The sequence below is a fragment of the Ambystoma mexicanum genome, chromosome 3p (genome assembly GCF_040938575.1).
Source record: "Ambystoma mexicanum isolate Mex_15411 chromosome 3p, UKY_AmexF1_1, whole genome shotgun sequence".
Taxonomy (NCBI): domain Eukaryota; kingdom Metazoa; phylum Chordata; class Amphibia; order Caudata; family Ambystomatidae; genus Ambystoma; species Ambystoma mexicanum.
In genome coordinates this window covers 1,125,342,748-1,125,486,926 of record NC_090925.1, presented here as the reverse complement: position 1 = coordinate 1,125,486,926, position 144,179 = coordinate 1,125,342,748, and the positions used below count along the sequence as shown (strand labels likewise).

Sequence of the window (144,179 nt, the reverse complement as noted above, 5' to 3'; positions counted from 1 at the left end):
GGCAAAAATTGAGAAGGTGGGGAATGCCAGAAACGTTACTATCAATCCTAGTGGGAAACGTATGAGGGTCGACTTTGGAAAAGAGCTCTGGGTCTTCCAAGCTGCACAGCTAGAAATAGCTTGAGATTTGAGCTGGGTTTGAGGTGACTAAAGTGCATGGCAGATTGGAAACTGATTTCCCTGTTTCAAGAAATTATTATGGGCAAGGAGACAACCCTATATGGAGATTTAAGGTCTCTAAAATTACAGGGTAAGTCTTCGCTCTTGTCCATATTGGGGGAACAGGTTTCAAAGGCACTGTCGGAAATAGAGCTTGATGTGGACTCTTTGATTTCAAACCCACTTAAAATCAAAAGAAAGTTGGAACTTTTGGATTGGATTGGAACAATAGAAAATGTCAGATCGGACCCATTCCAAAGTACTTTTTTGATGGGGGAAAAAAAGCTTGGTTGTCTCTCGAGTTATCTATTGAAGTTCCCTAACAGAAAGCTCCGCTCAAATGTTCTCAGAATGAGATTAAATCTGATTCATTGCGGGGCAATATTAGAAAAGTGAAAACAAGGGACTAAAGCAAATAAATTGTGTATCATCTGCATAAACCCTGCCAAGCAAACACTAAAGCATCTATTAATGGACTGCAAAGGTTCATGGACACATCGTCTAAGACTTTTTAAAAACATTGTGCGCAGAGAGGAAGACATCATATCAGACTTTTTTTGGGACAGAATGGTCACTGGCACAAACGCTGCTCTGTCATTGGCTGCTTTACAGGTATTAAAAAATTGTGAAATAGTCATTTAATTTGGAAAATTGGTAAAGAAAAGGTTTGTTTTAATTTTGTAAAAATATGAAATAATCTGTAATATTCTTTGTCTTTTTGGTTTCTTTTTTTTTTGTAAAGGCTCCTCGAGCCAAAACAAATAAACAAAAAAAAAAAAAGAAAGTTATCCTATAATACAGCCGGCCACGCTACACTGCTTTTGCGGTGGTGACCAAAACATACTTGACGTAGAAGAATATATGGTATAATTCCTTCTTTCTCACGATTTAATGCAAAGTAATTTCTGAATAATGTTGACCTTTTTTTGTGCAGAATTTGCAATTTTTGGTTGACCTTCTAAGACCCATGAGAAATCTGAAGGCACTACAATGGATGTATTCCCAAAGACTAAAGATTGAATAAGAGAATAGGTCAGATATTGCGGATATGCGCTGAAAGTGCTTGAAAGTAGGGTCAAACAAGTCTTGCAGGACAAGAGGGGTGATTGATACCACATCTGCAGCCTGCACTTTACCCTAAATATGTAAGACCCATCCATATACACAAAGAAGAATCAACTCAGAGCGACTCGTAAATTGCTCCCAAATGCAATTCCGACTCAATTTGTTCACATGCCGCCTCAGGTGAGTCACGGTTCCGGATTTAGCTGTAGCCCTTGGGGTAGTGAACAGGTAACTAAATGGACGGATTGGTGTTTTAGGTGTAAATGTCCCTTATAATACTTTTCATATTTACAAGATCGTATTGCTTTTTAAATAAAGACCGTTTTGCTAATATCTGTCCTTGGTTTTAGAAACCTCATAGAAAATTGATTTATGGGCACAGATAACTATGCTATAGTGTCCTTTGAAATAAGCATAATGTTTTCGTAATCTGTGTCCTTACATGCCAATTTTTAAGATTAGCATTTCTAAATCAAAAAATATTTTCCCTTTACAACACCATGACTATGCACTGAATATGAAGCAGCAAGATTCAGCATCCATGTCTTGCCTGGAGTCAACAACCACTTTGAGCGCGTATCAGGTAGTCTTACTTAGCTATTCAGTTCCGGAATTGTTTTATGCATGGAATTTGGGATAATCTGATCATATTTACGTGTCATTGATCTGTACCAATGTCTGTGTCACAATGTGTGTGTTCAATTTCAATTTTTTCATCCATACTAATACAAGTATGTGTTTCAGGGAAATGCTGAAGCTTCGACTATAATTTCATCATCCCTTGTAGTTGATCCAGAGCCAGAGGTATGCATACTGACAGTTCCCTCACATGAAAGAAAGTAGGGTCCTAGATCTAATACAATGTCCAGGTATAGAAGAGGAGGCACGTGGATCCGAGTCGGTGGACCAGCTTGCTGTTGCTGATGTTACAGCAAAGAAGGTTTAAAAAAAAAGCAAGAGACCGCTAGGGGGCGCGGAGCATGAAGGACCTGTGAGCTCACGCTCCGTCAGCACCGCAAGGCTTAGTGCGCTTTTAGGAACCCCCGGCCGGGATTTCTAAGCGGCCCCTGAGGAGATCCTAGTCCTGGGACCGAGCCCCACCTGCCGAGCAGCCCAAGAAGCCAGCCTCCCCCAGCGCAACCCCGGAGAGAGCCATTGTGAGGAGGAGAGACATAGCCCACCTAGCGTGACCGGCGTTCCAGGCTGGGGAGACACTTTTGCGCCCTTTTCGGGCTCCGGAGGTCCACAGGTGCCACCGGCGAGGCAAGATTCACCACCCCCGGCATATACCAAAATAGCGAGACAACCGGGTGTTGGGGAAGGCACCCCCACCTCCGTTGCCTGCAGGGTGCCAGCATCTGGACGCGGAGAGAAAAGTCGAGGCCGTCCCGGACCTACAGCGGCCCCCCTGGCCAGAGAAGATGGGCCCACCCCGCGCCATTTCAGGCACTCCTCGTCTGTCCCCTGCGTGAGTGCCCAGGTGCCCAGACCATGGAGAACCCAGAGAAAGCTGTCCCCGGAGGGCCGTGCACTTGGGGAGACCCGCTCCAGCTGAACGGAGGGGCCCAACCCGACGCCAATACAAGGTGAGGAGCCGGAGGGGGGAAAGCGGGTGGTTGTCGTCGTGGTGGCTCGTGTCCCCCCCCTCCCACCCTCAACCCAACTGCCCAGCTTCACACGGCGCATGGACAGTGGGGCCCAGTGGGGAGACGGCGAGGCGAGGGAGCGCGGAAGTGGAGGCGACAGGGGAGAAGCACAATACCGGACGCCCAGGCTTTGGTGCCTCGCCAGGGCCCTTGAAAAGAAAGCCCCGGCCCTGACCACAGAATCCCCTTGGTGTCCCGGAGTTAACATTGCCTAAAGCCTCGACTTGAGCCTTTGGATCTATACTGGGGAACCGACACAGAGACACTGCCTCCTGGGTGCCAGGCCTGGCCTCGATCCTGGAGCAGACCCCACTCCCCGGAGCCATCAGCTCCCTGCAGCGGTTCCGCCGTCGTCCCCCACCCCAGTCTGAGGCCCCGGAGCCACTATTCCTGCCGTAGGGGACCCATCCCCAACCCCACTCACTAAGGACGACCTCAAAGATATCCTCCAAGAGATTAAGGCGATCCGCACAGATATACAAGCCTCCATTGTAGACCTCAAGGGGAGAGTGGAAACCCTGGAAGACAAAATGGAGGGGATGGAAAACAATCATCTCCAGGTGGACCTCCTAGACATGAAGTATGAGGCCAGGCTGACAGACCTGGAAATGAGAGAGGAGGACATTATTCTCAAGATGGACGATTTAGAGAACAGGGAACGTCGAAACAACCTGCGCATTATGGGGGTGTCCCAGGAGAGGGGGGAGACACCTGCGGATGTGAGGAGGAAAGTCCAGGGCCTGATTAACCAACTATTCGCACTGGAGGGGGGCAAGGAGGTCTAGCTGGCGCACCGCGGTGGAGGATGCGCCGGGGGTGGCCCAAGGTCCATCGTTGTGAGGTTTCTCCGCTACAGGGAGAAAATGGAAGTCTTGGAGAAGGCAAAAAGGCTGAGGAGTTTCGTCTTTGAAGGTGACACCATTAAGATATACCAAGATCTTTCTTCTCTAACGCTCACACGCAGGAGAGAATGCCGCCCACTCACACAGTGGCTAACAAGCCAGGACATTAGATATAGATGGTCCTTCCCGTTCGCCCTATCCTTCGAACGAGGGGGGTGGATTACAGAGTGATTAGCGGCAAGGAGGCTACACAAGTCTTACAGGTGCTCAAGGGAGACCTTCCGGAGGAGCGAGTAGGAGAGGGAACACTGCCTACTACAGAAGATGTTGTGGGGACAAGTGGTCCCCTGGTCGACGAAGAAGAAACCAAAGGGCAGAAGAAAATTGACGGAACGAGAACGAGTGGCTGGGACGTACCAGGACTCTAGCGACACAACCCCGGCCGGAGACATGATCTTCAACCAGGAGAACTGTGGTGCACAAACATGCTTTTGCCCTGGCGGCTTGCCTGTTGGCAGGCGTCACAAACAGGGGGGGACGGCGAGAGGACGGGTTGGGGGAAAAAGGAATTCTCGGGCTCTCCTCGGATCCAGCATTAATGGGGGACGGGGTAGCCCCCGCCGAATCAGGAAACTAATGAACACCATGCACAGGGGTAATGGCAGTCAGAGAAAGAAAGGGCCCGGTCGAGACGATCAGACTTGGTTCACTCAACGTCAAAGGACTTAACTCCCCAACCAAGCGCTCCCTCCTGGGGCGAGAAATGAAGAACGCAGGGGCAGATGTCCTCTTCGTGCAGGAGACCAGATGGGTGAGGGGCGAGGAGAGGGCCATCCCTGGGTCACATGTGGGCCAAGTGTTCTGGGCGTCCAGCACCACCAAGAAGGCTGGGGTCGGGATCCTGCTCCACAGGTACCAAAAACTAACTGAGGTTTCTCACTGGGAGAGGGAGGATGGGAGGGTTCTGGTAGTGTCCGGTAATCTCCACAATTCCAGGGTCTCCCTAGTATCCATATACTACCCCAACGTAGGTCAGAAGGAATTTATGCCAGAGGTTATGGGAGAGGTGATGTCCAGGGTGGAAGGTCTCCTGATACTGGGTGGAGACCTCAACACGTGGGCTGACTGGGATTTAGACCATAGCGGGGGGGTTTCTCGACCAGGTAGTGCGGGGGGAGGTCAGGGATGGGGCCTCAGTGACCTGATGTGGGAAAAGGGGCTGGTGGACATCTGGAGGGAATGCCGCCCGAGGGCAAAGGGGTACACATTTTATTCAGTAGCCCACGGAACTAGGACAAGAATAGTCTATCTCTTTACAGGCCACCAATTCATGAGTAGAATAGACGCGTGTGATATTCGTCCCGTCAGTTGGTCAGACCACGATATGGTCTGGTCAGACCTAAGCATCTCCGGCTTAAGGGCCAGGGAATCCCTGTGGAAGTGCAACGATTTTTTGTTGATGGATACTGTCTTTAGAGAAGAAATGTCATCAGCAATTAGAGAATTCTTCGAGCTAAATGACACGGGCGAAGTGGCACAGGAAACTGTATGGGAGGCGGCGAAGGCTACCTGGAGGGGCAGGCTGATAAGTGAAGGCGCTTCTAAAAAAAGGGTACGGACCCTCCTAGCTCACAGGTTGAGGTCAAACATACTCGCCCTAGAAAGATCTGAGGGTAAGGGGGAAGGAGAGAAAGAGAGAGACCTAGCCTTGGCGAGAGAGAAGAGACAGGAACTCAGGGACCTAGAATTGGGCAAAATAGTAGCCGGACTCCAACACCTGCGTCAGAGGTACTATGAAAAAGGGGATAAGGCCGACGCCATGCTGGCGGCCAAACTCCAAGGCCAGAGAACGGACAGATGGGTCCAACGAATTGGTAATGATGGAGAGGAGGAGAGTACAGACCCCTAAGGCATAGCAGAGAAATTTGCTAGTTTTTATGAGACCCTATATGGGAGGGAGGAAGGGGTGGAGAGGGAGGCGCGGGAGGTATACCTTGGGGGGGGGCCCTCTCCCGACCCTGGGAACGCTGGAGTCTGCAGCCCTCGATGCCCCCATAACAGAGGAGGAGGTGCTGAAAGCCATTTCGGGCCTGAAGGTGGGAAGGGCCCCGGGGGAGAAGCCCCGCAGGCTTCTATAAGACCTTCTCAGGTCTACTTGCGGGCTTCCTATCGGGCCCATTTACGAACCTAATGAAGATAGGGAAGGCACCCCCGTCATTTGGTAAAGCACTGATCACTGTGATCCCGAAGGAAGGGAAGGACCCAGTGGACTGCCGCTCTTATAGACCCATCTCCCTCCTCAATGTGGGTGCAAAGCTATTCACAAGGATTATAGCAACGAGGCTGGACGGCCATATGCCGAACCTGATCCATTCGGATCAGGTGGGGTTTATACAGGGGAGACAGGGGGCCGACACCCTGCGTAAAACTCTACACCTCATGCGGATTGGGACTTCTGTGGGTGAGAACCCAGTCTTAGTGTCCATCGACGCCGAGAAGGCGTTTGACCGGGTCGACTGGGAGTTCCTACATGGGGTCTTAGAAAAGTTCGGCTTTGGAATAGGGATCAGACAGGCCATTAAGGCCCTATATGTGTCACCATCTGCCAGAGTCACAATCAATGGTCGCCTATCACGTACCTTCGGCCTCCAGAGAGGGACGAGGCAGGGTTGCCCCCTCTCTCCCCTTCTCTTCGCTATGACCATGGAGATCCTCGCAGAGTACCTCAGGGGTTCCCCCATGGTGAGGGGCATAGTGGTGGGAGACCGCACCTTTAAACTCGGCCTGTATGCAGACGACATCCTGCTACACCTGAGGGAACCCACGCGCTCAGTCCCGGCGGCCCTTCAGATAATCGACCAGTTTGGTCATTTCTCGGGCTTCAAGGTTAATGTAGGCAAGTCGATGATTTTCCCATTTGCTTTGGACGCCGATAAATGTATAGTGGAGTTGCGCCCCCTGGGCCTCCAGGTCTGCGAGAGTGGGATGAAATAACTGGGGATTAACATTGCAAGACCTGATGAAGACTTGAGCCAGGCAAACTATCCCTCCCTCTTTGAGAAATTGTTCAGGGAAATGGAGGGTTGGGGGAGGGGGCAAATCTCATTGATGGGCAGAATAAATGCGATAAAGATGAACCTGCTCCCTAGAGTGCTCTACCTCTTCCAGATGCTTCCACTGGAGGCCCCTGAGTCATACCTCGGAGAAGCCAGGAGGCGCATACTGAAATTTATATGGCAAGGCCAGAAACCTAGAATAGGTTACGAGACCCTCACCCTTCCCAAAGAAAGAGGAGGTGTTGCACTCCCAGACCTCGATACATACCATAGGGCCACCCAACTCAGAGTTCATGCCCCCTACCTTAGAGAAGATCCTGACAAACAGTGGGTCTACATTGAGAACTCCGTTATAAGCCCAGTTACCGTAGGTAAATGGTTGTGGGTCCCTCTAAAAAAGCTCCCGAGAAGGATCAGGGACTACCCGTTTATGGGAAAGATGTGGAAGGCACTGGCAGGGAAGGGACACAAGGAAAGAGTCACAAAATGGCCCTCCCCACTTAGTCACATATGGTCCTCACCAGTTCTGGAAGAGATCCCAGGACACGAGCATTACCAGTCCTGGTTCGAAGCGGGGCTCTGTAGGGTTGGCCAACTGGTGAGGGTAGACTCCTTCATAACTATCCAGGAACTTGAGGAGGCTTTGGGTATCGGCAGACTTTCGCCACTCCTATACCTCAGACTTAAGGGAATCCTGATGAACCCAAAACTCAAGGAATGCATACAGAGGAAACTCACCCCGGTGGAACAAATACTAGACTCCCACACTTAAATGAAGGGCCTCATCTCCCTCCTGTACACTGCGCTTTTGATCCCCTGCGAGGGAACCACCAGGAACCTCAGGAGAAAATGGTAAAGGGACCTAGGCTGCACCATTGGGGACGGTCTCTGGGGGAAAATCTGCACTAGGGCCTTCAAGACGTCGATTTCATGCCAATACAAGTCCCATGCTGTCAAGCTCCTCCACAGGTGGCAGTACGACCCAATCTCTCTTTCAAGGATGTTCCCAGATGTAGTCCCAATGTGCTGGCACGGATGTGGAGAGAGGGCTGATTACTGGCACATGTGGTGGACGTGCCACAAGGTCCAGACCTACTGGTCAGAGGTGCTCAGTTGGGTTAGGTAGGCGGGGGAGGGGGACTACTGTTTGGACCCCATATTGGTGATTTTCAGCCTGCAACGCAGAGATGTGCACTGGGAAGAGTTACCGGACATGACACACTCGCTATTGCTAGCAGCTAGAGCGGCTCGAGCCAGGACCTGGAAAAGACCTGCCCTTCCAACAAAGAGGGAGTGAGTGGCAGTGGCCAAGGACATCTACCTTATGAATAAACTAACGGCCGCAATACAAGACTCAAGTGCGCAGATCGAAACCGACTGGCTGCAATTCATGGAGGCGTTTCCTAACACGGAGGTCAAGCCCTGAGGGCAGCCGAGCTTCTCCACCTGGCCCGAAACTAATTCTTTTGTGTGGACACCCTTGAATGGGAATCATGGGAGGCGATTGTATATAGTTGGCCACGGGCCCGGCTGGTGCTGCCCGAAGAAAGGACTCTTAAAATGTGTTCATTGAGACCCGAGAATGGGGGGAGGGGGAGTTGAAAGCATTAAGCCTTATGACTCTGTTATACTGTGAAGTTGTTATGGGCGTGTGCCCAATGTATATTTTATGCATAAGCTTGCTTTTCCTTTTTTTGAAAACTAATAAAAACTGAATTTAAAAAAAAAAAAGCAAGAAAGATAAGGTAAGTTATAAACAATTTCAATGTTTAAACAGTGTTTTTTGCTGGGGCCTTTATAATATGCTTTTTCTTAATGTAAATTGTCCAAGACTGTATGTTGGATTTACATTGAACATCTTTTTCCAACCTGTCTTCTAGTTGCCCCGTGGTGTACGGACTATGCAGACACAGACAACGACACAAACGAGAGATGCTGCTTGCCAAACTGATTACACCATGGAGCAACTATTAATTGAGGCACAGCTTGTCCAGACCCGAGATGCATTTGCCCAATGGCCAGAAAATGAATTTAATGTGACCGGCGAAACCAGCAAAGTGTTTTGGACCATTGCTACAATGTGACTGCTCCACCAGATGAAGATGAAACTGAATGTATTGAAGATGCGTTTGAATTAGCTGCAGACCGCTTGACAAAATCGACACCCGCCAAAAATGGGCCACCCAAAAATTAATCAACATTGATGATTTCTCTGATTCACATTCAAGTAAAAGACGCTCAAATGACAGAGACTGAAGCAGCAATACAATTGACCAAGGAACTAGATAAAGATCTTGACCACAGTATGTCCAGTTTGGCTGATATGTCAACCACAGTTCAGTCAGAAAGAACATTAATGCAGGATGACAGTCTAATAAAGGAGGCCAAATACATAGTATTCAACAGCAGCTTGATGGAGATTATAAAGATGCTGAAATGTGTGCATTCAGGGAGAGGGGAAATATGTGGGAAGCCATTGGTGAATGTGACTCGTGTACCACAAGGCAGTAACCTCAAAATACATGACACCTGTGAAATGTTCCATGAAAAATTGTCATGGTCCGCTCAACCAATGCTGGGGAAAGTGCCAGCTGGCAATCTACTGTGTGCAGCAGCTTTAATTTTCAGTGGCTCTAGTTTCATTAAGTTGTCCAGTTTCTGTCAATTTGTGGAACTCCATTTAATTTCTAAAACGCAATACTACAAATGTCAACGTCAATATCTATTCCCTGCCATTAGTGAAGCTTGGAAAATTGAACAATTATCTATTCAAAGTACATTCTCAGAAAAACGGTTCAGGCTAGCTGGCGATGGACAGTGTGACAGTCCTGGATTTTCAGCAAAGTACTGCACATACCACTTTCAGGACATGGAAAGTAAAATAATTGTGAGTTCAGTGGTCGTGCAGGTGTCTGAATGTAAATCCTCAGTGGCCATGGAGAAACTTGGTTTTATAAAATCACTGGAAGATCTACAATCGAGGGGAATGCAAATCGACCTCATAGCCACGGATAGACACGTTTCAATAGCTAAGACCATGAGAGAACAGTTTCCAAATACTTGCCATCAATTTGATGTATGGCACGTTGCCAAATCGATCAATAAAAAAATCTCAGCTGCAGGGAAAAAAAAAAGGTTCTGAAAGTATTTTACATTGGTCCCAGTCTTTCAGCAACCATCTTTGGTCGAGCTCCAAAACTTGTGATGGGTCTGTGGAAATTCTGTTAGAGAAAAATGGCGGTCACTGATGCACCACTGTTCCAACGTTTACTCTTGGACAGAAAACCAACATTTCCACCAATGTGAACATGGCCCTTTGTCGCCGGAGCAGGAATGGAAGAAGAAGTGGTTGATTCCATCTTTACCTCCACACAAAGCCCTTGAGAAGATTGTGTTTGATAAAACTCTATCAAGAGATCTGTAGAGACTCACAGCATTCTGTCACACGGGAGATTTGGAGGTTTTCCACAATAAGTGCCTAAAGTACAGGCCAAAGAGATTGCATTTCAGCATTCAAGGGATAAAATATAGGACATTACTAGCTGTATTAGCGCATAACGAGAATGTAGGCCGTGAACAATCGAGGACGGCGGGAAACCTTGGCTTGCTTCGCTACACTATGCCTTTACAAAAAGAAGCAAAGAATGGGTGGTCAAGCCAGTATATGAGAAAATGGAATTTGATTTTGTGAAAGATCTTATTATTAATGTTTTGGAGATGCATAATCATGGAATTGTGCGCGATTTTGTTCCGAGTACACATACATTGCCACAAAACATTATCAACGTGCCCCGTCCTTCTAAAGCAGAGCTCGTGGAATAGTTCAAATCCAGGTACAAATGATTACCATCTGTTTTTTTGATCAACAATGTTTTTATGAAGTGTCCAAATAAAGTATCCAATTTGTCTTTTGAAATGTATCCTCTTTGTTAATTTTTTTTTCAACTAGTGCGGTTTTTAGGATTGCCTTACAATGTAATGCTGTGCTTTCACAGTTCACAGTTTCGTCAAGCTACTGTGGGACCTTCAGTGATCGTGGGAGGGCCAGATGGATAATAGTGTGAAAGAAACTTTGGGGTTCGGCGGTTGCCTTACCCTACAGTTGCCCAAATATAGCTGAATAACTGCTAGTTCCACGAAAGGGATGAGACCTAAGCTACATAAGATACTCGGCACGCAAGAGGTAATGACTGTGAACAAAACAGCACATCAAAGTACGTTGTTGGTGAGAAATAGAAGCACTCTGACCAATATATTGATGGAGGCATGTGTTGGGGTCGTTTCTAATTTAAGGAAGGGGTGGGTCGGTTGAGCCCTCGGCCAAAATACATTATACGTGAAAGTGGCATCCTGATCTTGCACTCTTGGTGGGTGCCTCCTTTTCAATCTAATGCCATGGGGAAGGAGGCCGTGACAAAAGGAGAGGTGGGGCTATTGCTAGACACACTTTGACTCCATTTTGTGTACCCTCAACTCCAATTTTGGAGTAGGGCGCATTCTGTCATTGCAAAGATTGCCCTAACCCTATGACAGCCCCCACATTTTTCCTCCTGTGCCCGTGCTTCACAATTCCGATGCTCATGGATGCGGTGAGACAAGATGTTGCAAACTAAGAATGTATCTTCATTATGAGTGAAGGGCAACGTTTGCTTGCGAGCTGAGGAAGCCCACGCGTCGCACACACAGTATAAGGTTCAATTGTTTTTTTACCTTGAGCGAAAGGGACCATTCCGAAAGGAATTGAATTAAAGGAGGGCTGTAATAATGTAAGATATGATAAGGTTCTCCATTCCAAAACTGGACTAAGGAACAAGTAAGTTCAGTTTATGAGAAATCATTGATCTGAACGGAGTCTGTGTTACAGTCTGCGTTACGCCAAGAGAATGGAGGTGCCGAATATAATGTAAGTTTGACTTTCGACGATTTTATGCCCGAACGAGTGAACTTATCATTAGCTGACCATTATTGCTGGGTTACATTGCACTTGGTTGTTCTGTGTGGTATATTGCAATGAAACGCAAGTACAACTTTATTGTGTACTGGTCTTTCTAACGTGCACATGGGCAGTCCAGCATCAAGATGCATGTAGACCACCACTCGGATCCCCCAGGTTTAAAGCTAATATTTCATTAAAATGCCATCTATGTGCACCTCGAATTGTAGCGTCAGCTTCCGCATCCCGTTTAGAGCTGAAACTACTCCATAGCACTATCCTCCAAAGCAAATTGTTGAGTACTTTCCACATTGTTTTCTCTCTGTTCACATTGTTTCACGTCTGTGCTAATCCTTAGTTTTAACATGATGCTGAATTAATAAGCAAAATGATAAATTGTAATAAAGATTGGCTATAGACACATTTTTATTATGTTTTCCAAACAGGTACATCCTGCCATTCTGCGATTGTCATCGATTCCAGATACCAACTGATGGGTCTTTCAACCGTCAGCTGCAGATACATGTCAATAACTGGATATATTTGACTCTTCTTTGGGACGATCGCCAAGGGCCGATATGCCCTTACCTGGTACCAGCCATTAGGAGCAACATAACATCCTTTACGGTGGTCTAGCACCAAGTTGATGCACAAGCCTTGCAATTCACCGTGCGAGCAAAGCGCTTCTTTTACCCAAAACGAACATCTTGTGTATCCAAAAGGAACACCACATGACTCACGATAAACATTTGCGGATCGAGAGCAAAGAAGAAAAAAAATTCCAATTTAATTGAAATGGCAATCTCTGGATGTTCTCGTAGCGTTTATTGTGAAATAAAAGTACTTTACAAATTGTACAGTCTTGCTGTTTCCTTTTAAAATACAGTTTTATATTCCGAATTTTGACACGCTATGTTGTGAGACGATGTGTGTTGATTTCCGGGTTCTGTGTCACGTCACGTAGGTGATGACTGGGCGCGTTTGGCTACGCTGGCCAGTAACATCAAGGAGAGAGGCGGAGAATATCTCTAGGTTTGGTGATGTCAGGCTCAGGTGTGGGGGATATGATTTAGTGCCGCCAGGGCAGTCCTGCTTGGGCGATGCGGCAACGGATAAGAATATCACAAAATGGCCAAGCCCTGCTGCCTGATTTCGCATGTGTTCAAAGTGAAAAACTATGGTAAGGTACATAGGAAATGTAGGTACGATAGATCAACGTATGCTTAAAAACACATGGCTGAACCCTCGGCCATGTGTTTTTATATTTCAATAATATTTCTGAGCGCACTATTCCTTTAAGCCTCCGTAGGTGCGCCCTCTCATCTTTTTTTGCAGCACAATTTGTAATGTAGCATAGCCATCAAGCCCTATAGGGTCCAAGGGCCATGTTTTCTTCAGGAGAATCACATCATACAATTGTAGTTTATGGAGATTTCCCGATTTATCAATCTTTCAAATTGGCCTGCAAGTGTCCATGTTGTCAAAATGGAAAACCTGTCAATTCCCCTTATAGCCTTTCTGTAACCTTCATACCATTAAAAGAGATTGAGCTCCTTTTAGAATTATCCTCAGGTAGTCAATCAATTTCTTCTAAGGCTGTTAGCACATGGAATCTGTTGTCTGTCAAAATACCAACCACATAAGTTCTCCCCTGGTTGGGGTCTTTATGGGATTTAGGCAGCTATGTGCCTAATTTGCTGTGGGATATATTGTCTTCCACTTACAATCAGAAGAGTGGGGTTAACCTCTGATAGGGTATTGTTGGGTTTCCTGTAAGCTGGGGGATTTGCTAGACAAGAAGGGTCTGTACTATAAAAACGACAATGGGAAAATCCTAGCTTTCCTTTTAGTAGACTGGACTGATACATTTGAGTGATAACTATATGTGAAAAGCTGATGGTGACCCAGACCCCAGTTGAATCTTTTGTTGCATTACCTACCCAGGCAGTTTGTCTGGGTATTAGAATGAATTTATCTTGGGCAAAATAATTTGAGTTTTGAGCAAATGGCTACCCTTATTGATTAAAGAAACAGTTGATTCCCTCTTGTTAGGTTTAACTGGATCTATCCCCACCAAAAGACCCCTCCAATTAGAGGGTCCGCTGCAATATCAGATGCTCCTATAGTTCTATGGACAATGGTACTAAGTGAAGAAATCGATTTGGTAAAATCGATTTCTTCAAAGACCAACTTAGAAAGACTGCTCAGAGACAGCGCTAAGCAGTCTTTCTGAATGAAACTGTCAGCTCCTACGACGCACACGAGTGTGTGGTGTGTGTGTGCATGTGCGAGCAATGTTTGGTAAGAAGGCAGGGAGCAGGTAACTAAGTGTGTGCATGTTTGAATGCCTGTTAGTGTGCTGTGGTGAATAAGGCTTTTGGCGGGGAATGGGGTGGAGGAGAGGTGGGGAAGGGGGCTTTTTTTTTGTGGTTAAACCCCACCGATTGACAAAAGAACTTGCCAATGTGGGAGGGTTGGAGGACGGATGTGTAGTAGCAGAAGGAAGGGGTGCTGGTTTGGGGATCATTTCATGAGATATTTTGGCATATTGAGTGCTACACAAAATAGACCAGAAACCAATAAAAAATCAATTAAAAGAAATTGGTATTTTTTGTGTTTGGTGTTCAATATGTAGAAATATCACATAGAACCTTGGCGAAGGCACGTCTGACCTTGCACCTTTGCAGATTTCAGCCTTACCAGGTAGGGTCCTGGCCGAAGCCACTATCTGAGTTAGAACCTTTTTTTGATTGTTTTCAATTGCCACAGATCTCTTATGAGAGTAGGTTGGATAAGGGTCGAAATTCGATTGAGGGATTGCAGGCAACTGGTTGTTGTCTGCCCGTGGGCTATTCCAGTCATCAGGGATCTGTTTATTAATGTTTCTAATTGAATCATCCATTATGGTTAAAGAACTAAAGATGATTGCCTAAACATTTGAAAAGAATCAAGGATGTTATTAACCTTTGTCTTCATCTCTGAGAATTCCATTAATGCGCCTCTAGTGATCTGTTGTATGAAGGGTATTTGTTCACTCTGGGACCAGCCCTGTTTATACTATGAGACCCTCCCCCTCCCCTAACAGGTTCGAATACTATGGGAGACACGATAAACTCACTCTGGAAGAAACTCAACCACAAAAATTAGCTATACTTGCATTTATTTGATAACAAGCCAATTATATATCTAAGCAGTATTTTAGCAGAATGTGATAACATACAAGTTAAGCATCACAAGTTCACAGTTGAATACAATAGGACCTTACACTCCTGTAGATCTTGGCACAATCTGTCACATATAGGGCCCAAGCCACCCTCGCGCCTGTCAATACGGGACCGGCCTTGCCCGGCTCTGCAACCGGTACGGAGGTGGGATATGCCTGCTAGGAACCTCTGCCCTGTAGTGGTGGCTGGTTTTCCGAGCGCTGCGCATTGTGCACTTCCACAACAGCCCAAAGGATGAGTTCCTCCCGATGAATGCAGGTATGCATTCTTATTAGGGCCTCTCTGTCAATCAACGTGATGCAATTTTCTAGACTTTTCGCAGTAAAACCAAAACATTTTTGATGGAAAATTCTGCTTTGCGCTTTACCCCCTACCACCTCTGGGAAGCGCCTTTAGGAATGTTGTTATTAGCACCTGCAAGGTTACGCATGCTGTTCCTGTGGAACTTGGTGCCGGCCTAGTATCTGATCACTGTGGAGCCCTTTGCTAAAATAGATGCTGCATGCTGAAATGCCAGGTTTGCAGTTAACCCATTGTAAGCATACAAGGGCTATTGTTTAACATAGCTCCCTATGCTTAACATCTAGGTGCTGCTACAGCATTACTGAGCCATTTATGAAGCTCTGATTATCAGCGTTTGGTAGACTCTTCGAATAAGCTATGTGTCTTAACTGTCAGTGCAGCAGACCATATGCCTAATATGCAATATAATTAGCTTAGTAGGTCAATGCACTACACCATTGCCTTGATGCTTTACACTACTTTCCACCCTTTTTGCGAAGCGTGGGAAAAAATGCTGGCTTAATTCCATGACTTAGAAACATATTTGGTATGTTGCAGGCCTATCAAACGCTTCACCAGCTCAGTTTATGGGGCTAAAGTCAGCCACAGCAAAGGATGTTAATGTTAAAGGACATTTGTACCGCGCGCTATCACCACCGGAGTGGTCCCCTGGCGCTCTGGCGGTTCTGAAAGAGGAGGGGAGGTTGAGTTACTGGGAGGAAGCAGGAAAAGTGCAAGAGAGCAGTGATGTGCTGTTGGTAGCCTCAGCCCGGTGGGTCCGTTGGCTGGGCCTGGGGTGTTTGCGGCCGGTAGTCGTCTTGTACTTTTGTGCAAGACTATGTGTGTTTTTGTTCTGTTGTTGCAGTGTAGTGAAGTGTGTGCGGTTTGTTGTGCTGTAGGTTTGGTTTTGTTTGGTTTGGAGTTTGAGAGGTATATGCAGAAAGGGAAACTGTTAGTAGGGTTGGTTAGTTTGTGTCTCTATCCCGAATTGAGGCGCTCGGCTTGCGTGGTCTCCCCTGATGCGGCTCTGTCCTGATCTGGGTCCGACTGGCAGATAAGGTTCCTCACTCCTCTGCCCCCCCCCCCTCTAACATGCTCTCTCATAGCTCCCCTTATCCTCCCTTCATACTCCTGTGGCCAGTGCACCTGCCAATGTCAACCTCTCAGGTAGTGTGTTGATTGACAATATCTCGACAATTCCATACCACTGTGGTACCTGGCGGTAACTAAGGGCGGACGAAGTATTGGTGGGATTGTCTGGGGTAGTCTCCGTGCGTGTCACCTGTGTTCCAGTCTATCCAGTGTCACCCATCCAGGTGCGTGGGAGTTACCCTCTCGGGTCGGGGATGTCCGTCTCCTTTCCGGTTTAGTCATCCTTTTTCCGGTTTTGGTTTCCGGATTTAGTGTGTGGTGTTGAAGAGCCAGGTTTTTAGTGATTTCCTGAATTTTAGGTGATCTTCAGTGTTTCTTATTTCTTTTGGGATGTTGTTCCAGGTTTTTGCGGTTAAGTGGTAGAAGGAGGTGCCTCCAAGTTTTTTCTTAAGGTATGGTTTGAGTTCCAGGCGGATTTCGTTGCTTGATCGGAGGGGTCTCGTTGGTTTGTAGACTGTTATTTTCTTTTGTAGGAATTCTGCTCCTTGTCCGCTCATTGCCCTGTGTGTTATGCACATTGTTTTGAAGGTGATGCAATGTTTTACAGGGAGACAGTGTAGTGTTTTTAGGGCTGGAGTGATGTGGTCTCTTCTGGATAGTTTGAGGAGTAGTCTTGCTGCTGCATTTTGGATCCGTTGCAGTTTCTTTAGGAGGTATTCTGGTATTCCGAGGTAGAGGCTGTTTGCATAGTCGATTTTTTACATGATTAGGGCGACGATAGTGAGTGTTTTGTGCGTGAAGGAGAGGAAAGGTAGATTTCTTCTTGCCATGTGGAGGAGGAAAAAGCATTTCTTCACTGTTGCATTTATTTGTGTTCCAGGGTTAGGGGGTTGTCCATTAGGACTCTCATATTTTTTACTACCTTCGATAGTGTTGGTGCGTTTCCCATTTCCGTGGGCCATGGGATGGTGGTTTCGTTCTCTTGGTCTTTGGATACGATCATGATTTCTGTCTTTCCTGGGTTGATTTTCAGGTTGTTGGCATCCATACAGTTGAAGACTTCTTTTAGACAGTCGGTTAGGGTTGAGTGGTCGGCATCGGTGTCTTTGATTTTGTAGATGACCTGAGTGTCATCTGCGTAGTTGTAACATGTAATGTTGTATTTTTTGAAGATTCTGTTGACCGGAGTGTGATAGATGTTGAAATATAGTGTAGATAGTGAGGATCCTTGTGGCACTCCACAGTCGTTAACTCGTGGAGTAGATTTGAAAGGTTTTACCCATACGGTTTCTGTTCTGTCTGCTAGGAATGATTTGGTCCAGCATAGTGCTGTGTCTGTTATGCCTATATCTTCTAGTCTTTTGGTCAGGGTGTCGTGGCTAACTGTGTCAAAGGCCGTGGAGAGGTCGAGCAGAATAAGGGCTGATGTAGTTTTTGAGTCTGCGTTAATTTTGAGATCGCCCCAGATGGATAGTAATGCTGTTTCCGTTCCTCTCGCTGGTCTGAAACTGATTTGAGCTTGGTCCAGCAGGTGGTGTTTTTCTACGTGTTCTTGGGTTAGTTTGTATATGTAGGTTTCTAGAAGTTTTGCTGGGTTGGGGATGTTAGAGATCGGCCTGTAGTTGGAAAGGTCATCTACGTCACCACTTGTGTTTTTCAAGAGTGGCTTGATGTATGCTGATTTGAAGATCTTCGGTACAGTCCCTGTTGATAGTGAAAGATTTAGAAGGTTTCTGTAGTGTTCTTCTGGCGATCCTTGCGCGAGGATTGATTTGTAGATGTCTGGGGGACAGGGATCCATGGGTGATCCCGCTTTCTTGCTTTGTTTTACCAGCATTGTGAATGCCTCTGCTGATATTTCAGGAAAGCTTTGGAGTTTGTGCTGTGTTCCTTGTTAGGTTGGTTGGGTTGTGTGTTGTGGTTGGTTGGTCGCTTTTGTATGGTTTGTCGGATGTCATTGATTTTTTTTTTTTAAGTGGTCTGCCAGGTCGTTGTATAGTTTTTCTGACAGAGTTGGGGTGTTATCGCAGCCTGGTGGGTTTCTCATTTCTTCAATGATGCTAAACATTTCTTTTTGTGTGTTGGTGGCATTGTTGATTCTGTCATCGTAGTGTCTTCTCTTTGCCTTTTGAATTTCCTTCTTGTATGCGCAGATTTGTTTCTGGTACAGTGTTTTTTTTCTTCGGTTGTATTCTTTCCTCCATTCCAATTCCCCAATTCCCGCTTTTTGTTTTCCTTTTTCATGTCGTTTAATAGTGGGGTGAACCATTTTGTCATTGCTCTTTTTTTTGATGGGGTGAACGGTTTTTCTCGGGCGATCTTGTCTACTGTGTCCCCGAACCTTTTGTGCAGTATCTATGCTTTCCCGTCTAGGTAGGCTAGCTCCAGTTCTGTAGTTGAGGGTTTCGTTAATTCCAGTTGTTCGAATAGGTTGCTTTCTTTGACGTGTTTCCAGTTTCTTTTGGTGGTGGTTGTGAGTTTCGGATGTTGGATGTAGGCTTGGGTAGGCAGAGTGATCACGAATGGGATGATGAGATAGTCGCTCCACAGTATTTGTGTCAGAGGTGCCGTGGTGATGAGTTTTTCTTTGGCGAAAATTGCGTCTAGGGTGTGTCCTGCCGAGTGCGTTGCTCCTTTGACTAGTTGTCATTGTTTCATGGTGCTGAGTTGTTCAATTAGTGAGTTTTGGGAGTTGGCGTGGCTGTCTTCAAACCAGATGTTGAAGTCCCCCAGGATGATTAGATGTTCGTGGTTGATGGCTAAGTTGGTGATGGCTTCTATGGAGTTATCGACGAATGTTGCATCATATGTTGGCGGTCTGTATACCAGGATGAATGTGATGTTAGTTTTTGGGCTCGCTGTTAGGTGTAGTACCATGGTTTCGCAGTTGAGGATGTTGAGTGGTTCGTCAGTTTTTATTTTCAGGTGTTCTTTGAATGCTGTAGCGATGCCTCCTCCTTTTTTGTTTTTCCAGTTTATTTGTTGGCTTTTGAAGTCGGTCGGAAGGCAGCCTTGGAGTGTGATTTTGTAGTTGTCGTCCAGCTATGTTTCTGTGATGAACAGGATGTCAATGCCGTTGTCGTCGAGTAGGTCGAAGATTTCGGTTGAGTGTTTTGACATGGATCTTGCGTTTATTAGATTGCAGTGAAGTTTGGAGGTGTTGCTTGGTTTGGTCTTTGTCGAGGTCATCTTCTGTTCGGTGTTGAGGTTTCCTTCCTGGTCGGTCAATTATTGGGCTGTGGGATTCGGGGTGTCAGGGTCTTCGAAGAGTTCTTCTAGGTTTTGTCTTGGGTTTTTTGTGTTTTCATCGCGTTCGTCTTCCGGGAGTTGTGGTTATTGATTGGAAGTTCCTCTTGCTTTGGTGATGTAGGGGGTTATTGTCACAGGTTTCCCCTCTTCTCACCTGTCTATGTTGCCTGATGTCCTCCTTAGGTGGAGTCTTCTTTCGTATGGTTTGGGACTTAAATAAGCCCGCTCGGTCGTCCTCGGCTTCCAGATTACGTTCAGCTTCGATGTCCAGGATCACGGGAAACTCCAGGAGTATTCAAGAAGGTGTTGGGGGCGCGCGGAAGCGGCACAGGGATTCCGGGAAGTAGAAAAGAGGGAAGAAGTCGGAAGAAGAGAATCCAGGGGCCAGGGGATAGCAAATAGCACTAGAGAAGGTTCGGAACACACGTCCGAACACAGCTAGTAGCAGCGTTGAGATGCGCGGGGCCGCGGGGGTGTGGCTTCTTTATAGAGGACGCTGCGTAGAACGTGAAGACTGGCGAGCAGCGTGCTGAGCTTGCCGCCATGTTGGTAGTATTATGGAGTGTAAGGCTCGACGTGACAGGGACCAGGAAGCCCATAAGGGGCGAGTTTGATGGTTCATGACAGTAATTGCATCAGTTGTCTGTTTGTTGTTTGTGTTGGTGATCCTTCTTCTGCTTGCTTGTGTTTGGTTGTTTGATGTTGCTGCTTCGAATGTTTGGTTGGATTGTTGTGGTGGCTAGTTGTCTGCGAGGTACGGGGTTAGGTAGAGGGATTTTTCTCTTCTCTCAGAGTTGCTTCGGTTTGTGTTCCTGTCTTTGGTGGTCGGGGGTCCAGTCTACGGTTGTTCTTCTATGTCCCAGGGAGCGAGACATTGTGCGGTAGAGGCATCTGAGCGTTCCAGTCATAAATGGATGAAACAGATGTGCACAAGGAAACCGATGTTCACCTGAAAAACCAGCCCCTACACCTAGGGCCGATGGCATAGTTGTAAGGGTATGCAAAATGGCTGCCATGGTCTTGGCGAGAAGGGCTACCAATTTATCGGCATCTGAGGAGAACTGCGACACGTGTGGAAGTGAAACAGGGGTCTCCAAAGGTGGGTCATGGGTCTTCATTTTAGCCTTAAGACATGGAACCTCGGCCAAGCCGGTACTGTGTGGCCTAGAATGTTTCTGTGACATAGTAACAGCCAAACTAGCCTTCAAAGGAAGGACCTCGGCACTGCCAGTAACGGAGGGATTACGGTTCAAAACCTCACTCTGTGCCCCCTCAACAAGTCTGGGGTCTCCGCAAGAGCGGGAACGATGAGGAACACACCTCACCAACAAGACCTTAACAGGCCTCTCAGAACGGTTGGTCACCTTAGACTGTAATTGACAGGCCTCAGACCAGAGTCCGGTAAAAGCCTCCTCACAAGGGGCCTCGAACTTTCGTTCGGTGTCATCTAACTCAACCGAGGTCTCAGGGCGAACCCCGGTGATTTCACAGGAAGCTCCAACCAAGGAGACCTCGAAGCAAGCTCCAGTACCCGATGCCTCAGCAGAACTGGGCCCACAAGTAGTCCCCACAGGAGGGGCCTCGGAATGTAATCCGGTGTCAATAGGCCCCTTACGGAAGCCCTCGGAGAAATCTCTGGTACAATTCTTAGACCTGGAAGGCACCTCAAGGCTAACCCCAGTAAAAGAGCTTTTGAGGCTCCTCTCGGACCGGGAAGACCCCGGGAAGGAGTCCCCCAGCCGGGGTGCCCTAAAAACGAAAGAACTCACTGGGCGAAAAACGTTTGAAAATGCGCCGGAGGAGTAAGTCGAAACACCCCCTCCCACTGATCCAAATGACATTGAAGCGCCCGGACCGAAAGGGAGTTGCAATAAAAGCACACGTTCCACCCGTGGTCCGACCCAAACACTCTAAGCGAAGAGAATGGGGATCCACCCTTGCGAAGCGTCGCTGACAAGAACAACAATTTGGAAAGTCTAGCTGAAATGACACAGACTGACTACCACGCGACGCTAAGCCAGAGCGAGAGAGGAGGAACTGGAAGGAAAAAAATCTTCCGAAGATGCAAGTGCGTCCAGTCCTGAGCGAGCGGAGAAAAGGACTGATGGGCGACATGCCGGGCAGAGCCAAGAAGGGCAGGGCCATGGCCCCACGCAAAAAGAGAGGAAGGACACACCCCTAAAAAATGTGATGCCCCCCACAAAATTGCTCCGGTCCCATCCCACAGGACAGAGGAATGTCCGATAAGTATGGAGGAAAGGGGACGGGACGTAGGAGTAAGCCCTCTACCGAGTGCCAAAGTGTATGACCAAGTCAAAGTGCTAGATGTGGAATAATACGTTTACTAATCCATTTTTATATAATTCTTAACAGATGGATTCATTTTTATTAATTTTTTTAACTTCTGTATTTTTGAAACTGCATAGTTATGCAAGATTTAAATCCACTGTGCAGGTACATTTTGCATATTTTCAAATCATAAATACTGTGCTCTTCAACGTTCAACTAGGGATGGGAAAGATTTTATGTTCAAATTTCATAGTACTCCAAACAAATCTCTAACTACACACACCAGAAAATTCCACATAATCGCAAAAAAGCCAGTCCCCAACTATACTGGCGGTTAGTCACAAGGAGCTTAAAGCAGGGTAAAAGTTCTTGGTGATAATTGGATAACTTCTGTAGAGGTCGGTCTTTGGACACAAAAGCACTTTTAAAGTGACAGAGTGAACACTGATGCCTCCTTACAGAATATATGCATACCACCAGCCCCACCGAAGGACTTCATTCTGTGGCACAAATCTGGTCTAGATGAAGCAGTGGAGAGAGGGTTGATAGCTGCCGAGTATCACCAAATTGGTTTATTCTGCACAACAGAGCAAAGAAAGGCAGCCAGTGGTCAAAAACGAAATGACCACTAAAAAGGCATTTGGCCTAGTCCTAGAGGGCTCCCCAATGTGTGGGGAGCACATCAGTTGAAGACTCAAATGCAAAGCCTCATCACCCCTTGCCTCTCATGCTTGCGGTCTACACAGCTCTTGTTCACATGTGGGACAACTGGCTTGCTGTAGGTGTGCGAGGTGCCAGGGAGTGTCTGCTCACTGAATGATATATTCAAGCTCAGTTTTTCATCTGGGTTTAGTACACAATTTTACCGACATCAGTGCTGTAAAGATATCAGTTATATTTTTGTATCCATGGCCGGTGCACACCACACCTTTGTATGCTGCTTCTCTCATTGCCCGATAACAAAGCCATGTTGACAGTGGGTATTGAAGTATTTTGTGGCAGTACTTCTGAACCCAGAGGTGTTGCGTGCAGAGGATGCAAATATGAAAAAGTGCTTTACTTTAATATGAGGTTGTCCTATGCTGCCAGTGGGCTCCCAGTCTGCCCATACTGCAATGTTTTAAAGTGCAAAGGTTTGGAGGCTGCCTTCTCTTCTAAGATACAGAGGCAAAGCTTCCTCATGTAGTCTTTAATGTGAGCAGATCACGCGTGAACCACATCTGCACAGCTCTTTTTTCATCTGCATGACAGCTAGCTCCATTAGGTTGTTGCTGCTCTGGGTCGATTTTGTTCTCACACTATGGATAACATGTTCAAGCCCATGGCAAAATTAGTTTTTCTTCTAGCTTGGTAACAATGTGTACTAATACAAGTGGCGTGAAGTAAGTTGATAAGCACTAGGAAAACAGTTTTGGTTAATAACAGTGCTGCAGAATTGAAAGCAGAAACAGCAATTAAGACTAGATGTACACCTCAAAATAGTTTGTTACCCCACATACTTACTAAAAATGTCTGGGCGGCCGTAGCATGCCCCTACCAGCAACCCCAAATAAACAAACCCACGGCCCTGTAGAAAGCTTGTAAAGTACTTTCGGCCCTCCAGCCAAACTAGTTGTGCACCCCTGGAGCCTCGGCAGGCATCACAAATCAAATCAGCATCTCCCCCACCCAGGACAGCAGAAGGACCAAGAAAGGACAAGGACACATTTTGGGTCAATGGTGACCCTTCTCTGCATTACCGGAGCTGTGAACACAGCCTGTGGGTAAAAACACAAAAGTGGGTAGAACACATACACTGCCAACAGCCATTTAGGTATTCTTGAGCTCTTACATGAGCAGTGAGAAGAACAAGTTACTTACCCCTGGTAACGTTCTTTCCTCCCGCGTCTTCCTCATCCTATGATATCTTTATCCAGCTTCGCTGCTTCAGATTTTTTTCCAGAGGGCGCTCTATGCACAGTCTCAGCGTCGATGTCCTATGAGTGCCTCTGTTGACATCATCAGCACAAATAGCGCATGCATCGCCCGCTGGCTTGAGCTCTTTTTTCTTTTCCTTTTCGCAGAGGAATTACCAGCCGTACCCAAGATCATAGGTTCTCAAAGCGTAGAGTGTAAGAACACGTAAATTGTACGGCGGGGTAGGCTGAAAGGGGCAATGAGGAATACGTGGGAGGACATCCAATCGAAAGAATGTTACCAGGGGGTAAGTAATTTGTTCTTCTAATGGATTGTGTCCTCTCACGTATTCCTTATCTTATGATATACTCCCAAAGCAGTAATAATTTGGTGGTGGGATATCAATTTAGAATTAATCATGGCCCGAATGGAGGACGACTTTTGCAAAAAAAGTCCTCCCTGAATGGAGGAGGAATCCAAGCAGTAAGGTTTAACAAATGTATGGATTGGCGACCAAGTGGCCGCTGAGAAAATATTAATTGGGACACCCCTTTGAAGAGCCGCAGAGGTTGCCATTCCCCTTGTGGAATGAGCCCTTAGGCCCTTTGGCAGGTTTTTACCTGATAACCTGCAACATAGGTTAATGGCCAGTATAATCCACCTAGATATTGTTTGTTTGGTGACTGGAAGGCCCTATTTGGGATCAGTATATCCGACACAAAGTTGATAAACCTGGCAGAATTTAGCCTTTCTTGAAATATAAAACTTTTTGGGTCTAGTCTATGCAGTATTTCCTCTTCTTTACCTGAATGAGGAGGTGGATAGAATGTTGGCAAGGTTATTTTCTGTGACAAATGGACGTTGGAAACTACCTTCGGTAAAAAAGGAAGGTTTTACCCCGAGAATGACTATCTTTATAGATAGTGGTATGAGGTGGTCTGCAAGAAAGAGCCTGCAACTTGCTTAACCTGCGGGCTGATGTGATTGCGATAAGCAAAACAGTCTTTAATGTCAAGAGCCTTAAAAAGGCATGAATGGAAAAGGCTCAAATGGTATAGAAGAACTTCAATACAAGGTTTAGGTCCCAAACAGGTACATTAAATGGAACTGGAGGGTATACGTTAGTCAGTCCCTTCAGAAATTCTACAACCAACAGGATTTTAAAATATAAATCCTATTCCGAGGAGCGCTCGAAGATGGAAAGCACTGCTAGGTATCCCTGAATGGTTCTAATCTGGAGCCCCAGATTGGCTAAGTAATAGAAAAGAGAGCATCATGAGTGTGTCACATTGAAATGGATCTACATTCTTATCCTTGCACCAGTTGCTGAACTTCTTCCAACGGCACAAAGATTTAGTTGCTGGCCTTTGGCTGAAAGCAAAATCTCCATTACGTCATCTGGGAGGTCCCAATCCTTATATCTCAGCCTTTCAGAAACCATGCGTGAAGGCTGAGTGTCTTGACCTCTGGATAGAGAGCCTGACCTTCCTCTTGCGAGAGAAGATCCTCTTTGTGGAAGGAGTATTGTAGGGCAGATGGACATGTCCAGAAGGTCCAGTTACCACGTTCTCCAGGCCCAACCCAGAGCAATTATAATCATGGATTTCCCAAACTTTCTCAACCTCCTCATCACATGAGGAATGACGGGGACTGGAGGAAACTCTTACAGGAGTGTAAACTCCCAGTCCATACAAACGCGTCAGGGCTCCTCTTGGGGGAAATTCCCTGGAGCAGTACTGCACTTCCAGTTGACACCGGTTGCGAACAGATCCACTTGAGGGGTTCCCCAAAGGGTGAAGTTCTCTTAAAGGAATTCCCAAGCTAGTTCCCACTCGTGGGAGACTGCTCTTCCTGCTCAGAGTATCAGCTGCTGTGTTCACCCAGGTGAACTGCTGATAGAGAGATTCCTTCTTGAATTGCCTAGAACCAGAGCTACATTGCCTCTCTGCACAGTGAGCAGCCTCTCTACAGCATTATGTTTAGGAGCTTTGTGGAAGTGGGAGACCAGCTGGTAAATATGTCCCACCAGTGATGAGCAGTGACTGATTGCAAATGGTCAGCTGTCTTAATTAGCTGATTTTTGTCTATTGTCATTTTATACTCTGCAGAAATAACTGATGTAGCTAAAGTCCTAAAAGCTTTCCAAGAAGCTTGAGCAAATTGTCTTATAGCTTACGCTTTGATGTAATTATCCCATAAAGTAGGGTCCAGTTAAGCATATGAGTGGGTTGTGCATGCAAGGTGCTATGAGACCACTGGGTCAATGAGTATAAAATGTGGGTAGTGATAGCCAAGATAGTGATAACCTGATCTACACAAAATACCTGAGGGTTTCCTTGCAATCTCTAATTGTTAATGGGTAATGTATGATTAGTAACTATGCAGGCATTATGCTGATCAATTTGAAAAATGTCAGTTCTGTTAATGTGGTACTGCATCCAGGTGCACTCACCTGCTATGGGATTCATGCATGGCTCCGAGATACTTCTAGTTTGAGGGCACACCAACCCCTGGTCCGAGGGCACACATGAGTTGTGTAATTCCGACTATCCAGCCACTCCCCTCGTATTTGTGGAACCGACCAGGAACCATTTATTTACATAGGCAAAATTATGAAAGGGTACCATTTTTCTAAAGCATAAGCAGTTCTACTAAATTGCATTAAAGCGCAGCAGCTATTGTTCATGCAATCAAAAGCAAGCGGTTTAATCCATATGTCTGCAGGCAAATGCAGTTCTGTGTGCCAGTGTGTTGGGGATAGTCTTCCCCACTCAGAACAGAAGGGCAACACTTGTTGATTTAACAGGGTTTGCCACAAAATGCATCTGGTGTCCTTGGCGGTTTTATTTACCTGCCCTAAGGCTGAAAAGACATCTTCATAACTAAAGTTATGCCACCTCCAATTGTTGCCTATATTCTTGGCAGCATTTCTCAAGGCAGGATTTATCAATGGGCCCCACTGCCCCAGCAGTTTTATTGCAGCACTGGCATCTGAACCCCTGGTGGATCATTTATTGCACACAATTTCTATGTCAAAAGCATTTAAAGCACCCGTTCCCACCCCCGCTCCCTCCACGATCAATGAGTCTAACCTCCTAGCTACACACAACTTATCAATACCTCTTGATAAATCTATTTCTTATTGCACTTTGCTAATGACAGAAGCATGCATAACATTTTTACAATTTAAATGTTGCCTCACTACTGGAAAATCTAAAATGCGTACCATTTCAGTTTTCAATGACTAAAGAACACCATTCTCGAAGTGGTATGTCTGCCATACACAATGTTAATTCTTTTTTTTTTTTTTTTACTTTTTTTTTTGTTGGCAGACGTTTACAGTAAACAGACACGTCAGAGCATTCAATGAGATCAATACATGCAGTAGACATAACACATCACTAGATAGATTAATGCATTCACAGCAAGGGAGGTAGTCGGATGTAACACAACATAGTCTTCGGGATCAGTCACGTAGAGCCGGGCGTGAGGCACTTCCGGACGTTCTCTCATCTCGATTGATAAGGTAACTATTGAGAGCAGACCATATGTTCCTGGGGCGTGAGTGAGCTGGGAGCATATTGAGATATTCCTCTTCACAGTTCCGGGCCCAGGTGAGTGCGTTGAGCCACTTTTGGAAGGTCGGGAGTGGGGGGGGGGTTCTTCCAACATTGTAATATACACTTCTTGGCTATCATGGAGCCAATGTTCAGGAATTTAGCCATGCGTCTAGTCTCATCTTCATTACACACCCCAAACAGCACCCCCAATGGATCAGGGTCAATCACCGTGCCAGTGATGTCTGCAAGAGCCTTTAGAATCCCATCCCAAAAATCTCCCAATATGTGGCATGCCCAAAACATGTGCTGATGGTCAGCACCCTCTGACTTGCAGCGAGCACAAGTGTGTGTGAACCTAGAGGTCTTGAGAGGGGTGTAATACAGCCTGTTTAATAATTTGAACTGCATAACTCGGTAATGGGAATTGAGAGATACTCGATTAGTATGCAAGCACATCTTCACCCATAATTGGTCGGTGACCTCTTGGCCCAATTCGTCGGCCCATTCGGACCGTGCTTTGGATGGTCGGATTGAAGCGGCTCTTAGTAGCATTTTGTACAGCGAAGAGACAACACTATGGGTGCCACATGAGTTAGCAATGTAAGCAATTTCCGGTGTGTCATGGGGCTCCATAGGGAAAGTAGGCCATCGGGCACGGAAGGCGGTGCAAAGCCTGTAGTATTGCATCAATTGTAGTGCAGATCCAGTGTGGCCTAGCCTCCATGTCTGTGGGTCAAAGAATTTTCCATCGGGAAAGAGGTCAGTTAGCGCCTAGTAACCCAGCGCCCCCATCGGTCGTCCAGGGCTGCATCGTGTGTAGGCTTCAGTCCAGGCAACCTCCATATGGGGAACCATTTATAATAGGGGTGAGGTGCATCAGTTGCCGTTAATAGACGGTTCCAAGCCAGCAGGGTGGTTGCCACAGTATCAATGGGGGAGTCCGGTACATAGGTACGGTGGAGTACAAGTGTCATAGTATTGACATGAGTCGCCGCCAGGGTTTCCAATTTGACGTGTAGTCGAGTCGAGGAACCTGGGTACCAATATGTGGCGTATTGGGCCTGAGCGGCCGTCCAGTACTGTAGAATGTCAGGGGCCGTGAATCCCTCGTTTTCATATGAAAGCGTCCTATCAGACCATTTCTTACGCACCGCCCCAGAGTGCCATAGGAACTGAGCACATGCTTTGTGTAGTTGTGAGAAGTATTGTTTCCCGTCCCAGATGGGTATGTTGCTAAAGATGTAGAGCAATTTGGGGACTATGACCATCTTAATGAGAGAGAGAGTTTACCAGCCGGTGAAAATGGGAGGTGGCACCAGTGTGTCATTTTTTATTCAGCTAGTTGTGCTGCAGTCAGGTAATTGTCTGCTAACAGGGCAGATTTAGACAGAGAGATTCTGACACCCAAGTACTTTATACCTCTGGGGGACCAACAGAGCGGATACTCTGAGTACAGTTGCTGATTGGAGTCGGTAAGTGGGAGGATCTCGGATTTGGAATAGTTGAATGTAAAGCCAGAGTGGGTGCCCACACAAGTGATGTCTCGTAGTATAGGGTGGCGGGATCTCTATTGTATAATAGTACATCACCGGCGTACAGGGATATTATGTCAGGCGGGCCTTTCAATCATATTCCCTTGTGAGAATGGCGCGCTCTGATGTAGTCCGCCTTGGTTCTATCACCAGTGCGAAGAGGATCGGGGAGAAGGGGCAACCCTGTCGAGTACCACCAAAGAGTGTGAATAATGTGGATGTCAGGGAATTGACCCAAACTCTTGCCATTGGGGTAGGGTACAGCAGTTTAATATATACTATCATATTGGGGCCAATCCCCATTGCTTCTAGGACCAGCCACATGTATCTCCATGAGACCATATCAAACGCCTTTTGAGCATCAAGCATGACCGCGATGGCCCTTGCGTTCTGGTCGACTCTATCCATGACGTTGAAGAGACGACGGATGTTATGTGAGGTGGATCTCCCGGGTACAAAGCCACCTTGATTTTCGTGCACCAGGTATGTCATGATTGGAAGGAAGCGATTCACTATAACCTTGGCAAAGATCTTGGTATCGATGTTCATAAGGGAAAGGGGCCTATATGAACTGCACTCTTCACTAGGTTTGTCGGGTTTGAGTAATAATATTATAACAGCCTCGCGCAGGGAGGGGGGGAGAGCAAATGTCCGTAGCGCCTCCTCCCAGACCTCAACACTTGGGAGCGAGGATAGCCACGTACTCCTGGTAAAATTCAGGAGTAAGCCCGTCAGGGCCAGGTGCTCTGCCCTGCGGGAGATCTGAAATGGCTTTAACTATTTCGTCCAGCTGGATCGGAGAGTCCAGCTGGTCTCTGCTAGCAGAGGAGATATATTTCATGGGAATCTGTTCAAAAAGTCTCTCATGAGCTGTTCACTATGTTCAAGGGGTAAGGCGTATAGATTGGTGTAAAACTCTGTCCAATATCTGCTGATCTGACCACTGTGGAACCCCTTGCGCATCTCTGATAGATACTATTTGGGCTTGTCTCACCTCCCCTTTCATCAGTTTCGCCAGTGTTCTGCCAAGGCCTTTACTTTCCCCATATTTACGAGCAGCCTTTGGGTGACTAAAATAACTGACCTCCCTAGTAGCATGTGTATGGAACACCTCAAGTTCCTTGCTGATTTGAGCGAGTTTGGCGGGGTCGGCCTCTGACGAGCATGCCTGTTCCAGTTCTCGCAGCTTCAATTCAGAACGGTTAAGGTCATTACGTGTGGTCTTTAACACACCCGCTTCCCTTGAGATGGACATCCCCCTGATGTATACTTTGAATGCTTCCCAGCGGACTCCAGTAGTGGTGGCCTGTAGGGAGTTGCATTCAAAGGTCTCAATGTCTGCTAATTTGTCAGCCTTAAAGACTAAGTTGAGGAGGGCCGCGGACTTGAAGCACCATGTACTGTATGTAGGCACCGGAGCGCGTGTGGGAGAGTATCTGCGCCTCGTTAATCTTCCCCATTAGAGTGTTGGATACTAGAAAAAGGTCAATTCTGGAGGAGCTATTGTGGACGGTAGAGTAGTAAGTGTATTCGCGTAATTGAGGGTGAAGGGTTCTCCAGAAATCACGGATGTCCAGTGATGTACTGTTTATGCGTAACGTACGTGCGGCCTGTGACAGAGGTCTAGGTGCAGTTCCGGTCCTGTCTAAACTGATGTCGAGAATTAAGTTCATGTCGCCTCCCCTTATGATTGGAATACCCACATATCCCAGGACTATTGTAGCGATGTTATCAACGAAATCTGGGGTGTCCACATTGGACCTTAGGTGTTCGCCAGAATATATTCCCTGTTCACTATCGTGCATTGCTAAACGATATACCTGCCCTCAGGATCAATGTAGTCCTTGTGGAGTGTGAACTTAATAGATTTATGGATCAGGTTCAGCACTCCTCTAGCTTGTGTAGAGTAGGACGTGTAGAATCTGCTGGGCCCCCATGATGATTCAATGCACACTGCCAAGCTACACGTGGAGTGCGTTTCCTCTAGCATAAGTATTTTAATACCATGTCTCTGGGCGTAGGCCATGATTTTGCGGGACTTGGTGAAGTTACTGAGTCCCCGGACGTTCAAGGATATTATTTTCGTAGGCATTTCAGTGACCTGAGGTACATCCCAGCTAATGTGTCTCAGCATGTCTCTGCAAGTGTGATCATATATACACGTGTGCCCCAACGTGACCTGAAATACTGGTCTGCCTCCGTCATTTCCAATGAAACTCCCCCGAACAGCACCCCCACCACCCTCACATGACTGGCAGTGAACCCACCCGCCCCCCTCCCGCAATCAACATAATACCCTACTAAAAAGGTGCTAACAGGTCGATCCCCAGGTGGATGGACTGTACTATAGGCCCAAAGGGGGCCAAAACCTAACACTTCCCCTACAGTGGCCATTGCAACCGCAGCGGGGTGTGCTGTTGCCGTGAATCCGACCAAAACAATGGTACTGTAGATAGGTAGTATAAACAATGCAAACATGTTTTACCAATGGACCGACATACACAGTGACTACCAAGTAGAATAAGAGCATCTGCAGGCATGAGCCAGCACGTCCAAGCCTTACGGGTATAGCAGAACATAACTGTAAGTAAGAGTATACTCAGAAGCAATACTATGTCACGTACGTTACTGAGTAAGAGCTTCTAATGACAGTACAGGTGACAGAGCATATGTTGATTGAGATAGTATCAATGCACGTGGAAAGGAAGCGTTGTCTCCGACCCCGCTGTTCTTAAGCATTACAAGGGATTCTGAGTACATGAACCTTTGGGAGTCTGAGAATAGTTGAATGATAGAGTAAACATTGTACCTGAGAACATCAGCCAGAACGTTTGGCAGCAACCACATCACCGTAAATCCCACCCCCACACAAGGGACAGTGGAAGAGTTGATTTTACCCTAAGCATGAGCCCCAAAAGGCCAGTATATCAAACCCCCACTGAGTCAAAGACAGATGAGCATCAATGTTCAGGGCATAGACAACATGGAAACGGATAGGGCTCGGCTCAGTCATTGTCCATGAGGTCTGCTGCTGGGTTATGGAGAGGAATCTGTGATTCGATAAACTTCATGGCCTCGTCCGGAACCGTAAAAAAGTATAGTTTCTGCCTGAAGGTGAATTTGAGTCGGGCTGGGAACAGCATGGCGTATGGGATGTTGCGCTCCGTCAGAAGCTTCTTCACTCCCAGAAAATGACGCAGCTCCTGTTGGATTCCTACAGAGAAATCCGGGAAGATCCTTATGACTTGCGAGCCGGGTCGAAGCTCACCCTTTTCTCGTGAAAGGCGAAGAATGTGATCTCTGTCACGATAGTTGAGGATCCTGGCGATGATAGGTCTGGGAAAGTGACCAGGTTTAGGCCGCGGTGAGAGGGCCCGATGAGCACGTTCAACCGTAAAGAAGGGGGACAAATCGGGGCCATCAAGCAGTTCTCAACTGCCAACTCCATGCGCCCTTTGAGGGCATTTTCAGGGACCCTGATAATCCGAACATTGTTTCGACGCGATCTGGACTCCAAATCATCGCACTTTGCCCTGACCGTCTTCATGAGTGATGCAACAGTGTCCTGGAGCATATGCAGAGCATCCTCATTGGTGCCATTTCTGGATTCCGCCTCAGTGATCCTGGCACCAGCCTGATCAATCTGAGATTTAAGTGATGCAACATTGGCATTAATGTCGTCCAGTTTTTCATGAAAAGAGGCAAAGTTTTTGGCCATGGATTCCATCATTGTGGCAAAGTCAGGGGTTGGCGTGCTTGGACGTGAGTCAGTTTCTTCCTGATTTGCAGATGTGTGCCCCGGCTCCGGCTGAGGTGCTGCCTTGGCAAATTTGTCCATGGCACCCATTTTGTTATTACCACTGGCTCTGTTCGACATTGCAGTGTGGCCAATGGTTCCCTGTAGTCCCAATATATCAGGCGTATGGTTCTAACGGACAGTGCAGTTGTCGATAATGAAGTCAGCTGGCAACTGGGTAGTACAGCAGCGGGGCAGGAAGTTGGAGTTGAAGGCACAGCTATACGGAGACCACACGGCTGCAAGGGAGGCCCCAGTGTGTGAGTGCAGCAACCACGATGAGCCGCATTCAGAGTGTTGTGGGACCCAACAGTATGATGAGGAATGGCAGTGGCAATGAAAACAGGACGTACACAGTCACCAGTGGTCACAGATCACCCAGGGTAATCAACAGTTGCAGAGAGTAAGTGCTGTCCAGCACCCAATGAATGCAATGAGGATTACGTGTCCCCAGTCAGGAGAGGAAATCACGTGCGCCAGACCACACTGCAGGAATATTATGGCGGCATGGGCTGCAAGCAAAGACACACACCACAGCCCATGCACTGATAGCAGTTCCAGTGCGGTGCTGTGGAGTAGAGCCCCAGTGGGAGGGTAGATGACACGGTAAGGAGGAGCAGGCTCCACTCCAGGCCTGGCACCACCCGGCATCCGGGGTTCCTATCTGGGGGCACACACAATCCCCTACCTGAATCCGTTGCGGTCCGATCCGCATTCAGGGTGCAGGAGAAAACCAGCGGCCCCCCGGCAGGTCGCCAAGGCCAGAAGGGTACAGTGGTGGAGCAGTCAATAGAGTCCTGCAGGCCGCGCTCCGCCAAGGAGACAGCAAACAGGGCCGCCTGGCCCGGGAAGTATCCATATTAGGTGACGCCAGCTGCGGCTACGATGATCGGTGGGGCAACGGTCACAGAGGGGGGGGCAGGGCACACAGCGCCAGCCAGCCCGCCGGTTCCAAATAGAGGGGCAGTAGGTGGATGGCGGCCCTCCCCGCTGAGGTCTTCCCACCGAGCGGCGGCCGCCGGCAATAAGCAGTCCGCACCCAGCGCCGGAGCGCCAGCGCCCCCGACAATGATGCAGGGGGGCGAAACACCCCACGTCCCCCACCACCGCAGGTCGCACAGATCCCAGGAGCGGGTCAGCCGCAGACCAGGACAGGGGCGGCAGCCTCCCACGCACTGCAGCCACGGGCCGACTCGGCCATCGATGAGGCCGTACACACCACCAGGATAGCAGACAGCAGTACTAGGGCGTCACAGCTCCGATTTAGTCCGGGGTTGAAGGAGACTGTAACCCAAGCCAGCAGCCGTACAGGATGATAGGATTCACAGTTAGCTAAATAAAATATACAACTTTGATGCCGGATTTCGTGTCGGAGATGCACGGAGCCCAAAAGATAAGCAGCCATTTTCCAGGCTGCTCAAAAGCGCCCCCACACAATAATAATTTTAGACACAAAAACCATACTACCATCTGTTAGTAGTTTCCTTGTTGCACAATCATATTAATCACATTTAGTCAAGTTATAGTCCACAAAGGCTTGGCGGTCGCAGTCTCCACAATCCTTTGGACAAAAGAAACATGAATCATCAAACAAATTGTCCAGAATGTATCCGATAAGAAGTGTGGGAACTGAAGTGAATATGGTTACATTGTATAGGTTTAACCAACCAAGTGTGGGGTTTGACTTTGTAACAAAACACCTGGGAGTGTTTTAACTGTTGAAAATTGTATAAAATGTGTGTTCTTTCTGTGGTTCAACGAGACATGTTAGTTTGACTCTTTGATGTCATTTAAGCTCTCCCAGCTGTTTGTACAGTGAACTTGCTTTAAGGACAACGCGTGCACTTACTCTTTAAGGGTGGGCCTGCTTTGGGTTACGGTGATAAAAGGCCCACTCCTAAAAGAGTTATTAGTATCAAAACCCGAGGCTCCCAAAAAATGCCTCCCCCAAATTCTCTTTTTAAGTCTCACTACTGGACAATGACAAAGCTCCTGACAAGATAAGCAGTAAACGTAGACAGGAGTTACTTTGAGTATTCTGTGTTGACTCGTGTGACTGCTGCCTTCTCCTCATCCCACAGCAAGTGTTTCTTTACTTTCTGCTAATCATTACTTCCTAAATTCATTTTTAATCTGGATGCCACCAAGTTCATCCTCACAAAATGTAAAAACCTCAAGCCAAATTAAAATGTTACACTTCCCAAAAATAATATGCCACTAGATTGTACATAATCAAGCTCATCAATCTCACAGGAGGGTGGAACTAATTTGGAGGAAAGAATGATTAGTCCATGGACAAACCCACTTACTGACGACAACTTCAAGCTTGCAGATCAGAGGCACAAATGCCAAGAAAGTCCAAATGGCCTAGAATCAAGGTAATGCTCTCAGATGTAAACAGAGAAGTAGGCACCACTGTTTAGAAATATTCTTCAATTCAAAGTCCATATATACTATTATACTCATTGAAGTTCAAAAGGAGCTGGCTGCGACAAGTCTGGAGACACTCTGACTACAAAACACAACAAAATCAGGAGACCGAGTATGAATACAAGGTCACACAGCCGCTCTCAAAATGGCCCAGATATGGGCGTCAAGTTATAAAGTTCAAAAACTTTCTTGTGTCCAAAAGTATTTTAATGCTCAAAAAAATGAATGCATGAAGTAATCAGTTGGTTTTTCAAATTTTAGTTGATCCAAAACATAAAGCTGTCACTAATATTTTCTTAGTGGGAGGAATGTTGCCGCAACACACATGTACAATAGAATAGGGCCAATGCATTTCGGAAAAATTTCCTTCTTCAGGGCCAGTCTACACAGTTCCAAATCAAAAGCAAAGTGCAACAATAATAGTAATGCCATTACATATAAATAATCAAAGTGATTTAAACATACCAGTCAATGGATAGTCCCATGGTGCAAGCGAAATATAGAAAAAATAGAAATAAACAGAAATAATGAATGGAATGGAATAGAAACACAGAAAAAATAAAAATGTGAGAAAGTAATATTACCTTAATGATGTTGCATGTGTAAAAACATACGTTGTAGAGCCCAGAGAGAGCGGGGCGCAACATTGTAGCGTGCATACAGCCGTTGAGATATTGAAACGGTCACAATATCTAGTGGGAAGATAAAGATCCGGGTAGCTAGGGTTATGAGGCTATGGACAGATACAAAACTGCAGTTAAATAAAATCTGACGCGATCGCGTCGCTTACCTCCGTGTATACTGAGCGAGAGAATACTTCTGCGTGCAGAAGCCGATTCCGGATAGCGAAATGCTGTGTAAGGCGGTCGCCTAGGTAACCGCTTGTTGTAGGAACACGTGACCATCGCCGTGCCATTGGGTGGCCGATGCTCACGGAACTAAGGTGTAGAGCAGGGGTAAGCCTGCAGATCTGAGAAAAATATTATATTATGGGGTATATTCACATGATTTACTAAATAAGAATGATATCAAAATCAAAAAAATGTGAAAAATCTGCATGGAAATAGAAGAAATACTCGAGTGAAGATAGGTCTCGAGGTAACAAATGCTGAGCAGAACATGGTCAACAGTAAAGCCATATCAAAAAGGAAAATAAGTAAGCTGAAGAAAAGTAAGCTGAAGAGAAGTAATGTTGCAAAATAGAAATACAGCATGCTAGTGGCATTGCTAAAATGTAAAGTACAAACAGAACATGCTAGTGGCATTACTAGGGAGAGATAGTACATAACTAATGTTAGTACAGCAATTCATATATTGAAATATACAGTGCATGTAGACACATACAGTCCAAAAAAGGCAGTTCGTGTTTAATAATCTCGTTGAGGGTGGTGTCGCCCCGAGAGACGGCACATTGGGTCCCAGACCAAGGTCCGGGATAAACAACGAGGTTAATATACCAGTCACATGGGATCAGGGTAGTAAAGGATGCAAGTCAGCATATTAGTAAATTAGTAATAGGAGAAAAAAAAGTGTAAACAAACAATGCACAAGGCGTACATGTATTTAAACATAAGAGTGGTAAACTGTCAAATCATTGAAGTAAAAAACCCACCAACCTGCCAACATAACATCATTATAAGAAACCTGGAAATCAATCTTCCCCTTCTTTAGTGACAGAAATCGTACAACTCAAAGACCATGTGGGCAAAAAGAACAACATGCCATCACCAAACTACTAAATGGAAACAGCACCTAGTACAGCCTCACCAGGATGCTTCCACTTTTTCTCCATGCAATAATTCGTAAACACATTCTGTTCAAGCAACTATACAGATTCATCCGAAACATCATGTCTGCCAAACATATGCAAAGCCATAAAACAACAACCTTGGCTCACCATCTTCTTCCAATCGCTCTTCAACTGGTTAATCAGCAAAGTATTGTTCGAGACTTCAAATATGCTAACATCAAGCCTCTACAAAAAGAAAACACAGGAGAACCCCCAGCTTGTGGGAGAAACTGCTTAATCTCCAACACTCCCTTTACAGAAAAAAAACCTTGCCAGGATGGTCACCAGGATCAACAGGCAACACTGACTCAAATGTAAAAGTGCACAATGGTTTATTAGGTATTTGTGTACAGGTCGGGCCGAAATAATAAACGGATAGGAAACAATTAAATTAAATGTCACTCGCCAGTTCTAGGCTAGACACCACATGTCCCCCGGTGTCTGTGCACTCTTATACTGTGCTGGTGCGGGTTTGCTTGGAGAGGTCCCACATTCATTATAAAGTCTCTCTAGGCCTACACAATGATTGGGATTTACCCAGTGTCTGGGTAGTCCCTGGAGGCCAGGTGTCCATTGGGAGAGACCATGGGTAGAGTTGTCTCCTTGCTGGATCTGCGGGTCTTGTTAGAGCGAGGTCCCCATGTTTACGGAGTGTGGGTGGTTTGGCAGACAGAACCCTAGAGTTGGGCCTATCTATCTGTGACATAGCCAGAGTCTCAAGTAGTCTGTCCTTCCTCAATGACACACCACAGTTTTAGGCCTGCTTCTCACCGTGGTATCCTCCCCTTCAGATTGTGGAATAGCCCTCAACTTGTCACATTCCTTGTGGGATTCCACAGGTTAATGCTTCCTGCCTCCCCTCTGGTACCTTCCTAAAACATCCCCCCTCCTCCAAGTATCTCCTTAAGCTGCTTCTACCTTGCCCTTGTTGGCATACACTTCCTACTTACTTTCTATTGCCCTCCAACCTCATTTAATTAGCCCAGATCCTTTGGAAACTCTCTGACCTCCTCCTTTAACTGTCTGACATCTTTCGATATCCTCCTGTCCCTTTCTTAACTCCTTCAACTCCCTTTGATAGTACTGTAATCGTCTAAATAATCTCTCCTATCTCTTGCTTTTCCCCACACAGTAATTTGCCCCATGATTTCTACACTACAAACAACTCCCTTGTTTTCAATCCTTCCTCCCGTCCACTATTCTTAACCTACTTCAACCCCCCTAGATGTGAATCCTACCTCTTTCAAAAATCTTTTCCCAAAATCCTTTCTGCTTCGACCCCAATGCCTTCTTCTTTCCCTATATGATGATATCGTTGCTCCACCACACTCTGCTCCTTCTCCAAAACTCTCGGTCCACTGTCTGTACTCAACTCCAGAAACCCACAAACTGGCTGGGAGCTCTTCCTATAGTGTCCTGGCCTCCGCCCCAGAGATGGCATTATAGGTAGCAAGCTACAGCTGTCACTCTCAGGAAGTGCTACCCCTTGATTGGTTTGTAGCAATTTCCTTCCTGCAGGTCCACTGACAGAGGTGAGGTGAGGCTGGGCAGCCATCTTGGTCTTCACTAGTCTGCCCTGCCTCATCATTTCTTTCTGAGACCTACAGCTCCCAGTCCTGGTCTGCTTGCAGCCGGTTCCCTGGGAGCGTGGGCATAGCTGCAATTTAAATTTTCCTACCGGGGAGGGTACACACTTTGTCCTCTTTTGCGAATCAAGTCTGGATGTATCCCCTGATCTATCCTTCCTACGGCTTGGAACACCACAAAAGGGTGTTCCAAACCGTGGGAATGATATTAGCCCAGGGGGATACCCGCTGGCCAGTTTTCCCTTTTGGACTTTCCTGTCCTTGTACATATGGATATGGTCTCCAAGTCAAATTAAGATTTTGCCTGAATCTAGGGAAATTACGGAGATGTAGTTCCCCCCGTCTCCCCATTTGCTCCAACAAGCCCAATCCACATTTTCCTCCCTGAACCTAGGCGAATCATGGGAGATGTATTGCCCCTTATCTTCTCCTTTCGGAGCTTCATACGTGACCTGCATGGTAGGAGCAGTTTCTGGTGTCCTTGTGGCTTTCTGGTCCTTTGCAGGTGCAGCACACTGCTCTCTTACAGTCACCTTCTTGAACCCCTGGTTCCCTCTGCTGGTCCCTGCCCAAGCTTTCCCTTGGACCCAGTGGGGATCTCTGGGAGTGGTTGAACTTTCTCCCATTCCTTCCCTTATTGAACTGGAAGATTGGCACAGAGGCAGACTCTGGTGGAGTGATGGCTACCATGTGAGTGATGTGACTGCACTCTGCTATGAGGAGGGGGTGCTGTGGAGGTGGCCGGGAGACTTTCAGGCTCACGTCACCCTGGAATCTCAGCAGGGGAGCATGTCAAACCCTGTAGCGTCTAATCCATCAACAATTTAGGGATTATGTGAAAACCAAAAAGCTCATGCCCCAGTCACACTATGGATTCAGACCAAAATGTACAACAAGGGGACACAATAAAGCATTTTTACGTTACACTGGTATTACTATTTTCAAGCTTTCTGCTGTTGGTTGTCACAATAGAAAAAATCTATAGCCTGGTGTTTGTGAATCAAAAAATATACTAGCAATTATGTTGATGCATACTGCGCTCAAGCTTGATTGATGTGGCATCAGAAACATATTCATGCAACTTACATATAAAATACTCTGTTCATTTATTTATTTATTTAATCATTCATGCAAGTGCGCATTGCCAATGGGCATCTAGGTACTAGTTACAGTATTACAGATACTGTTGCAGTGTGGGTCGAAGGAGCAGCGGTAGGGAGAAATAGTTGAAGAGATGGGTTTTGAGTTTGTTGCTGAACAGGTCGTAGGATGGTTAATTTCACACGTGGGGGGAGGGGGTTGTTCCAGAGGGTGACATGGCAAACTGGGAAATTAGATCCACCCGCCCTTTTGCGGCTGAATCTAGGTGTAATGAGATCCATAGGCAGATCTTTGAGCCGTCGCCAGGGTGTGTCTCTGGAGTTTTTGTTCAAGGTATGAGGGGGCATTGTTCGACAGACAGCACTAGCTGATGGAAAGGATTTTGAATTTAATCCTGTCTTTGAGCAGGAACCAGTGGGCAGACCTTCTGGCATCTGGCATAAGGAGTAGAATCAAACATTAGTTTCATCTAGTAAAGCAATAAAAACAACGTATTCATTGGAAATTAATTTTATGTGAATTAATTAATAGTTTGAATAAACTCAGTGAATTGGCCAACATGTGTTTCACTCAACTAATGAGCTTCCTCGGGGCCTTACAACATTTGTGCTAGTTCAACGCATGAAAATGAACTATGCACGTAGAGAGACATGTCTAACTACCTGTTGTTGTCATGGGACCTTCAGTGCATCAATCACTGGGATGGCTTTTCTTCTGGAACGAGCTGGACTAAAACATTCCCCAGCAGCTGGATTCTCTTGTTTCTTCAATTCTGTCACTTTGGCATTCAGTGTGTGCCTCTCTGGTGGGTTGTCAGCTCCTTTCCTCCAAGGATGTCTCGTCCATAGCTGGACCCTTTCTGGGGCTTCAGGAACCACAGAAATCAGAGACTGCCAAGTGCCCAGAAACTGGAAAAACCACCTGCAAAAGTAGCTAGAAGACACCATTGGCTCATAAGAAATCACTAGGGTATTGGATTACATTGGTGTCAGGCGATTGTCTGGTCGAAGTCAGAAACACCCTCCACTCCGAAAGAAGTTGCAAACCTTTTCCCGTAAGGACAACATTATTGGCCCATGGAAAAGCATTGAGCCATTCTAACATTGGTCGCAAACAAACTTTGTCAAGCGGCAATAGCTGGCAGTTAGGAATGGTTAAGGCAAGCTTGCACCGATACTTGGGGACACCCATGCGGGTGCTCAAAGAACCCACAGAAGAGACTTCTTTACAGTTCCATACGTCCCTACATCATGCTAGTAAAATGCCTTCCATCTACAAACAAAAGTAATAATGACTAATACACTTATGTGGACAGCCATTTATATTACAGGGCCTGCAGTGGCGCCCCTGTAGGTATAGTTAAGTTGCTCAACCCATAGGAAGAGCACTTTTGGGCAGCTTATAACTTGGGCCCCCTTGGACCGAAGTTATAAGTATTTTTTTGAAAATTGGCCAAAAAGTAGGTACAAAATATGTGTGATATCTGGGTTCGGTTCGGGAACTCGCTTCCCGGTTCGGTCCGCGGATGCGCCTCCGATTAGACCCGAGGGTAGCATGATGTCCATGGACATTGGACGCAACCGCTGATTGGATGGTGAAAAGCGTGAGATGCATCATATTTTTGGAAACGGCCACCATGTTGGATACGTGGACAGCGCCCATTGTCCGCGAACATCTCGGTAAAAACATATTAAAAAACACAACATTGCACTTGTCAAATTAATGAAACAATCTCTAGGGGGGTAAGAGGTGATGAAGATGGGATATGGCCATAAAAAGCCCAAACAAAAGGGTGGTTCCTCATCTCCAATGTCCGCAAACGGTTACGGGAAAACTCTGTAATGTTCATGAACATCTCAGATGTTCGGGGGCATCCATACATATTTTTGCATTACAGAGTTTGTGAAAAGCAGTTTTTGGTTGGCGTATGTCTTTGGCCAACTCAATGAAACTGTATGAACTTTTGGGATATTATTCTAGACATGACCTTGAATGGTTCTACAAAGTCTGGTGCTGTTTTGCAAGTAGTGAACAAAATTAGGGGGAGGATTCCAAAATATTTGAAAGGCTTATACATTTTATGACATTTTACGAATCTGCACACAAGTTTGCTAAAAGATTTAAGACCCAGAATTGAATGTTTACAAAATTTGGTGGGATTTTGTGACTACCGGGTAAAATTAGAGAGGGTGAGTTTAACATTTATAGATGGGTTATAACTTTGTTGCCGTTTGACGAATGTGCACAAAAGATTTTAGAAAGATTATAGAGCGAACCTTGAATTTTTCAGCAAAGTCTGAATGGATTTTGTCACCTGGGAGCTAAGTTATGAGTATTTTATGTAGGTACATTTTGACACTTTTCAAAAATAAAACATGGATAGATATGCAGGACATTTGTGCAAGGAGCATTGGCAAGGCCTTGAAAGCATGGTTTTGCAAATGTGTCTGTATCTTATTTTTTGAAACGTGTTGTCAGAAGCTCCCTTCTTTCTCACCTTTTTTTCTTTGTTGGCGTTCTTCCGGGACGTGGCTTCTTTCTTTTTCACCGATCGTGACTTGTATAAGCTGGAACGTGAGTCTTCGGGTTCCAGCGTGGAAGCCGGCTGCCAAGCCGGTAGCGTTCGAATATCCAGGAACAATGGCAATAAATCTAGGAAGGAAGATAACCAAAGGTAAGGAATTGAAGGGGGGGTTCCAGGAGTGAAGGAAGATAGAATGCACGATACACAAGAGCGAACTCGAACACGTCTAGTAACTCGTATGGGTAGAGTTGAGACGCGCGGAGCCGCGGGATGTGCCGGTTTTCTAGGAAGCTGGCGAGTGCACGCAAAGGCTAGACAGCCGCTGTTCTGTGTCGGTGGCCATTTTGGATGAGTTGCAGAGTTAATGCTGCCATGCATCAAGGACCTTGAAGTCCAGAAGGGTCGAACCCGGCCATTCATGACAGCATGCCACCTCCTGAGCCCGGACCCACCTGGTTTGCCTGGGTGTATTCGATGAAACCTCTGCAGTAGACGAGGAGCATTCATGTTAGAAACTGGTTCCCATGTATGCTCACTAGGGATATAGCCTTTCCACTCCACCAAGTATTGTTGTTGACCTTGTCTATACCTGGAATCACATATCCTGGAGACCTCAAATTCGACTTGATCGTTGATGAGCACAGGATTAGGTCTAGGAACTGTCTGATTGGATTGTACATATGGCTTCAATAAGGAGGTGTGAAAGACCGGATGAATTATTTTCCAGGAGTCTGGGAGCTGAAGTCGATATGCCACTGGGTTAATGATTTCAATGATGGTGAAGGGTTGGTAATATTTAGGAGCCAGTTTGTTAGGCCGTAGATGTCGGGGAAGGAGTCTGGAGGATAGCCAGACTTTGTCCCCTATGGAATAAGAAGGGCTAGGTCTTCGCTTAGCGTCTGCATATCGTTTAACAGCTATCCTGGCCTTTTCCAAATGTTCTTTAGCATCCTTGTGAACGTTCCCCAACTTTTCAATCCAGGAATCAACTGAAGGTACCGGAGTAGGATGCGGCATAATTTATGGTAAAACCGAAGGATGAAATCCTTGACTGCAGGAAAAGGGGCTTGTCTTGATGGCCGAATGGTCTGAATTATTGTAAGCGGACTCAGCTACCGGAATCAATAGTGACCAATCATCCTGGACCTTGCTAGCAAAACAGCGGAGATATTGCTCTAAAGTCTGGTTGGTTCTTTCTGTGATCCGGTTGGTTTGAGGATGATATCCTGAAGACAATGCTCGCTGAATACCTAGTATTTGACGGAGGTGTTTCCAGAACTGGGATATGTACTGGGGACCTCTGTCGGAGATGATCTTGGATGGTAATCCATGAAGTCTAAATATGTGTTCGATAAATATTCCGGCCAGTTCAAGTGAAGAAGGCAATTTGAACAGTGGTGTGAAATGTTCTGTATGGGTAAACAAGTCAATTGTAACCATTATGGTTGTATATCCCCTGGATGGTGGTAATTCCACAATAAAATCTGTAGCGATGAATTACCAAGGACATGTTGGTAATGTAGGTTGATGCAGAAGACCGGCAGTTTTTCTTTTGTTGTGTTTGTTTTGTTTGCACACAGCACAGGATTGAATGTACTTATTTATGTCAATGGTCATTCTTGACCACCAAAATGGTCTCTGTATGAGCTGTAGGGTAGTTGTGATGCCTCGATGTCCTGAATGAAAGGTATCATGACAGAGATTCATTAATTTATTTCTCAGTCCTTGTGTAGGGATGACCAGTCTTTGATCCTTGAAGAGATAACCATCCTTTGTATTCAAGTTCCAATGATTATTCTGGATGTATTCCTTCCAGAGATCTGAGGAAGGAGTATGGGCATGGATGTCTTCCAGGAGACAATTGGCTTGTGCCACAAACACAGTTTTTGGAAACATCTTGGGAAATGCCCTGACCTCCACTAATTCGTAGTCAGGACATCTGGACAAGGCGTCAGCAACGATGTTATTGATTCCAGGAAGGTGGTTGATCTGAAACTTGTACTGCACTCCAGGGATTGCAATACTTGTAAGTTCCGATGATTTGTTTGTACTTGCACTGGATATTTAGCTCCCAGGAGCAAATGACGCCAATCAGTGAATCTTTGTCGGTTGGCCAAAAGCTCCTTTTCTAGGACCGAATAATGGCATTCACTTGTGGTCAAGGTACGGGATAGGTAGGCAATTGGGTGTTCTAGCTTGTCCTCAAATTCTTGTTTTAGGACTGCCCCAATAGCATAGTCGTAAGCATCGGTTTCCACCAGGAAGATTCAATCTATGTCGGTTTGGGCTAGGATAGGACCTTCAGTGAACGTTCTTTTTAGATGTTGGAAGGCCTTCTCTTGTTCTGTAGACCAAACAAACAGTGTATCCTTCTTCAAAAGAGCCACGATGTGTTGTACAATTGCAGATAATGTAGGAATGAATTTTCTGTAAAAGTTTGCAAGTCCCAAGAATGATTGTATTTGCTTCACAGTGGTAGCCGCCAGCCACGAAAGTATGGAGTCTATCTTGCCAGGATCCATTCCAATTCCTTTAGGACTGAGCACAAACCCCAGGTAGTTAACGGTTTGAGTATGGAATAAACATTTTCCAGTTTTGGCCAGGAGTTTATTTTCTCGCAGTCGCCGTAGAACTGCCTTGACATGCTCTTCATGAATCTGAGGGTCTTTTGAATATATCAATATGTCCTCCAAGTATACGATAACAAAAAGGAACAACATATCCGAGAACACTCTGTCCATGAATCGTTGGAATACCGCAGGAGCTTTGGCAAGACCGAAGGGCATGAACAAATACTCGAAGTGGCCAAAAGGAGTCCTAAAAGCCGTCTTCCATTCATCACCCTCCTTAATCCTAATGAGATGGTAAGCACCCCTAAGGTCGAGTTTGGTGAATATAACAGCTCTTCGAACGGCCTCCAGAATATCTGAAATGAGCGGTAATGGATAACGATCCTTGAGGGTACATTGATTAAGACCACGGTAATCCAAACAAGGTCGTAACTCCCTTGTGTTTTTCTTGGGAACAAAAAACAAGGACGCGCCTGCGGGAGACTTTGAAGCCCAGATGGTTCCATTTGTTAAGTTAGTATCCAGGTATTCAAGTAGGGCCTTCTTTTCAGGCTCGGATAATATAAACATTCTCCCAAATGAAATCACAGCGGAAGAGTCCATTTCAATGGCGCAGTCCTCAGGTCTGTGGGGCGGAAGAGCTTGGCAATGTCTGTTGAAAATACATCAGAAAATGCCTGGTAAATTTCCGGTACTTGGTTTATATTGGACACCCTTAAGGAGGATGGTTTATGGTTCTGAGAGTTTACTAGAGAGATCCGGGATGTATCCTGACATAGACAGTGACACATACAAAACTCAGAGCCAATGAACAAGGAACCTGCTGTCCAATTGATGTAAGGGTTGTGCTTCTGTAACCAGGGCATGCCTAGTACCATGGGATAGTGGGCAGCCTTTATGATGCCAAATTGTATTCTTTCCTGGTGGTTGTTTATTGACAATTGTAGTTCCTTTGTTTGGTGGGTGATAGACCCTGAAGACAAAAGCCTTCCGTCGATTCCCTCCACAGGTTGTATCACTTCTTTGAGCTCTCTCGAAATCCCATGAGCGGTGGCCCATTCATGATCAATGAAAATCCCCATGGCGCTGCAGTCCACGAGAGCCAGGATGAGAAAGGATTCATTCTCAGTAGATGTCAGTACAGTTTGTAGAAGCACTAAGGTGTTCTGTCCAGGAGTATTCAAGGAAGGAATGGATGCGGAGCAGGCATCTCTCTCCCGAAGCTGTGCTCCGTTTAGGATCGGGAGCTGGCATTTCCCGAACGCCAGTGGTGCTATAGGACATTCTCTAACCAAATGGTTGTCGGAGGTACTGTACATGCAGAGACCAGTATCGATTCTGCAGAGCCTTTCTTGTGGGGAAATTTGCCCCCTAAAGGCACCTAGTTGCATGGGTTCCGAATCAGCGGTTTGTGGAGCTACAGCCTCTTTGGTAGTTAAGTATTCAGTAGCTTTCTTCTGGGAGGTTTTCACCTTTCTTTTCTCAGCCTTTCTCTCCTGGATCCTGAAATCTATCTGCAAGGAAAGATCCATAAGGGCCTGAAAGGTTGCTGGACGAGCCTCTCTGGCTAGCTCATCCTTAACCTCATCGTTTAAACCTCTTCTGAAGAGAGTGAAACTGGCTTCTTGTGACCAATCAGCTTCTTTGGCTAGCTGCTTGAAGCGAGGGACATAAGAGAGCATGTCCTGGCTCCCTTGTTTAAATTCAAGAAGTCTTTCTTGTGCTCTGTAAACGAGCTCAGGTCGATCGAACATGGCCTTTAGGGCATCCACAAATCCTTCGTGGTCATCCAAAAGCTGATTTCCAGAATTAACCAACGGAGTAGCCCAGGTTAATGTATTACCCGTTAAGTGGGATATCATGAATCCAACCTTTGCTCGTGGCGTTGAAAAATAGTTAGGTTTGAAAGTGAAGTGCACTAACCATGAATCAAGGAAGGAGCGTAGGGACCTAGAAGACCAATCATACTTATCCACAACTGTGCCAACCAGATTGCTTTTCTTGACTGCGGAATCCCTGGAAAGGACCAGCGTTTTAAAGCTGCATTTTCGGCTTTAAGATTTTGAACCTCAGTAGTTAATTCTTGCATACCTCTCATGAGGACTTGGACTGCCGCTTCCATATCAGTTTCCGTATCAGGTTCTGGGCGTCTCAATCTGTCAGAAGCTCCCTTCTTTCTCACCATTTTTTCTTTGTTGGCGTTCTTCGGGGACGTGGCTTCTTTCTTTTTCACCGACCGTGACTTGTATAAACTGGAACCCGAGTCTTTGGGTTCCAGCGTGGAAGCCGGCTGCCAAGCCGGTAGCGTTCGAATATCCAGGAACAATGGCAATAAATCCAGGAAGAAAGATAACGAAAGGTAAGGAATTGAAGGGGTCGGAGTTTCCAGGAGTGAATGAAGATAGAATGCACAATACACAAGAGCGAACTCGAACACGTCTAGTAACTCGTAGGGGTAGAGTTGAGACGCGCAGAGCCGTGGGCGGCGTGCCAGTTTTCTAGGAAGCTGGCGAGTGCACGCAAAGATTAGACTGCCGCTGTTCTGCGTCGGTGGCCATTTTGGATGGGTTGCAGAGTTAATGCCGCGGTGCATCAAGGACCATGAAGTCCAGAAGGGTCGAACCCAGCCATTCATGACACGTGTCATAATGTAGGTACAAAATATAGTAATATACCATTGGTGACTGAGGTATAGTCGGTGGCCAAGTGCAGTGGCCATGACTCGGATAATCTGGCTACTGGCCATGACCACAAGAGACTGGCAATGGGGTTAAAGTGGGACTGACTACGTGGTGCCATGTTTCAAAATCAGGATAGATTTCAATGGGAAAATAAATTCTGCCTGTGGCTACAGCCCAGAGTGCTGCACAGAATTGCATGAACAGATTGCTGTCACTATCGCTGCATAGACTCAGAGACAATGCTAACCAGCAGATAATTACCAAGCATGCCAAACCAGATGCATATGTGGTCACCAGGCCACCTTTTCAAATCATTACCCACCCTTATTTGCGACCATAGTGGACCAACATATTGGGATTGGATGCTGAACTCATTTCCACAAACTCGCAGCAATGACTGGCACACAATCTTTGAGAAAGACTACAGAGTCGAATTGCGTGTCGGCTGAGTTCCAACAATAAATATAGCATCAAGAATGGTTTTGAAGACTGCTTTATCATGACAAATAACTTATTAAATAACCCAGTGTTGAGGTGAGCAGGGTTCACTCTCCTATTCCAAACCTAACACTTGAAGAAGGAAGGGCACCTTCACAAAAGAACCCCATCGCCAGCAGCAGGGTAATCTGTTTAAAGTACTAGATGAAGCGCAGTGATCTACCCATTCTTCCGCCTCCAATTACTTGATAATCGTGTACTCCGATTTGATTATTGGGGCATGCAGCATGGCTGAACCCTAGATTTGAATGGGAAGAAATGTTTACGGCTACAGCCTGAGGTGCTGTAGTGATTGACTGCGGGAGGAGAATCAGCAAGGACCTGAAAGGATGCTTTTGCAAATCTGTTGTGTGTTTTCTTTTTTTTTGAAAGTGTGGAAACGAAAGTACAAAAAATATTGATTTCAGTTTGGTGCATGGACAATAGGCCTGGACAAATGCCTACTTTGGTTTACTTATTGGGGCATGCGGCCTGCCAAAGCTGTAGGTTTAAATAGGAAAAAAAAACGGCTTTCAACTGCAGCCCGGAGTGCTGGACGAGGTTGAAGCAAAGTTGCAGGCATGCGGCATGGCTGAAACTGTAGGTTTAGATGGTAAAAAAAGAATCTGCTTGGGACTGCAGCCCAGAGTGTTGGACGGGAGTTTAGCAAAGTTGTGCGAGGAGCTTCAGTAAGGACCTAAAAGGATGCGTTTGGAAATCTGTCCTGTGTTTTACTTTTTTAATATTGTTGAAACGTAAGTACAAAAAATAGTGATATCATTTTTCTGCCATGGGCAAAGGACTTGGCCGTCGGCATGGACAAATGTCTACTCTCATTTTTCTATTGGGGTATGCAATGTTAAATTAGGTTTATAATTCTTTCATATGTGTTAAAAGAGGAATTATTAATAACTTATATACAGTGACATAACATTATGAAACATTTTCACTTATAAAAACCTATGTCACCAGTGATGTCATCAATGACATTTGTGACATCATCTTTCCTGTACTGGGTGTTTGTCTTAGTAGTGCCCGGTGGTGGCGCGAGTTACGGTTGCTTAGCTTACCATAACTGGCAAATTTCTGGGGGGGTTCGGTTTTACTTGTAACCATAACATCCCTTTAACAAAGTTTTTTCATTGAATCAAACAATATTAATATTATTTTAGACTGGATTTCTTTTGTCCCACTTCCTTCCTAAGAGGTGGGCATTGACCGCTCGACCACTGCTAGCAAAGGTCAGCCACAGGCCATTTGAAGATCTCAAATGCATAGTTAGAACACAGTGAGGAATATGGGACTTGAAGAAAAACCTCAGGGAAAGCTGCCAGAGAGTATACAATCTGATTACCAACATCTGGGGACCACTCTTTGGATAGAGTGTCACCAGCAGGAGCCACCTAAAATCAGACTGACACACAGGGATCTGGTACTTCCGGCATGTACCTATCACCGCCTCAGGATCTGCACCTACCTATTCCTGTCACTAATTTGTTCCATGACCACTCTCCATGAGAACGCCAAAATGGCAGATGTTGCACTATATAAGACTTCTTTACATTCCACTACAGTGTATAGGACACTCCTGCTGTAGAGCCGCCAATTCAACAAAACTCAATTTAAGCCCCATGTATGCCTCCAGGCTTGGTACCTGAAATCTGTGCTATGTGATGCCATGCCCTGTGCTCCCTGACCACTTTACCCATCTCATTCATCTGTGTGAAAATCTTCACAAAACAGATCCGCCCTCTGCTGAGGTCTGTGACCCAACACAGCCTGCTTTTGCACGCTCACAGTAATAGTATGTTCAGTCCATTTCAGTGGCAGAATGCACCCTTGCTCCGTGCCTGCAGTCTTGAAATGTAGAGCAAGTTAATGAGACCCAACCCCTGTCCCAAACCTGCAGCACACAAAGCTTGAAATCATGGGCAGCGATTGAATTGGAACTGGTTGACACTACAGCACTATCCTACACCTATCATGATGCAGAATACACATCTTGTGTTCCTGGGCAGCTCTTCGAGAATAGGGAGCACCGTATGAGGCCCCATTCCTGTCCAGGAGTTTTACTGAGTAGCTTATGGGGCGTTCTTTGTGAGACTCTCAGCCCTGTCGCCGACCTATGATACATACGAAAACGGTCTATAGCACACATACCTTGTACTTCTCAGCAGCCTCCTCTATTGGGTGCCTCGTGTAACTATGTGCTCCGGCGAATCTCGGCATATCATACAGAGTGATGCGATCCTCTGCACATAACAACTGCAGGCTCTGCTGGTGTCTGGGTATCCCCGCATGGGGGGGCTCGCCTGTGTAATGACATGTTTTGCCAAACATGTGGGTGGGGTGCGGGTGAAAGCCAAGTGGGGTTATAACTCAAGTGTCTTCTTACTTGCTGCACCCGATGCATCCACCTGACGGCTGCTCATGGAGATTAATCCGAAGCCCATGCGAACGTTAAACCATTTGTAGAAATGGATTAAGAAAATACGTTCATAATGCACTTAGTTCACATACACGTACATATATGTATCATGGATTCTTTAATATGTATTGCACATTTAGTGTTTATTACAATCCTGGTGGTCCATTAGGTTCGTGCTCTTTCCGTCCCTTTTGGAGTCAGTCCCTCGTGACACGACTTTATTACGTTCTGTTATTTCAGTCAGCCTGGTTATGGTAAAGTTAACCAAATAGCACCCCGGGACCCCAGAAAGACGCACATATCATTAATGCTCAAAAAATCCTATCCCGTTAAGTAATAGACTAAGACCGAGTCAGCAGGATTTTCTGACTGCTCAGTCTCAACCTTCCACTTCCCGAATCCTGCTGCCATGAGTATAATTGCTCCGGAACCGCTTCATTAAACAAAGATGACGCAAGAAGTCACGTGACGCAGAGTAGGCACGCCTCTGCTATGGTCCGTTTCTTGAATGAGAACTCGGCTAGCATCTAACATGGAGGACGGGCAAGACCTGCGAGGGGAGAGGTTGATCGGCAGGGAGGGCATGGAGAAAACTGAAGCATGTGTGGATGTTAGCAATGAATGAGGGATATGAACAAGTGGAGGAATGGAGAGGACTGGGACCGGTAAAGGGGAACGAGTAGGGATGAGCAACTGTTTTACCCTATTAATTTGGACATTATTGACATTATTATTTCGTTATTGGAATGTAATTGCCCCACCTAGTATCCAGGGTCGGACTGGGACCCAAAATGGTTTCGTACACCAATGAAAAGGTGGCCCACAGTTGCAAATGGCAATTCATTACTTTTGTAACAGACTAAATCGTAGCCAAGGGGAACCTTATACATAAAAGGTGCTGCAAATGATGCATTTTAAAGAATGTGTATTTAGGAACAATGGCCACAACTACTAGCCAGATAGTGAAGTAACTTATCAAACTGACACACATGGGCCAGAAAGGTGTCCCACTTTGACCCAAAAAACTGGCACACAATAGCATTTTCAGTTTTTGGTTTGAGCAGTGACATATTCACCAATAGGCCAGCCCGAGCCTGCTAGTATTCTGCATGAAACAAATGTTTTTTTCCCCAGATTTATTTTTCAGTGACTGAATGGCAGAAGCTAAATAGCATGCAACAGACTTCTCTTTTTTCACAAAAACTGATTTATTGTGGTGCTTTTGATTTTTAGGCTAAAACGTAAGTGCATAAGTATTTAGGAAGGAGGGTATTTGACTTTTTTTTTATTTTGTCTATATATGTTAAATTCTAGATGACCATGTTTAAAAGAGGAGTGTTTTATACCACGGTGTGTGTTTGCTTATGTGTTAGTGTGTGGATGGAGTGCACAGTTTATGAATAAGTATGAATTAATGAGGTTACGGCCGACCACAGTAAATGGAATGCCCTGACACTATCCTCTGTGGTAACATAATGGCTGATTAATAGCACCCCACTATGAGACTGATTAATAGCACCCCAACTACGTCTTACGATATATAGTGGTCTTTATTGAGTGTGTTGGTTAATTATTTTGCTTGGAATTCTGATAGTCTAATTTTCTTTTCTTATGTACTTCTCTTTGGGTCTTTATTCTCTCTCCTTGTAAGGTTTGTGATCTGTATTGTTTTAGGCTGTTTGAATGGTTCGGTAACGAAACCTCATGTGGTTACATCCATTCCTGTTTTGTGTTTGTATTTTGATTGCCTACTAAATGTTTGAAGAAAAGCAATGTAAAGGCAACCTTTTTGGGCTTTTCTGTAGGCAGGTGACAGGCACTTTTCGAGCGCTCCCGTAATGGTACTACTGCCCATTATAAGTTGGAAAATGGTAATACTGTGGCACACTATGGTTGTGCCTAGCAAATACCAATAATGTCTACACAAAACTCAAAACGGTTAATGTTCTTATAAGCAAATCTGTCCCAGAATATCTGTTCATTGCACCACACTCCCTCCGAAAACAAGAAGTGGCAAAGCCAAACGTCCTGGCTGTTGTGTATGCATGCCACAGGGACCCTCCAGGCATTTCCACAATGGTGCTGCTCTCTGCCATAAAATGTTAACAAACAGAACATTATTTTTGTAACTAGGCACATTATGGCTGTGCCTGGCAAATGTCCATATAATGCCCACAAAAGATCCAACACTGTCGGCCTTTCCAATGCTCGTCCCCAACAGGAATATAGTGCAAGGAACAGACGCAAGGACACACACTTCCTTATAAATCAAGTGACTGAGGGCATACTTGCTCAAAACATTTTTCTCACACTTGGAGCTGGTTTACAGCTGCAATTCATTGCCTTTCAGTAGACTGCTTATTTATCATTTTGCAGTCACCTTAAAAGAACAAAGCTTGCTCATATAAATCCAATTCATGTGTATTGTGCACAGAGAGGAGCACGCAATGGACATCTGGACTAGCGTGGTGAATGGGTGGGTATGAAGTCAAACCTCCCCATGAACCCCTCAACAGGCTGTGCTTCTTCATAACACATAAGTCTCACCTATCTATCTTCACTGTCCTTGCCAATGGTTGACTTATAGGCGGCGCTCACAACACCCTTAACAGCCAAAACTAAGAAGGCTTAACACAGTGCTTAGTCACTCCTTCGTTATGTCATTTCTCAAGAAATCCAACTGTCCCAATTAGACATTTCTTGTAATCTGATCAGGGGCACATTTTGTGTGATGTCATGTCCTGCGGTGATACCCTATTGCTAATGACTATTTTTGAAACTTGAAAAAATCTCTCTCTTTGATCACAGAATGTTGGCAAGTATGCATTTCCTTTGATCGGAGGTCAACTGCTAGCTCTGCACCCTCTAAACCCGCCTCCTCGGACACCGCCCCCACAAACTCTGCCCCCACCCCGGCTTTTGTGGGAACCCCTCCAACCCCCCACTAAATTTGTTCCATTCCCACCACTTGGCAAACAGAGATTGCATAGCTAAACCTTTGATTTGTATTCTGGCCTTTATCAAAGGGACTGGAAAACAGACTTCTGCTTTTAAATACATTTGATTTGGGTCACAGCTTTGTTGAATAGGCAGGGGGGCTGAACTATTGGACACAATTTACACCAGTTAGCTCTTAAAAGTGTTAATCCAACTGTTTTGGGTATTTGCTGCTGCAGAGGGTTATAATGGAGAGTTTGTGCACTACACAGGACATGCAGTGTGCGTGAGGGGATGGCATCCAAAATATTAAGTAAGGCAGGTTTCATCATGACTTACAACTTTAAGGAACTTTAAGGAATCACCTGTTCTAGCTTCCACACTGAAGTGGGTGCCCCCTCCAAGCATCCCACAGTCGCTGTGCAAGCTCTGTTTTTTTCTTCCATTGTTTCATTATTGATACATTACATGTAAACATTTGATAGGTTTACAGGTACAGATGGGTTCATTAGAGAACCCGGTTTTAAAAAATGTGTAACTTTGCTAATTTTTGTACTCCCACCCATACACCCCTAGCCAGTTCTACAGGTCTTTAAACTGCATTCTTACCATAAGTAGACTGATTAGGCGCATGTTTGAACCCTTTTTTGTTTACTTCTTACTGCTATGTCACTCCACACATTGCATTGATTACGCAGTGTGCTTGTCGTGAGTTAGATTACTCTAAATTATAGTCCTTTACAGGTGCGTACTAGAAATTGGTAGATATTCCTTTTCCTTTTCCGTTTCCTATTGCTTTTAGATAAGCGGCACAGCAGCGCTTTGTGTACTCATTGCTCACCATGCTGCAATTAATGGTGTTCCCGCAATGGTTTTACAATCGCGTCTGTGAAGTACAAACCTGCATTTCAGTCTTCCCCGTAGAAGGCACAGTTGATTGCTTGTTCGACACGTGAAACAGTATTTATTCTGTTGAGATGTAGATTTAAATTAATCAAGCGTAACAACTCCATGAATCTTTTGTAAGATGGCTACAAACAGACGCAATCGAATGTGTTCCCTTGGAATGTGCCTTTAAAGTAATAGTTGCTGATGCCTAAAGCTGCCCCTTGTGTGTAATTATGTTGAGCTAATGCTGACGTTTAAGACCCTTTGCAGTCTGGTGAATGTAGTCCTATGGAAAGTTCTAAAAATATTGTGCCCAGGGCAAAACCCCAGAATCATGGATCTCAATATACCAAAATGCCTGGGGTACGAGAAATGACATCACACACCTATGACATCACAGGTATTGATTTCATATGACATTTGACTTCATTGACATCACGTAAAATAATGTTGCATGAAATCTAATCCTAGCAACATCACCTGAAGTGACTGATGGGTGTAAACATCATACAAAGTTTACATTTCATAAATACCTAACCGATACTAAATAAGACCTTTTTAGAAACCAACCGCACTTTAAGTTAGATGCTGTCTTGATATGCCATGGTGGTCAATTTATAGTGGGGCTAGACCCAGTAGAATGAACATTGGACAGGGGTACTGCCATTCATATGCCACTGTAGCCTCCTATGGCCACTTATGTGTGTTTAGTTTTAATCTTGCTTGGGGTATACTGTCTGAGTGTAATTCCCAGCTATTTGGTCTTTAACATGGGCACCTAGTGTCATGCATTTGATATAGTCATTCAATAAGTAGGATTCACAATTAAATGCAGAAAATAACATTGGTTTTGGACTTCCGGTCTTCACAAAAGACCTCATCCTGTTATGGAAACACTGCGAGGGAATCCCGTAGACAATGTTTCTAGGATTAATTTCAGATTTCATGGGAAGTGTTCCAAGTGCCTCGGTTATTTTATTTATTTATTTGCATTTATAAAACGTACAACAGTCTTTGGGCACCGCAGCGCTGTTACAGAAGGCTTACTTAGTTACATAAGGGCTTGCAAAAACATACAGGTTGCCTAACTCCATTTTGCAGGGTGGAAGCAGCATACAAATGCAGAGAGACAGTTTAGGTGGCACAAAAATGTTGGCCAACCCCATGGTGCAGGGCGGCAGAGTCAGTTTCGGTGGCACAAACGTGTTGCCCAACCCCATGTTGCAGGGTGGCAGCAGCATACAAATGCAAAAACTGTTTAGGTAGCACAAACATGTTGACCAACCCCATGTTGCAGGGCGGCAGCAGCGTACAAATGCAGAAAGACAGTTTAGGCGGGTGTGGCTTGGAGGAGGGGGAGGAAAATGAGATAGAGGGTGGGGAGTACACACAGCAACACAGGCAACTGTGGGTGGGGTGGGTGCACACACAGCAACATAGCCGACCAAGGAGGGCATGGGGGCACACACAGCAACACAGGTGACCATGGGTGGGGGGCACACACAGCAACACAGGCAGCTATGGGTGGGGTGGGTGCATTCACAGCAGCACAGGTAACAAGGCAGTGTGGGTGGCAGACATCAACATCACGGGTGACCAAGGGGCGAGGTGGGGGGCACAATTCAACATCACGGGCAACCAGGAGGGGTGGGGGCACACACCAACACAATGGGCAACCAGCGGGTTTACATCTCGGTTGCATGTATCGGACATGTTCGGGAAAGGAATGTACAGCATAGGAAAACTCGCACTAGTTGCAGTGATTACATCTAAGGTAGATATGAGGACAAGTTATGCAGTGGCATATACAAACAAACGGAACATGCTACTTGTGTTTATCTGCCTCTATTTGTAGGCAATAAGACATAATAGGTGAAGGACATATCTCATGGTGAAATGACTAGGCGTGGCTAGGTGATAATGGAGCACCAGCAGTGATAGGTTAGTGAAATAATAAATGAAAACATAAGCAGTTTCGCATGTACCCGTATCAACATAGAGGCACAATGAGCAATACACTTGGAGTACGTACTCATTATGAATAATGGATAGGATAGAGAACCTGAAGATGGTGCGGGTGTCCAGGATGCACTTTTTTCAAGCCACTAAATTGGAATTTTGGCTTTTTTGAGGGCTTTGAGTCCCCAAAGGACTATGTCTATTTGCTTTTGAGAAGAACTACTATTTGCATTGGGGATTAAACCCTATCCATAGCAATAAGTTCACCACCAATTAATAATTGACTATTAGCTGACAGCATGGGCCCTTCCAATTGCCACTGCGTCCCTTTTTGCTGTTATCACCAAATGCAACCATGGTGATTCTGATGGGTAGTATGTGAAAAAGTTATGGGATATAATGTAGCAATGAAAGTGCTCTCTCACTCTGATTATTAAATCCTTCACCCTGTTTGTTGTGTTGTTTCCCATGTGGGTTGACCATACCCAAGCCCAGCCGTGGTTCCAGGGAGCCCTGGCAAGGTCCCTGTCCTTTCCTGGGGGGAAAGCTGTAACGCAGGCCAGCCAGAGTTCCAGGATGGCTTGGGGCGATGTTGCTGGTCTTGTGTGGCTGACTCCCATGTGGGTTGGCTGTCCTCAAGTCCAGCAGCGGTTCTAGGGATCCCTGGCAGTGACTCTGTCCTTTCTCGGAGGGAGAAGCTGCAACGCAGGCCAGCCAGAGTTCCAGGATGGTGGAGCGTGATGTCCCTGGCATTGGGCGGCTGTTTCCCATGTGGGTTGACCATCCCCAAGTGCAACGTCATTCCCAGGGAGCCCCAGCGGGGTCCCCATCCCTTCCCAGAGAGAAATCCTGTAGTGCAGCCCAGTGGGATCTCCAGGATGGGCAGAGGTGATGTCCCAGGCCTTGGGCACCCGTCTCCCATGTGGGTCGACCTTCCCCAAGCCCAGCCTGGAACTCTAGCTGGGCGGCGTTACAGATTTTCCCTCTGGGGAAGAATGGGGACCTTGCTGGGGCTCCCTGCAACCGCTACTGTGCTTGGAAACGGTCAACCCACATGGGGGACAGCCACCCAAGGCCAGGTACATCATCGCCCACCATCCTGGAACTCTGGCTTGCTTGCGTTAAAGCTTCTCACTCTGGGAAAGGAAAGGGACACTGCAGAGGCTCCCTGGAACAGCCGCTGGGCTTGGGGAAAGTCAACCCATATGGGAGACAGCCACGAAAGGCCAAGGACATCACCCCCCCCCTCCTGCCATCCTGGAACTCTGGCTGGCCTGTGTTGCAGCTTTTTCCTCCGGGAAAGGACAGGGACCCTGCTGGGGCTCCCTGGAACCGCTGCTGGTCTTGGGGATGGTCAACCCACATGGGAAATAACACAACAAATAGGGTGAGGGATTTAATAATCTGAATGGGAGAGCACGTTAATTCCTCCGTTTTATCCCGGAACTTTTTCACACATCTAAATGGACAAAGGAGCATTCTCTCATGCATATGTTTCCATTCTAAAGCACAAAAAAATGCATGTGGACCACTAACACTGTCCCTCAACGAGAAGCACACCCTGGCCCTGTCAGGAGGTTCTGTGCCTAGGTTGACAGTGGTGCTCCGCCTATCTAAAAGGGAAAGAAGGAGAAAGATGTCCCTACTAACCAATATGACACAGTAGAGGAGTTGAAATGCTAGAAATCCAAGACGAGTGACCCAGGACAGGTGTATAAATGTAACCCTGTCTAGTATATGTTCACTGGATAGATGCTGCCTCAGGGAATTGCAAATAACTTTTTTAACCAACTGGACAGGATGCTCTTAGGACATGTGTCGGTCACTCCTGGATCCTAAAAGGAAGATCCCGCTTAGGGGATCCAAATTAAAATGTGCTCACAATAACCCTGTCACCATGCACTGGTGTGAGTTAATTGTAAAACAGTATCCTGTCAGGAATTCAAGGATATCTTCAGTGTAACAATGGGTCGACCTGTTTCAATGACTGAGGTTACTTATGTCATCTTCTTCAGGACCTGGTCATTAAACTGTATACTTAACATAAGTAGACTGATTAGGCGTGTGTTTGAACCCTTTTTGTTCACTTCTTACTGCTAAGTCACTCCACACAATGCATTGATTACGCAGTGTGCTTGTCTTGAGTTAGGAGATTCCTCTAAATGATAGCTTTTGACAGGTGCGTGCTAGAAATTTGTAGATATTCCTTTTCCGTTTCCTATCACCTTTAGATAAGCGGCACACAAGCGCTTTCTAGCAATAGAGGGTACATAGGTAGCAGTAGTTAGACTTCACCTCTGTCCTTCTGTCGCCTTTGTATGCATCCTGTATATTGGGGTTTCTTCTAACTCAAATCTTTGGTTACCCTCTTTTTAGGGCACCCACGGACCCACATGAATGACTTTTTGTTGGTAATGTTCATTTACCTTGGGGTATGGTTCCAAATGTTTGTGCTATAATCTCGTTGCATATATGAAACCCTCATAAACTTTAGGCATCCAATTGTGTGTTTTTGTATTCATCACCTTTGGGTCACCAGTGGGTGGCATGGAAATTGCGCCATTTAAGCGCAAGTGTATGGAACCCCACGGCTCCAGAACTGTCACAGCAAATGTACTCATTGCTCGCCATGCTGCAATTAATGGTGTTCCCGCAATGGTTTTACAATCGCATCTGTGAAGTACAAACCTGCATTTCAGTCTTTCCCCGTAGAAGGCACGGTTGATTGCTTGTTTGACACGTGAAACAGTATTTATTCTGTTGAGATGTAGATTTAAATTGATCAAGCGTAACAACTCCATGAACGTGTCTTTAAAGTAAGAGTTGCTGATTTCTAAAGCGGCCCATTGTGCGTAATTATGTTGAGCTAATTCTGACTTTTAGGCCCCTTTGCATTCTGGTGAATGTAGTACTATGGAACTTTCCAAAAATGTTGCTCCCAGGGCGAAACCCCAGAATCATGATCTCAATATACTAAAATGCCTGGGGTACGAGAAATGACATCACACACCTATGACATCGCAGGTATTGATTTCATATGACGTTTGACTTCATTGACATCACGTAAAATAATGTTGCATGAAATTCAATCCTAGCAACATCACCTGAAGTGACTGATGGGTGTAAACATCATACAAACTTTACATTTCATAAAATACCTAACCGATACTAAAGACCTTTTTAGAAACCAACCGCACTTTAAGTTAGATGCTGTCTTGATATGCCATGGTGGTCAATTTATAGTGGGGCTAGACCCAGCAGAATGAACATTGGACAGGGGTAATGCCATTCATATGCCACTATAGCCTCCTATGGCCACTTATGTGTTTTTAGTTTTAATCCTGCTTGGGGATATACTGTCTGAGTGCAATTCCCAGCCATGTAGTCTTTAACATGGGCACCCAGTGTCATGCATTTGATATATTCAGGCAATAAGCAGGATTCACAATTAAATGTAGAAAATAACATTGGTTTTTGACTTCCGGTCTTCACAAAAGACCTCTTCCTATTATGGAAACGCCGCGAGCGAAGCCCATAGACAATGTTTCTAGAGTTCATTTCAGACTTCATGGGAAATGTTCCAAGTGCATCGGTTATTATTTATTTGCATTTATAAAGCGCACAACATTCCTTGGGCACCGCATCGCTGTTACCGAAGGCTTACTTAGTTGCATAAGTGCTTGCAAAAACATATATGTTGCCTAACCCCCATGTTGCAGGGTGGCAGCAGCATACAAATGCAGAGTCAGTTTAGGTGGCACAAACATCATGTAGGGCGGCAGCACCATATAAATGCAGAGAGACAGTTTAGGCGGTTCTGGCTTGGAGGAGAGGGAAAGGGGAGGGGTAGAAAAACGAGATGAAGGGTGGGGGGCACACACAGCAACACAGGTTACCATGGGGTGGATGGGGCACACAGAGCAACACAGGTGACCAAGGGGGCAGTGGGGGACACACACAGCAACACAGGCAACCATGATGGTGTGGGGGCACCAACAGCAACACAGGCGATCAGGTGGGGTTGGGGGCGCACATCAACATGACGGGCTACCGGGAGGGGGCACACACAAACATTGCAGGTGACTGGGGTGGTAGGGGCACACTCAGCAACACAGGAGAGGGGCACACATCAACATCACGGGCGGCCAGGGGAGGTGGGGGCACACACAAACATCACGGGTGACCAGGGAGGGGTGGGGGGTACGCACCATTATCACGGGCCACCAAGGTGGATGAGTGGCACACAAAAACAAAATGGGCGACAAAGGAGGTGTGGGGGGCACACACCAACAGAACGGGCAACCAGGGGGTTGCATCTCTGTTGCATGTATCGGACATGTTCGGGAACGGAAGGTACAGCATAGGAAAACTCGCACTAGTCGTGATGAGTAGATCTAAGGTAGATGCGAGGACAAGTTATATGGTGGCAAATAGAAATAAAGGGAAAACGCTACTTCTGTTTATCTACCTCTATATGTAGGCAATAAGACATAATAGGTGAAGGACATATCGCATGGTGAACCTACTAGGCGAGGCTAGGTGATGGGGCACCAGAGATCACAGTGGGCAACGTATGGCAGTGATAGGTTAGTGAAGTAATAAATGAAAACATAGGCAGTGTAAATATAAGCAGTTTCGCATGTACCCGTATCAACGTAAAGGCACCGTGAGCAATACACTTGAAGTACATAGTCATTTCGAATAATGGATAGGATGGAGAACCTGAAGAGGGTGCAGGTGTCCAGGATGCACTGTTTTCAAGCCACTAAATTGGAATGTTGGCTTTTTTGAAGCCTTTGAGTCCCCAAAGGACTATGACTATTTGCTTTTGAGAAGAACTACTATTTTCAATGCAGCCGCATTGGGGATTAAACCCTATCCATAGCAATAAGCTCACCACCAATAAATAACTGACTATTAACTGCCACCATGCGCCCTTCCAATTGCCACTGCGTCCCTTTTTGCTGTTTTTGCCAAAAGAGACCATGGTGATTTTGATGGGGTATATTGGTTTTTCCAGTTGGCAGGGATATTTTTGGAATTTTAATTGGATTGTGCAGACAGCTCCAGACATCAAGTTGTCCTCTCCAGCCTTCATCTCCCTACCTTCTACAGCTAGTGAGTATGAGAGGTTTTACTCATCATTAATTTCACATTGAGAAAGGTATTGAAAGGGCAGGTGCCTCTATGAAAATGGCCTAGCAACATTGGATGATGTGGCATAGCGAGACCTGTTGAGGCAGGCAGTTACTTTTAAGGTGGCTATGATGTCTCTGAGAAGGTTGATTAGTCTTGGGTAGGCTTGGAGGATTGAACTATATCTGCCTGCTCAATAACGTTTTGCATATTAAGTGTCATGTTTAGTGACGATATTAGCAATGTTTCTATATTTCTTATAATTAACAGATGGATACTATACAGGAGAGTCTAAGAGCATTTGAAATGTACATTGTATTGATATGTTAAATACGGACCATGTCTTTAATACACACTAAGGGTTGTGGGAAGGTATGAGCAGTGGTCTATCGACATATAATTTGACATTAGTAAGCCTCTCAAATGCTGATGAAAGAGATTAGCTACCCACTGCAGGTGGGTAGCTAATCTTTTATATATGCGCTGCATGCATTTGCACTTGCATTTTTGTGTGCTTTAGAATGGAAACATAAGCATGAGAGAATGCTCCTTTGTACGTTTAGATATGCGAAACACGGAGGAAAGAAAGTGCTCTCCCACTCAGATTATTAAATCCTTCCCCCTGTTTGTTGTGTTGTTTCCCATGTGGTTTGACCATACCCAAGCCCAGCGTTGGTTCCAGGGAGTCCCAGCAAGGTGTCTGTCCTTTCCCAGGGGGGAAGCTGTAACACATGCCACCCAGAGTTCCAGGGTGGCTGTGGGCGATGTCACTGGTCTTGCGTGGCTGTTCCCATGAGGGTTGGCTGTCCACAAGTCCAGCAGCGGTTCTAGGGATCCCTGGCAGTGTCTTCGTCCTTTCTTGGACGGAAAAGCTGCAACACAGGCCAACCAGAGTTCCAGGATGGTGGAGGGTGATGTCTGTGCCATTGGGCAGCTGTTTCCCATGTGGGTTGACATCCCCAAGTGCAGCGTCATTCCCAGTTCCCATTCCTTCCCAGAGGGAAATCCTGCAGTGCAGCCCAGTGGGATTTCCAGGATGGGCAGAGGTGATGTCCCAGGCCTTGGGCACCCGTCTCCCATGTGGGTCGACAATCCCCAAGCCCAGCCTGGAACTCTAGCTGGGCTGCGTTACAGATTTTCCCTATGGGGAAGAATGGGAACCCTGCTGGGGCTCCCTGAAGCCGCTGCTGTCCTTGGGAACGGTCAACCCACATGGGAGACAGCCACCCAAGGCCAGGTACATGAACCCCCCCTCCACCCTGGAACTCTGTCTGGCTTGCGCTTAAAGCTTCTCACTCTGTGAAAGGATAGGGACACTGCAGAGGCTCCCTGGAACAGCCGCTGGTCTTGGGGAAAGTCAACTCATATGGGAGACAGCCACGCAAGGCCAAGGACATCACCCCGCCATCCTGGAACTCGGGCTGGCCTGTGTTACAGCTTTTCCCTCCAGGAAAGGACAGGGACCCTGCTGGGGCTCCCTGGAACCACTGCTGGGCTTGGGGATGGTCAACCCACATGGGAAACAACACAACAAACGGGGTAAGGGATTTAATAATCTGAATGGGAGAGCACTTTCATTCCACCGTTTTATCCCAGAACTTTTTCACATATCTGAACGGACAAAGGAGTATTCTCTCGTGCATATGTTTACATTCTAAAGCATAAAAAATGCATGTGGACCTCTAACACTGTCCCTCAATGAGAAGCACACGCTGTCAGGAGGTGCTAGCCCTAGGTTGACGGTGCTGCTCCGCCTATCTAAAAGGGAAAGGGGGTGAAAGCTGTCCCTACTAACCAAAATGACACAATAGATGAGTTCAAATGCTAGATATCCAAGAGGAGTGACCCAGGACAGGTGTATAAATGTATCCCTGTCTAGTATATGTTCACAGGATAGATACTGCCTCAGGGAATCGCACATAACTTTTTTTAACCAACTGGAGAGGACGTTCTTAGAGCATGTGTCGGTCACTCCTGGATCCTAAAAGGAAGGTCCCGCTTAGGGGATCCAAATTAAAATGTGCTCACAATAACCCTGTCACCATGCACAGGTGTGAGCTAAGTGTAAAATATGTATCCTGGAAAGGATTCAAGGATATTTTCAGTGCAACAATGGGTCGACCTGCTTCTATGACTGCGATTACTGACGTCATCTTCTTCAGGACCTGGTCATTAAACTGTATTCTTACCATAAGTAGACTAATTAGGCTCGTGTTTTACCCCTTTTTTTGTTAACTTTTTACTGCTAAGTCACTCCACACATTGCATTGATTACGCAGTGTACTTGTCTTCAGTTAGGAGATTACTCTAAATTATAGCTTTTGACAGGTGCCTACTAGAAATTGGTAGATATTCTTTTTCCGTTTCCTATTACTTTTAGAGAAGCGGCACACCAGCGCTTTCTAGCAATAGAGGGGGCATAGGTAGCAGTAGTTAGACTTCACCCCTGTCCTTCTGTCCCTTTGTATGCATCCTGTATATTAGGGTTTCTCCTAAATCAAATCTGTGGTAACGCTCTTTTTTAGGGCACCCACAGACTCGCGTGACTTTTGTTGCTAATTTTCATTTATTTTGGGGTATTGTTCCAGATTTTTGTGCTATAATCTCGTTTGCTGGATGAAACCCTCAGAAACCTTAGGCACCCAATTGTATGTTTTTGTATTCATCACCCTTGGGTCACCAGTGGGTGGGTGGGAAATTGCACCATTTAAGAGCAAGTGTATGGAACCCCACAGCCCCAGCACTGTTACAGCAAATGAACTCCTTGCTCGCCGTGCTGCAATTAATGGTGTTCCCGCAATGGTTTTAGAATCGTATCTGTGAAGTACAAACCTGCATTTCAGTCTTCCGCGTAGTAGGCACAGTTGATTGCTTGTTCGACACGTGAAACAGTATTTATTCTGTTGAGATGTAGATTTAAATTAATCGAGCATATCGACTCCATGAATCTTTTGTAGGATGGCTGCAAACAGACTTGATTGTATGTGTTACCTTGAAACGTGTCTTTAAAGTAATAGTTGCTGATGTCTAAAGCTGCCCTTGTGTGTAATTATGTTGAGCTAATTCTGATGTTTAAGCCCCTTTGCATTCTGGTGATTGTAGTCCTATGGAACTTTCCAAACATATTGCACCCAGGGCGAAACCCCAGAAACATGGATGTCAATATACCAAACTGCTTGGGGTACAGGAAGTGACATCACACACATGTCATCACAGGAAGTGATTTCATATGACTTCAATGACATCACGTAACATAATATCGCATGACATTTAATCCTAGCAACATCGCCTGAAGTCACTGATGGGTGTGAACATCATACAAAGTTTACATTTCATAAAATACACAAAAATACATTTACTAACGCCCACACACTCCTAGCCAGTTCTACAGGTCATTAAACTGTATTCTTACCATAAGTAGACTGACGTGGTGTGTGTTTGAACCCTTTTTTGTTTACTTTTTACTGCTAAATCGCTCGACACATTGCATTGATTACGCAGTGTGCTTGTCTTGAGTTAGGAGATTATTCTAAATTATAGTTTTGACGGGTGCGTACTAGAAATTGGTAGATATTCCTTTTCCGTTTCCTATCACTTTTAGATAAGCGGCACAGCAGCGCTTTCTAGCAATAGAAGGTACATAGGTAGTGGTAGTTAGAATTCACCTCTGTCCTTCTGTCCCATTTGTATGCATCCTGTATATTAGGGTTCCTCCTAAATCAAATCTGTGGTAACCTTCTGGTTAGTGCCCTCACAGACCCACGTGACCTTTTGTTGCTAATGTTAATTTATCTTGGGTTATTGTTCCAAAGGCACAAGGCCAGGGACACCACCCTCGACCATCCTGTAGTTCTGGCTCGGCTGCGTTAAAGAATTCCCCTCTGGGAAGCGATGGGGACACTTCTGGGGTTCCCTGGGAATGACGCTGCACTTGGTTCCTGCTGCCAGCTACTGAAACGGAGCTGCTGTCTGTACGATTGAGACAACAAAGGCAGTGAACAGATGCAAGGCATTTACATGCCATCAGGCGAGGAGTGACCAAGCTTGCACTCACGTCCATCTACCATTTCCACACCACCAATGCCTAGAGATCTGAGGGGATGGAGGTGTTTGCCCAATCCAGATCTGCAGATTCCAAACCGAGCAACCCCGAAGTGTGAATGACCAGGCCCTGAAGAAGATGACATCAGTAATCTCAGTCATCAAAACAGATCGATCCATTTTTTACACTGATGATATCCTTAAAGTCTTGTCAGGATACATATTTTACACTTAGCTCACACCTGTGCATGGTGACAGGGTTATTGTGAGCAAACTTTGATTTGGATTCCCTAGGACGGACCTTCCTTTAGGATCCAGGAGTGACCGACACATGTTCTAAGAGCGTCCTGTCCAATTGGTTAATACATATATGTTCAATTCCCTGAGGCAGTATGTCTCTTGTGAACATATACTAGACAGGGTTACATTTATACACCTGACCTGGGTCACTCCTCTTGGACTTTTAGCATTTGAACTCATCTTATGTGTCATATTAGTTAGTGGGGAAAGCTTTCGCCTTCTTTTCCTGTTAGATAGGCTGCGCACCACCGTGAACCTAGGGAAAGCACCTCCTGACAGGGTCAGGAGGTACTTCTCTTTGAGGGTCAGTGTTAGTGGTCCACATGCATTTTGTTTGCTTTAGAATGGAAACATGTGCATGAGAGAATGCTCCTTTAGATGTGTGAAAAAGTTATGGGATATAACTGAGGAATGAAAATGCTCTCCCACTCAGATTATTAAATCATTCACCCTGTGTGTTGTGTTGTTTCCCATGTGGTTTGACCATCCCCAAGCCCAGCAGCGGTTCCAGGTAGCCCCGGCTGGGTCCCTGTCTTTTCCAGGAGGGAAACGCTGTAACGTAGGCCAGCCGGAGTTCTAAGATGGCAGGGGTGATGTCCCTTGCTTTGTGTGGCTGTCTCCCATGTGGGTTGACTTTCCCCAAGCCCAACAGCGGTTCCAGGGAGCCCCGGAAGGGTCCCCATTCTTCCCTGGAGGGAAAACTGTAACGCAGCCCAGCCAGAGCTTCAGGGTGGGCTTGGGGATGGTCGACCAATGTGGGAGACGGGTGCCCAAGGCCTGGGACATCACCCCCGACCATCGTGAAGCTCTGGCTGGGCTGCGTTACAGAATTACCCTCCAGTAATGGATTGGGACCCTGCCACGGCTCTCTGGGACTGCTGCTGTGTTTGGGGATGGTCGACCCACATGAGAGACAGCCGCCCAAGGCCAGGCCCATCACCCCCAACCATCCTGAAACTCTTGCTGGGTTGTGTTACAGCTTGTCCCTCTGTCAAAGAACAGGGACACTGCAGAGGCTCCCCAGAACTGTCACTTGGCCTGTGGACGATCAACCAAAATGGGAGACAGCCGCCCAAGGCCAGGGACCTCACCCCCAACCATCATGGAGCTCAGGCTGGGCTCCATTGCAGAATATCCCTCGGTGGAGGGCACACTGCTGGGGCTTCCTTGTGGGGAACAGCTGTAACACAGCCGAGTCAGAGCTCCAGGATGGTGCGGGTGATGTCCCTGGCCTTGGCCAGCTGTGTCCCATGTGAGTTGACCATCCCCAAGCCCTGCAGCTGTTCTGTTCCAGGGAGCCCCTGCAGGGTTCCTGTCCTTTCCCAGAGAGAAAAGCTGTAATGCAGGCCAGCCAGACTTCCAGGATGGTGGGGGGTGATTCCCCTGGTCTTGGGCGGAAGTCTTCCATGTGGGTTGACTGTCCCCAAGCCCAGCAGTGGTTCCAGGGAGCCTTGGCAGGGTCCCAATTTTTCCCTGGAGGGAAACACTGCAACGCAGGCCAGCCTGAGTTCCAGGATGGTGGGGAGGTGATGTCCCTGGTCTTGGACGGCTGTCTCTCGTGGGATGACTATCCCCAATCCCAGCGGCGGTTCCAAGGAGCCCCGGCAGGTTTCCCAGCCTTTCCCGCAGAGCGAAAGCTGCAACGCAGGCCATCCAGAGTTCCAGGATGTTGGGGGGTGATTTCCCTGGTCTTGACCGGAAGTCTTCTATGTGGGTTGACTGTCCCCAAGCCCAGCAGCGGTTCCAGGGAGCTCCGGAAGGGTCCCCATTCTTCCCTGGAGGGAAAACTGTAACGCAGCCCAGCCAGAGCTTCAGGCTGGGCTTGGGGATGGTCGACCCACGTGGGAGACGGGTGCCCAAGGCCTGGGACATCACCCCCGACCATCGTGAAGCTCTGGCTTTGCTGCGTTACAGAATTACCCTCCAGGAATGGATTGGGACCCTGCCACGGCTCCCTGGGACTGCTGCTGTGCTTGGGGATGGTCAACCCACATGAGAGACAGCCGTCCAAGGCTAGGGACATCACCCCCACCATCCTGAAACTCTCGCTGGGTTGTATTCCAGCTTCTCCCTCTGGGAAAAGACGGGGACACTGCAGAGGCTCCCCAGAACTGCATCTGGGCTTGTGGACGGTCAACCCAAATGGGAGAGAGCCACCCAAGGCCAGGGACATCACCCCTAGCCATCATGGAGCTCAGGTTGGGCTGCATTGCAGAATATCCCTCGGTGGAGGACACACTGCCGGGGCTTCCTTGTGGGGAAAAGCTGTAATGCAGCCCAGCCAGAACTCCAGGCTGGGCTTGGGGATGGTCGACCCACATGGGAGACGGGTGCCCAAGGCCTGGGACATCACCCCCCACCATCCTGGAACTCTGGCTGGCCTGCGTTACAGCTTTTTCCTCTGGGAAACGACAGGCCGGGGCTCCCTGGAACAGCTGCTGGGTTTAGGGATGGTCATCCCACATGGGAAACAATACAACAAACAGTGTGAAGGAGTTAATGATCTGACTGGGAGAGCACTTTCATTCCTCCGTTTTATCCCATAACTTTTTCACACATCTAAACAGACAAACGAGCATTCTCTCATGCATATGTTTCCATTCTAAAGCACAAAAAACGCATGTGGACCACTAACACTGTCCCTCAATGAGAAGCACACGCTGTCAGGAGGTACTAGCCCTAGGTTGACAGTGGTGCTCCGCCTAGCTAAAAGGGAAAGAGGGTGAAAGCTGTTCCTACTAACCAGAATGACTCAATAGATGGGTTCAAATGCTAGATATCCAAGAGGAGTGACCCAGGACAGATGTATCAATGTAACCCTGTCTAGTATATGTTCACATGATAGATGCTGCCTCAGGGAATTGCACGTAACTTTTTTTAACCAACTGGACAGGACGCTCTTGGAGCATGTGTTGGTCACCCCTGGATCCTAAAAGGAAGGTCCCGCCTAGGGGGATCCAAATTAAAATGTGCTCACAATAACCCTGTCACCATGCACAGGTGTGAGCCAAGTGTAAAATATGTATCCTGCCAAGAATTCAAGGATATCTTCACTGCAACAATGGGTTGACCTGTTTCAATGACTGCGATTACTGATATCTTCTTCAGGACCTGGTCATTAAACTGTATTCTTACCATAAGTAGACTAATTAAGCGCTTGTTTGAACCCATTTCTGTTCACTTTTTACTGCTAAGTCACTCCACACATTGCATTGATTACGCAGTGTACTTGTCTTGAGTTAGGAGATTACTCTAAATTATAGCTTTTGACAGGTGCCTACTAGAAATTGGCAGATATTCCTTTTCCATTTCCTATCACTTTTAGATAAGCGGCACATCAGTGCTTTCAAGCAATAGAGGGTACATATGTAGTGCTAGTTAGACTTCATCTCTGTCCTTCTGTCACCTTCATATGCATCCTGTATATTAGGGTTTCTCCCAACTCAAATCTGTGGTCACCCACTTTTTAGGTCCCCCATAGACCCACGCGATTTTTTTGTTGCTAATTTTCATTTATCTTGGGGTATTGTTTCAGACGTTCGTGCTATAATCTCGTTGCATGGATGAAACCCTCACAAACCTTAGGCACCCAATTGTGTGTTTTTGTATTCATCACTCTTGGGCCACCAGTGGGTGGCAGGAAAATTGTACCATTTAAGCGTAAGTGTATGGAACCCCATGGCCCCAGCAATGTCACAGCAAATGTACTCATTGCTCGCCATGCTGCAATTAATGGTGTTCCCGCAATGGTTTTACAATCGCATCTGTGAAGTACAAACCTGCATTTCAGTCTTCCCCGTAGAAGGCACAATTGATTGCTTGTCCGACACGTGAAACAGTATTTATTCTGTTGAGATGTAGATTTAAATTAATCAAGCATATCAACTCCATGAATCTTTTGTAGGATGGCTACAAACAGACTTGATTGAATGTTTTCCCTTGGAACGTGTCTTTAAGGTAATAGTTGCTGTTGTCTAAAACTGCCCCTTGTGTGTTACTATGTTGAGCTAATGCTGACGTTTAAGACCCTTTGCATTCTGGTTAATGTAGTCCTATGGAACGTTCCAAAAATATTGCGCCCAGGGCGAAACCCCAGAAACATGGATGTCAATATTCCAAAATGCCTGGGGTACGGGTAGTGACATCACACACCTATTACATCACAGGAAGTAATTTCAAATGACATTTGACTTCATTGACATCACGTAAAATAATATTGCATGACATTTAATCCTAGCAACATCACCTGAAGTGACTGATGGGTGTAAACATCATACTAAGTTTACATTTCATAAAATACCTAACTGATACTAAATAAGACCTTTTTAGATACCAACCACACTTTAAGTTGGATGCTGTCTTGATATGCCATGGAGGTCAATTTATAATGGGGCTAGACCCAGTAGAATGAACATTGGACAGGGGTACTGCCATTCATATGCCACTATAGCCTCCTATGGCCACTTATGTGTTTTTAGTTTTAATCTTGCTTGGGATATACTGTCTGAGTGTAATTCCCAGTCATGTAGTCTTCTAACATGGGCACCCAGTGTCATGCATTTGATATATTCAGGCAATAAGTAGGATTCACAATTAAATGCAGAAAATAACATTGGTTTTGGACTTCCAGTCTTCACAAAAGACCTCATCCTATTATGGAAACATTGCAAGCGAATCCCGTAGACAATGTTTCTAGGATTATTTTCATATTTCATGGGAAGTGTTCCTAGGGCATCGGTTAGTTTATTTTTATTTATTTATTTGCATTTATAAAGCGCACAACAGTCCTTGGGCACCGCAGCGCTGTTACAGAAGGCTTACTTAGTTACTACATAAGTGCTTGCAAAAACATACAGGTTGCCTAACACCATGTTGCAGGGCAGCAGCAGCATACAAATGCAGAGTCGGTATAGGTGGCACAAATATGTTGCCCAACCCCATGTTGCAGTGCGGCAGCAGCATACAAATGCAGAGTCATTTTAGGTGGCACAAACATATTGCCCAACCCCATGTTGCAGGGCAGCAGCACCATATGAATGCAGAAAGACAGTTTAGGCGGGCGTGGCTTGGAGGAGAGGGAAAGGGGAGGGGGAGAAAAATGAGATGGAGGGTGGGGAGCACATACAGCGACACAGGCGACCAAGAGGGGGGGGGGGGGAGCACACACAGCAACGCAGGCAACCAAGGGTGGGGCTGGGGGGCACACACAGCAACACAGGTGACCAAGGGGGGCATGGGGGCACACACGGCAACACAGGAGACCAAAGGGGTGTGGGGGGCACACACAGCAACACAGGCGACCAGGAGGTGTGGGGGGCACACATCAACATCACGGGTGACCAAGGGAGGGTGGGGGCACACACGACCAACTCGGGTGACCAGGGGGTGAGGTGGGGGGCACACACCAACACAACGGGCAACCAGGGGACATGGGGGCACGCAGGACCAACACGGGTGCCCAAGGAGGGGTGGGGGCGCACACCAACACAACGGGCAACCAGGGGGGTTACATCTCGGTTGCATGTATCGGACATGTTCGTGAAAGGAATGTTACAGCTTAGGAAAACTTGGACTAGTTGCAGCGAGTACATCTAAGGTAGATGTGAGGACAAGTTATGTGGTGGCATATACAAACAAAGTAAGCACGCTACTTGTGTTTATCTACCTCTATTTGTAGTCAATAAGACATAATAGGTGAAAGACATATCTCATGGTGAAACGACTAGGCGAGGCTATGTTATGCTAGGGCACCAGCAGTGATAGATTAGTGAAATAATAAATGAAAACATAGGCAGTGTAAACATAATCAGTTTCACGTGTACCCGTATCAACGTAAAGGCACAGTGAGCAATACACTTGAAGTACATAGTCATTTTGAATAATGGATAGGATAGAGAACCTGAAGAGGGTCCGGGTGTCAAGGATGCACTGTTTTCAAGCCACTAAATTGAAATTTTGGCTTTTTTAAGGCCTTTGAGTCCCCAAAGGCCTATGGCTATTTGTTTTTGAGAAGAACTACTATTTTCAGCCGCATTGGGGATTAAACCCTCTCCATAGCAATAAGCTCACCACCAATTAATTATTTACTATTAGCTGATACCGTGCACCCTTCCAATTGCCACAGCTTCCCTTTTTGCTGTTACTGCCAAAAGAGACCATTGTGATTTTGATGGGTAGTAAGTATTGGTTTTTCCAGTTGGCAGGAATATTTTTGGAATTTTAATTGGATTGTGCAGACAGCTCCAGTCATCCAGTTGTCATCTCCAGCCTTTATCTCCCTCCCTTCTACAGCTAGTGAGTATGAGAGGTTTTACTCATCATTAATTTCACATTGAGAAAGGGATTGAAAGTGCAGGTGCCTCTATGAAAATGGCCTAGCAACATTGGATGATGTGGCGTAGCGAGACCTGGTGAGGCAGGCAGTTACTTTTAAGGTGGCTATGATGTCTCTGAGAAGGTTGATTAGTCTTGGGTAGACTTGGAGGCAGTGAGAACTTAATATGCAAAACGTTATTGAGCAGGCAGGTAGTTTCATGTTTAGTGACGATATTGGCAATGTTTCTATATTTCTTATAATTAACAGATGGATACTATACAGGAGAGTCTAAGAGCATTTGAAATGTACGTTGTAGTGATATGTTAAATATGGAGCATGTCTTTAATGCACACTAAGGGTTGTGGGAAGGTATGAGCAGTGGTCTATCGACATAATGTGACATTAGTAAGCCTCTCAAATGCTGATGAAAGAGATTAGCTACCCACTGCAGGTGGGTAGCTAATTTTTTATATATGCGGCGCATGCATTTGCACATGCATTTTTGTGTGCTTTAGAATGGAAACGTATGCATGAGACAATGCTCCTTTGTCCGTTTAGATATGTGAAAAAGTTACGGGATATAACGGAGGAAAGAAAGTGCTCTCCCACTCAGATTATTAAATCCTTCCCTCCGTTTGTTGTGTTGTTTCCCATGTGGGTTGACCATACCCAAGGCCCAGCCGTGGTTCCAGGGAGCCCTGGCAAGGTCCTTGTCCTTTCCCGGGGGGGGGAAGCTGTAACGCAGGCCAGCCAGAATTCCAGGATGGCTGGGGGGCGATGTTGCTGGTCTTGCGTGGCTGTCTCCCATGTGGGTTGGCTGTCCCCAAGTCCAGCAGCGGTTCTAGGGATCCCTGGCAGTGTCTCTGTCCTTTCTCGGAGGGAAAAGCTGCAACGCAGGCCAGCCATAGTTCCAGGATGGTGGAGGGTGATGTCCTTGGCATTGGGCGGCTGTTTCCCATGTGGGTTGACCATCCCCAAGTGCAGCGTCATTCCCAGGGAGCCCCAGCAGGGTCCCCCTCCCTTCCGGAGGGAAATCCTGTAATGCAGCCCAGCGGGAGTTCCAGGATGGGCAGGGAAGATGTCCCAACGCCTTGGGCACCCGTCTCCCATGTGGGTCGACCTTCCCCCAAGCCCAGCCTGGAACTCTAGCTGGGCGGTGTTACAGATTTTCCCACTGGGGAAGAATTGGGACCCTGCTGGGGCTCCCTGGAACCACTGCCGTGCTTACGGAAAGTCAACCCATATGGGAGACAGCCACGCAAGGCCAAGGACATCACCCCCCCCCCCCTCCCGCCATCCTGGAACTCTGGCTGGCCTGTGTTGCAGCTTTTTCCTCCAGGAAAGGACAGGGACCCTGCCGGGGCTCCCTGGAACCGCTGCTGGGCTTGGGGATGGTCAACCCACATGGGAAATAACAACAAATAGGGTGAGGGATTTAATAATCTGAATGGGAGAGCACGTTCATTCCTCAGTTTTATCCCAGAACTTTTTCACACATCTAAATGGACAAAAGAACATTCGCTCATGCATATGTTTCCATTCTAAAGCACAAAAAAATGCATGTGGACCACTAACACTGTCCCTCAATGAGAAGCACACCCTGGCCCTGTCAGGAGGTTCTGTGTCTAGGTTGACAGTGGTGCTCCGCCTATCTAAAAGGGAAAGAGGGAGAAAGCTGTCCCTACTAACCAATATGACACAGTAGATGAGTTGAAATGCTAGAAATCCAAGACGAGTGACCCAGGACAGGTGTATAAATGTAACCCTGTCTAGTATATGTTCACTGGATAGATGCTGCCTCAGGGAATTGCAAATAACTTTTTTAACCAACTGGACAGGATGCTCTTAGGGCATGTGTCGGTCCCTCCTGGATCCTAAAAGGAAAATCCCGCTTAGGGGATCCAAATTAAAATGGGCTCACAATAACCCTGTCACCATGCACAGGTGTGAGCTAAGTGTAAAATATGTATTATGTCAGGAATTCAAGGATATCTTCAGTGTAACAATGGGTCGACCTGTTTCGATGACTGAGGTTACTTATGTCATCTTCTTCAGGACCTGGTCATTAAACTGTTTACTTAAAATAAGTAGACTGATTAGGTGTGTGTTTGAACCCTTTTTTTTCACTTGTTACTGCTAAGTCACTCCACACATTGCATTGATTACGCAGTGTGCTTGTCTTGAGTTAGGAGATTACTCTAAATTATAGCTTTTGACAGGTGCGTACTAGAAATTTGTAGATATTCCTTTTCCGTTTCCTATCACTTTTACATAAGCGGCACACCAGCGATTTCTAGCAATAGAGTGTACATAGGTAGCAGTAGTTGGACTTCACCTCTGTCCTTCTGTCCCCTTTGTATGCATCCTGTATATTGGGGTTTCTTCTAACTCAAATCTTTGGTAACCCTCTTTTTAGGGCACCCACGGACCCTCATGAATGACTTTTTGTTGTTAATGTTCATTTATCTTGGGGTATGGTTCCAAGTGTGTGCTATAATCTCGTTGCATATATGAAACCCTCATAAACTTTAGGCACCCAATTGTGTGTTTTTGTATTCATCACCCTTGGGTCACCAGTGGGTGGCATTGAAATTGCGCCATTTAAGCGCAAGTGTATGGAAAACCACGGCTCCTGCACTGTCACAGCGAATTTACTCATTGCTCGCCATGCTGCAATTAATGGTGTTCCCGCAATGGTTTTAGAATCGCATCTGTGAAGTACAAACCTGCATTTCAGTCTTTCCCCGTAGAAGGCACGGTTGATTGCTTGTTTGACACGTGAAACAGTATTTATTCTGTTGAGATGTAGATTTAAATTGATCAAGCTTAACAACTCCATGAACGTGTCTTTAAAGTAAGAGTTGCTGATTTCTAAAGCGGCCCATTGTGCGTAATTATGTTGAGCTAATTCTGACTTTTAGGCCCCTTTGCATTCTGGTGAATGTAGTACTATGGAACTTTCCAAAAATGTTGCTCTCAGGGCGAAACCCCAGAATCATGATCTCAATATACTAAAATGCCTGGGGTACGAGAAATGACATCACACACCTATGACATCACAGGTATTGATTTCATATGACATTTGACTTCATTGACATCACGTAAAATAATGTTGCATGAAATTTAATCCTAGCAACATCACCTGAAGTGACTGATGGGTGTAAACATCATACAAAGTTTACATTTCATAAAATACCTAACCGATACTAAATAAGACCTTTTTAGAAACCAACCGCACTTTAAGTTAGATGCTGTCTTGATATGCCATGGTGGTCAATTTATAGTGGGGCTAGACCCAGCAGAATGAACATTGGACAGGGGTACTGCCATTCATATGCCACTATAGCCTCCTATGGCCACTTATGTGTTTTTAGTTTTAATCCTGCTTGGGGTATACTGTCTGAGTGCAATTCCCAGCCATGTAGTCTTTAACATGGGCACCCAGTGTCATGCATTTGATATATTCAGGCAATAAGTAGGATTCACAATTAAATGTAGAAAATAACATTGGTTTTTGACTTCCGGTCTTCACAAAAGACCTCTTCCTATTATGGAAACACCGCGAGCGAATCCCATAGACAATGTTTCTAGAGTTCATTTCAGACTTCATGGGAAATGTTCCAAGTGCATCGGTTATTATTTATTTGCATTTATAAAGCGCACAACAGTCCTTGGGCACCGCATCGCTGTTACCGAAGGCTTACTTAGTTGCATAAGTGCTTGCAAAAACATATATGTTGCCTAACCCCCATGTTGCAGGGTGGCAGCAGCATACAAATGCAGAGTCAGTTTAGGTGGCACAAACATGTTGTAGGGCGGCAGCACCATATAAATGCAGAGAGACAGTTTAGGCGGTTGTGGCTTGGAGGAGAGGGAAAGGGGAGGGGTAGAAAAACGAGATGAAGGGTGGGGGGCACACACAGCAACACAGGTTACCATGGGGTGGATGGGGCACACAGAGCAACACAGGTGACCAAGGGGGCAGTGGGGGACACACACAGCAACACAGGCAACCATGAGGGTGTGGGGGCACCAACAGCAACACAGGCGATCAGGTGGGGTTGGGGGCGCACATCAACATGACGGGCTACCGGGAGGGGGCACACACGAACATTGCAGGTGACTGGGGTGGTAGGGGCACACTCAGCAACACAGGAGAGGGGCACACATCAACATCACGGGCGGCCAGGGGAGGTGGGGGGCACACACAAACATCACGGGTGACCAGGGAGGGGTGGGGGGTACGCACCATTATCACGGGCCACCAAGGTGGATGAGTGGCACACAAAAACAAAATGGGCGACAAAGGAGGTGTGGGGGGCACACACCAACAGAACGGGCAACCAGGGGGTTGCATCTCTGTTGCATGTATCGGACATGTTCGGGAACGGAAGGTACAGCATAGGAAAACTCGCACTAGTCGTGATGAGTAGATCTAAGGTAGATGCGAGGACAAGTTATGTGGTGGCAAATAGAAATAAAGGGAACACGCTACTTCTGTTTATCTACCTCTATTTGTAGGCAATAAGACATAATAGGTGAAGGACATATCGCATGGTGAACCTACTAGGCGAGGCTAGGTGATGGGGCACCAGAGATCACAGTGGGCAACGTATGGCAGTGATAGGTTAGTGAAGTAATAAATGAAAACATAGGCAGTGTAAATATAAGCAGTTTCGCATGTACCCGTATCAACGTAAAGGCACCGTGAGCAATACACTTGAAGTACATAGTCATTTCGAATAATGGATAGGATGGAGAACCTGAAGAGGGTGCGGGTGTCCAGGATGCACTGTTTTCAAGCCACTAAATTGGAATTTTGGCTTTTTTGAAGCCTTTGAGTCCCCAAAGGACTATGACTATTTGCTTTTGAGAAGAACTACTATTTTCAATGCAGCCGCATTGGGGATTAAACCCTATCCATAGCAATAAGCTCACCACCAATAAATAACTGACTATTAACTGCCACCATGCGCCCTTCCAATTGCCACTGCGTCCCTTTTTGCTGTTTTTGCCAAAAGAGACCATGGTGATTTTGATGGGGTATATTGGTTTATCCAGTTGGCAGGGATATTTTTGGAATTTTAATTGGATTGTGCAGACAGCTCCAGACATCAAGTTGTCCTCTCCAGCCTTCATCTCCCTACCTTCTACAGCTAGTGAGTATGAGAGGTTTTACTCATCATTAATTTCACATTGAGAAAGGTATTGAAAGGGCAGGTGCCTCTATGAAAATGGCCTAGCAACATTGGATGATGTGGCATAGCGAGACCTGTTGAGGCAGGCAGTTACTTTTAAGGTGGCTATGATGTCTCTGAGAAGGTTGATTAGTCTTGGGTAGGCTTGAAGGATTGAACTATATCTGCCTGTTCAATAACGTTTTGCAAATTAAGTGTCATGTTTAGTGACGATATTAGCAATGTTTCTATATTTCTTATAATTAACAGATGGATACTATACAGGAGAGTCTAAGAGCATTTGAAATGTACATTGTATTGATATGTTAAATACGGACCATGTCTTTAATACACACTAAGGGTTGTGGGAAGGTATGAGCAGTGGTCTATCGACATATAATTTGACATTAGTAAGCCTCTCAAATGCTGATGAAAGAGATTAGCTACCCACTGCAGGTGGGTAGCTAATCTTTTATATATTCGCTGCATGCATTTGCACTTGCATTTTTGTGTGCTTTAGAATGGAAACATAAGCATGAGAGAATGCTCCTTTGTACGTTTAGATATGCGAAACACGGAGGAAAGAAAGTGCTCTCCCACTCAGATTATTAAATCCTTCCCCCTGTTTGTTGTGTTGTTTCCCATGTGGTTTGACCATACCCAAGCCCAGCGGTGGTTCCAGGGAGTCCCAGCAAGGTGTCTGTCCTTTCCCAGGGGGGAAGCTGTAACACATGCCAGCCAGAGTTCCAGGGTGGCTGTGGGCGATGTCACTGGTCTTGCGTGGCTGTTCCCATGTGGGTTGGCTGTCCACAAGTCCAGCAGCGGTTCTAGGGATCCCTGGCAGTGTCTTCGTCCTTTCTTGGACGGAAAAGCTGCAACACAGGCCAACCAGAGTTCCAGGATGGTGGAGGGTGATGTCTGTGCCATTGGGCAGCTGTTTCCCATGTGGGTTGACATCCCCAAGTGCAGCGTCATTCCCAGGGAGCCCCAGCAGGGTTCCCATCCCTTCCCAGAGGGAAATCCTGCAGTGCAGCCCAGTGGGATTTCCAGGATGGGCAGAGGTGATGTCCCAGGCCTTGGGCACCCGTCTCCCATGTGGGTCGACAATCCCCAAGCCCAGCCTGGAACTCTAGCTGGGCTGCGTTACAGATTTTCCCTATGGAGAAGAATGGGGACCCTGCTGGGGCTCCCTGAAGCCGCTACTGTCCTTGGGAACGGTCAACCCACATGGGAGACAGCCACCCAAGGCCAGGTACATGAACCCCCCCTCCACCCTGGAACTCTGTCTGGCTTGCGCTTAAAGCTTCTCACTCTGTGAAAGGATAGGGACACTGCAGAGGCTCCCTGGAACAGCCGCTGGTCTTGGGGAAAGTCAACTCATATGGGAGATAGCCACGCAAGGCCAAGGACATCACCCCGCCATCCTGGAACTCGGGCTGGCCTGTGTTACAGCTTTTTCCTCCAGGAAAGGACAGGGACCCTGCCGGGGCTCCCTGGAACCACTGCTGGGCTTGGGGATGGTCAACCCACATGGGAAACAACACAACAAACAGATCTGAATGGGAGAGCACTTTCATTCCACCGTTTTATCCCAGAACTTTTTCACATATCTGAACGGACAAAGGAGCATTCTCTCGTGCATATGTTTACATTCTAAAGCATAAAAAATGCATGTGGACCACTAACACTGTCCCTCAATGAGAAGCACACGCTGTCAGGAGGTGCTAGCCCTAGGTTGACGGTGCTGCTCCGCCTATCTAAAAGGGAAAGGGGGTGAAAGCTGTCCCTACTAACCAAAATGACACAATAGATAAGTTCAAATGCTAGATATCCAAGAGGAGTGACCCAGGACAGGTGTATAAATGTATCCCTGTCTAGTATATGTTCACAGGATAGATACTGCCTCAGGGAATCGCACATAACTTTTTTTAACCAACTGGAGAGGACGTTCTTAGAGCATGTGTCGGTCACTCCTGGATCCTAAAAGGAAGGTCCCGCTTAGGGGATCCAAATTAAAATGTGCTCACAATAACCCTGTCACCATGCACAGGTGTGAGCTAAGTGTAAAATATGTATCCTGGAAAGGATTCAAGGATATTTTCAGTGCAACAATGGGTCGACCTGCTTCTATGACTGCGATTACTGACGTCATCTTCTTCAGGACCTGGTCATTAAACTGTATTCTTACCATAAGAAGACTAATTAGGCTCGTGTTTTACCCCTTTTTTTGTTAACTTTTTACTGCTAAGTCACTCCACACATTGCATTGATTACGCAGTGTACTTGTCTTGAGTTAGGAGATTACTCTAAATTATAGCTTTTGACAGGTGCCTACTAGAAATTGGTAGATATTCTTTTTCCGTTTCTTATTACTTTTAGAGAAGCGGCACACCAGCGCTTTCTAGCAATAGAGGGGGCATAGGTAGCAGTAGTTAGACTTCACCCCTGTCCTTCTGTCCCTTTGTATGCATCCTGTATATTAGGGTTTCTCCTAAATCAAATCTGTGGTAACGCTCTTTTTTAGGGCACCCACAGACTCGCGTGACTTTTGTTGCTAATTTTCATTTATTTTGGGGTATTGTTCCAGATTTTTGTGCTATAATCTCGTTTGCTGGATGACACCCTCAGAAACCTTAGGCACCCAATTGTATGTTTTTGTATTCATCATCCTTGGGTCACCAGTGGGTGGGTGGGAAATTGCACCATTTAAGAGCAAGTGTATGGAACCCCACAGCCCCAGCACTGTTACAGCAAATGAACTCCTTGCTCGCGTGCTGCAATTAATGGTGTTCCCGCAATGGTTTTAGAATCGTATCTGTGAAGTACAAACCTGCATTTCAGTCTTCCGCATAGTAGGCACAGTTGATTGCTTGTTCGACACGTGAAACAGTATTTATTCTGTTGAGATGTAGATTTAAATTAATCGAGCATATCGACTCCATGAATCTTTTGTAGGATGGCTGCAAACAGACTTGATTGTATGTGTTACCTTGAAACGTGTCTTTAAAGTAATAGTTGCTGATGTCTAAAGCTGCCCTTGTGTGTAATTATGTTGAGCTAATTCTGATTTTTAAGCCCCTTTGCATTCTGGTGATTGTAGTCCTATGGAACTTTCCAAACATATTGCACCCAGGGCGAAACCCCAGAAACATGGATGTCAATATACCAAACTGCTTGGGGTACAGGAAGTGACATCACACACATGTCATCACAGGAAGTGATTTCATATGACTTCAATGACATCACGTAACATAATATCGCATGAAATTTAATCCTAGCAACATCGCCTGAAGTCACTGATGGGTGTGAACATCATACAAAGTTTACATTTCATAAAATACACAAAAATACATTTACTAACGCCCACACACTCCTAGCCAGTTCTACAGGTCATTAAACTGTATTCTTACCATAAGTAGACTGACGTGGTGTGTGTTTGAACCCTTTTTTGTTTACTTTTTACTGCTAAATCGCTCGACACATTGCATTGATTACGCAGTGTGCTTGTCTTGAGTTAGGAGATTATTCTAAATTATAGTTTTGACAGGTGCGTTCTAGAAATTGGTAGATATTCCTTTTCCGTTTCCTATCACTTTTAGATAAGCGGCACAGCAGCGCTTTCTAGCAATAGAAGGTACATAGGTAGTGGTAGTTAGAATTCACCTCTGTCCTTCTGTCCCATTTGTATGCATCCTGTATATTAGGGTTCCTCCTAAATCAAATCTGTGGTAACCCTCTGGTTAGTGCCCTCACAGACCCACGTGACCTTTTGTTGCTAATGTTAATTTATCTTGGGTTATTGTTCCAAAGGCACAAGGCCAGGGACACCACCCTCGACCATCCTGTAGTTCTGGCTCGGCTGCGTTAAAGAATTCCCCTCTGGGAAGCGATGGGGACACTTCTGGGGTTCCCTGGGAATGACGCTGCACTTGGTTCCTGCTGCCAGCTACTGAAATGGAGCTGCTGTCTGTACGATTGAGACAACAAAGGCAGTGAACAGATGCAAGGCATTTACATGCCATCAGGCGAGGAGTGACCAAGCTTGCACTCACGTCCATCTACCATTTCCACACCACCAATGCCTAGAGATCTGAGGGGATGGAGGTGTTTGCCCAATCCAGATCTGCAGATTCCAAACCGAGCAACCCCGAAGTGTGAATGACCAGGCCCTGAAGAAGATGACATCAGTAATCTCAGTCATCAAAACAGATCGATCCATTTTTTACACTGATGATATCCTTAAAGTCTTGTCAGGATACATATTTTACACTTAGCTCACACCTGTGCATGGTGACAGGGTTATTGTGAGCAAACTTTGATTTGGATTCCCTAGGACGGACCTTCCTTTAGGATCCAGGAGTGACCGACACATGTTCTAAGAGCGTCCTGTCCAATTGGTTAATACATATATGTTCAATTCCCTGAGGCAGTATGTCTCTTGTGAACATATACTAGACAGGGTTACATTTATACACCTGACCTGGGTCACTCCTCTTGGACTTTTAGCATTTGAACTCATCTTATGTGTCATATTAGTTAGTGGGGAAAGCTTTCGCCTTCTTTTCCTGTTAGATAGGCTGCGCACCACCGTGAACCTAGGGAAAGCACCTCCTGACAGGGTCAGGAGGTACTTCTCTTTGAGGGTCAGTGTTAGTGGTCCACATGCATTTTGTTTGCTTTAGAATGGAAACATGTGCATGAGAGAATGCTCCTTTAGATGTGTGAAAAAGTTATGGGATATAACTGAGGAATGAAAATGCTCTCCCACTCAGATTATTAAATCATTCACCCTGTGTGTTGTGTTGTTTCCCATGTGGTTTGACCATCCCCAAGCCCAGCAGCGGTTCCAGGTAGCCCCGGCTGGGTCCCTGTCTTTTCCAGGAGGGAAACGCTGTAACGTAGGCCAGCCGGAGTTCTAAGATGGCGGGGGTGATGTCCCTTGCTTTGTGTGGCTGTCTCCCATGTGGGTTGACTTTCCCCAAGCCCAACAGCGGTTCTAGGGAGCCCCGGAAGGGTCCCCATTCTTCCCTGGAGGGAAAACTGTAACGCAGCCCAGCCAGAGCTTCAGGGTGGGCTTGGGGATGGTCGACCAATGTGGGAGACGGGTGCTCAAGGCCTGGGACATCACCCCCGACCATCGTGAAGCTCTGGCTGGGCTGCGTTACAGAATTACCCTCCAGTAATGGATTGGGACCCTGCCACGGCTCTCTGGGACTGCTGCTGTGTTTGGGGATGGTCGACCCACATGAGAGACAGCCGCCCAAGGCCAGGCCCATCACCCCCAACCATCCTGAAACTCTTGCTGGGTTGTGTTACAGCTTGTCCCTCTGTCAAAGAACAGGGACACTGCAGAGGCTCCCCAGAACTGTCACTTGGCCTGTGGACGATCAACCAAAATGGGAGACAGCCGCCCAAGGCCAGGGACCTCACCCCCAACCATCATGGAGCTCAGGCTGGGCTCCATTGCAGAATATCCCTCGGTGGAGGGCACACTGCTGGGGCTTCCTTGTGGGGAACAGCTGTAACACAGCCGAGTCAGAGCTCCAGGATGGTGCGGGTGATGTCCCTGGCCTTGGCCAGCTGTGTCCCATGTGAGTTGACCATCCCCAAGCCCTGCAGCTGTTCTGTTCCAGGGAGCCCCTGCAGGGTTCCTGTCCTTTCCCAGAGAGAAAAGCTGTAATGCAGGCCAGCCAGACTTCCAGGATGGTGGGGGGTGATTCCCCTGGTCTTGGGCGGAAGTCTTCCATGTGGGTTGACTGTCCCCAAGCCCAGCAGTGGTTCCAGGGAGCCTTGGCAGGGTCCCAATTTTTCCCTGGAGGGAAACACTGCAACGCAGGCCAGCCTGAGTTCCAGGATGGTGGGGGGGTGATGTCCCTGGTCTTGGACGGCTGTCTCTCGTGGGATGACTATCCCCAATCCCAGCGGCGGTTCCAAGGAGCCCCGGCAGGTTTCCCAGCCTTTCCCGGAGAGCGAAAGCTGCAACGCAGGCCATCCAGAGTTCCAGGATGTTGGGGGGTGATTTCCCTGGTCTTGACCGGAAGTCTTCTATGTGGGTTGACTGTCCCCAAGCCCAGCAGCGGTTCCAGGGAGCTCCGGAAGGGTCCCCATCCTTCCCTGGAGGGCAAACTGTAACGCAGCCCAGCCAGAGCTTCAGGCTGGGCTTGGGGATGGTCGACCCACGTGGGAGACGGGTGCCCAAGGCCTGGGACATCACCCCCGACCATCGTGAAGCTCTGGCTCGGCTGCGTTACAGAATTACCCTCCAGGAATGGATTGGGACCCTGCCACGGCTCCCTGGGACTGCTGCTGTGCTTGGGGATGGTCAACCCACATGAGAGACAGCCGTCCAAGGCTAGGGACATCACCCCCACCATCCTGAAACTCTCGCTGGGTTGTGTTCCAGCTTCTCCCTCTGGGAAAAGACGGGGACACTGCAGAGGCTCCCCAGAACTGCATCTGGGCTTGTGGACGGTCAACCCAAATGGGAGAGAGCCACCCAAGGCCAGGGACATCACCCCTAGCCATCATGGAGCTCAGGTTGGGCTGCATTGCAGAATATCCCTCGGTGGAGGACACACTGCCGGGGCTTCCTTGTGGGGAAAAGCTGTAATGCAGCCCAGCCAGAACTCCAGGCTGGGCTTGGGGATGGTCGACCCACATGGGAGACGGGTGCCCAAGGCCTGGGACATCACCCCCCACCATCCTGGAACTCTGGCTGGCCTGCGTTACAGCTTTATCCTCTGGGAAACGACAGGCCGGGGCTCCCTGGAACAGCTGCTGGGTTTAGGGATGGTCATCCCACATGGGAAACAATACAACAAACAGTGTGAAGGAGTTAATGATCTGACTGGGAGAGCACTTTCATTCCTCCGTTTTATCCCATAACTTTTTCACACATCTAAACAGACAAACGAGCATTCTCTCATGCATATGTTTCCATTCTAAAGCACAAAAAACACATGTGGACCACTAACACTGTCCCTCAATGAGAAGCACACGCTGTCAGGAGGTACTAGCCCTAGGTTGACAGTGGTGCTCCGCCTAGCTAAAAGGGAAAGAGGGTGAAAGCTGTTCCTACTAACCAGAAGGACTCAATAGATGGGTTCAAATGCTAGATATCCAAGAGGAGTGACCCAGGACAGATGTATCAATGTAACCCTGTCTAGTATATGTTCACATGATAGATGCTGCCTCAGGGAATTGCACGTAACTTTTTTTAACCAACTGGACAGGACGCTCTTAGAGCATGTGTTGGTCACCCCTGGATCCTAAAAGGAAGGTCCCGCCTAGGGGGATCCAAATTAAAATGTGCTCACAATAACCCTGTCACCATGCACAGGTGTGAGCCAAGTGTAAAATATGTATCCTGCCAAGAATTCAAGGATATCTTCACTGCAACAATGGGTTGACCTGTTTCAATGACTGCGATTACTGATATCTTCTTCAGGACCTGGTCATTAAACTGTATTCTTACCATAAGTAGACTAATTAAGCGCTTGTTTGAACCCATTTCTGTTCACTTTTTACTGCTAAGTCACTCCACACATTGCATTGATTACGCAGTGTACTTGTCTTGAGTTAGGAGATTACTCTAAATTATAGCTTTTGACAGGTGCCTACTAGAAATTGGCAGATATTCCTTTTCCATTTCCTATCACTTTTAGATAAGCGGCACATCAGTGCTTTCAAGCAATAGAGGGTACATATGTAGTGCTAGTTAGACTTCATCTCTCTCCTTCTGTCACCTTCATATGCATCCTGTATATTAGGGTTTCTCCCAACTCAAATCTGTGGTCACCCACTTTTTAGGTCCCCCATAGACCCACGCGATTTTTTTTGTTGCTAATTTTCATTTATCTTGGGGTATTGTTTCAGACGTTCGTGCTATAATCTCGTTGCATGGATGAAACCCTCACAAACCTTAGGCACCCAATTGTGTGTTTTTGTATTCATCACTCTTGGGCCACCAGTGGGTGGCAGGAAAATTGTACCATTTAAGCGTAAGTGTATGGAACCCCATGGCCCCAGCAATGTCACAGCAAATGTACTCATTGCTCGCCATGCTGCAATTAATGGTGTTCCCGCAATGGTTTTACAATCGCATCTGTGAAGTACAAACCTGCATTTCAGTCTTCCCCGTAGAAGGCACAATTGATTGCTTGTCCGACACGTGAAACAGTATTTATTCTGTTGAGATGTAGATTTAAATTAATCAAGCATATCAACTCCATGAATCTTTTGTAGGATGGCTACAAACAGACTTGATTGACTGTTTTCCCTTGGAACGTGTCTTTAAGGTAATAGTTGCTGTTGTCTAAAACTGCCCCTTGTGTGTTACTATGTTGAGCTAATGCTGACGTTTAAGACCCTTTGCATTCTGGTTAATGTAGTCCTATGGAACGTTCCAAAAATATTGCGCCCAGGGCGAAACCCCAGAAACATGGATGTCAATATTCCAAAATGCCTGGGGTACGGGTAGTGACATCACACACCTATGACATCACAGGAAGTAATTTCAAATGACATTTGACTTCATTGACATCACGTAAAATAATATTGCATGACATTTAATCCTAGCAACATCACCTGAAGTGACTGATGGGTGTAAACATCATACTAAGTTTACATTTCATAAAATACCTAACTGATACTAAATAAGACCTTTTTAGATACCAACCACACTTTAAGTTGGATGCTGTCTTGATATGCCATGGAGGTCAATTTATAATGGGGCTAGACCCAGTAGAATGAACATTGGACAGGGGTACTGCCATTCATATGCCACTATAGCCTCCTATGGCCACTTATGTGTTTTTAGTTTTAATCTTGCTTGGGATATACTGTCTGAGTGTAATTCCCAGTCATGTAGTCTTCTAACATGGGCACCCAGTGTCATGCATTTGATATATTCAGGCAATAAGTAGGATTCACAATTAAATGCAGAAAATAACATTGGTTTTGGACTTCCAGTCTTCACAAAAGACCTCATCCTATTATGGAAACATTGCAAGCGAATCCCGTAGACAATGTTTCTAGGATTATTTTCATATTTCATGGGAAGTGTTCCTAGGGCATCGGTTAGTTTATTTTTATTTATTTATTTGCATTTATAAAGCGCACAACAGTCCTTGGGCACCGCAGCGCTGTTACAGAAGGCTTACTTAGTTACTACATAAGTGCTTGCAAAAACATACAGGTTGCCTAACACCATGTTGCAGGGCAGCAGCAGCATACAAATGCAGAGTCGGTATAGGTGGCACAAATATGTTGCCCAACCCCATGTTGCAGTGCGGCAGCAGCATACAAATGCAGAGTCATTTTAGGTGGCACAAACATATTGCCCAACCCCATGTTGCAGGGCAGCAGCACCATATGAATGCAGAAAGACAGTTTAGGCGGGCGTGGCTTGGAGGAGAGGGAAAGGGGAGGGGGAGAAAAATGAGATGGAGGGTGGGGAGCACATACAGCGACACAGGCGACCAAGAGGGGGGGGGGAGCACACACAGCAACGCAGGCAACCAAGGGTGGGGCTGGGGGGCACACACAGCAACACAGGTGACCAAGGGGGGCATGGGGGCACACACGGCAACACAGGAGACCAAAGGGGTGTGGGGGGCACACACAGCAACACAGGCGACCAGGGGGTGTGGGGGGCACACATCAACATCACGGGTGACCAAGGGAGGGTGGGGGCACACACGACCAACTCGGGTGACCAGGGGGTGAGGTGGGGGGCACACACCAACACAACGGGCAACCAGGGGACATGGGGGCACGCAGGACCAACACGGGTGCCCAAGGAGGGGTGGGGGCGCACACCAACACAACGGGCAACCAGGGGGGTTACATCTCGGTTGCATGTATCGGACATGTTCGTGAAAGGAATGTTACAGCTTAGGAAAACTTGGACTAGTTGCAGCGAGTACATCTAAGGTAGATGTGAGGACAAGTTATGTGGTGGCATATACAAACAAAGTAAGCACACTACTTGTGTTTATCTACCTCTATTTGTAGTCAATAAGACATAATAGGTGAAAGACATATCTCATGGTGAAACGACTAGGCGAGGCTATGTTATGCTAGGGCACCAGCAGTGATAGGTTAGTGAAATAATAAATGAAAACATAGGCAGTGTAAACATAATCAGTTTCACGTGTACCCGTATCAACGTAAAGGCACAGTGAGCAATACACTTGAAGTACATAGTCATTTTGAATAATGGATAGGATAGAGAACCTGAAGAGGGTCCGGGTGTCAAGGATGCACTGTTTTCAAGCCACTAAATTGAAATTTTGGCTTTTTTAAGGCCTTTGAGTCCCCAAAGGCCTATGGCTATTTGTTTTTGAGAAGAACTACTATTTTCAGCCGCATTGGGGATTAAACCCTCTCCATAGCAATAAGCTCACCACCAATTAATTATTTACTATTAGCTGATACCGTGCACCCTTCCAATTGCCACAGCTTCCCTTTTTGCTGTTACTGCCAAAAGAGACCATTGTGATTTTGATGGGTAGTAAGTATTGGTTTTTCCAGTTGGCAGGAATATTTTTGGAATTTTAATTGGATTGTGCAGACAGCTCCAGTCATCCAGTTGTCATCTCCAGCCTTTATCTCCCTCCCTTCTACAGCTAGTGAGTATGAGAGGTTTTACTCATCATTAATTTCACATTGAGAAAGGGATTGAAAGTGCAGGTGCCTCTATGAAAATGGCCTAGCAACATTGGATGATGTGGCGTAGCGAGACCTGGTGAGGCAGGCAGTTACTTTTAAGGTGGCTATGATGTCTCTGAGAAGGTTGATTAGTCTTGGGTAGACTTGGAGGCAGTGAGAACTTAATATGCAAAACGTTATTGAGCAGGCAGGTAGTTTCATGTTTAGTGACGATATTGGCAATGTTTCTATATTTCTTATAATTAACAGATGGATACTATACAGGAGAGTCTAAGGGCATTTGAAATGTACGTTGTAGTGATATGTTAAATATGGAGCATGTCTTTAATGCACACTAAGGGTTGTGGGAAGGTATGAGCAGTGGTCTATCGACATAATGTGACATTAGTAAGCCTCTCAAATGCTGATGAAAGAGATTAGCTACCCACTGCAGGTGGGTAGCTAATTTTTTATATATGCGGCGCATGCATTTGCACATGCATTTTTGTGTGCTTTAGAATGGAAACGTATGCATGAGACAATGCTCCTTTGTCCGTTTAGATATGTGAAAAAGTTACGGGATATAACGGAGGAGAGAAAGTGCTCTCCCACTCAGATTATTAAATCCTTCCCTCCGTTTGTTGTGTTGTTTCCCATGTGGGTTGACCATACCCAAGGCCCAGCCGTGGTTCCAGGGAGCCCTGGCAAGGTCCTTGTCCTTTCCCGGGGGGGGAAGCTGTAACGCAGGCCAGCCAGAATTCCAGGATGGCTGGGGGGCGATGTTGCTGGTCTTGCGTGGCTGTCTCCCATGTGGGTTGGCTGTCCCCAAGTCCAGCAGCGGTTCTAGGGATCCCTGGCAGTGTCTCTGTCCTTTCTCGGAGGGAAAAGCTGCAACGCAGGCCAGCCATAGTTCCAGGATGGTGGAGGGTGATGTCCTTGGCATTGGGCGGCTGTTTCCCATGTGGGTTGACCATCCCCAAGTGCAGTGTCATTCCCAGGGAGCCCCAGCAGGGTCCCCATCCCTTCCCGGAGGGAAATACTGTAATGCAGCCCAGCGGGAGTTCCAGGATGGGCAGGGAAGATGTCCCAACGCCTTGGGCACCCGTCTCCCATGTGGGTCGACCTTCCCCCCAAGCCCAGCCTGGAACTCTAGCTGGGCGGTGTTACAGATTTTCACACTGGGGAAGAATTGGGACCCTGCTGGGGCTCCCTGGAACCGCTGCCGTGCTTACGGAAAGTCAACCCATATGGGAGACAGCCACGCAAGGCCAAGGACATCACCCCACCTCCCGCCATCCTGGAACTCTGGCTGGCTTGCGTTACAGCTTCTCACTCTGGGAAAGGAAAGGGACACTGTAGAGGCTTCCTGGAACAGCCGCTGGGCTGGGGGAAAGTCAACCCATATGGGAGACAGCCACGCAAGGCCAAGGACATCACCCCCCCTCCCGCCATCCTGGAACTCTGGCTGGCCTGTGTTGCAGCTTTTTCCTCCGGGAAAGGACAGGGACCCTGCCGGGGCTCCCTGGAACCGCTGCTGGGCTTGGGGATGGTCAACCCACGTGGGAAATAACACAACAAATAGGGTGAGGGATTTAATAATCTGAATGGGAGAGCACGTTCATTCCTCAGTTTTATCCCAGTACTTTTTCACACATCTAAATGGACAAAAGAGCATTCTCTCATGCATATGTTTCCATTCTAAAGCACAAAAAAATGCATGTGGACCACTAACACTGTCCCTCAATGAGAAGCACACCCTGGCCCTGTCAGGAGGTTCTGTGTCTAGGTTGACAGTGGTGCTCCGCCTATCTAAAAGGGAAAGAGGGAGAAAGCTGTCCCTACTAACCAATATGACACAGTAGATGAGTTGAAATGCTAGAAATCCAAGACGAGTGACCCAGGACAGGTGTATAAATGTAACCCTGTCTAGTATATGTTCACTGGATAGATACTGCCTCAGGGAATTGCAAATAACTTTTTTAACCAACTGGACAGGATGCTCTTAGGGCATGTGTCGGTCCCTCCTGGATCCTAAAAGGAAAATCCCGCTTAGGGGATCCAAATTAAAATGGGCTCACAATAACCCTGTCACCATGCACAGGTGTGAGCTAAGTGTAAAATATGTATTCTGTCAGGAATTCAAGGATATCTTCAGTGTAACAATGGGTCGACCTGTTTCGATGACTGAGGTTACTTATGTCATCTTCTTCAGGACCTGGTCATTAAACTGTTTACTTAAAATAAGTAGACTGATTAGGCGTGTGTTTGAACCCTTTTTTGTTCACTTGTTACTGCTAAGTCACTCCACACATTGCATTGATTACGCAGTGTGCTTGTCTTGAGTTAGGAGATTACTCTAAATTATAGCTTTTGACAGGTGCGTACTAGAAATTTGTAGATATTCCTTTTCCGTTTCCTATCACTTTTACATAAGCGGCACACCAGCGATTTCTAGCAATAGAGTGTACATAGGTAGCAGTAGTTGGACTTCACTTCTGTCCTTCTGTCCCCTTTGTATGCATCCTGTATATTGGGGTTTCTTCTAACTCAAATCTTTGGTAACCCTCTTTTTAGGGCACCCACGGACCCACATGAATGACTTTTTGTTGTTAATGTTCATTTATCTTGGGGTATGGTTCCAAATGTGTGTGCTATAATCTTGTTGCATATATGAAACCCTCATAAACTTTAGGCACCCAATTGTGTGTTTTTGTATTCATCACCCTTGGGTCACCAGTGGGTGGCATTGAAATTGCGCCATTTAAGCGCAAGTGTATGGAAAACCACGGCTCCTGCACTGTCACAGCGAATTTACTCATTGCTCACCATGCTGCAATTAATGGTGTTCCCGCAATGGTTTTAGAATCGCATCTGTGAAGTACAAACCTGCATTTCGGTCTTCCCCGTAGAAGGCACAGTTGATTGCTTGTTCGACACGTGAAACAGTATTTATTCTGTTGAGATGTAGATTTAAATTGATCAAGCATAACAACTCCATAAATCTTTTGTAGGATGGCTACAAACGGACGGAATGGAATGTGGTGCCTTGGAACGTGTCTTTAAAGTAAGAGTTGCTGATTTCTAAAGCGGCCCATTGTGTGCAATTATGTTGAGCTAATTCTGACTTTTAGGCCGCTTTGCATTCCGTTGAATGTAGTCCTATCAAACTTTCCAAAAATGTTGCTGCCAGGGCGAAACCCGAGAATCATGGATATCCATATACCAAAATGCCTGGGGTACGAGAAATGAAATCACACACCTATGACATCACAGGAAGTGATTTCATATGACATTTGACTTCATTGACATCACGTAAAATAATGTTGCATGACATTTAATCCTAGCAACATCGCCTGAAGTGACTGATGGGTGTAAACATCATACAGAGTTTACATTTCATAAAATACCTAACCGATGCTAAATAAGACCTTTTTAGAAACCAACCGCACTTTAAGTTAGATGCTATCTTGATATGCCATGGAGGTCAATTTATAATGGGGCTAGACCCAGTAGAATGAACATTGGACAGGAGTACTGCCATTCATATGGCACTATAGCCTCCTATGGCCACTTATGTGTTTTTAGTTTTAATCTTGCTTGGGGTATACTGTCTGAGTGTAATTCCCAGCCATGTAGTCTTTAACATGGGCACCTAGTGTCATGCATTTAATATATTCAGGCAATAAGTAGGATTCACAATTAAATGTAGAAAATAACATTAGTTTTGGACTTCCGGTCTTCACAAACGACCTCTTCCTATTATGGAAACACTGCGAGCGAATCCCATATACCATGTTTCTAGGGTTCATTTCAGACTTCATGGGAAGTGTTCCAAGTGCATCGGTTATTATTTACTTGCATTTATAAAGCGCACAACAGTCGTTGGGCACCGCAGCGCTGTTACAGAAGGCTTACTTCGTTGCATAAGTGCTTGCAAAAACATATATGTTGCCTAACCCCCGTGTTGCAGGGTTGCATAATTAGTTATATATGTGCTTGCAAAAACATACAGGTTGCCTAACCCCATGTTGCAGGGTGGCAGCAGCATACAAATGCAGAATCAGTTTAGGTGGCACAAACATGTTGCCCAACCCCATGTTGCAGGGCGGCAGCACCATATAAATGCAGAAAGACAGTTTAGGCGGGCGTGGCTTGGAGGAGAGGGAAAGGGGAGGGGTAGGAAAACGAGATGAAGGGTGGGGGCACACACAGCAACACAAGCGACCATGGGGGTTTGGGGGCACCAGCAGCAACACAGATGACCATGGGGGAGGTTCACAGCAACACAGGCGACCAGGTGGGGTGGGGGCGCACATCAACATGATGGGCTACCGGGAGGGGGGCACACACAAATATTGCAGGTGACTGGGGTGGTCGGGGCACACTCAGCAACACAGGAGACCAGGGGGTGAGGTGAGGGGCACACATCAACATCACGGGCGGCCAGGGGAGGTGGGGGCACACATCAACATCACGGGTGACCAGGGAGGGGTGGGGGGTACGCACCATTATCACGGGCCACCAAGGTGGGTGAGTGGCACACAAAAACAAAATGGGCGACAAAGGAGGTGTGGGGGGCGCACACCAACACAACGGGCAACCAGGGGGTTGCATCTCTGTTGCATGTATCGGACATGTTTGGGAACGGAAGGTACAGCATAGGAAAACTTGCACTAGTCATGATGAGTAGATTTAAGGTAGATGCGAGGACAAGTTATGTGGTGGCAAATAGAAATAAAGGGAACACGCTACTTCTGTTTATCTACCTCTATTTGTAGGCAGTAAGACATAATAGGTGAAGGACATATCGCATGGTGAACCTACTAGGCGAGGCTAGGTGATGGGGCACCAGAGATCACAGTGGGCAACGTATGGCAGTGATAGGTTAGTGAAGTAATAAATGAAAACATAGGCAGTGTAAATATAAGCAGTTTCGCATGTACCCATATCAACGTAAAGGCACTGTGAGCAATACACTTGAAGTACATATTCATTTTGAATAATGGATAGGATCGAGAACCTGAAGAGGGTGCGGGTGTCCAGGATGCACTGTTTTCAAGCCACTAAATTGGAATTTTGGCTTTTTTGAAGCCTTTGAGTCCCCAAAGGACTATGGCTATTTGCTTTTGAGAAGAACTACTATTTTCAATGCAGCCGCATTGGGGATTAAACCCTATCCATAGCAATAAGCTCACCACCAATAAATAACTGACTGTTAGCTGACAACACGCACCCTTCCAATTACCACTGCGTCCCTTTTTGCTGTTTTTGCCAAATGAGACCATGGTGATTTTGATGGGTAGTATATTGGTTTTTCCAGTTGGCAGGGATATTTTTGGAATTTTAATTTGATTGTGCAGACAGCTCCAGGCATCCAGTTGTCCTCTCCAGCCTTCATCTCCCTCCATTCTACAGTTAGTGAGTATGAGAGGTTTTACTTATCATTAATTTCACATTGAGAAAGGTATTGAAAGGGCAGGTGCCTCTATGAAAATGGCCTAGCAACATTGGATGATGTGGCCTAGCGAGACCTGGTGAGGCAGGCAGTTACTTTTAAGGTGGCTATGATGTCTCTGAGAAGGTTGATTAGTCTTGGGTAGACTTGGAGGCAGTGAGAACTTAATATGCAAAACGTTATTGAGCAGGCAGGTAGTTTCATGTTTAGTGACGATATTGGCAATGTTTCTAGATTTCTTATAATTAACAGATGGATACTATACAGGAGAGTCTAAGAGCATTTGAAATGTACATTGTATTGATATGTTAAATACGGACCATGTCTTTAATACACACTAAGGGTTGTGGGAAGGTATGAGCAGTGGTCCATCGACATATCATTTGACATTAGTAAGCCTCTTAAATGCTGATGAAAGGGATTAGCTACCCACTGTATGTGGGTAGCTAATCTTTTATATATGCGCCGCATGCATTTGCACTTGCATTTTTGTGTGCTTTAGAGTGGAAACATAAGCATGAGAGAATGCTCCTTTGTACGTTTAGATATGTGAAACAGTTATGGGATATAACGGAGGAAAGAAAGTGCTCTCCCACTCAGATTATTAAATCCTTCCCCCTGTTTGTTGTGTTGTTTCCCATGTGGTTTGACCATACCCAAGCCCAGCAGTGGTTCCAGGGAGTCCCGGCAAGGTATCTGTCCTTTCCCAGGGGGGAAGCTGTAACAAAGGCCAGCCAGAGTTCCAGGGTGGCTGGGGGTGATGTCGCTGGTCTTGCGTGGCTGTCTCCCATGTGGGTTGGCTGTCCCCAAGTCCAGCAGCGGTTCTAGGGATCCCTGGAAGTGTCTTCATCCTTTGTCGGACGGAAAAGCTGCAACACAGGCCAGCCAGAGTTCCACGATGGTGGAGGGTGATGTCTGTGGCATTGGTCGGCTGTTTCCCATGTGGGTTGACAACCCCAAGTGCAACGTCATTCCCAGGGAGCCCCAGCAGGGTCCCCATCCCTTCCCAGAGAGAAATCCTGTAGTGCAGCCCAGTGGGATCTCCAGGATGGGCAGAGGTGATGTCCCAGGCCTTGGGCACCCGTCTCCCATGTGGGTCGACATTCCCCAACCCCAGCCTGGAACTCTAGCTGGGCTGCGTTACAGATTTTCCCTTTGGGGAAGAATGGGGACCCTGCTGGGGCTCCCTGGAGCCGCTGCTGTGCTTGGGAATGGTCAACCCACATGGGAGACAGCCACCTAAGGCCAGGTACATGAACCCCCCCCCCTCCACGCTGGAACTCTGTCTGGCTTGCGTTCAAAGCTTCTCACTCTGTGAAAGGACAGGGACACTACAGAGGCTCCCTGGAACAGCCGCTGGGCTTGGGGAAAGTCAACTCATGTGGGAGACAGCCACGCAAGGCCAAGGACATCACCCCCCCTCCCGCCTTCCTGGAACTCGGGCTAGCCTGTGTTACAGCTTTTTCCTCCAGGAAAGGACAGGGACCCTGCCGGGGCTCCCTGGAACCACTGCTGGGCTTGGGGATGGTCAACCCACATGGGAAACAACACAACAAACAGGGTAAAGGATTTAATAATCTGAATGGGAGAGCACTTTCATTCCACCGTTTTATCCCATAACTTTTTCACATATCTAAACGGACAAAGGAGCGTTCTCTCATGCATTGGTTTCCATTCTAAAGCACAAAAAATGCATGTGGACCACTAACTGTCCCTCAATGGGAAGCATACCCTGACGCTGTCAGGAGGTACTGTCCCAAGGTTGACTGTGGTGCTCCGCCTATCTAAAAGGGAAAGGGGGTGAAAGCTGTCTCTACTAACCAAAATGACACAATAGATAAGTTCAAATGCTAGATATCCAAGAGGAGTGACCCAGGACAGATGTATAAATGTATCCCTGTCTAGTATATGTTCACAGGATAGATACTGCCTCGGGGAATTGCACATAACTTTTTTAACCAACTGGACAGGACGCTCTTTGGGCATGTGTCGGTCACTCCTGGATCCTAAAAGGAAGGTTCCGCCTAGGGGATCCAAATTAAAATGTGCTCACAATAACCCTGTCGCCATGCACAGGTGTGAGCTAAGTGTAAAATATGTATCCTGCAAAGAATTCAAGGATATCTTCAGTGCAACAATGGGTCGACCTGCTTCGATGACTGCGATTACTGACTTCATCTTCTTCAGGACCTGGTCATTAAACTGTATTCTTACCATAAGTAGATTAATTAGGCGCGTGTTTGAACCCTTTTTTTTGTTCATTTTTTACTGCTAAGTCACTCCACACATTGCATTGATTACGCAGTGTACTTGTCTTGAGTTAGGAGATTACTCTGCCAATCCGCCCACCATCAGATTAGGGTACTAAAGAGGGTTCTCCCTATGATCCCGATAGGTATGCGTCCTCCCATGGTGGCTGCGCTAGTCCTCTCACGGTTGGACTATTGTAATTCTCTGTACCTTTCTCAACCGGTGGGCCTCCTCCAACATATGCAGAACCTGGCAGCCAGACTAGCCACTGGCTCTCCTTATGGTACGCATATCTCGCCATAGCTTCGCCGACTCCACTGGCTTCCAGTGGACCAGCGAGTTAAGTTCAAGTCACTATGTATTGTCCACTGGACCATTCATGGCTTAGGAGCTGAGTTCCTTCAATCCAAATTCTCCCGATATATCCCGGAACGCAATCTCTGCTCCTCGGCCACCAACCTACTTGCTGTTTCCAGGTATAACCGGGAAAGACTTGGCGGCAGAGCCTTCTCCATTGCTGCGGCCAAGCTTTGGAACACCCTCCCACTGCCACTCAAATCTACACCTAACCATCTGGCCTTTAGGAAATTTCTGAAAACCACTCTATTCTAGTTCTCTGGCTTTTCACTGTTCTTCCTGGTCAGTAGCTTCCTCACCAGCGCCATGATGCCTCTGGGCGACCGTGCGCTCTAAATTCAGGTAACATAACATAACTCTAAATTATAGCTTTTGACAGGTGCCTCCTATTACTTTTAGATAAGCGGCACACCAGCACGTTCTAGCAATAGAGGGGACATAGGTAGCAGTAGTTAAACTTCACCCCTGTCCTTCTGTCCCTTTGTATGCATCCTGTATATTAGGGTTTCTCTTAACTCAAATCTGTGGTAACGTTCTTTTTAGGGCACCCACAGACTCGCATGACTTTTGTTAACAATTTTCATTTATCTTGGGGTATTGTTCCAGATTTGTGTGCTATAATCTCGTTGCATGGATGAAACCCTCACAAACGTTAGGCACCCAATTGTGTGTTTTTGTATTCATCACTCTTGGGTCACCAGTGGGTGGCAGGGAAATTGTACCATTTAAGTGTAAGTGTAAGTGTATGGAACCCCATGGCCCCAGCAATGTCACAGCAAATGTACTCTTTGCTCGCCATGCTGCAATTAATGGTGTTATCGCAATGGTTTTAGAATCGTATCTGTGAAGTACAAACCTGCATTTCAGTCTTCCGCGTAGTAGGCACAGTTGATTGCTTGTTCGACACGTGAAACAGTATTTATTCTGTTGAGATGTAGATTTAAATTAATCAAGCGTATCGACTCCATGAATCTTTTGTAGGATGGCTACAAACAGACTTGATTGTATGTGTTACCTTGGAACGTGTCTTTAAAGTAATAGTTGCTGATGTCTAAAGCTGCCCTTGTGTGTAATTATGTTGAGCTAATTCTGATGTTTAAGCCCCTTTGCATTCTGGTGATTGTAGTCCTATGGAACTTTCCAAACATATTGCACCCAGGGCGAAACCCCAGAAACATGGATGTCAATATACCAAACTGCTTGGGGTACAGGAAGTGACATCACACACCTATGTCATCACAGGAAGTGATTTCATATGACTTCAATGACATCACGTAACATAATATCGCATGACATTTAATCCTAGCAACATCGCCTGAAGTCACTGATGGGTGTGAACATCATACAAAGTTTACATTTCATAAAATACACAAAAATACATTTACTAACGCCCACACACCCCTAGCCAGTTCTACAGGTCATTAAACTGTATTCTTACCATAAGTAGACTGACGTGGTGTGTGTTTGAACCCTTTTTTGTTTACTTTTTACTGCTAAATCGCTCGACACATTGCATTGATTACGCAGTGTGCTTGTCTTGAGTTAGGAGATTATTCTAAATTATACTAGAAATTGGTAGATATTCCTTTTCCGTTTCCTATCACTTTTAGATAAGCGGCACAGCAGCGATTTCTAGCAATAGAAGGTACATAGGTAGTGGTAGTTAGAATTCACCTCTGTCCTTCTGTCCCATTTGTATGCATCCTTTATATTAGGGTTCCTCCTAAATCAAATCTGTGGTAACCCTCTGGTTAGTGCCCTCACAGACCCACGTGACCTTTTGTTGCTAATGTTAATTTATCTTGGGTTATTGTTCCAAAGGCACAAGGCCAGGGACACCACCCTCGACCATCCTGTAGTTCTGGCTCGGCTGCGTTAAAGAATTCCCCTCTGGGAAGCGATGGGGACACTTCTGGGGTTCCCTGGGAATGACGCTGCACTTGGTTCCTGCTGCCAGCTACTGAAACGGAGCTGCTGTCTGTACGATTGAGACAACAAAGGCAGTGAACAGATGCAAGGCATTTACATGCCATCAGGCGAGGAGTGACCAAGCTTGCACTCACGTCCATCTACCATTTCCACACCACCAATGCCTAGAGATCTGAGGGGATGGAGGTGTTTGCCCAATCCAGATCTGCAGATTCCAAACCGAGCAACCCCGAAGTGTGAATGACCAGGCCCTGAAGAAGATGACATCAGTAATCTCAGTCATCAAAACAGATCGATCCATTTTTTACACTGATGATATCCTTAAAGTCTTGTCAGGATACATATTTTACACTTAGCTCACACCTGTGCATGGTGACAGGGTTATTGTGAGCAAACTTTGATTTGGATTCCCTAGGACGGACCTTCCTTTAGGATCCAGGAGTGACCGACACGTGTTCTAAGAGCGTCCTGTCCAATTGGTTAATACATATATGTTCAATTCCCTGGGGCAGTATGTCTCTTGTGAACATATACTAGACAGGGTTACATTTATACACCTGACCTGGGTCACTCCTCTTGGACTTTTAGCATTTGAACTCATCTTATGTGTCATATTAGTTAGTGGGGAAAGCTTTCTCCTTCTTTTCCTGTTAGATAGGCTGCGCACCACCGTGAACCTAGGGAAAGCACCTCCTGACAGGGTCAGGAGGTACTTCTCTTTGAGGGTCAGTGTTAGTGGTCCACATGCATTTTGTTTGCTTTAGAATGGAAACGTGCATGAGAGAATGCTCCTTTAGATGTGTGAAAAAGTTATGGGATATAACGGAGGAATGAAAATGCTCTCCCACTCAGATTATTAAATCATTCACCCTGTGTGTTGTGTTGTTTCCCATGTGGTTTGACCATCCCCAAGCCCAGCAGCGGTTCCAGGTAGCCCCGGCTGGGTCCCTGTCTTTTCCAGGAGGGAAACGCTGTAACGTAGGCCAGCCGGAGTTCTAAGATGGCGGGGGTGATGTCCCTTGCTTTGTGTGGCTGTCTCCCATGTGGGTTGACTTTCCCCAAGCCCAACAGCGGTTCCAGGGAGCCCTGGCTGGGTCCCTGTCCTTTCCCAGAGGGAGGAGCTGCAACACAGGCCAGCCAGAGTTCCAAGATGGTGGGGGTGATGTCCCTGGTCTTGGCGGCTGTCTCTCATGTGGGTTGACTGTCCCCAAGCCCAGCAGCGTTTCCAGGGAGCCCCGGAAGGGTCCCCATTCTTCCCTGGAGGGAAAACTGTAACGCAGCACAGCCAAAGCTTCAGGGTGGGCTTGGGGATGGTCGACCAACGTGGGAGACGGGTGCCCAAGGCCTGGGACATCACCCCCGACCATCGTGAAGCTATGGCTGGGCTGCGTTACAGAATTACCCTCCAGTAATGGATTGGGACCCTGCCGCGGCTCTCTGGGACTGCTGCTGTGTTTGGGGATGGTCGACCCAGATGAGAGACAGCCGCCCAAGGCCAGGCCCATCACCCCCACCATCCTGAAACTCTCGCTGGGTTGTGTTCCAGCTTCTCCCTCTGGGAAAGGATGGGGACACTGCAGAGGCTCCCCAGAAATGCATCTGGGCTTGTGGACGGTCAACCCAAATGTGAGAGAGCCGCCCAAGGCCAGGGACACCACCCCTAGCCATCATGGAGCTCAGGTTGGGCTGCATTGCAGAATATCCCTCGGTGGAGGACAGACTGCCGGGGCTTCCTTGTGGGGAAAGGCTGTAACACAGCCCAGCCAGAACTCCAGGCTGGGCTTGGGGATGGTCGACCCACATGGGAGACGGGTGCCCAAGGCCTGGGACATCACCCCCCACCATCCTGGAACTCTGGCTGGCCTGCGTTACAGCTTTTTCCTCTGGGAAACGACAGGCCGGGGCTCCCTGGAACAGCTGCTGGGTTTAGGGATGGTCATCCCACATGGGAAACAATACAACAAACAGTGTGAAGGAGTTAATGATCTGACTGGGAGAGCACTTTCATTCCTCCGTTTTATCCCATAACTTTTTCACACATCTAAACAGACAAACGAGCATTCTCTCATGCATATGTTTCCATTCTAAAGCACAAAAAACGCATGTGGACCACTAACACTGTCCCTCAATGAGAAGCACACGCTGTCAGGAGGTACTAGCCCTAGGTTGACAGTGGTGCTCCGCCTAGCTAAAAGGGAGAGAGGGTGAAAGCTGTTCCTACTAACCAGAATGACTCAATAGATGAGTTCAAATGCTAGATATCCAAGAGGAGTGACCCAGGAAGATGTATCAATGTAACCCTGTCTAGTATATGTTCACATGATAGATGCTGCCTCAGGGAATTGCACATAACTTTTTTAACCAACTGGACAGGACGCTCTTAGAGCATGTGTTGGTCACTCCTGGATCCTAAAAGGAAGGTCCCGCCTAGGGGGATCCAAATTAAAATGTGCTCACAATAACCCTGTCACCATGCAAAGGTGTGAGCCAAGTGTAAAATATGTATCCTGCCAAGAATTCAAGGATATCTTCACTGCAACAATAGGTCGACCTGTTTCAATGACTGCGATTACTGATATCTTCTTCAGGACCTGGTCATTAAACTGTATTCTTACCATAAGTAGACTAATTAAGCGCTTGTTTGAAACCATTTTTGTTCACTTTTTACTGCTAAGTCACTCCACACATTGCATTGATTACGCAGTGTACTTGTCTTGAGTTAGGAGATTACTCTAAATTATAGCTTTTGACAGGTGCCTACTAGAAATTGGCAGATATTCCTTTTCCATTTCCTATCACTTTTAGATAAGCGGCACATCAGTGCTTTCGAGCAATAGAGGGTACATATGTAGTGCTAGTTAGACTTCATCTCTGTCCTTCTGTCACCTTCATATGCATCCTGTATATTAGGGTTTCTCCCAACTCAAATCTGTGGTCACCCTCTTTTTAGGTCCCCCATAGACCCACGTGAGTTTTTGTTGCTAATTTTCATTTATCTTGGGGTATTGTTTCAGACGTTCGTGCTATAATCTTGTTGCATGGATGAAACCCTCACAAACCTTCGGCACCCAATTGTGTGTTATTGTATTCATCACTCTTGGGTCACCAGTGGGTGGCAGGAAAATTGTACCATTTAAGCGTAAGTGTATGGAACCCCATGGCCCCAGCAATGTCACAGCAAATGTACTCATTGCTCGCCATGCTGCAATTAATGGTGTTCCCGCAATGGTTTTACAATCGCATCTGTGAAGTACAAACCTGCATTTCAGTCTTCCCCGTAGAAGGCACAATTGATTGCTTGTCCGACACGTGAAACAGTATTTATTCTGTTGAGATGTAGATTTAAATTAATCAAGCATATCAACTCCATGAATCTTTTGTAGGATGGCTACAAACAGACTTGATTGAATGTTTTCCCTTGGAACGTGTCTTTAAGGTAATAGTTGCTGTTGTCTAAAACTGCCCCTTGTGTGTTACTATGTTGAGCTAATGCTGACGTTTAAGACCCTTTGCATTCTGGTTAATGTAGTCCTATGGAACGTTCCAAACATATTGCACCTAGGGCGAAACCCCAGAAACATGGATGTCAATATACCAAACTGCTTGGGGTACAGGAAGTGACATCACACACCTATGTCATCACAGGAAGTGATTTCATACGACTTCAATGACATGACGTAAAATAATATCGCATGACATTTAATCCTAGCAACATCGCCTGAAGTCACTGATGCGTGTGAACATCATACAAAGTTTACATTTCATAAAATACACAAAAATACATTTACTAACACCCACACACCCCTAGCCAGTTCTACAGGTCATTAAATTGTATTCTTACCATAAGTAGACTGACGAGGTGTGTTTTTGAACCCTTTTTTTTTTACTTTTTACTGCTAAGTCGCTGGACACATTGCATTGATTACGCAGTGTGCTTGTCTTGAGTTAGGAGATTATTCTAAATTATAGTTTTGACAGGTGCGTACTAGAAATTGGTAGATATTCCTTTTCCGTTTCCTATCACTTTTAGATAAGCGGCACATCGGCGCTTTCTAGCAATAAAGGGTACATAGGTAGTGATAGTTAGACTTCACCTCTGTCCTTCTGTCCCATTTGTATGCATCCTGTATATTAGGGTTTCTCCTAACTCGGATCTGTGGTAACCCTCTGGTTAGTGCCCTCACAGACCTACGTGACCTTTTGTTGCTAATGTTCGTTTATCTTGGGTTATTGTTCCAAAGGCACAAGGCCAGGGACACCACCCTCGACCATCCTGTAGTTCTGGCTCGGCTGCGTTAAAGCATTCCCCTCTGGGAAGCGATGGGGACACTTCTGGGGTTCCCTGGGAATGACGCTGCACTTGGTTCCTGCTGCCAGCTACTGAAACAGAGCTGCTGTCTGTACGATTGAGACAGCAAAGGCAGTGAACGGATACAAGGCATTTACATGCCATCAGGCGAGGAGTGACCAAGCTTGCACTCAGGTCCATCTACCATTTCCACACCACCAATGCCTAGAGATCTGAGGGGATGGAGGTGTTTGACCAATCCAGATCTGCAGATTCCAAACAGAGCAACCCCGAAATGTGAATGACCAGGCCCTGAAGAAGATGACATCAGTAATCTCAGTCATCAAAACAGATCGATCCATTGTTACACTGATGGATATCCTTAAAGTCTTGTCAGGATACATGTTTTACACTTAGCTCACACCTGTGCATGGTGACAGGGTTATTGTGAGCACACTTTAATTTGGATTCACTAGGCGGGACCTTCCTTTAGGATCCAGGAGTGACCGACACATGTTCTAAGAGCGTCCTGTCCAATTGGTTAATACATATATGTTCACTTCCCTGAGGCAGTATGTCTCCTGTGAAAATATACTAGACAGGGTTACATTTATACACCTGTCCTGGGTCACTCCTCTTGGACTTTTAGCATTTGAACTCATCTTATGTGTCCTATTGGTTAGTGGGGACAGCTTTCTCCCGCTTTCCGTTAGATGGGCGGCGCACCACCGTCATCCTAGGGGACAGCACCTCCTGACAGGGTCAGAATGTACTTGTCTTTGAGGGTCAGTGTTAGTGGTCCACATGCATTTTGTTTGCTTTAGAATGGAAACATGCGCACGAGAGAATGCTCCTTTAGATGTGTGTAAAAGTTATGGGATATAACGGAGGAATGAAAATGCTCTCCCACTCAGATTATTAAATCATTCACCCTGTTTGTTGTGTTGTTTCCCATGTGGGTTGCCCATCCCCAAGCCCAGCAGCGGTTACAGGTAGCCCCGGCTGTGTCCCTGTCTTTTCCAGGAGGGAAAAGCTCTAACGTAGGCCAGCCAGAGTTCTAAGATGGCGGGAAGTGATGTCCCTTGCTTTGTCTGGCTGTCTCCCATGTGGGTTGACTGTCCCCAAGCTCAACAGCGGTTCCAGGGAGCCCTGGCAGGGTCCCCGTCCTTTCCCAGAGGGAAAAGCTGCAACACAGGCCAGCCAGAGTTCCAGGATGGTGAGGGTGATGTCCCTGGTCTTGGCGGCTGTCTCTCATGTAGGTTGACTATCTCCAAACCCAGCAGCGGTTCCAGGGAGCCCCGGAAGGGTCCCCATTCTTCCCTGGAGGGAAAACTGTAACGCAGCCCAGCCAGAGCTTCAGGATCGGCTTGGGGATGGTCGACCCCTGTGGGAGACGGGTGCCCAAGGCCTGGGACATCACCCCCGACCATCATGGAGCTCAGGCTGGGCTGGATTGCAGAATATCCCTCAGTGCAGGGCACACTGCTGGGGCTTCCTTGTGGGGAACAGCTGTAACACAGCCGAGTCAGAGCTCCAGGATGGTGCGGTTGATGTCCCTGGCCTTGGCCGGCTGTGTCCCATGTGACTTGACCATCCCCAAGCCCTGCAGCTGTTCCAGGGAGCCGCTGCAGGGTCCCTGTCCTTTCCTAGAGAGAAAAGCTGTAATGCAGGCCAGCCAGAGTTCCAGGATGGTGGGGGTGATGTCCTTGGTCTTGGCGGGTGTCTCTCATGTGGGTTGACTGTCCCCAAGCCCAGCAGCGGTTCCAGGGAGCCCCGGAAGGGTCCCCATTCTTCCCTGGAGGGAAAACTGTAACGCAGCCCAGCCAGAGTTTCAGGATGGCCTTGGGGATGGTCGACCCACGTGGGAGACGGGTGCCCAAGGCCTGGGACATCACCCCCGACCATCATGAAGCTCAGGCTGGGCTGTGTTACAGAATTACCCTCCAGGAATGGATTGGGACCCTGCCACGGTTCCCTGGGACTGCTGCTGTGCCTGGGGATGATCGACCAACATGAGAGACAGCCGCCCAAAGCCAGGCCCATCACCCCCAACCATCCTGAAACTCTGGCTGGCCTGCGTTACAGCTTCTCCCTCTGGGAAAGGACAGGGACACTGCAGAGGCTCTGTGGAACAGCTGCGGGCCTTGGGGAAAGTCAACCCAAATGGGAGACAGCCACACAAGGCCAGGGACATCACCCCCCGCCATCCTGGAACTCTGACTGGCCTGTGATACAGCTTTTTCCTCTGGGAAACGACAGGCCGGGGCTCCCTGGAACAGCCGCTGGGTTTAGGGATGGTCAACCCACATGGGAAACAATACAGCAAACAGGGTGAAGGAGTTAAACATCTGACTGGGAGAGCACTTTCATTCCTCTATTTTATCCCATAACGTTTTCACACATCTAAACGGACAAAGGAGCATTCTCTTGTGCATATATTTACATTCGAAAGCATCAAAAACGCATGTGGACCACTAACACTGTCCCTCAACGAGAAGCACACGCTGTCAGGAGGTGCTAGCCCTAGGTTGACGGTGGTGCTCCGCCTATCTACAAGGGAAAGAGGGTGAAATATGTCCCTACTAACCAGAATGACACAATAGATGAGTTCAAATGCTAGATATCCAAGAGGAGTGACCCAGGACAGATGTATAAATGAAACCCTGTCTAGTATATGTTCACATGATAGATGCTGCCTCGGGGAATTGCACATAACTTTTTTGACCAACTGGACAGGACGCCCTTAGGGCATGTGTTGGTCACTGCTGGATCCTAAAAGGAAGGTCCCGCCTAGGGGATCCAAATTAAAATGTGCTCACAATAACCCTGTCCCCATGCATAGGTTTGAGCTGAGTGTAAAATATGTATCCTGCCACAAATTCAAGGATATCTTCACTTCAACAATGGGTCGACCTGTTTCGATGACTGCGATTACTGATGTCATCGTCTTCAGGACCTGGTCATTAAACTGTATTCTTACCAGAAGTAGACTAATTAGGCACTTGTTTGAACCCTTTTTTGTTCACTTTTTACTGCTAAGTCACTCCACACATTGCATTGATTACGCGGTGTACTTGTCTTGAGTTAGGAGATTACTTTAAATTATAGCTTTTGACAGGTGCCTACTACAAATTGGTAGATATTCCTTTTCCGTTTCCGTTTCCTATCACTTTTAGATAAGCGGCACATCAGCGCTTTCTAGCAATAGAGGGTACATAGGTAGTGCTAGTTAGACCTCATCTCTGTCCTTCTGTCCCCTTCGTATGCATCCTGTATATTAGGGTTTCTCCTAACTCAAATCTGTGGTCACCCTCTTTTTAGGTCCACCATAGACCTACGTGACTTTTTGTTGCTAATTTTCATTTATCTTGGGGTTTTGTTCCAGATTTTTGTGCTATAATCTAGTTGCATGGATGAAACCCTCACAAACGTTAGGCACCCAATTGTGTGTTTTTGTATTCATCACTCTTGTGTCACCAGTGGGTGGCAGGGAAATTGTACCATTTAAGTGTAAGTGTATGGAACCCCATGGCCCCAGCAATGTCACAGCAAATGTACTCATTGCTCGCCATGCTGCAATTAATGGTGTTATCGCAATGGTTTTGCAATCGCATCTGTGAAGTACAAACCTGCATTTCAGTCTTCCCCGTAGAAGGCACAGTTGATTGCTTGTCCGACACGTGAAAAAGTATTTATTCTGTTGAGATGTAGATTTAAATTATTCAAGCATATCAACTCCATGAATCTTTTGTAGGATGGCTACAAACAGACTTGATTGAATGTTTTCCCTTGGAACTTGTCTTTAAAGTAATACTTGCTGTTGTCTAAAGCTGCCCCTTGTGTGTTATGTTGTGCTAATTCTGATGTTTAAGACCCTTTGCATTCAGGTTAATGTAGTCCTATGGAATGTTCCAAAACTATTACGCCCAGGGCGAAACCCCAGAAACATGGATGTCCATATAACAAAACGCCTGGGGTACGGGTAGTGACATCACACACACCTATGACATCACAGGAAGTAATTTCATATGACATTTGACTTCATTGACATCACGTAAAATAATATCGCATGACATTTAATCCTAGCAACATCACCTGAAGTGACTGATGGGTGTAAACATCATACAAAGTTTACATTTCATAAAATACCTAACCGATCATAAATAAGACCTTTTTAGATACCAACCACACTTTAAGTTGGATGCTTTCTTGATATTCCATGGAGGTCAATTTATAATGGGGCTAGACCCAGTAGAATGAACATTGGACAGGGGTACTGCCATTCATATGCCACTATAGCCTCCTATGGCCACTTATGTGTTTTTAATTTTAATCTTGCTTGGGGTTTACTGTCTGATTGTAATTCCCAGCCATGTAGTCTTCTAACATGGGCCCCTTGTGTCATGCATTTGATATATTCAGGCAATAAGTAGGATTCACAATTAAATGCAGGAAATAGCATTGGTTTTGGACTTCCGGTCTTCACAAAAGACCTCATCCTATTATGGAAACACTGCGAACGAATCCCGTAGACAATGTTCCTAGGATTCATTTCATATTTCATGGGAAGTGTTCCATGTGCCTCGGTTAGTTTATTTTTATTTATTTATTTGCATTTATAAAGCGCATAACAGTCCTTGGGCACCGCAGTGCTGTTACAGAAGGCTTACTTAGTTACTACATAAGTGCTTGCAAAAACATACAGGTTGCCTAACCCCATGTTGCAGGGCAGCAGCAGCTTACAAATGCAGAGTCGGTATAGGTGGCACAAACATGTTGCCCAACCCCATGTTGCAGGGCGGCAGCAGCAAACAAATAGTCAGTTTAGGTGGCACAAATATATTGCCCAACCCCATGTTGCAGGGCAGCAGCACTAAATGAATGCAGGAAGACAGTTTAGGCGGGCGTGGCTTGGAGGAGAGGGAAAGGGGAGGTGGAGAAAAATGAGATGGAGGGTGGGGAGCACACACAGCAACACAGGCGACCGGGGGGGGGGGCACACACAGCAATGCAGGCAACCAAGGGTGGGGCTGGGGGGCACACACAGCAACACAGGCAACTATGGGTGGTGTGGGTGCACACACAGCAACACAGGTGACCAAGGGGGGCATGGGGGGCACACACAGCAACACAGGAGACAAAAGGGGTGTGGGGGGCACACACAGCAACACAGGCGACCATGGGTGGGGGGCACACACAGCAACACAGGTGACCAGGGGGTGTTGGGGGCACACATCAACATCACGGGTGACCAAGGGAGGGTGGGGGGCACACACGACCAACACGGGCACCTAAGGAGGGGTGGGGACACTCACCAACACAACGGGCAACCAGGGGGGTTACATCTCGGTTGCATGTATCGGACATGTTCGGGAAAGGAATGTTACAGCATAGGAAAACCTGCACTAGTTGCAGTGAGTACATCAAGGTAGATGTGAGCACAAGTTATGTGGTGGCACGCTACTTGTGTTTATATACCTCTATTTGTAGGCAATAAGACATAATAGGTGAATGACATATCTCATGGTGGTGAAACGACTAGGCGAGGCTATGTGATACTAGGGCACCAGCAGTGATAGGTTAGTGAAATAATAAATGAAAACATAGGCAGTGTAAACATAATCAGTTTCACGTGTACCCGTATCAACGTAAAGGCACAGTGAGCAATACACTTGAAGTACATAGTCATTTTGAATAATGGATAGGATAGAGAACCTGAAGAGGGTGCGAGTGTCCAGGATGCACTGTTTTCAAGCCACTAAATTGGAATTTTGGCTTTTTTGAGGCCTTTGAGTCCCCAAATGACTGACTATTTGCTTTTGAGAAGAACTACTATTTTCAATGCAGCCGCATTGGGGATTTTACCCTCTCCATAGCAATAAGCTCACCACCAATAAATAATTGACTATTAGCTGACACCATGCACCCTTCCAATTGCCATGGCATCCCTTTTTGATGTTTTTGCCAAAAGAGAGCATGGTGATTTTGATGGGTAGTATGTATTGGTTTTTCCAGTTGGCAGGGATATTTTTGGAATTCTAATTGGATTGTGCAGACAGCTCCAGTCATCCAGTTGTCATCTCCAGCCTTTATCTCCCTCCCTTCTACAGCTAGTGAGTATGAGAGGTTTTACTCATCATTAATTTCACATTGAGAAAGGTATTGAAAGGGCAGGTGCCTCTATGAAAATGGCCTAGCAACATTGGATGATGTGGCCTAGCGAGACCTGGTGAGGCAGGCAGTTATTTCTAAGGTGGCTATGATGTCTCTGAGAAGGTTGATTAGTCTTGGGTAGACTTGGAGGCAATGAGAACTATATCTGCCTGCTCAATAACATTTTGCATATTTTGTTTCATGTTTAGTGACAATATTAGCAATGTTTCTATATTATTTCTAATTAACAGATGGACAATATACAGGAGAGTCAAAAAGCATTTGAAATGTACGTTGTATTGATATGTTAAATATGGACCATGTCTTTAATGCACACTATGGGTTGTGGGAAGGTATGAGCAGTGGTCTATCGATATATAATGTGACATTAGTAAGCCTCTCAAATGCTGATGAAAGAGATTAGCTACCCACTGCAGGGGGTAGCTAATCTTTTATATATGCGGCACATGCATTTGCACATGCATTTTTGTGTGCTTTAAAATAGAAACATATGCATGAGACAATGCTCCTTTGTCCGTTTAGATATGTGAAAAAGTTATGGGATATAACGTAGGAAAGAAATCCCACTCAGATTATTAAATCCTTCCCTCTGTTTGTTGTGTTGTTTCCCATGTGGGTTGACCATAGCCAAGCCCAGCGGTGGTTCCAGGGAGCCCCGGCAAGGTCTCTGTCCTTTCCTGGAGGGAAAACTGTAATGCAGGCCAGCCAGAGTACCAAGATGGTTGGGGTTGATGTCGCTGGCGTTGCATGGCTGTCTCCCATGTGGGTTGACTTTCCCCAAGCCCAGTGGCGTTTCCAGGGAGCCCAGGCAGGGTCCCCCGTCCTTTCCCAGTGGGAAAAACTGAAACACAGGCCAGCCAGGATTCCAGGATGGTGGGGGTGATGTTCGTGGTCTTGGGTGGCTGTCTTCCATGTAGGCTGACTGTCCCCAAGCTCAGTGGCGGTTCCAGGGAGCCCCTGCACGGTCCCCGTTCTTTCCCCGAGGGAAAAGCTGTAAAGCAGGCCAGCCAGAATTCCAGGATGGTTGCGGGGGGGGGAGGGGCGGGATGTCCCTGGTCATGGGCGGCTGCCTTCCCTGTAGGCTGAAAATCTGCATTAACCAACATTTTGGATTTGATTCTCCTGTAGGAAACCTGGGCCTTGGACCCTATAGGGCTTGATGGCTTTGCCACATTCCAAATTGTACTGCATTAAAAGATGAGAGGTCGCACCTACTGAGGCTTAACAACATTCGTGAACGTTCCTTGGGAAGCTGCATTAATCCCATTACAACATGCCTCTCAAAATGTCCATTTCAACTCAGTAAGATTAACCAAAGAGGGCCCCCTGCTATATATAGTCAACTTTTACAATAGTATCTGCAATGATGCTACGGAATCCACATCTGCCAATTTAAAATGAACTATGGAACATCGATTGAATCGGACATCAGGCAAACCCTCTAGTTTTATGCTTGGAGGGATTGGGGGGGAGATTTCAATCTTAAAATAATTAACAGGGTGCCTGAAAGACTCCTGGATGACATTGAGGACTCAATGTTTTATATCCCATTGCCGTGCATGTTAGATCTCCGTGGCTGGGCGAATGGACTTTAGCTGTTTCACTGGCTACATGATGTGAGATTATGATCAATTAATGTTCGCCACAAGAGTGATATCCCTGACAACTACATGTTTCGAAATCAAGGTAAATCAACACTAGATTATCTGTGCATCACCCCTAAGTATTTGGAATTCCATTAAGAAATTCAAAGTAGTTTTGGCTCTAGTATCGTACCATTGTGCACTGTCCCTGATTTTGTGCGAAGGTATAGGAAGTCTGGATGAAACCATATGTCCTATGACCAATAATGTCGTAAGTGCAAACGGAAAAGAATTAGAAAAACTTGAGAAATAATCTCAAAACTCTGTTTGATGCGCTCCAAAATATGTATTTTGAATCATGCAATTATATTTCATTGACATGTGTTCAATAAAATTCTCATCAAATCTTAGGGTAATATGGACCATGATGTAACATTTCCTTCCAAATTTTGCAATTCATTATCATTGCCATATATTCAGACCCTTTGTTCTAACAGAAATTGGGTTTCCATGTCATGGTAGATGTGCCCTTTTATTTTCCTTGTTTTTGTTACTCCCCTCTTAAATAGAATTAGATGTGATGCTGGCATTGCTAAAAAAAAAAAATATGTAAGTGAAAGAGTAGTTTACTGGCTTCTGTTTTAGCTCAAGGCTGTGCTACTGAAAGGGTCTAGCAATATCAGCATTTAATCCTGCGTATCTCCTCCAGCTTTGTCATAGAGATAAAGGAACATCAGAGAATGAGGGTGCCAGCTGGTTTAATGAAGATTGTAAGAGAACTAAAGCAGAGCTGATGAATGTGCCAAGTTCGTCCCCACCCGGCCAATCAAGCAATGTGTTTGCAGAGAAATTTCCTTGAAAGAAAAGATGCAGAGCAAAGTGCTATTTTAAAAACAAAGATGTAAGCTGCGGTTGCGCACAGCATTTGAAAAACACATGAGCAATCAAAGTGTGCAGTATTTTCAAGTCCCCTCACATCAAAATACAGTGACAAGGCCTGACATGAACATCTCAAGTACACGAAAATATCCTGCAATTCTTATTAAAATGGAGAACTTCTTAATCCAAGAAAAATAGCAATTTAAAGTGACAGTAAAAACACATTTTTCTTTGCATTTTCTACCACTGTTTATTTTCCCTTGCAGAAATCGGGGGTTGTGGTTATGAAACCTGCAGATGATGAAATGTGGACCTTTGGTGGGCCTTCGATAAGCCAGAGCAATAACTGCTGTGTATTTGGTGAAAAAAAAATATGGGCATAGAAAAATTAATTTTTAAAAGTGACAACCAACCAAAAGAGAAACCAACATGAATCCAGTGTCGGCTATAGGTTTGAACTCTGACATCTGGTATTCTGTTCAATTCATCTCCACCAGCAATGAGATGTAAAGACAGATCCCATGTTTCCTGAAGCAGCTAGAATTCCTGTAGTTTGAGCCATAACAACAGTCTTTGGGACTTTGTCACGGGGAGGCTGAAATTGCTATCAATCCTAAGGCAGTGTTTTCATGGCCTGCGTCTCTGTATGATGGGCTTAAGATAATGAAAAAATATATATAATGAAAAAATTGGGAGTTCAGCTATACCAGCGGATCTGTTTTGCCTAATCTGCTATTTTAATCTCCCACACCTCGCTTGCAGTAAGAAACTGACCTTTTGAATAAAAAGGGAAGGTTGTCTAAGATTGCCAGACCCTGAAAACCCATGCTCTGTTATTGACAGAGAGCAATGCAGATGAACTGTCATATTTGGTTAAAAAGGAAAAGAAAAAATGCATTGGGGAAACAGCACTGGATTTGTATTTCTGTTGATATTTCCCAAACGGAATGTTGCAGCAAGATCATTCGTTCATTCTGTTTGAGTATTGGGTGTACTAAAATAAAATTCTTATGTGATTTCTAATAATGCAAATTTGTATTTCAATGTGCAGAAATTGCCATATGCTCTAGCATCCGCAGTGACAAGCCCATTACTTTGAGATGGGAATATAATTTGTGTATAAATGTAGGAGTGAATGCATCTCATTAACCATTTGTGATGTCATGACAAGGCATAAAATAAGCAGTGTTGCGTAGCAATTTACTATGTAATTCTGAAGGTTTGCTAATCAAATGTGCACATATGTGTAGCAAAGTTAGCTATTTAAGTTGCCCTCTTCTATTAAATCACAGCTCGCCCTGCATTCCTCTCTCGTTCTCGGTGCCCTCTTCAATCTCTTTTTCCTGTATTCACAAGTGCTATTGGAGAAAAGGTGCAGCAGTAATCATCTCCTTCACTAGTGCCAAAGGCATGTGTGGGAGTGCTATGCAAGAATGTCTTTCTTTTTCAAATAATTGCAAACCAGAAATAATCGTGATGATACTTTCACTAAGCTTTCAATATCCTGCCCTGCAAAGTCCACTATGTTTTAACTGTATATTTCAAAAAAGACAATCTTGCAATTCCATTCTTAAAATGTAAGTTGTTACATAATGCATAATTACAGTATTGATACTGTAAAACACTGCATCATCTCTCCAGTAAAGTTTAGGTTAGTGTTCTAAATTTCATAGTGTCAACTACAATTAATTTTGTTGGGGAAGATGCATCATATTGACAAGTGAACACTTTTGAAAATGTACATGATCACATGATTAAATGCTTTTGATGGCAAATCTAGTTCTGTAAATGGCAGGTTGACTACAGCTTTCAACTGGTGCTCCCATGAGCGTACCCATACTCCTTGACATTCTATCTAATCACCCTGTTGCTTACATAACGAATACACTATGCAAACTAGATGCTTATGCAAAGTAGTGATCAATAGTTCCATCCAGTCTGTACATCTACAGATCTACTGCAATACCAAACACTGTAGTTGGCCTCCTGAGCTCGCTTTGCTTTATGATTATGATTGTATTATATATTGCAACTTGCAGGAGGCAGCTGGTCAAACTGTTTTCAGAGCCTTTTTATCTTATGTTTTTGTGTCCATTCATGCAGCTAATCTTCTACGTTTTACAGACACTCATCCAAGGCTCGCAAAGTCTTTTCACCCACTCGCACAGTCAAGTGGATTTTATGAAGGGCAAGTAGCATTTGCAAGAGAGGTTTGAAGCTTTTATTTAACGTTTACTTTGCAGTAACTATCAAATAAAATGTCAAAGGTTTCACTGTGCATAGCGGCCTCTGGGTGGCAGCAGTGTTCTGATTATAAAGTGGGTTTGTAGTGACATGCACTGTTTTACAGAAATCATATTTTAAATTTGTTGTCCTCCGTTGCCCTGGCTAGAGTGCATTTCTCTTAGGTTGAATAGGTAAACTAAGTTACCTGACCTGCAGGTCTTGCTGAAGATTTTACAAGGCCTGGCTCCTATCAATAATATCTTATTTCAGCAGTATGCAAAACTGCTGTTTTTTTGCTCATTTCATGTCTTGGGCACAAAACTTCTGGTGACATTAAAAATATGAGTACAAAATTAGTACAAAATTGCTAATCAAATGGGTCTGTTGGCTAATCAAAAAAGATTTAATTAGCAAACTCTGCTAATCAATTTTTGAAACCTAATTTATTCCTTGCATGATGAAAATTGCATTGTTTGATTTGTGCAAGAGAGAGAAATACGGTGACCTAATTAGTGAAGTTGCCATATGTGTAGAATATATTATTTCACACTGTTAACATTTTTAATGTAAGAACTCTCTGAAATTACATCACATTGAATGGGTGGGAAACAGGGTGTAGAATGTACTCCCATCAGACTGCCCTCTTCATTCCTATGTCCAATGACAGTGCAGGGGTATGTCACTTTTGGAACACTTTTCAATCAGATTGGGGACAGTATACACCTCAAAAAGGTGGGTGTTACAAGATCTAACTGTGTTTATCTGCTTTCTTTGAGGCCCTGCGCAAGGAAAGGTTTGGGCTGACTCCAGCAAGGCCACAGTGGCTGTGAAATGCGTGATGGACACGCCTCCGGCGATGGGAAACCATTTCTGCGAGAAGTACACACTGCTTGTGCCTAATAAGCTGTAACAAGAGCCCAAGGCTACACTGACCCGTGCGCAGGAAGACATTCATTCTAAGAACTTGGACACTTTTATCACTTATCCACTGATTTGCCACTACGTGCCGTACATGGGCCCGGATGCAGGCAGCAGACAACCCTTGGGACATGAGTAATGTGATAAGGACTGAAGTAGCTACCTCATCTGTATTTAAGGATGTAACCGACCTGGAATGGCAGAGCAGTCCACCCAGGCATTTTGGATCGTGCTTTTAATATATGCTAAAACGTCCTACACCTGGTCTTCTGTGTGCTTTTCCGGTGGTGGTGTTACTCCCCTCTTAAATAGAATTAGATGTGATGCTGTCATTGCAACAAAAAAAAAGGATTATAGGTGAAAGAGTAGTTTACTGGCTTCTATTTTAGCTCAATCGTGCACTACTGAAAGGGTCTTGCAACATCAGCATTTAATCCTGCGTATCTACTCCAGCTTTGTCATAGAGATAAAGGAACATCAGAGAATGAGGGTACCAGCTGGTTTAATGAAGATTGAAAGGGAACTAAAGTAGAGCTGATGAATGTGCTAAATTCGTCCCTACCCGGCCAGTCAAGCAATGTGTTTGCAGAGAAATCTCCTTCAAAGAAAAGATGCAGAGCAAAGTGCTATTTTAAAAACAAAGATGTAAGCTGCGGTTGCGCACAGCATTTGAAAAACACATGAGCAATCAAAGTGTGCAGTATTTTCAAGTCCCCTCACATCAAAATACAGTGACAAGGCCTGACATGAACATCTCAAGTACAAGAAAATATCCTGCAATTCTTATTAAAATGGAGAACTGCTTAATCCAAGAAAAATAGCAATTTAAAGTGACAGTAAAAACACATTTTTCTTTGCATTTTCTACCACTGTTTGTTTTCCCTTGCAGAAATCGGGGGTTGTAGTTATGAAACCTGCAGATGATGAAATGTGGACCTTTGGTGGGCCTTCGATAAGCCAGAGCAATAACTGCTGTGTATTTGGTGAAAAAAAATTATGGGCATAGAAAAATTAATTTTTAAAAGTGACAACCAACCAAAAGAGAAACCAACATGAATCCAGCGTCGGCTATAGGTTTGAACTCTGACATCTGGTATTCTGTTCAATTCATCTCCACCAGCAATGAGATGTAAAGACAGATCCCATGTTTCCTGAAGCAGCTAGAATTCCTGTAGTTTGAGCCATAACAACAGTCTTTGGGACTTTGTCACGGGGAGGCTGAAATTGCTATCAATCCTAAGGCAGTGTTTTCATGGCCTGCGTCTCTGTATGATGGGCTTGAGATAATGAAAAAATATATATAGTGAAAAAATTGGGAGTTCAGCTATACCAGCGGATCTGTTTTGCCTAATCTGCTATTTTAATCTCCCACACCTCGCTTGCAGTAAGAAACTGACCTTTTGAATAAAAAGGGAAGGTTGTCTAAGATTGCCAGACCCTGAAAACCCATGCTCTGTTATTGACAGAGAGCAATGCAGATGAACTGTCATATTTGGTTAAAAAGGAAAAGAAAAAATGCATTGGGGAAACAGCACTGGATTCGTATTTCTGTTGATATTTCCCAAACGGAATGTTGCAGCAAGATCATTCGTTCATTCTGTTTGAGTATTGGGTGTACTAAAATAAAATTCTTATGTGATTTCTAATAATGCAAATTTGTATTTCAATGTGCAGAAATTGCCATATGCTCTAGCATCCGCAGTGACAAGCCCATTACTTTGAGATGGGAATATAATTTGTGTATAAATGTAGGAGTGAATGCATCTCATTAACCATTTGTGATGTCATGACAAGGCATAAAATAAGCAGTGTTGCGTAGCAATTTACTATGTAATTCTGAAGGTTTGCTAATCAAATGTGCACATATGTGTAGCAAAGTTAGCTATTTAAGTTGCCCTCTTCTATTAAATCACAGCTCGCCCTGCATTCCTCTCTCGTTCTCGGTGCCCTCTTCAATCTCTTTTTCCTGTATTCACAAGTGCTATTGGAGAAAAGGTGCAGCAGTAATCATCTCCTTCACTAGTGCCAAAGGCATGTGTGGGAGTGCTATGCAAGAATGTCTTTCTTTTTCAAATAATTGCAAACCAGAAATAATCGTGATGATACTTTCACTAAGCTTTCAATATCCTGCCTGCAAAGTCCACTATGTTTTAACTGTATATTTCAAAAAAGACAACTTACATTTTAAGAATGGAATTGCAAGATTGTTACATAATGCATAATTACAGTATTGATACTGTAAAACACTGCATCATCTCTCCAGTAAAGTTTAGGTTAGTGTTCTAAATTTCATAGTGTCAACTACAATTAATTTTGTTGGGGAAGATGCATCATATTGACAAGTGAACACTTTTGAAAATGTACATGATCACATGATTAAATGCTTTTGATGGCAAATCTAGTTCTGTAAATGGCAGGTTGACTACAGCTTTCAACTGGTGCTCCCATGAGCGTACCCATACTCCTTGACATTCTATCTAATCACCCTGTTGCTTACATAACGAATACACTATGCAAACTAGATGCTTATGCAAAGTAGTGATCAATAGTTCCATCCAGTCTGTACATCTACAGATCTACTGCAATACCAAACACTGTAGTTGGCCTCCTGAGCTCGCTTTGCTTTATGATTATGATTGTATTATATATTGCAACTTGCAGGAGGCAGCTGGTCAAACTGTTTTCAGAGCCTTTTTATCTTATGTTTTTGTGTCCATTCATGCAGCTAATCTTCTACGTTTTACAGACACTCATCCAAGGCTCGCAAAGTCTTTTCACCCACTCGCACAGTCAAGTGGATTTTATGAAGGGCAAGTAGCATTTGCAAGAGAGGTTTGAAGCTTTTATTTAACGTTTACTTTGCAGTAACTATCAAATAAAATGTCAAAGGTTTCACTGTGCATAGCGGCCTCTGGGTGGCAGCAGTGTTCTGATTATAAAGTGGGTTTGTAGTGACATGCACTGTTTTACAGAAATCATATTTTAAATTTGTTGTCCTCCGTTGCCCTGGCTAGAGTGCATTTCTCTTAGGTTGAATAGGTAAACTAAGTTACCTGACCTGCAGGTCTTGCTGAAGATTTTACAAGGCCTGGCTCCTATCAATAATATCTTATTTCAGCAGTATGCAAAACTGCTGTTTTTCTGCTCATTTCATGTCTTGAGCACAAATAACTTCTGGTGACATTAAAAATATGAGTACAAAATTAGTACAAAATTGCTAATCAAATGGGTCTGTTGGCTAATCAAAAAAGATTTAATTAGCAAACTCTGCTAATCAATTTTTGAAACCTAATTTATTCCTTGCATGATGAAAATTGCATTGTTTGATTTGTGCAAGAGAGAGAAATACGGTGACCTAATTAGTGAAGTTGCCATATGTGTAGAATATATTATTTCACACTGTTAACATTTTTAATGTAAGAACTCTCTGAAATTACATCACATTGAATGGGTGGGAAACAGGGTGTAGAATGTACTCCCATCAGACTGCCCTCTTCATTCCTATGTCCAATGACAGTGCAGGGGTATGTCACTTTTGGAACACTTTTCAATCAGATTGGGGACAGTATACACCTCAAAAAGGTGGGTGTTACAAGATCTAACTGTGTTTATCTGCTTTCTTTGAGGCCCTGCGCAAGGAAAGGTTTGGGCTGACTCCAGCAAGGCCACAGTGGCTGTGGAATGCGTGATGGACACGCCTCCGGCGATGGGAAACCATTTCTGCGAGAAGTACACACTGCTTGTGCCTAATAAGCTGTAACAAGAGCCCAAGGCTACACTGACCCGTGCGCAGGAAGACATTCATTCTAAGAACTTGGACACTTTTATCACTTATCCACTGATTTGCCACTACGTGCCGTACATGGGCCCGGATGCAGGCAGCAGACAACACTTGGGACATGAGTAATGTGATAAGGACTGAAGTAGCTACCTCATCTGTATTTAAGGATGTAACCGACCTGGAATGTCAGAGCAGTCCACCCAGGCATTTTGGATCGTGCTTTTAATATATGCTAAAACGTCCTACACCTGGTCTTCTGTGTGCTTTTCCGGTGGTGGTGTTACTCCCCTCTTAAATAGAATTAGATGTGATGCTGTCATTGCAACAAAAAAAAAGGATTATAGGTGAAAGAGTAGTTTACTGGCTTCTATTTTAGCTCAATCGTGCACTACTGAAAGGGTCTTGCAACATCAGCATTTAATCCTGCGTATCTACTCCAGCTTTGTCATAGAGATAAAGGAACATCAGAGAATGAGGGTGCCAGCTGGTTTAATGAAGATTGAAAGGGAACTAAAGTAGAGCTGATGAATGTGCTAAATTCGTCCCTACCCGGCCAGTCAAGCAATATGTTTGCAGAGAAATCCCCTTCAAAGAAAAGATGCAGAGCAAAGTGCTATTTTAAAAACAAAGATGTAAGCTGCGGTTGCGCACAGCATTTGAAAAACACATGAGCAATCAAAGTGTGCAGTATTTTCAAGTCCCCTCACATCAAAATACAGTGACAAGGCCTGACATGAACATCTCAAGTACAAGAAAATATCCTGCAATTCTTATTAAAATGGAGAACTGCTTAATCCAAGAAAAATAGCAATTTAAAGTGACAGTAAAAACACATTTTTCTTTGCATTTTCTACCACTGTTTGTTTTCCCTTGCAGAAATCGGGGGTTGTAGTTATGAAACCTACAGATGATGAAATGTGGACGTTTGGTGGGCCTTCGATAAACCAGAGCAATAAATGCTGTGTATTTGGTGAAAAAAAATTATGGGCATAGAAAAATTACTTTTTAAAAGTGACAACCAACCAAAAGAGAAACCAACATGAATGCAGCGTCGGCTATAGGTTTGAACTCTGACATCTGGTAGTCTGTTCAATTCATCTCCACCAGCAATGAGATGTTAGGACAGATCCCATGTTTTCTCAAGCAGCTAGAATTCCTGTAGTTTGAGCCATAACAGTCTTTGGGACTTTGTCACGGGGAGGCTGAAATTGCTATCAATCCTAAGGCAGTGTTTTTATGGCCTGCGTCTCTGTATGATGGGCTTAAGATAATGAATGATCTCCCACACCTCTCCTCGAGTAAGAAACTGACCTTTTGAATAAAAAGGGAAGGTTGTCTAAGATTGCCAGACCCTGAAAACCCATGCTCTTTTATTGACAGAGAGCAATGCAGATGAACTGTCATGTTTGGTTTAAAAAGAAAAGAAAAAATGCATTGGGGAAACCGCACTGGATTCGTATTTCTGTTGATGTTTCCCAAACGGAATGTTGCAGCAAGCTCATTCATTTTGTTAAACATTCTGTTTGAGTATTGGGTGTACTAAAAAAAAATTCTTTTGTTATTTCTAATGACGCAAATTTGTATTTCAATGTGCAGAAATTGTCATATGCTCTAGCATCCGCAGTGACAAGCCCATTACTGGAGATGGGAATATAATTTGTATATAAATGTAGGAGTGAATTATATAGAAAAAACCTGCATCTCATTAACCATTTGTGATGTCATGACAAGGCATAAAATAAGCAGTGTCGCGTAGCAATTTACTATGTAATTCTGAAGGTTTGCTAATCAAATGTGCACTTGTGTAGCAAAGCTAGCTATTTAAGTTGCCCTCTTCTATTAAATCACAGCTCGCCCTGTACTCCTCTCTCGTTCTCGGTGCCCTCTTCAATCTCTTTTTCCTGTGTTCACAAGTGCTGATGGAGAAAAAGCGCAGCAGTAATCCTCTCCTTCACTAGTGCCAAAGGCATGTGTGGGAGTGCTATGCAAGAATGCCTTTCTTTTTCAAATAATTGCAAACCAGAAATAATCGTGATGATACTTTCACTAAGTTTTCAATATCCTGCCCTGCAAATACCACTGTTTTAACTGTATATTTCAAAAAGGACAATCTTGCAATTCCATTCTTAAAATGTAAGTTGTTACAGAATGCATAATTACAGTATTGATACTGAAAAACACTGCATCATCTCTCCAGTAAAGTTTAGGTTGGTGTTCTAAATTTCATAGTGTCAACTACAATTAATTTTGTTGGGGAAGATGCATCATATTGACAAGTGAAGACTTTTGACCATGTACATGACAAATCTAGTTCTGTAAATGACAGGTTGACTACAGCTTGCAACTGGTGCTCCCATGAGCGTACCCATACTCCTTGACATTCTATCTAATCACCCTGTTGCTTACATAACGAATACAGTATGCAAACTAGATGCTTATGCAAAGTAGTGATCAATAGTTCCATCCAGTCTGTACATCTACAGATCTACTGCAATACCAGACACTGTAGTTGGCCTCCTGAACTCGCTTTGCTTTATGATTATGATTGTATTATATATTGCAACTTGCAGGAGGCAGCTGGTCAAACTGTTTTCAGAGCCTTTTTATCTTATGTATTTGTGTCCATTCATGCAGCTAACCTTCCACGTTTTGCAGACACGCACCCAAGGCTCGCAAAGTATTTTCGCCCACTTGCATAGTCAAGTGGATTTTATGAAGGGCAAGTAGCATGTGCAAGAGAGGTTTGAAACTTGTATTTATTTACTTTACAGTAAATCTCAAATAAAATGTCAAAGGTTTCACTGTGCATAGCGGCCTCTGGGTGGCAGCAGTGCTCTGAACATAAAGTGGGTTTGTAGTGACATGCACCGTTTTACAGAAATCACATTTTAAATGTGTTGTCCTCCGTTTCCCTGGCTAGAGTGCATTTCTCTTAGGTTGAATAGGTAAACTAAGTTACCCGACCTGCAGGTCTTGCTGAAGATTTTGCAAGGCCTGGCTCCTATCAATAATGTCTTATTTCAGCGGTATTCAAAACTGCTGTATTTTTGCTCATTTCATGTCTTGGGCACAAATAACTTATGGTGACATTAAAAATATTAGTACAAAATTGCTAATCAAATGGGTCTGTTCGCTAATCACAAAAGATTTAATTGGCAAACTCTGCTAATCAATTTTTGAAACCTAATTTATGCCTTGCATGATGAAAATTGCATTGTTTGATTCGTGCAATAGAGAGAAATACGGTGAGCTAATTAGTAAAGTTGCCATATGTGTAGAATATACTATTTCAGACTGTTGTCATTTCTGAGAGTTCTTACATTAAAAATGTTATCACATTGAATGGGAGGGAAACAGGGTGTAGAATGTACTCCCATCAGACTGCCCTCTTAATTCCTATGTCCAATGACGGTGCAGGGGTATGTCACTTTTGGAATACTTTTCAATTAGATTGGGGACAGTATACACACCTCAAAAAGGTGGGTGTTACAAGATCTAACTGTGTTTATCTGCTTTCTTTGAGGCCCTGCGCAAGGAAAGGTTTGGGCTGACGCCAGCAAGGTGACGGTGGCTGTGGAATGCGTGATGGACACGCCTCCGGCGATGGGAAACCATTTCTGCGAGAAGTACACGCTGCTCGTGCCTAACAAGCTGTAACAAGAGCCCAAGGCTACACTGATCCGTGCGCAGGAAGACATTCATTCTAAGAACTTGGACACTTATCACTTGTACCCTGATTTGCCACTACATACCTACGTGCCGTACATGGGCCCGGATGCAGGCAGCAGGCAACCCATGGGACATGAGTAATGTGATGAGGACTGAAGTAGCTACCTTATCTGTAAATAAGGATGTAATCGGCCTGTAATGGCAGAGCAGTCCACCCAGGCAGTTTGGATCTTGCTTTCAATATATGCTAAAACTTCCTACTCCTGGTCTTCTGTGTGCTTATTCTTGTGTGTTGCAGAGTGTGCTGTTCAAAGGGCATTTGCTGTAGGCAGCAGGACGGACGCTTGTAATAAGTGGTGCCGGAAACCGGGAGCTCCCCTTCTCACCTTTTTGCTGGCACGGTCGGAGTCAATATCCAACAAGGTAAGTGAAAAGAATGCTTTTCGCTGTACCTATGTATATGTAATTTTTTTTTAGTTCTAATAAGCACTGACAAATTTGCAAGGGAGACTGCTGCCTTCGGAGACAAAATATAGCAGGATGGACCAGTAGATGGAGGATGACAGGATTCTCTAGTTCAGCCTATTTTCAATATAATTTTATTTCATCATTACAAAAATATATATGTATGTCATTACAGCTAAGCAATACATACAAATACCGTAAAATCAAGTTAATACAAATTTCAGCTCGTACTAGAATTATCTCCATCATTCGTTCACAAGCATACTCTCAAATCAGCAACAGCTATCCACTTTTATGTGTAACCGAAACTTTGTTACACCGTATTTCAGACAAGTACTTGTACAACATATTTAGACCCTATTTTTAGTACAGGTGTCACTTTCCGTTCGTTACAATTACAAACAGTTTTCTTGGTTGACACGTGTTCCAGTTTTGGGACCGGGCATTACCATTCTTCTGTTTTTCAGACCTTTATCAGGAACTGAAGCAAGAATCTTGTTAAGTCTTGCCTTACAAGGACTGGAGTGAGCTACTTCATCTCCATCTATAAAGTTCGGAGATGTAGAAGGTGCAATGGAATCAATTCCTCGCTGGTACCCAGATATGTCTTCAAACTGGTCCTTCACTTGCACAATGGGATGCTGCAAACGTAACACACCATTATCCTGCTTTTGAACGATGCACTCCCAATGTTTAAACAACAGATATGTTCCTTCTGTTCGAATGTCGACCACAGGGCAGATAGTGCTATCACTTTCTCTTGTCTGGCTCGAGGGTATCCACTTTTGTTTTTCTTTTTCTTTAACGTGGAGGATTTATATTAGATCTTATCTGGTTCGTTTTCTTATTTAATAACGTGGAATGTCTCACGGCCGTAGCTCAAATGTCGCACGACGTCTTGCACTTTTTTCGGCCACAGAACGAGAACTGCTGTCTTCGGAGTCCTGGGGTCTCTGAGACGCACAGATGTACTGCTGCTGGTCTTGTTGGGACAGCTGCCTCACAGTACTATTATTAGTGCAGAGTCGAAGGGCATCAACAGGGCCGCAGTGAAGTCAGAGCATGTGAGAGTAGGGCTTTTGGTGCAGTCAGAGCGCTGGTCATCAGAGACAGGGGCAGGGTCAAAGCTGTATTGACATTAAGAACTGTGCAGGTTTGGAAGAGTACACTGCGGTAGGGTTGCTAGGGACAGAAGGAATAAGACAGATAGCGGATGGCAGTCCACTGACCAGGCGGGAAGAGGAGGCAAAAGAGGTCATTGAAGACTTTTGGAAGAAAAAAAGGGAATATGTATGTGGTCAAATATTGATAGACCTCTAAGAACGCTGGAGGATCTGATTAATGAATTGCTATTCAACACAGGCAAAAAGTATTATTGTAAGAACAAGATCAATGTCATGTCTCTGGAAAATGTATCATATAACTAAAGGGGAGAATGATGAGGTTACACGCCAAAATGCACTGCTGTGCGACATGAGATATTAGCTCATGTATGCACAGCAAATGGCCAATATTCACTGTATGCAGATGTCCTCCACTATTGTGCTCGAGGCACAAGAATGTGAAGACGCTAGACGACAGCTTGCTGTCAAGCGGAGCTAGAAATGCACAAAAATGCATTTGAGGTGTACAGACAACACCACCCAGACAAGGTTGATAGGGCATATCCGCTGTTGTCTGTGAAAACTACTCAACCGGAGGAATGTGTAAGCCCCCCACTATATAATAATGCAGTAAAAATGGCACTGATAGTATTACAAACGGGGGGGAAGATTTTATAAAAAAACGAAATGGATAGTACACCAACGGTACAGGAATTAAGGGAGTAGCTAAATTTGGATAATGTAAACTATAACAAAGTAACAAAGGCTATGTGGGAAAAACTGTTGGGTACTGTGGGAAAGTGGGAAGTGGTACACGATATTGCACACAAAGATAGGGAAACAGGAATTCAGATGGAACAAGAACTTTAGAAAGTTGGGGAGTCACGTGAGCAACACCAAGGGAGGCCACAGGATATTATGAAAATGGTGGCCCTCCTAAAAGAGATGCCACGCTATGTGGAGGGGAATGTGCGATGGAATTATTTAGCGCACTACACTCCAAGTACAAAACATTGGATTCACACAGGTTGGACAGGGTGCAAGTCATCATGATCTTAAAAGCAGTCTGCAAAACATCAAGGTTAATAATTCTGGGATTCTTTGATGTAGAGGACAGGCACCTAGTGGAAGATGTGGCTAAGGGGGCGGACACTAGATGGAGGATGTGTATAGACCCAATCACGGCATTAATGAAGAAGCACCACCGAATACTGGCACTTCCAAAGCTAATGTGAGTGCTAAAGATCGGAAGGGACCAAAACCCATCCGGCTTTGCAGATATGTTAACACAAACACCAATGAGGGACCCGGGGGTAGTAGAGAAGATAACCATATGGCAGTTACTACCTAAGGACATCACTAGGGTAGTGGAAGGGAAGGTGGATGTTGAAGAAGGGCTAAAAACGATCCAGGGATGGGCATACATTCTGAATGCTGCAGATGATACGTGGTTAGCAGTAAGGAAGGTAATACCGGTAATGGAATGCAAAGAGTGGGCAGAGTGCAGATACATGGAGGAGCAGGGATGGGAAACGCTGACTCCAATGAGGAATGTCACCTATGATACAGAGGTATAGCGAGGATTCTACATTTTTTCGTAGTCGGGGTAGAGGAGGGAGAGGTACGGCGGGTAAGGTGTTGTATGACAGAAAGACGGGCTAAATTGTACCAGAACGCAAAGGGGGCAGATACGGCCTGGGAGCTGCAACAGGAGCTCAATGACATAGAGGAAAAGGCGCAGAAATTGAGAGAGCAAGTTACCAGTACAGGGGCCATGCCAGTGGCTGCTGTAACAAGCTCCACTGGTTGCTAGGACAGGGACTAACCAGCAGAGTTGGACGATGCATTGATACCCCTATGCCAAGATAGATGGGGCCGCATGACAGCGGAAGGTTCTTTCTCAGCTGGTGGAGTCACACACAACGCGACCATATTGGTAGATAGTGGGGCGGCGCTAACTCTGACTAAAGCACAATTTACAGACACCAAACATTCAAAAATTACGAAAATGCAGGGCATAGGGGGGCCCATAATAACCTCCCTGATAAAGGAACTAACAATTACTTTAAATGGTGTGAACATTGGCAAACAGCCATGTGCAACAGGGGGGATATTCTGGGGATTGTCACCTTACTGAAAGGGGGGCAGTTATTAACCTAGCAAACCAATGTCTCTGCCTCCAAAGTACAGCAGGTACGGTACACGTCATACCAATGGCAGTTATCACAGCAACAACAAAGGGCGACACGCATATCCTAACGCGCACAAATGGCACCATAACAGAGTGGGAGGAGAGATTTCCGAACATATGGGCAAAACACAGACTGGATTCTGGGAAAACCCAGGATAATGTGGTATTAAAACTGGCTAGCATTCCACAATATTTAAAACCATATGGGCTACATATAAATTATATACTCAAGGCCCTACAAGAGAGGGGATCCATTACAGAACATACTGGGTACCATTTGTATCTCCGGTATGGGCGGTGAAGAAACCGGATGATTAATTCCGCCTAGCGATTGATTACTGTATAATCAACCAACACTTACAATCCAGACCTCAGTTAGTGGCCTCAGTCCCAGAAATGATGGTAAAAATACAAGCAGGCATGTGGGTGTTAGTGTCCTAGATATATTCAAGGGGTTCTATTCTCTCCCATTGCATACTGATTCACGTGAACTAACAGCATTTACGATTGAAGGGGTGGTGTATGTATGGAATGTCTTACCACAGGGACTCTGGGACAGCCCCACCATCTTCCATGCTGCAATGAAAAGAATACTGCAGGGAAACATGTACAACATTTTTTATTTAATATGTGGATGATGTATTGATATGCAGTGAGACAGAGCAGCTACATGAGGAACACCTAGGAGAAGCGCTAATGGCATTACAGATGGGGGACTCAAATTGAATAGTGGGAAAGCACTGATTTGCCAAATAGAGGTATGTTTTCTAGGGGTGACCATATCAGGAAAAGGAAAAAGCATATGCAGAGACAGCCTGCAGTTAATTAACTCGTTACCATTCCCAACTGATAACACTGCATTACACAGGGCCATAGGGATCTTGGGATTCTAAATAAACTTTGCTTCCCTCTTTGCAGAACATACAAAAATACTATACAAATGACTGAGATCAGATAGATTTGATTGGACTAAGGAACACACAGAGGCTTTTCAGAAATTTGGGGCTTTATTGAACGGGGCAGCATCATTAGTAAGCCCAAACCCAGAAATGCCCTTTTACATATGGCCAATTATATCATAAAGCACACAAGCTGCCATACTGACACAAAGGTATGAGGACATTCACCAGCTAGTGGCATGAAACTCATTAAACTACAAAGAAAATGGAATTAAAATACTCCAGAGCGAACGACAGCTGTGCACTTTGTACTGGGCAATTAACAAGTTCTGATACATAATGGAGTGGGGGCTACATGCATTATCAAAACAAACCACAAACCCCCACAGATGTTACTATCTTCTAAAAGACAAAAAAACACATATTTATCCAGATTCTTTTGCTGTACACGTTTGGTCCATGCTTTCACACTTTCTCTACACCCTTGTCGTGCTCATTGCTCTCTGCATATTCCCTTCCCTTTTTCTCTCTTCAGTTGGCAGAGGTGCCTCATAACCAAGCCTTCACTGTCCCATTGGTCAATGCAGTATACTATGTTACTTATTCTCTCGGTTATTAAATAGGCACGGGCGTCCCTTCCAGGGGACGGGAGACGGAATCTTTCACCAGAAAAAAAACGTCTTCCCCTTTAAATTTACATTCCAAGAATCACTTTCTGCCCCATTCTACATAAAATCAGGGGGTAGGGGAGAAGTGCGACCATAGGATTATGTAGTAGGGGGATATGGGCATTGTGCCATGACAATCACGATAGACACAAGAGAAAGTTATATTTATGGATTTAAGAGGGTAATCTGTACCTGTTAGGATGAAGAAGGGCGCAGGGAATGAAATGTAACTAGGTACACAGAGAAATAATAGATGCAAGAGGACATATAGTACACGCAGATGATTGTAGATGTACGGACACCGTGGCTAGAAATGAAACAAACTACTTTGTTGGTTTGGCAATATACAATGGGTTGCTGTTTAATGGAAATAGCTACCAAATACACCTGTACACCCCAGGGGTGTATTGGCTCTGTGGAGGGCGGGCCTACAAAACATTGCCCAGACAGTGGGAAGGGGTCTGCACAGTAGGACATCTACAACTGGATATGATCATTATGGGACTACATAGAGGGTTGCAGAGTGATAAAAGGGACAGCAGGGAAAAACTATTGGTAATATGTAACACGGGGTTCCACCAGCTTGTCAGAATATTGATCCCATCACTGGAGATATATGAATTAGAGAGGACCTTAGTAAACATCTGCTTCATTAAAGATCTTCGCTAATGCTACAGCAGATGCATTAGGGCACATGCAAAAAGAGATACGTAGCATAGGTGCCACTGCTTTGCAAAATAGGATGGCTCTCGACTTACTGCTAGCTCACAAAGGTGGAGTGTGCGCCACTTTTAATAGTTCATGTTACGTATATTTGGAACAAGACGGGCTCATAAGTACATCGCAGTGATAAAACAGGCAAGAGTGTACCAACTAATCGCTTTGGATGGCAGTGGAACAAATGACTGGTGGTCATGGGCGTATGGGGGAATTGGGACACAAAATTGCAGCAAGCATCATGGTCCTGGTAATACTATTGATATGTATATATTGAATTATTGCTTTTGTAAAATGTTTAGGCCGAAAAGGAATGGAAAATGTAGAAATGCGAAATATTAGACACTGCTTGTAGAAAGAGAAAAGAAAGAAAAATGGGCAAATGTTACGAGATCTAACTATGTGTTTATCTGATTTCTTTGAGGCCCTGCGCAAGGAAAGGTTTGGGCTGACGCCAGCAAGGTGACAGTGGCTGTGGAATGCGTGACGGACACGCCTCCGGTGATGGAAAACCATTTCTGCGAGAAGTACACGCTGCTCGTCCCTAACAGGCTGTAACGAGAGCCCAAGTCTACACTAACCTGTGCGCAGGAAGACATTCATTCTAAGAACTTGGACACTTTTATCACTTGTCCCCCGATTGCCCATACATACCTACGTGCCGTACATGGGCCCGGATGCAGGCCGCAGACAACCATTGTGATATGAGTAATGTTATGAGGACTGGAGTAGCTACCTTATCTGTATTTAAGGATGTAACCGGCTCTGGATGGCAGAGCAGTCCACCCAGGCAGTTTGGATTGTGCTTTCAATATATACTAAAACGTCCTACACCTGGTCTCCTGTGTGCTTATTCCGGTGTGTTGCAGAGTGTGCTGTGCAAAGGGCATTTGGTGTAGGGAGCAGGATGGATGCTTGTAATAGTGGGGGTTTGTGTCTATAAAAGATTCAACAGACACTCACTACAGGAACACACTGACAGACTTGCTCACTCACTGACTGATAGAAAAGAGGAAGAAGAAAAATTGATAACAAGAAGGCACAGATTGCTCTCCTTTTAGACCCATTGGTGGATTACTAGCACAGACTGGAAGTGAGGCCTACCAGGAGTAAACGCCACAGGCCTTCTTTAGTGGAAGAAATAGCAGACCGACTGTAAAGTGGCATCAGTCAACAGGGTGGATCAGCACTCCTTTAGGCTATATAAAAGCCTAAAGGAGTGCTGATCCACCCTGTTGACTGATGCCAGTTTCTCCCTATAGGGGAGGAATTGAACCAGTCCTTAAGAGGGTGCCCACCTGCCTGTGATAATGTGCAAGTATGATCTAAGCAGAAAACAATCCTGAGTGGAGTGATACTTTTAATGGAATTAGATAAAATCTTGGCCCTGGCCCTGTTATTTGTAAGTAACGAGGTGCAGAGATATATAAATTGACTATACAACCTGGGAAATAAGTAAATATTTCAAGAGCATATGTGCTTCTGGAGTTATATATTTGATTAAAAAGATCCTATGGTGTGTATATGGGGAGATCACTTGACTCCTATTCTGTGAATTGTACAAGTACAGACAAGCATCAGACATATCACTGTGTGTATACATAGACCAAGTAATTGAAGTCACCATCAAGAAGAAGAATTGATAATGCTTGGTTGTTCCAGACATGTTTTTAAGTTACCCATTGAAAGTGAGAAAGGTACGCTCTTACACAGTAATTAAATAAAAGCATCACTGAAGGGAATCTAGTCTACATACATTTCCCTTTCTACAAGCCATTTACATACCCGATGGACCAGTAGTTTGTTGCCATTGCATTATATAAAATTCTGCTGAAATTCTGATCTGTCTATTGAGTAAGGGTGGTGGTATTTTCAATAAATGGGAAGTAGAGGGAATTGGATAGGCAGGGATACTTTAAACTAATCTGTTGTCTTTTATAAGTGAGATTCCTCCTGGACTCATGTAGTCCATCCATGGTGAACATGCTCAGGGTGTTAAAGTCTCAATTTCCATAACTGCAGCTTTGAAAACTGGGGTGACTTGTGTGTTGATTATTTTTCATCATAAGAAGTCATGGATGTATAACCTATCTATATGTTGTCCATTACTTCTATTTGGTTAAAAATATACCTTCTGTGCACCACTGTGTGTTTCTTGTCCCGAAAGGGGAGGGAACCTGTAAGAAATCAATGTTATATTTGCGGGTCCCAGATTCATAAAAATAACTTTTTATAATAAACGAAATTGGCCATGCCTGGTTTGGGATGGGTTCAAAGTCCACTGAATTAGATGTTGCCTGATTAAAACATTCCACAAAACTATAAGTCCCACAGAGAGATTATTTCTGGGATCACTAGTGTCATTGCAACATAGACCCTTTTAACTTGCGCAGTGCTCAGTAATACACTTGGAGATTATGTGTTGGAATGAATTAAATGGTATTTATATTACAGTCTCCTAGGGAAATACTAAGGTGTGCACAGATGTAGAGAATATTAAGGTTTGAATTGGAGTTGTAAGTGATTAAGTCATAGTAGGATAACAGGAGTAAGAAAAGTTTGCACTTCTACTTAGTGAGAATTTTGGAGGCAGGTTGTTACATTTTAAACAGAGAGATGTCTGACATAGCAGCACCTGTGACACATGCCCATGCTCTTTCAGTTATATTTGGAAGGGGATTGGACAGCCTCAGATATTGTTCTTTGGAAGACAGATATTCGACAGAATGGCCTCAGTTGGCGCAGACATTTTAGATGAACATGGCCTACTAAATCAGTCCCTAAAGAGGTTATATATGAAGGAAGAATACTTTAAACTGATCTGCCCCTTATTCTCACCTCCAATTGGTAGAGGGCAGGTTAGGACACAGGGATGCTCAGATTAAACAGTACCAAGAAGCAGCCCAGGAACATTCTGAAGAGCTGCTGAGCAATTTTGCAATAAAAAATACAAGAAATTGGGCGGCTGCAAGAAATACTGAAAAAAAAAAAGCCAGGTTTCCATATTGCAAAAGCACAATGTCATGGATGAAATGCAAGCTAAAATTAAGACATCTCGTGATAAGCTGCAGAACCAAGTGACACAAGGTTGAGTCCCCATGACGCTTACAATCAGTGTATGGAGGCCAAACATAAGTTATAAGGAAAATGAAGTAATGACCAATCTGTTAACAACAATGCCCAGACAACATTGTGACCCTAAAACTAGAATTACCGGAAATTAAAAAAAGAAAATAGTAAATGAATTCTCGAAGGTGAACCCCAAAACCTTGATCAAATTCATAATAATGTAAGTGCCACAAAAAGACAGTGAGGGAGATCAGCTTGCACAAGATTGTGATGTTCTAACCAATGAGACGCAGCAACTGATAGTTAATCTAGAACAGGTGCCTGAAAATGAAGGCCTTAGTCTCTTCCGGGGAGAAAGATGCAAATTTGCCTCTGCAGGACCAATTGGAACAAATATAGACTGACTAGAAACAGGCAGTTAAACTAAAAGAGAACATTGAAAAGGAAACGCTGCACTAGCAGGAAAAAACTCAGGAAAGGTCTAGCGTAATTCAAAATTGCCAGCGTGAGAATGAATGTTAACAGTAGGAATTACAAAAAAAAAACCTCCCCACTCCCATAGCAAAACGTTGGAAGCTGATCAGGCCAGTATGTGAGATTTAAGAAGTTAGTCCAGTGTAAGCAGAATATGATTATTGAAGATGAAAAATTATGCCGAGAAGTAAGGGATCATAAAATGGCCCTATAATTACCCAGCAGACAACCATAAGCAAGACATTTGAATGGAGGGGGGTTCATTCCCTTTTGCCCAAGCCCTCATTCCACCTACCTGCAACTTCCTATAGGCAGGCTGAGAGGTATCTACCCCCACCTCCCAAATATTTCTGATCAGGAAGGAGAGCACTGACAAGATAACCTCTTGCCTTTACCAGCAAGAACGGGGAGGGGCCCCATTCATCATGTCGGGGGTGCTGGTGAGGGGGGAGTGGAGGAGGCGGTCAGTAGAGTAAACAAAGTGACATCTGTGCCTAAGGAAAATATCATGAAGGATTGAGAGATCTGGAACTGCAGAAAATGATCCTGCACAGAAATCATCTAGATCACTTAGCTGAGATAGAAAGACAACATCTTCAGGCCGGAAGGGGCATTTTAACCCCTTACAGGTTGAGTGGAAACAAAAAAACAAATTTTTATAAGGTTAAAATCAGTTTTGTGAGAGGTAGGCGATGGTAGGCATTTTTTTTTTCTTCCCAATAGGACTTGCGTGGATGGAAGAGGAGGGTAGGGAAGATGGAAAGGCATACATTTCTGAAAAGTAGACACAATTCATTAGCGCAGGTCAGGCAACAACTATCTAGGTAAAATTCTCATAGTTTGGGGAACAATTTAGAAAATGACAGAAATAAGGTATGTGCTGGACATGTTTGGACCTGTAAGGTATTGGCCTCTGTGACTATTGAGAAAAGCAATGCACTGCTACATTCCCACGGCTCTCCTAGTTAGGAAATCGCACATGTTCCATAATGTTTCACAAAACGAGCAATACCACAAGCCAAAAATTGGGCCATAGTATGCAGGATTTTATTGCTGATGGCCTAAACAAACATACTTGGCATGTGAAAATATGGAAAACCAATGTGGTGAGGAATGGCAAGAATACATTTTTCCAAAGAGCACATGCAGACCTTTTGGAGGATACGTGAGCTGTGCAGGTTACAAAACTGTACAGTGCCTAAAGCAGCAACTAAATGTAGGTTACGTTTGGTAAATGAAAGGGGTGTGTAACAAAGTGCAGTAGCAAATGTATGAAAACGTTAACAAAACCAAGAGAAAACAACAACTGTCCTACCTTCACTCATGTGTCCTGAGGAAAATGGTAGCTCACATGCATGGATGCAACTATGTGGGCGCAAAGGCAAAAGGCTAAACCACTGATATCCCAAAGGGTTTTTGGGAAGAGGACATTTTTAGGATTTTGTTCTTGTGGACAAGCTACAGATTTGGCCCTGGGGTGTCCCAGCCACCAAGGAAAAGGAACATCGTGCATTTCTGAAAAGAAGACACCCATGAGAATCCACAGAGATCTGACTTGAACAAATCGCCCTAGAATTAATTACACACAAGGCCTGGCAAATTCCAAAATATAGGGGACAAAACAATGTTCTGACATTTGCCATCAGGACACCACCAAAACACACGGGAAGCAAAACATGTCCCACCTTCCCACAGGTTTACCAACAATAACGGTGCCTCACATGTGTGGGTGCACCTACCTGGACGGAAAGAAAAAGTTTCGACCATCCACAAGTCCAACAGCAGTCCCAGGGACTCCCAGCAGGGGTCCCCATCCCTAGTCAGAGTGAAAATCTCTAACGCAGGACAGCTAGAGCTCCATGATGGTTCAGGGGTGATGTCCCGGCCATGGGCACATGTCTCCCATGGGGATTGATCATCCCCAAGTCCAGTGCCAGTTGCAGGAAGCCCCGGCAGGGTCCCCATCCTTTTCTGGAGGGAAATTCTGTAATGCAGCCCAGCAAGAGCTCCAGGATGATCAGGGGTAATGTGTCTCTCCTTGAGCAACTTTCTCCCGTGTGGATTGACCATCCCCAAGTGCAGTGTAATTCTCAGGGAGCATCGACGGAGTTCCCATACCATCCGAGGGGGAAATTCTGTAACACAGCCCAGCCAGAGCTCCAGGATGACTAGGGGTGATGTCCCTGGCATTGGGTGCCTGTCTCCCATTTGGATGGACAGCACCCAAGCTCAACGGCATTCCTGGGGAGCCCCGGCAAGGTCCCCGTTCCTTCCTGGAAGGAAAAGCTGTGAGGCAGCCCAGCCAGAGATCCAGGCTGGGCTTGGGGTTGCTCGACCCACATGGAAGACAGATGCCCAAGACCAGGGACATCACCTCCAACCGTCCTGGAGTTCTGACTGGGCTGCGCTACAGTTTTTCCCCTCCAGGGAGGTATAGGCACACTGCTGGGGAAATTCTATAACAAAGTGCAGCCAGCACTCCAGGATGTTCGGGGGCGATGTCCCTGTATTTAGATGGCTGTCTCCCATGTGGGTTTCCCATCCCCAAGCCCAGCAGTTCCAGGGAGCCACAGCAGGGTCCCCGTCCTTTCCCGGAGGGAAAAGCTGTAACGCAGGCCAGCCAGAATTCTAGGATGGTCAGAGGGGATGTCTCCAGCTTTGGGCACCTAGCTCCCATGTGGGTGGACCGTCCTCAAGCCTAGGCTGCATCTATGCTGGGCTGAGTTACAGATTTTCCCTCGGGGAATGGGACCCTACTGGGTTCCCTGGAACTGCCGCTGGGCTTGGGGATGGTCGACTGACATGGGGGACAGGCGCCCAAGGCCGGAGGCATCACCTCTGACCATCTTGGAGTTGTGGCTGGCCTGGGTTAACAGCTTTTCCCTCCGTCCCCTTTGATGCAAACACAAGTGCTAAAAAGGACGAGATAACTTGTCCTTAGCACTTAAGGGGTTAAAAGTCTCTTCCCATAAGGGAGCCTGGGAGGCAACTGCTGGGCCATCCTGGAGAAGAGACCACATTTATTTTCAACCCTCTTAGAAGAATCCTAACATTATCCCACCTCTAAAAAGGGATCCTTGGAAAATAAACCTGAGAACAAAGTGAGGAGCCTGTGTCCTAGGCATCGCCCAAGAACAGAAAAGTAGAACAGGCCTAGGTGGCGATAGGGAATGAGGTTCCAGCTGTTGCTCTGACTCTGAGGAGAGTAGACTTAGGTTCAGAGACACAAGAAGGGCAGATACCAAAATAATGTAATCAAAGACCCTATTAAACAAATCAAAGCCATCAAAAATTGTATGACCTCTTATCAGTGCCTAAACATTGCACGTGCAATCATTGGCTCCAAGATCGAGTATTGTAATGTCCTATTCAATGGCACCTCTTCCAGAAACATCTTCAAACTTCGTCATCCTTAATAAAGCCCTCAGAGCAGCCTTGAACATCCCGAAAAGAGAGCACATCTCGAGAGCTAGAAGAGACGCACACTGGCTCCCTATCCAAGAGAGGATCATTTCCAAAACATTCTCCATTACCCACAAGTGCCTCTCCAACACAGCAACACCTTACCTATCCAAAAGAATTGCCGAAGCCCAGTCTTCGAGACCCACTAAGACCCCTTACACAGATAGACTAATTGTTCCCAAAGTGAAAAAGATTCATACCTTGCTGCTAAGCAGAGAAATCCTACTGGATCTTCTGCAAAGCTTTATAAACTCAGCTTTTTACCTAAACCTGAATTCCCCCCTCCTTCGCCAGGAACTATCTCCTGCCCCACCCCTCAACTGCTTGTTTTGTAGGATAGCAAGAGCCACCATCTTATCGCGCCTTGACTATGGCAACGCTCTAGTACTGGGTGCCTCCAAGCAATGCCTACAAAGCTACCAAATTGTACAGAACAACGCGGTAAGAATTGTCAAGCTCAAAACTAAAACAGAACATATCAGCAACTCCAGAAGAGAGCTTCATTGGCTGAAAATCGAAGATAGGGTGCATTTCAAAACCTTAACCATCGTTCACAGATGCATCTACGGAAAGGCACCAACCTACTTAAAAACTAGGATCAACCATACGTTCCTAATAGAACACTGAGATCATCCCAACTTGTTAAAATTGCTACGTCACCTCACAAACTCAAAAGTGGCTTAGGTAGAGCCTTTCCAACCCTTGCAGCCAACCTTTGGAACAACCTACCAGACCACCTTAGACTGGAAACCAACTACTCGCGTTTTCGCAAACAGGTAAAAACCCATATCTTCAAATAAACGGCCATCACGGCATATGCCTCAGTTAGCTTAATTCTATGTGACTGTCCCGTCTGCTCTGTCTAATCACTATCTGTTCCGTCCGTTCTCGTGTCCTTGTTTCTGCGCCCCGAGGCTCGCAAGCTACCGGCGCAATATAAATATTAAATAAAATAAAATAAATAAATAAAATAAAATATTTGCCATTTGAGTTTATACCTGTGTATAATTCTGTATGTTGTGTATGATAATTGCCACTTGTTATATCTGTTACCTTTTAGTTGGATGTAACTATGCCTGTATCACACTAGCCTGACCAGTACTCTGTACCTGCAACTGCACCTCAATGCCTACGGGTTGTATGCACGCTTTACAAATTAAATAAATAAATCATAAAAAGCCAAATATTCTGCGTTGGAACATCTGCGGGTTGCATGAGCAAATGATATGTTCATTTGCAATTAGGAATGATTTTAATAATATGGAGTATGCCAAATGGGCGTTCTCCCCTGGGTTTTCTAGATTCTTTGCAGGGCCAAAACCATCATAACTTAAAAGGCAGCCATTTAAAAACATTTTTCTACACACCGAAATCCACAAGAAGCCTGTAATGCTGCACACAAAATGGTGTTTGGCAAGGACCAATCTCCGAAAGAATTTCCCCAAACGTTTAATTGTGCATTCACACAGACTTGTCAGTGGGTAAATACCAACAGTAGGGAATTCATAACATTTTCCCACACACTCCCATAGTACATGGTCACCCAATTAGTAGAAGAGTTTCACAATTGGCGAATTCTTGAACAGGAGATTTCATGAGCTCATAAGGTTGTATCGGTCCAAAATCCTGCATTAAATAAAACATCCCAAATCTCCAAAACCATCTTCAACAAATACCACCGCGAAAGTGGCAGAGGTGAAGAGTGCCTCTCCCTTTGATATGGAGTCAGGGGTTTGAATAACGCTCCTCTTCCCACCAAACAGGATATGACCAACAGAGGAGACTCTCTGTCCACTACCAATGGATCGACACTAGACCAGTGTTCTAAAATACAGGCCCTTCTACCTATGTAAGCCCACGGTACCTGGGTTCTAGGCCCACCGTGGGCTACAGATACACTTCCCCGCAGCAGGAGGGAATCCAAATCAAGGGACAGTTCCCCCAGGAAATCCTAATTATAATTTCTTGCGGGAATGGAATTCAACACCACTCCCAAAAACAAATTACCAAATATATGTTCCTTCTCTCACATTCCAGGACACTGGAGCCCAGAAACGAGGGCAGATTGAGACCCAGAAATGAAGGGCACGGTAGTAATGTGCATCCATAACTGAGCTACTTTGCTAGGAGGGATAGCTACCCTTCCAGGGAGCAACAAAGGTAGGATCCAAGTTCTTCATATGATTCAGAGGAAGGAGAAAATATATCACAACTTGAGCCAAGCAATTGACCAAGAACATTGGACAAATGTTGAGGGCCCAACAGAACCCTTAGATTACCAGTGTTCCACAAAATGACCCAAGGTCCAGGTCTGGTACCCTGGGGGGGGGGACAATGACAAGAGTCAAACAATCCATGTTACAGCGTCTTAGTGGAAGGAGAAAAAGGGGATTTGAAGGAAAACTGTCATGGCGATTGGAAAAGGGTCCAGGCCTTCCTCACCACCAAGGTCCAAATGGACCCAGTCCTGGTGTCAGGCTCATGGAAAAATTTGCTTTGCACGCTCTGTGCCTAGGGCACATGCATCAGGGCCGGGCGTGGCCATAGAACATCATTGGAAGGCATGTGCAGGAGTCCTTGGGAGTGGCAAGGTGGAGCCACAAGGCGGAGCCAAAGGGAGGGGCCAGGGCCAGCCTATTTAAGGCCAACCCACCCACATGCCGCCGCTTCACGTTATTCTGCTTTCAGCAGCGTAATGCTTACCGCTGTCCTTACCAGTTCTTCATCTCATCGTGCATCCACTTGATTCCAGCTGAAGAACATCTTACCTGGATCCCGCTACTTCAACGCGGAAGGCACACCTTACCTGATTCCAGCTACTCCATCGCTGAAGGTGCCTCTTACTTGAATCCAGCTACTCCATCGCTGAAGGCGCTTCGTACCTGAATCCAGAGCTACTCCATCGCTGAAGGCGCCTCTTATCTGAACCAAGCTACTCCATCGCTGAAGCTGCACCTTACCTGATTCCAGCCGCTCTATCGCTGTGCGCGCATCTTACCTGCATCCCATCACTATCGGAGTCGGAGCCTTTCCTCACCTGATCCGGGCAGCCAGCAACACGGGAGCTTCACGTCTTTTCTTCACCTTCGCAACACCTTCATCCTGCAGCTGTGGAGCTGCTCCCAAGCATCCAGACTCCATTCTATGCCACCAGTCTTCTCCTGCAAGGGGAAAAGAACACAACAGGTTAGAAGCCATATAAATAACAAGCACTTGGCCGCACCATACTTGAGTCTATATTTCCATTGTAAAGGCCAATTTACCCGCTAATTCGGGAGCTCCATCATCCTCAGGGAATCCCCGGACTCGCTCCACGACTCCGCTTTTCCATCGTCACACCTATTGGGAAGAGATAAGACATTGCAAGAATTACTATTAATAATCAGAGCAAAAGACTATAAAATATAACAAACATTAATCCTAACCAAAAGGCTATAAGCCAACTGCATCAGGAGTGTGCAGTACATTGGGAAAGATTGTCATTTCAACTATAAAAAGTATGTAGAGAGGCAACCTGTGGAGGATATTGGCATGGTTGTATAAAAGTGAGACCCCCAGACCTGTGATCAGATCAATAATGGTGGAGGATGGGCAATTAGTGGACACCCAAGAGGGTGTAAACCGAGAGTTTCATAAATACTATCAAGGATTGTATGGGGATGAAAAAGGGAGTGACAGCAGGGAGATAATAGATACACTGGAGGACATGGTTATGCCACGAATAAGCGCACAGGAACGAGAGGAACTAGATGCCCCAATCACGCTAGAAGAACTAGAAGAGCTGGTAGTACAACTACCACTAGTAAGACCCCGGGGACGGACGGACTCCCTAGTGAGTTTTACAAAATGTATAGAACTGAGGTGCTTCCCCCCGCTGCTAGCAACAGTAAATGAGGCATTCAAAACAGGAAGGCTACCAGAATCCCTGAGAGAAGCAATCATTATACCACTCCCTACACCCAATAAAATAAGCACGGCAAGGATTGGGGATTGTTTAGACCGCTATCGATGCTGAACCAAGATAGCAAAATGCTTACGGCGGTGTTGGCAAATAGAATGAAACGGATCATTAACAAATTAATACACCACAATCAAATACAATATGTCCCGCGCAGGAACATATCTGACAACCTCAGACGACTTCACCAGGTTATAGAGCATACAAAAGGGGACTCGGGTGAGATGGCAATTGTATCGCATCGCTAGATGCAATAAAAGCCTTTGACTCTGTCAAATGGCCCTGGCTGACTGCAGCCCTGACTAACTATGGGATAGGGCCGGGTTACCTCAAATGGGTCAAACTACTGTATAGTGCACTGCTAGCCAGATTCAAAATGGGGGCGATCATTTTGGAAAGGTGGCAATTGAGTAGGGGTACTAGACAAGGATGCCCGTGGTCTCCGATGCTGTACATTTTAGCACAGGAGCCCCTGGCGATATACCTGAGGCAGCAGTATGAGGTAATAGGGATTACCATAAAAGGGGAGCCGCATTTGGTCTCGCTATATGCAGACGATATGCTGCTGTACTTACGATATCCTGAAGAAAACCTCCAATATATCCTGGAAGTGATGGAGCGATTTGCGTCGCTATCTGGCATAGCAGTGAACCCCAGAAAATCATGCATATTCCCACTGGGGAGGTATACAGGAATCCCATGGGATAAATTACCAATCTTGCAAATACATGGGAGGCAAATAAGTTTAGATACCTGGGGATAGACATTTATCACACAGTAGAGGCAGAACACCAGGATAACACAGTGAAAGCAGTAAGGAACATAAAAAATAGTATGAGGTTCTGGACTAAGCTCCCCTTGGCAATGATGGGCAGAGGGGTGCTGCTGAAGATGGTTGTATTGCCGAGATTACATTTTTCGGGAATATACCATACCTGATACCGAGGAGATTTTTTTATTAAGCTACAGAGCATATGCAAGGAGTTTTTATGGCACGGGGCTAGGAACAGAATCGTCCTCTGGGAGTTGCAGAACACTCATGATAAAGGGGGTATTAAACTGCCAAACTATGAGATCTACTACTTAGCTAGTCAACTACAATATGTGGCCAAATGGTTATCAGAAGACCTGACCTCAGAATCAAGATTGTTGAGACTGGAGTGTGCCCCGTGCTTCCTGAAAGAAATGATATGGCTGCTCAAATCAGAGATGAAAGAGCGCTCAAAGATGTTGGTACTGGGATGTAAGGTAGGGCGTAGAGCTTGCCAGGTTATGGAGAACCCAGCCCCGTGTTCTCCACAAGTGCCGTTAGTCGCATTGACGGGAGGGGAAGGACAACTAATGAAGGCTATTAGGAGGCACTGGGAACCAGTGGGAATTGTAACAGTGGGAGACATATGGCAAGAAGGGGAGATTACGGTATTCAGGACGTTGGTGGAGGAGAAAGGGTTACATGCGGGTAATAAATCAAATATAACAGAATAGTGTGGCTGATCAGAGAGACATGGTCGGAAATAACACTAGAAGAGCCACCTGATGCTGCCATAGAAACTATATATGATATAGCAGAAGGAGGGCGTGATTATAGAGACTATATGACCTATTGATGTCCAAAGTGGGGAAGGAAGTAGCACAATTAAGATACGACTGGGAAGAAGAGGCTGGGGTACCCATGAGTGATGGGATGTGGGAGAGGGCCTAGGATACCATAAGAAATTATCTAGGAATGCGAGGCTACAGCAAATACAGCTATATATATATATAACCTACAGGGCAAAAACGCAGAATGACAATCATGCCCCAAATGCAGGGAAGAAAACGTGGGGATGACGCATATGTTTTGGGCATGTCCTGAAATTGGGAAAATCTGGGAAGTAGTAGCACACCGGCTAGAAGAGAAAGGGATCAATATAGATGTTGAATCAGTATGGGCATGCTTGGTAGGAGGATTCCCTAGGCCATGTCAATTAAAACATGTACGTAGGACTTGGCATACATACTTGCCAAGCATAGAATTGCATTGGGATGCAACAGACCTAGGATAGAAGTCTGGTGGAAAAACCTTCAGAAATGGACTGAAGCTGAAACAGCAGTGTGGCAAGAAGCGGGTAATAGAGGAGGGGAGGAAGAGGCAGAAACCCTGACAGTCTGGAAACATTTAGTGGCCACAGTATATGGGCCCACCCAGGACTGGTCGAGCATATAGGAATTTGTTGAGGACACAGTAAAAGGAACCCCTTTGGAAGAAGGAGACACGGACTGCGAAGTGGAGTAGGCTTGAATGGGGGGGGCGGGTAAGGGGTAGGCAGTAGACACTGAATTTTATTTGCAAATTTGAAATGTTACAACATGTTCTGTAAGGTTTTGTTGTATGTTGTTTGTGATAAAATCAATAAAATTGTTTTAAAAAAAATCCTAACCAAAAGACTTACCTTGTAAGTGGATTGGTCGCAGCCGGTCTGGATCACCACTACCACGGACTAGTGAAGCAACTAGGTCAACTCTACGTGTCCCTGCTACAAGAAGCAGGACGGAGAGCTCAACGTTAAAAAACCACAGGGACAATACTAGCGTCCAGAACAGCAGGCTCAGCAGCAGCTGGAGAAGAGAGCCTAGCCAGGTGGGCCAAGTCGAGGGAGGGCTCCAACCGTGCCCCAATGCCCCCGCAGAGATCAGATGAGCGTAACAGAACGCGAAGCCTCTCCGAATCTCTGCCTGGGTGTTATGTAAACCTCTGAAACCAACCAGTTAGCCCAATTACTGGGAGAACAGCAGTCTGAAGTGCATGCCTCAAGATAAGAGACTAATCCTTTGAGGAGAGACCTTATTGTAGCCCGAGAACGGACAGATGATTTGGCAAGGCAAATGCTCCAAGCACATGCAGGACAAGTTCTGGTACCGAAGATTGCACCAACTCGTTTGCCTCAACCATCACCACCAGTGCAAGTGGTACTTCCAGGGGCAGTCCCACTGGCTCCACCAGAACACTTCTCCGGCGACCCGAACAAATATGCTGTGTTCATGAACCAGTGCCATCTCCACTTTTTGTGCCGACCAGGAGCCTTCCCTAACGACAGCGCAAGGGTGGCCTTTGTACCTTCGTATTTGGGAGGCTGTGTAGCTGACTGGTCCATACCATTAGTAACCCAGGATGATCCAATACTTCGGAACTTTGGGGAATTCCAACGAGAATTGGAAAAATTGTTTGCCAGGCACACCCAAGGACAAGCATTAAGACAGCAAGCTACTATCTCTTAGACAAGGAAACCATAACTTATTGACTTACATTGGCACCTTCAACACCTCATAGCACAGACTAATTGGCCTGAGGAGAAACGGACCACACTCTTTTACTGGGGGCTATGTGGTGAATTAAAAGACGTACTAGCTCAAGTGGTCAATCCGCCTGAGTATTGTGCGGAATATATCAACCTAACTGTGCAATTGGACCACCGGTTCCAAGACCAAAAAATGGACCGCACGAGGGCGGAAGGGAGATCAGTTTACATGCGACCTCGGGACAATCAAACCAGGGCTCACAAAACCACCAAACCTATGCAAACTGGAGGATTACGAGCCCATTTCTAAGGCTGAGAGGGATAAAACGAGACAACAACTTTGTTTATATTGCGGAAAGGCTGGACATTTCTTGCGAGATTGCCCTATTAAACCCCCCAAGAAGATTTGGGTGCTACGGACAACGGCAACAAAGAAAAGAAAGAGGAGTCAGAAAACTCAGACGCCCGGCAAGTGAGTGTAGGGGTCCACTAGTCAAGCGGAATTAAGTAAGTTGTACAGACCTCACACCTGGTCATCCCGGTATTAATAACCCATCACCTACAACCATCAAGAGTACATGCCCTAGAAGCCTACATTGATAGTGGGGTGGTGGGAAACTACATCAATCAGGATTTGGCCGCACAGATAGGCCTTCCACTTCAGCAAAAACCACACTCTGAAAACGTTACTGCCGTGAATGTCTCTCAGTTGTCTTCGGGACCAGAACTCAACACACCGATAAGGTGATGCTGACATGCCAGGATGGTCATCGGGAAAGCATTTCATTTGATCTTATAGGTGCCCCTCAGTTCCAAATGATCCTCGGAATGCCGTGGCTTGAAACCCATAACACAAGGATTGACTGGCGCACAAGAAAGCTGACCTTCCCTCAAGAATGTGCAAAGAGCTGCTACCATAGGGACGTGAGGAATCTACCACTCAAGGGGAAACCCATCCTAGGAATTTCTGGTTCGTTACCTTCCGACTATCAAGATTTTCTGGATGTGTTCCAAAAGGACCAAGCTAACACCCTGCCTCCACACAGAACTTACAACTGCCAAATCGATCTGGTCCCGGGGGCACAAATTCCCTGTAACAGAATCTACGCTCTGACTGAGCAAGAAAATCAACACCTAAGAACATATCTAGATCAGTACCTAGCTAATGGATTCATCCGCCCATCCAAGTCCCCAGCCTCCTCAGCTTTCTTCTTCGTGCCAAAGAAGGAAGGGGACCTCAGAACTTGTTTAGATTATTGGGTATTAAACCAGATTACCCTGAAAAATAGATACATTTGCCACTCATTCTAGAACTAGTTGACCAAGTAAAGAATGCTCAAATCTATACAAAATGGACCTACAAGGAGCTTACTATTTGGTAAGAGTGAAAAAGGGCGACGAATGGAAGACAGCATTCCGAACCAAATGCAGACTTTTTGAGTACTAGGTCATCCCCTTTGGGTAATGCAACGCACTAGCAGCATTCCAGTTCTTTATGAATGATGTACTCCACGAACTGCTGGACGTCTGTGTCCATGTCTACATCTACGACATCCTAATCTATTCAGTATCCAAGGAAGATCACGTGGGCTATGTAAGGGCCGTTCGGAAAAAAAGCTGTAAACATCGGCTGTTTGCCAAATTGGAAAAATGTTTTTTCCATGTCACAGAAGTCGAGTTCCTAGGTTTCATGCTTACCCCACGAGGGGTGCACATGGACACTCTTAGGTGGAAGCTATTCTCCAGTGGCCATCCCCGACATTGACCAAAGGAGTGCAAAGAGTACTCCGGTTTGCCAATTTCTACTGACGATTCATCCCAGGACTTTCACAAATCGTTTGTCCTATTACTTCCTTACTAAGAAAAAATAAATAGTTTTCTTGAACTCCAGATGCCGAAAAGGCCTTCCAGGACTTGAAGTTGGCTTTCACTTCAGCATCCGTTCTTCGGCATCCTTGACCCGATCTGCCCTATGTAGTTGAGACCGATGCTTCCGGTGTGGCCATGGGGGCGGTGTTATCACAAAGAGACCCGGACACGGGGCAGTTACATCCCATAGCATTTTGGTCCCGTAAATTTACAGCACCAGAAATGAACTATGCTATAATCGACAAAGAATTATTGGCGATCAAAGGAGCCATTAAAACTTGGAGACACTACCTCCTGGAGGCTAGACAGACTGTCACTGTTATCACAGATCACCGTAATTTACAATATTTAAAAACTGCAAAGGCCCAATCTTCTCGCCAGCTTCGCTGGGCTCTTTTCTTCACAGAGTATGATTTTGAGATCACATACCGACCAGGAGTGCGTTACGGAAAAGCAGACGCCCTGTCGCGAATGGGAGAAGACAAAGACGCATTTATACCATCATAAACGGTGCCCATCATTCCAGAAGAGCGACTTCAAAATCAGATCGCAGTAACCGCCTGCTGGGAAGATTTGAAGATCGACCCCCAGTCTCAAATGGACCAAACTGCCCAACACAAATGGTTAAACAAGGGAGATCAGTACTCCATCACAGATAATTTACCCTATTTCCAAGGGAGACTATACATTAAAGACAAAGAAACTCAAAATAAGATTATAGCAAATTACCACGAGTCATTAGTGGAGGGACATCCCAGGATTACTAAAACTCGAGCCAAACTCAGGAAGAATTATTGGTGGCCAACCTGGAGAAAGGACCTGGCCCAATTTATCACAACCTGCAGAGTTTGTGTACAACAGAAATCCCAAAAATTAAGTCCTGCAGGATTATTGCGCCCACTGGCC

At 45.6% G+C, this 144,179-nt stretch overlaps 2 long non-coding RNA genes across 4 annotated transcripts; one reads left to right on the top strand and one right to left on the bottom strand.

Moving 5' to 3' along the window:
* Positions 1 to 35,250: 35,250 nt before the first annotated feature.
* Positions 35,251 to 37,223, bottom strand: LOC138581294 (uncharacterized). Its single transcript, XR_011304509.1, has 3 exons — positions 35,842 to 37,223; positions 35,636 to 35,743; positions 35,251 to 35,433 (listed from the first exon to the last, which is right to left on the bottom strand). It is a non-coding gene; the product is annotated as an uncharacterized lncRNA (long non-coding RNA).
* A 13,491-nt stretch (positions 37,224 to 50,714) lies between these two features.
* Positions 50,715 to 127,991, top strand: LOC138581293 (uncharacterized). 3 transcript variants are annotated; one of them, XR_011304508.1, is made up of 4 exons: positions 50,715 to 50,872; positions 90,623 to 90,675; positions 110,357 to 121,543; positions 127,588 to 127,991. It is a non-coding gene; the product is annotated as an uncharacterized lncRNA (long non-coding RNA). The 3 variants fall into 3 exon arrangements; XR_011304507.1 differs by having other exon boundaries at positions 50,715 to 50,886; XR_011304506.1 differs by lacking the exon at positions 90,623 to 90,675 and having other exon boundaries at positions 50,715 to 50,886.
* The last annotated feature ends 16,188 nt before the right edge of the window (positions 127,992 to 144,179 follow it).